This window comes from Lepisma saccharinum, chromosome 14, assembly GCF_977018435.1.
Source record: "Lepisma saccharinum chromosome 14, izLepSacc3.1, whole genome shotgun sequence".
Taxonomy (NCBI): domain Eukaryota; kingdom Metazoa; phylum Arthropoda; class Insecta; order Zygentoma; family Lepismatidae; genus Lepisma; species Lepisma saccharinum.
This window is the reverse complement of record NC_139242.1, coordinates 40,662,932-40,794,256: the sequence shown is the minus strand read 5'-3', so window position 1 is coordinate 40,794,256 and position 131,325 is coordinate 40,662,932. Positions and strand designations below refer to the sequence as shown.

The 131,325-nt window shown below is 37.7% G+C and overlaps 1 protein-coding gene across 3 annotated transcripts; it reads right to left on the bottom strand.

Moving 5' to 3' along the window:
- Window positions 1-14,874: 14,874 nt before the first annotated feature.
- Window positions 14,875-129,528, bottom strand: LOC145998804 (bestrophin-4-like). 3 transcript variants are annotated; one of them, XM_083135425.1, is made up of 12 exons: window positions 129,076-129,528; window positions 74,456-74,590; window positions 66,035-66,201; window positions 64,143-64,300; window positions 58,487-58,564; window positions 49,901-50,053; window positions 41,618-41,698; window positions 39,681-39,832; window positions 37,181-37,296; window positions 34,435-34,482; window positions 28,752-28,947; window positions 14,875-16,778 (listed from the first exon to the last, which is right to left on the bottom strand). In XM_083135425.1, exons 1-12 carry the CDS (start codon window positions 129,252-129,254, stop codon window positions 15,641-15,643), a joined length of 2,601 nt encoding a protein of 866 aa, XP_082991551.1. In that variant the 5' UTR covers window positions 129,255-129,528; the 3' UTR covers window positions 14,875-15,640. The 3 variants fall into 3 exon arrangements, with proteins under 3 accessions (XP_082991551.1, XP_082991552.1, XP_082991553.1); XM_083135427.1 differs by having other exon boundaries at window positions 16,533-16,778; window positions 28,762-28,947; XM_083135426.1 differs by lacking the exon at window positions 34,435-34,482.
- Between the last annotated feature and the right edge of the window lie 1,797 nt (window positions 129,529-131,325).

The window sequence follows — 131,325 nt, the reverse complement described above, 5'->3', positions numbered from 1 at the left end:
CTTAACATACAGTTTGAAGAATGACAACCAACTGCATAGGTATTTTAGTTTAACAAAATCTCGTATTCGTATTCACTGTTAGTTGTCTGAAATGTGCGGGGAATTAATCATGGATGTGCAGATAGTGCATTCGTGTGTTCCCAAGTATTGAGAAATGTTGGAGAGAAAAGAGCGGCAAGCACAAGCTTTTCCGATCTCACAAGTGGGGAAAAGTGAAATTATGTGCATAATTGATTCAGAGAGAAAGACACCTCACTATCCCAGCTGGGTATTTATATACAATTTAATTTTGCGTCATTCTAGAAATAGAGATACAAGATGTAGTTAACATAAAAAGCCTAAGCAGTGGACCAGTGGCAGATCCAGAAATTACAGTTTGGAGAGGCGAATTTCAGTCTGACAATTCTAACCTGTGTAAACGATATATGGTTCCGTTAGCAGGATTAGCTTTTTTTAAGGCAAAAATAGAGGGCATGGGCTGGAATAGATGGTTATTACTGTGTGTTATTATTATAATTGCTCCCATTGCCATGGTAAACTGAACGATCAGCTATGAGGAGTAAAATTAATAAACAAAGAAACAAAAACCCATTTCTGCAGTGGTGTCAGGTTCGATCCCCTTTTGAGTCATCTTGCAGAGTGGTTCGGACTCAAATTTGGACTCGGGAGTCTCTGGAGCAATGCCGGGCATAACAGGAGAGAAGGGGAGAAAGGTAGTGGGCAGAGCGAAGAAGTACATGCTGCAGCCAACATCTGGTAACTGCAATCGCTTTCTCTCTTCCACTCAATCCCGTTCCCTCTCAGGCATCCATTGGTTGAGCCCTCTCGAGTCACAACTTGCGCAGAGACTTGTTATTGTTCGCTTGTGCCAGAGATTCCTGGGACAGAATATAGGACCAGTTCCCATTAGTCCATCATTAGCAAAAAGTGGGATTAACCCATTAATGCCGAAACAGCATTTCAAGATTTTTTTTGAAATGTCATAGTTGAGGTACATATAAGGTGAAAAAAACATTTTTTTGTTAAAACTCATTTTATTTGCCTTCATTACAGTCTGGCAGATTTTCCTGCCACCAGGCATTTAAGATAGCAATTTCAACTACTTTTTAACTTTCTTTGTGAAATTTTTCTTTTCTTATTTAGCTACTTAACAACAATTTTAATACATTGGTATCTATAGTATAACCTATTTATATGGAATATAATAGTTTCAAAAATGTACTCTAAATAAATTTCTAAAAAGTTACATATTTTAGCACGTGGTTCAACATGAAGCACAATTTTCAATCAATCTCTTGAAAATCAGTTAAAATCTGCTCCATAATACGTCCCAAGCCTTGAAGTACTCAGGATGGAGAGCAGATACACATATACCACAATTGCATGTAGAACATTCTGAACATTTCTTACATCTTGAATTATGTTTATTGCTCTTCACAATCCAATGTCCAGTGTTATCTTATTGAAGTGCATGCTGTACCTCTTTTCTCAAAAATGGTGACTTGGTAACTCTTCTTGGTACTCAAAACTGCTTGTTGAATAGGTCTCACTTTGTAGTAACAATCATTGGTTCATTTTCATATTAGCATAATGTAGATGGCACATAATGTGATCAAATATATCCTGTCTCATGGCACCAGATATCATTTCATTGTGTATACCTAATGCATCACTCCAATGTATATGGCGGTATGGCAACCTACAATACTCAGAAACAAAAAGTATTCTGATGAAGATTAGATTTTTTTATTTTGTTATTGGCTCAGTACGTAGATTTTTCTGAATTGCATAACTTTGAGTTTGTTTGACAATCATATAAATAAAATGTGCTCGATAACATCAATTGGAAGAGATCCAGAGATGGTCTAGTACTTGCATAATCCACAACTGTTGGAGAGAACGAGGGATGAAAATTTCGTACTTTGCTTTCAACATGCCTCTTGGACAATGTCCATTTTCTTCTTTGCATTTGTGCTTTTGAGGTTATGAATCTCCATTACCATGATTCTTCAAATTTTCTGCATATCTCTGGGACAGTATATCTCCCTTTTGTTTGGAGAATTCTCCTTGGCAGGTGTTCCGGTAGTTCTTCTGTTTAGTCTGTTTTATTCGAGTCAACATCTGTATCTTCTTCAGGGTCTTCGACTGGCTGCACTGCATAAGAGCAATACTGCAGCCATTCCAGTGGTGTGCCCAGGATTTTCGAAGGGGGGAGAGGGTAAATATACATGTTTTTAGCAGTCGGCTCTCATTTTCCTGCCATCTGCATTAATGGGTTAAATCAAACTTTAAAAAAAAATTCTCAAACTTGTTAAACTTGGTGATAAAAGAAGAGTTGTCTTGAAAAAATTTGGCATAATAATATTTCCAAAATTATGGCAGTTGGGAGTGGCGATCGGCTCCTATCGCCATACCTGTGGATCCGCCCCTGCAGTGGACTGTCATTTTTCAAACTGTATGTGGAGTACTAGTGACATTTGTGGTGTAGTGGTAACGTCCTCAACTTGTGTGACAGGGGTCATAAAATCGATTCCCAACCACAGCAGAAACTTTTTCAGAAAGCGAAAAGCATTTCACGAAATATTTCTTCAGATTTATGGAAATAATGTTGATTTCTTCCAAGAGTTGTAAACCTTAAATTCCGGACAGCTATCTCAATTGCAGCAGACCATCAGACACCACGTGACAGATGCAGAAACGAGGTAAGAAGCATAGTCTCGTCGTCAATAGGGCTCGGAAGTTGATGATCTGTAGAATAACCTTAAATAATTTTTAAAAATTGCCTGAAATACTTTTCGCGCTGAAAATTAAAGCTTGATTTTTAATAAATGAAAAGAGAGTCGTTGAATAATTCCATAAAACCGTCTGTTTGGTGATTTTACTACTGAAGCAAAGGAACACAAGCAGTTAAGTGCTAATTTAGTTTTCTTTATTTTAACTTCAACATTACATAATGTGCCCTACAACGTTTTGTCTAAATCATTCATTTCCTTTGTGAATGGATCTTCCACAATACAGTAAAATACAGTTGTGTTTGCCATACATAAGATAATATATTTTTTTGCATATTGTAACTAATTTTAATTTAAAATCATAGATTAAAGTGATAAAAGAGGCTAGCAAGGGAATTTCAAAGTAGGATTCACAAAGTATTTTAAGTTTGCCACAATTAATTATTTAATGAATTGACAAATATTTAACTTAAAATAATAGTTTTGTTTTTCCCTTAAACATATATTTGTTTAATGGAAAACTTGCTAAAAGGACCATGTCAGGAAATTTAAATCTGTAAGTTATGGTAGCAAATGCATTTAAAATTCACAAGACAATAAGGAAGGAGAGAAATAAGCCTTAAAAATTTAGCAAAAATGTAACAAAACAGGCAAAAATACTAAAAATTACCTAAAAGTAGAAAAAAGGAACAACAAATGCAAAAAATAAAAATAATGTTTTCTGGTTCTAGCTGAAGGGAAACTGGCTAGCATCAGGTTTAACGTTGTTTTGAAAGCTGAGAAAAGAAAATGATTCTTCATCAACTTCCGAGTCCTAGTCATCACATTCCTTGTTTGACCAAATACTTTCTGTTGGAATATGACAACAATTTAGGCATTTTTCGATCCAAATTGAAGTTCCTATTGCTTTTTAAAGAATAATGAGTGAATGGTGACAGTAATCAAGAATATTTTGTGTAAATTAGTTTCAAAATATTTGCAGACTTTTCACATGTTTCATGCCTAGATTGAGTGGGAAGTTAGTGCTTTGAAATAAATCTCATCTCAGAATTTTATACCTTAGTGCCAAAAATTAAAAAAAAAATAATAATAAAAAAAAAATACAATGAACTGCTGGAAACATTCATCGAATTCCACACCAAATTATTTTTTACGAACATTCTGAAACTAAATTATTTCACCTAATTACTAAACTCCATACTCAATGTATCTGGGGGGAAAAACGTAGGTGTTTGGATTTGAACCCGCAACCATTAATTCCTTGGAACTCTGGCACAAGTACTTTACCAATACTCTACAACTTCGCTTGTAACAAATGCCGTGACACGTGATGATGACTGTGAAAGCTACCTCTTTTCTATAACACATTTTCGCTGCAAATTGCAAGAATTATTAATTTTTGCTCCTTGCGCAATACTGTGCAAGGTGTTCTTATATTTCATTTTTATAAACTATTCATAATTATGCCCTTTTGTGTTCAAATTTGACAGTGATTTCCTCCAGGTGGACCACTAGCATGCAGTGTTTCCAACCTCGCAACAGTTTCTCTGATTCCAATTTTAACATTGTAACAAGCTCAGTGTGTGCTATAAATCACAAACGGAGTCTCGATGCCTAATGTGATGAGTATACTAAATTGGAGCAAACTATTATATCAAACTTTCCAATATATTTAAATGCTGAAATCCCAGTTATTCACCCCATGAAATTCAGTGTTACCCATTTCATCAGTAGCACTGGTTGTAGTGACAGTCGAACCACGTGATCAAATAAGCAATTAAGCAGTAAGCAATTAAATCCAAATTACTATCTTGCACGTTATAATCAATTATATAATACCCCCAATGAATAAGATAAGGCTCACCACAAATGTTGTTTCATCCAGAAACTGAGATACTACTTCTCAGCATTACACCCTGTATGCGAGACTGAATCACTAGGAATCTCTAACTGAAAGAATCAACATGAATTCACCCTCCAAATGAGAATTTATTTTCATTCACCATATCACCTTGGGCCCTCTCTCACACAATTTTACACCTAAGTAAATATCAACTGTGGTGTCTGAAGATCTGAACTCAAGTGGACAGAACTCTATACTCTATTCGTTTTCTTGATCCCTCGAATTACCAGTACCAGTGCAAGGTAAACCCCCCTTCTGAAAAGTAACACTGACATTAGAACATCTGTGATCTGTTACTATCCTGCCCCCCCCCCCCCCCACACTTTACCTCCGCACTCGAGGTTCGGTGCACTTCGTACTCGGCTCAGATTTGTCTAGGGGTATCTTTCTTTGTACGACAATGCACGTGGGTTGCTACAAGTCAACATAATTATATAATTAACTACAAGAGACAACGGAAAACCTTTTGCGAAACCTTTATGATCAGGGGGATAATGTACCTTGTCCAGCTTGTGTGAAATTAAAAAAACGGAAATTTTTGGTATTTTCTATTAGTTTAATTAACGTAAAATTTGAAGTATATACAAGTCGTTTCCGAACGTTCATTTCTCTAATTAATTATAGGGCCTAAACTCTAATTTTGATGTTGGAATCTCTATTGTTTGTACCTGGATGCTTTACATTTCATGAATTACATCTGAAGCACGCTTGTCACAAGGTAGACTCGCGTTACTCCAAGAAACGTCTTAACAGGCGCTAGGCCGCCCGACGTGTACATTTCTCAACCTCCACGGTGACAAGGCACTAGGCTGCCCGGCGCACCGTAATTACTTCAAAATAACATCCAGTACAAACTACCTTTTTACCTGTAAACTGGACACCAAGGCACTAGCTTGCCCGGCAATCCAATATCTTACAGCATCCGTTTCGGGAGATCTGTCCTCCGGTCCTAGCTAACCGAAGCAAAAACAGCCTCTCCCTTCCAAGTCTCAGTTCCAACAGCCGACCTCCCCTACTCTCATCTGGGAGTTTATATACGTTTTGTTGGCGTCTGTTGCCAACCGCCCTTCTTTCAAAATTTTTAATCTTTTAACAGCTAAACTGCCCGCCTTTCTTTTGAACGTTCGAAACACGAAGCAAGAACAGAGAGCTACATGGTATTTATACATGGAATAATATGAACCTAAAAATGCATAATAAATTGATTTACACTAATAACACATATATATGTTTATACACGTAATTACCTAATTAATTAACATATTAATAAAATATTTAAATAAGAGAAAAAACACTGTTGCCCTGACACGGGGGCAGGGTAACAGATCATACCATAATACACTGAGGAAGTCTTTTGGATAAATGTTAACAGTATGAAATAAGATAATATGAATATTTATTTTACTGAACAACAAATAGTATAATATACAGCCCTTATGACATTTGATTTACCTGTAAGACTTTATGAGCAGACAACATGCAGCTACATTCAGTTTGTATTATGTTTTCTTCCCTATGTCAAACGTTAGCTATAAATTAACCTGAATATCAGCAGATTAAGCTGTTTTCATTTGTTCTTGAATCTCAATATAAATAACTCTACTATACCATTAATCATACATGTGATGAACCTTAAAGTAAACCCACATCAAAGGATTTTCTTACTTTTCTTGAATCTACATAGATTAGTCAAACGATAGCAATAAGGTAAATCTGAATAACAGCTGATTGAACTGTATTCACCTATTCTTGTAACTAATTACAAATGACTCGACTATTCCGTTAATCATACATGTAAGATTAACCTTAAAATAAACCCACATCAAGGATTTTCTTACGTTGCTTGAACCTACATAGGTTATTACATTCTTAATGAATCGTAATTTTAAAATAGAACCATGTCTGCATAAATCTCAACCGTTCATGCTTTTCACAGGCATAGAAATCCTTACGTCCGTTGCAACATTTTACCTATGTATATATGACAAAATTTTGACAAAATTATTATGACAAGAATTGTGTATACTAAGTAAGAAAATTAACGAATATTTACATTGATCAATATACACTCTGTAGTTTCTGATCAGTTGTGTATTCACGCCAAGATGGCTACCCCACGCCCCACTTTCCCGCTCAAATACACTTTGCGATGCATACCCGATTTATGGCCATAAAAGGCGCACACGGTTGCTAGCACGTTTAGCGAAGCAGGGAAATTTTGCCATAAAGCAGATTATCCATCAGACGTCTGTGAGCACTTAGTCATAGAAAAGTTTCAGTACTTACATCCAGCGGCGGCTCGTGACATTTCAAAGATGCGTGCTACAACTGATGCTGTTTTTCATGTACTTATAATGACCCCCACCCCACCCCTCACCCCCACCCCCACCCACGAATGTTAAGTGGTCGACTTTCAATCTCGCCATCGAAGTTCCGGGTTGGAGTCTCGTCCTGGGTATGGGCATTCTTTGTGAATGCCCCTTCATTAATTTCATTATTACAAAGTACAATATTACAAAGAATACCCATACCCTGAGCCATAAAAATGTCCCAAGGTTTGCGGAGGAATCTGTTTCATCGTGGCCACGCAGGGCCAACTCAAAAGCTCCACAGAACTTGATGCAGTCTATGATTTTTGACAAGACGTAGCGATTTTTTTTCAACTTGTTCATTATGCGATTCTAGACAAGCGTGGCTTAACTGTGTTGCTATGTTGACAGTTCCGAGAGAGACAAAATTTAACTCATTATTCATGTGCTCTTTGCTTTCACTAAGCTTTCTCATATATTCACTTAAATGTCCTAGATCTTTTACCCCTCCTTTAGACCACGAATCATTAATTCCAAAAAGTATGCAAGGAAAACAGGATAATGCATTTCGAATTTGACACCCACAAAGCCATGGTTCACTATCGTACAGTTTTATATTAAATCGCCTTCTATACGTAGCGTTCTTACCTCCCTTTGCATTTTGTGATAGATCCAAATCTGGCAACGGCCGTCCTAGCACTTTTATTTCCAACTTTTCTTCAAGTGTTCGTGAAGAGAGAAGTCGCTGCTACAAGGAATTCACCGAATTCATGGTACACTAACACACAGTCACTTTCACTTCTAACAACAAGAAAAAGCTAATCCTTCACAACAATGACCACCACTTCACACGGCACGCGATTTTAACACAATGAACTGCGCGGAAAATTTTCGGGTCTGGAACCCGGGGAAAAATGACTGTACTCTGTAAGTTTGTTTCTTGACGATTGAAGTGCTACATAAACACAACGAAATATATTTCTTGCATTTAAAAACAGGTAATTTAGATAAAATATAAAATTAAAATTTCCTAAACATAAATTACAAAGCAGAATCCACTTCCGGAAGCAAAAAAGGCATGGACTATAGTTTCAGAGTTGCAATCTTTACAACTTACCACCGAAATAGATAAAAGGCTAAGGGGTAGTGTCAATTCGCGTTCCAACTTTTTGCAGGTGCTGCTAATGTATACGACATGTTACAAACATTACATAAGTCTACACTGATAACGTACAGAACGTTTGAAAATGACATTAAAAAACGTTGTTCTGACAGAGGTAATAGGTTGTCGTAGACTTTCTTCTTATCCTGAGATGGCACACTTACCGTGCTGTGTCTTCCTGTAGCACGCTAGCAGACGATTTTTCTCGAGCCGGGACGCTATCCCCCGTAGGAATCGAGGAGTGGGGTGTACAGTATTCATGCGCGGAGTGATGAAAAAGGGGCGAAAACGTGCTGTTGAGATTCTAGCACAGTACGGTATTCCTTATAGCTCCAACAGCGCGAGGGAAATACGTGGCGCCGCTGTTAAATGTTGAGGCTCTTAACATGAGAAGTTTCATTTCACTTGACGGCTTCATTAAACTTCTTGCATCTGTGAGATTTGCTTTTTTCTTCCTTTGATTTTAACAAATTTAGCAACGTGCTATAGCACGGTAGCACGTATTAAGCAGCCGCCACTGCTTACATCCAATCCTGGTACTATGATCCAATGATCACATGCCAAAACAAGTTTTCAAATATCTGTTCAAACCTTGTCCTGTGCACAAATAGTCGACGCGTCGCGTGTTTACCAGTCCTTCATGTAACATAAGTGCCAATTGAATTGCATGGCAAACCTCTAGATGATTGGATATTCATCACCAGATCAAGCCTTATATGCCCTCCATTTCTCCTTCACGGTCTAACGAACCACTTCCATCATTCCTTCCACCCGTTCCTAGAGAATCGATTCGGTGAAAAGAACCCATTCTTCCGAGCTCTGCTGCTTCCAACTCACTAGTTAAGTTCGCGTTTGCACATAAAACCAATTATTTAAACATCACATTGCTGAGATTACAGAAAAAGAACCAATATCCTGTTTAGATTCGGCAAGAGAACCGAAACCCGTAAGTATGTGAACGGTCCTAATGGAAATGAACCGCTCCACTTTCTCCCATACGCTGCTGCTATCCAGGGTGCAAGCTTTGTACTGGTACGCCCACCACAATGATAAAGAAGCGTAGAGAGGAAGTTTTAATAAAATTTGCCCAAAAGTAATCATAAAGCACTGATGAAAATTAAAATAAATACATAGAAATAAGACCCTTGTGACATCGTTTGTCATAACATGTCGAATCACAAGTATACTCTGAAATTATCCCACATACTTAATTTTTACGTTTTGGTCTCTATTAATATGTTGGGCGAATATAGTTCCCGACTTCATGTTATAAACAAGAATGTAAATTCTTCATCACTGGAACTTTTGTCTAGTGAAGAGGCCTGTAGTAAAGTTGACTACTCCTTGGTGGTGCTCAAGAACTATGTTGAAATTAACGATTTCTGCACTTAGAAATCTTTCAGGATGGTCAGGTAACATTTGGAGATGTGTACATCATGAATACAAAATGAGAAAATCTGTGCCAGATGTGTAATCCACAGAAATATTTAATATGAGTTGTTCATATTCAAATGATTATGTAAGAGAAACATCAAGAAAAATGGCAATAAGATGTCACAAACATGATTTGGACATTAAAAATTTAAACCCAAGAACAGGTTAGATAGCTCACATCACCAAGGAGAAACATATGATTAACAAGAGAAGGTTTTTAAAAAGAATAACAGGAGCCATAGATTTGAATGTTCGGGAACATCTGTTCATTGCAGAAGAACGCTGGAAGAAATTAAATAGAGAATGGCAAGATGATGATACTTGGGATCTATAATTTAAAAAATGTGATAAAAATCTTCATCTAAAATAATAATAAAAACAGACTTCTTGTTTCACAGTTCAGTTGCTATGTTACCACAATGTAACATTGACAAAATCCATTGTATTATTGATTCTTTTTTGTTCAAAAAAATAACCATTGTTATAACTGTAGCTTTATTCAAACTAGGAATAAATATCTCATGAAGGGAGAGTGTGTTCTCCTGAAATGTTATAACAAAAACTGTTTTTTTATGTTTGTAACAACCGTAGATCACAAGAGAAATAATTCTAAAATGTAAGTAATGCGTACGTACAAGAATAATATATTTTTGATGGGTACGCACCTTAAGAGATACCACGCCGCCACCACCAATCATGTTCTATTGGAACCCCGGCATTGTGGATTATCGCCCGGCATTGCAGTTTCCATTGCAGCAAGCTCCGGCGCAGGACAGGCATGGGAATTCTGTCACAATCCTCCCTGCAAGTGTTCCATAGACCATCCAGAGTGTGCAGGCGGCAATGTTGAAGATGTCGTTTCAACAGTCCAAATGTGCAAAAATCCATTGGACTGGCATCTGGGCTTTTCACCGGAATGTCTTCAAACGGAATGACACGAATTCCTAATTCCTCTGCCATTTCCTGATAAAAAGATAGTGATGTTCTGGCGGTATGACTCGAAGCCTTGTCCATATGGATCATCACCTGGTTGGCGTCCATTCCATACAATTGTGGGATGTCTCTCTGATAGATAGGTGTCAGAATGGAGTCTTGGAAGTATCTGGCATTCACCTTCACGTTTTTGTCCACCTTGCATATCATCAACTTACCCTCATATCCGAATCCCGTCACAACCATAAAGCCACAAGGGAAACTTTCCCTGCACTGACGAACAAAGTTGCTGCGCCCCTTGCCGTCAATGTCACGGTATGTGATCGCCCGAATGTGACCACCAGCAGTGAGATGGATATATGATTTATCCATTGTGACAACTTTCTTCCATTTGGCAATGTGACGCGGTAGAAGGTGGTGTACACGGGCCTTCCACACACACTTCAACCTGAGGCGCTTGCGAATTGTTTTGTTCACAGTTGACGGTGTGAGGTGAAATCTGTGGGCCATATCACGTTGAGTCAGTGGATTTTCTTGGCACGCCAATCGACGGATCCCCCTTAGCACTACGGGTGACACTTTGCTTGCAGCCCTTCTCCTGGTGGTTTTCGTGGGTGAATGTTTCGCAAGGAGAGCCTGTTGTGTGTAACGGGCCACAATAGCTTTTGCAGTAGTCACCCCGAGTGTTAACCCATTCTCACGACACTGTTTCACAATGTGTACATATGAAAACTTAGCATGGAAAAGGGCCATTACGTAACCCTCCCAATACTGGTTGATTTTCGGTGCCATTTGATAATATTCACTACCAACCAGTGGCATGCGGTGATAAATCAGGCAGGGGAACAGGTCACCTGCACTTGCTCCCCCTCCCATGGGTGTCTTAATATAATACAATAGATCAAGTAAAATTCAACCCTTATTGAAATGTCAGAAGTGACAAACATGAGGCACGTTAAAATTATATGACAATAATAATTTTAATGCAAATGTGATATAATATAAAGAAAACATTAAAAATAAAATTGTTGATGCGCAACAAAGAAAAAATTGATAGTATAAATTTATGAGTCATCAGAGAAAGAAAATAATATTTTGTCGCGACCTGTTTCATCTCTTTATTCGTAGATTAAGTTGACGTTTTTCATAGAGTTGAGTATTCTTGTAATTCAAACGTCCTCAATGCAATAATGGCACACAGATGGTTGAGTTTTTTCATGACGTTCGCTAGATTAGTCAGGGTGGCTACTGTAGGACCATAATAAAATTCAAGTATAATTCCCGGTTTTCAAGGGGAACTTTACAAAAATTCAAGCAGATGTTTTATCTATTTCAAACTAAGGTTTTACCGTCTCTCACCACTCACACACATACACACCAACAAATACTTATATTAACAATATATGGTTTGTGCGATTCCAATGAATCCAATAATTCTAATCCACTTTGACGGTACATATATATAATTTAAGGCGCGGAGTTTACATTTGTCATTTCACATAGCTACTAGGCAGTGGCGTGCCCAAGGGGGAGGGGTTGGTAGGGGGTTAAACCCCTCCCTTTGGCCCAATATCTAAAAAAAAGAACGTCAATGGTAGGAAAATATGACAAAATGAGGGTGGACTACCAAGAAAAAGTATAGGTAACCCCTCCCTTACAAAAATCCTGGGCACGCCACTGCTACTCGGGACTATAAATACATCTACAAACACAAGTCACAAATGTTACGGGAAATAGTAATCTACGAAAAATTGTTAATTCTATAAGAATTTTAAATTTACCTAATCAACTTCAAGATATTTTATCTTGCAATAATCTTCCGTCCATCAGATGGATTGTTCCGCAAAGAACACTAACAAAGCAAACGGATTTAGAGAATTCTGTTTTATTTTCCACGCAGCTTTCTTTTCTTGATAAAAGTAAAATCTAAACTGTGAAAAACTTGTTTCAGGTCATTAATAAATATGTATAAATTCAATGGAATTGGGATTTTAAAAAGTTGCAATTTTTCATGTCTACAGAGAAAATTTCAAGCAGAATTCACGCACAATTCCCGGAGCCAATAATTCATGCATAATTCCCGGAATTCAAGAAATTCCCGGTGAGTAGCCACCCTGTTAGTAGAAGTTGTTAATGTGACAAAACCCGACCTGTTCCAGACTCCCTTCTCATGATTAAACAAGGACAACAATATAATTTGCCACTGGTAGAATATCCAGTTAATCATTTTACAGAGTTGTAGTAACTCGTTTGAAAATGCCTTGTGTATGATTTCGTTTTAGTTTTTAATTCAGTTAGGATGTGTGTTGGTTTGTTGTATTTTCTGCAAAGTTCAATGAACTACAGGCTTTCGTACTCAGCAGGTCGATCATACAACACTCGCAACATTCGCTTTCTTGTCCTGCAGCTGCGTGCCTTGGAACTTTGGTCTTGGGGTTGGTGGAACAAGTGGATGTGAGCTGTTCCCTCGGAAGCTATTTCGCAGCGTTTAGCCAAGGCATTTAGCAGACGCTTAGACTGTTGAAGATTTTTTCAGTTCGTTATGAATGTCAGACGCAAGTTCTCAACGAGATTAGGAAGTTATGGACTTTCTACACTCAAAAGTATCACTTATGATGCGATTAAACTTCAGCACATAGCAAAAACTGGAAGAAAAGTGAATCCGCAATATCTCTCTGAGGGAACATCTAGAGTGTTCAGCTTCCATGGTGCCGTGGGAATCGTTTACCTTCGCGCGTGGTCGGAAATACTCGGCTTCAGACAGTAGAGGGCATGATACTAAGAGACCATGGTAGAGCATAGGGTGAGAACCATGATGCGTTGGGGGTAGATGACGTCAAAAAACGTCCAGCCACGGTGAAAGATTTTCTTCAGTGTTACTTTTGGAAACGTTAATTTCGGGAGAAAGAAGTGTTCTTATTATGTTAATATAAATAATTTAAATAGCCCAAAAGCGAAGTAAGTAGAAGGGAACAGCCTGTTCCCTCTGTTCCATGGAGGGACCGCCACTGCTACCAACACTCACGCACCTACAAGGTCAGACACAACACTGCTCCTGCCAGCAGACCCATAGTTCCAGCATGATACACCAGGTGGCAGCACCGATATAAAGCGAACAACCTCTGTATATATCAGGCATGTACCTTCTGGAAACTAAACCAGGATTATGTGAATATCTCTAGATTAGTAACTGCAAGAGGAATTTGGATTTTTTTTTTCTTTTAATTCAACACAGTGGCACAACCAGGATTCTTTGTTGGAGGAGGCTTTTTGCAGCCAAATATTTAGTGCATGATCTTTTGTATTTTTTATTAATCAAATTTATTAGAAACAGATTACATATATGAAGCAGACATTTAAAAAAAAAATTATTTGGTGGAATTGTTTAAAGTATAGTACACACTCTTTCTTGGACTTCAGCTCCAAAAGCCATCCCCTTGGCTAAACCAGCCTAAAATTCAATAGAAAGTCCATCACATTCACCTCATAAGTGACGTATATGTTCAAGCAAGCATAACTTCAGTTCTGGGGTGTTCATGTTCTATCTTCATGGAATGAAGTGCAATCTTTAGTTTTTTACTTTGTAATTCACACATTGCAAAGGGAACATTTTTTAAATGTTATTCATTATCACAATATTTGAATTGTTTGCATTTTGTCTTTACTCAGTGTGTTTCCAACATCTTAAGTACCTGCTCTCCTATTGGTTGATTGCTGTAGAGCACCGTGTTTTCTTGTTGCCCACTCTTTTTGCAGCAGTCTGCTTAAGTGTCCATTGACAAGTATCTCCAAGAACAGCCATATGATACAATGTCATGGACAAGCATGTAAGCATGTATGCACCTCCAGATTGTCAGTGTTCGAGCCAACATCGTAAGCTTTATTGGTATCTACTAGAAAGAAATAGAGTGGTGGTCGTGGGACCTGATTCAGTGATAAGTATTCTTCAAATGTCAATTCCATCAGGGAGCACACCTCTGTATGGGTCAATCACATCACTTACCTCCTCTAAAGCTGGAAGGGTGCACAGAAACTTCAACACCACAGATACAGGAGCCTTGGTATCAGGAAAATAACTGTTTCCATTCAGCCCCATGTACATTCTCAGCAGGGAATAATATCTTCAGCTTGGGTATGGGTGTTATTGAGTGTCCCTTCATCAATATCATCACTCATCCACATCATCACGACTAGCCACAAATGGCAGAAAAGTGATGCTAAATAACAAAAATAAAATAAGATCAGCAGGAAATAAATTATGTTAATTACTGTCTTAAAGAATATGACAACCAGCTACCTCTGTTTTGTAAACAAGTATATTTTTAACAATCATCCTTATATACATAAATGTAGAATTGTTTACACAATCCTAAAATAACAAGGAAATATTCTTTTCTCTTATTTAGAGGTTTGATAATACCCAAGATTATTTGCCAATATATATATTTTTGCATACTGTTATCATCCTTAATTATTATTATTTTTTAAAAAACAGGTATATGTACCTCAGAAGACTTTAATTAGAAGCTTTTGCTATTCGATTTCCCTAATTTGAGAAATAAGCAAGTTGTACACACAAACTTGTGTGTCAATATGGAAATACTCTCCTTTTGTGTCACAGAGAATCCTTCATACTAAAAATTCTTTCAAAATACAAGCATTCAAAGCAACATTTTCACTTTTTAAATTACAGTCGTTCATCCCAACATTATTGCATGCACACACACATGATTGATGAAAAATAAGAATCTTGAGAACGCAAAATTGTCTTTTGGAATAATACCACAACTCAACATTTCCTGACTGATACAGATCCCGAAGAACTCTTTTAAAACTGAGATTGTTTTGCAGATGTTTTCAGTGAGAACACTCAGTACACAAACCTCCAAAGAAATGTAATGGCCAGTCATCACACAGAGTTGAATAACACACACTTGTACTCCATTGTACTCTAGGAGAACAGACACAGGATACATTGGGCAAAATTGAAAAAAAAAACACTTGGAGGAAATTATTCCTTTGAGCATGGCGAGTGAGAAATCACAAATTACGAAAAAGAAAGAACAATAACAACAATTTGTGCTGAAAAAATTGGGAAATAAATACTGCAGTCAATTTGTTGCACGATAATTTTTAATAAATTCTTGTCCATATTTTCCTTGTTTCGTCAAGGCCAACAAAAATCTTTCCACCGTGAATGATGTTTATTTTGTTCTGAATTGTCTGTCTTTCTGCCCTCTGCCTCCTGCGGAGTTACTCTGCCTATACTTTCAGAAGACTCTGTAGGACTGCTAAGTTGCCTCCTCGCGATTGGTAAAACAAACTGCCTTTCTATCCCTTCATTGAGAGGTTTGTGCACCGCTGCTGGCTCAGGTATACGTTCCTGTGGCAATCCAGCTTCCGCTTGTTCAAGCATGTACACATCTTCACCATCCAAGGATGCTGTACTCCATGGTTCGGCTACAATTACTTGTGCTCTCTCCACTATTGGACTCTCCTCGCAATTTTCTTGGAAACTTATGTCTGGCAAACTTCTAGTTATATTTGGACTGGGTGAGGCAATTGCTGCAGCATACTGAGTGGGCGGCACCCCACGTAACTGCGGTAACTGAATGCCTCGCGAGCGATGTGATTTCGGAACAGCACCAGTGCTGTGTCTAGAGTCTGTCCGTGTTAATCTGTAAGTGTCGTTGCATATTTTGGGTATTACACGAGGACTGCTGCTTCGATGAGACTCAAATGATCTTTGTGACCCCATGACATCTTGAGGGAACGGCAAATTCCTTCTGTGTGGTTGCAGATAATCTGTGGGAGATACATCGTAATACGGGTATTGACCAATATTAGAAACACTCTCATCTGACCGTACGCCTGATGCCCCAGGTAGAAGCGCCAACTGTCGCAGCAGCTGAGATTGGTTAAACATTACGTTTGGGTTTGGAGGGTCGCTATACCGCTTTTCCATCGCCCTCCACCGCACTCCCTTCTTCTTTCCATGGGATGTCTTCCTGTTCAAAAACAACAGTTTGGGACAGCTCTTGAGTCGAGGCCTGGGTGTTCCTGGTTCATCTTGACATCGGAGGTTGAGGTCGCTACGAGTTGAGTAATAGATGTCCCCAGGTTCTGAGCAGTGTGTGCTTTCCCCATCTAAGGATGTTGTGTAAACAGCAGAGAAGCTGCTGTCCCGCCGGCCCCCTGAACTTCTCATTCCCTCTCCCAACATGAAAGAATTAGCGTCATCATTGTCGTCCAAGCCCGCCATGCCCACTTGAGGAGAGCTGAGACTGATCTTAGAAAATGGCGACCTAGAAATAGAGATATCTATTAGAAGCAACTAAGAAAAATCTGTTCAGTAAAGAATAACTGTGAGGTGAAAGCCTTAGAAAGAATGTAAAGAAAACAACAAATTAAGACCTTCATATGTCCATTGGTACAATGCATTTGAAATTAAGTGTGCTGATATTTCTGAAGCTTTGACATTTTAAACCAATTTTCTCACTTGCTATGCTTTTATAATTCCTGATAAATGTCAGCTTTAGGAACAAACAGCAGTAACATTAAATACGTTTGACAGTAGAAAACTTCTTACGTCACATGGTGGCAACATATTTGTTAAAATCACTAAAAAACACACAAACAGCACAATTAAAAACACTTTAGGAGTTCTTCCGAACTTTCAATTCCATCTCAGAATCATCAGGGCTGGTCGAGGGGCGACAGAAGGGACGCGGTTGAAGTTCCGCTGGCGCTACTCACTGTGTCTCAACCGTGTCCCTTCTGTCGCCCCTCGACCAGCCCTGATAATTCTGAGATGAAATTGAAAGCTCGGAAGAACTCCTAATGTGTTTTTTATCATGCTGTTTGTGTGTTTTTTAGTGTTTTTAACAAATTAAATACATTATTACAAAAAAAAATTGCAAATTACATTCTCAACATCTTTAGAGATTGCCTGCACCTGTCACAATGAATGTATTTTGCTAATGTAGCAGCAAAATTAGTAGTGCAATGCACTGAATACAAGAAATGCTTTCAACTGTTAGTGGTATCATTCATTCAGTATAATACATGTTAGTAATCTTCATATTTCTCTAAAACAAAATAGCTGCAAGAATTTATATCACTGGGGAGAAATAAGGAAATGTAGTTTAAGAACCCTTTCCTATTGTATCCACATATGTTTTAAATGTGATGTTGGTACTTGACCAGATTAGCAGTTTATTCTATCCAAGACCTTGGTGAATTTCTGAAACTTAGAGCTTCAAGATTCATATTTAGGTTCAAAATCTATCTACAAACATGTGGTGCAATTAAGAATGCAATACAACACTTGGAGACTATGGATACTATGGATGGTCACAAAATCCAGGTTTCAAATTAACCGATATCCATTTTGGATGCAATGAATAATCTGAATATCTGGAGAATTCAGATTTCCAGTTACTATGGATAATATGGATCAGATATCAAACTAATACGGCTATTCTTGAGATCCGAGTATTCAGATTGCTATTTACTTTTTCATTTCAGTAAGCTATTCTGGTTAGAGTGGTGTCTGAAATTAAGGAAATAATTACCAAATAAAGGATCAGGACACTAAATTAAGAATGTTATTTTCTAAAATGTATGTATCTCTTTTACGTTTTTTTGTTATGCCGGAAAACTTTGTGCATTGATACTGAACTTAGTAATGCAGAGATCTGTTTTCGGCAAAAAATATGCGGAGAATCTGTAAAACAGATACACAAACAGATTGGATGAAGAATTTGTAGAGAATCTGTAAAGTAGAAATATGAACATGAAGAATAAAAGAATATGGGAGAGCCAGTAAAACAGATAAATGATAAAACTATTCAGATAATGCACACATTCTGGTATTACGGATATCCAGATATTTAGGATAATCTGTTGTTGGATAATCCAAATATCTGATACAGCGTTGAAATCTGGTTAGAAAATGATTTTATCCCGATTTGGCTATCCCTATTGGAGACATTGAAAAGCAAGTGAAAATTTACAGTCTTTAACCAAGTAGCCAACATGTGAGGCATACATGCATGTACACGTATACATGCCTACCTTAGAAACATTACATAATTTAAACTAAACTCGTCTGAGGGCCACCATCTGCCAAGCAGCTTTTTCATTGGGTGATCCTTGGTCAGTGTATCAAGTCCCATCATCACCGTTTTCTGGTTTTTGAGACCAGAGCCTGGTGCTTCTGTCCTTGTGATGCTGGATCAACATTGAAATTTTTGGGGCTCTCACCAGCAACTGAACCCAGCATTGAGTAGTGACGGAAAGGCAAGAACAGTTTGGCTACACGGGAGCCAAATACAGAATACTACAAAATTGCCTACCTCAAATGAAACAACTGATTAGGAATTTATTTCAATAAAATGAAGACAACAGATTTGCAATTTATCCAGGATAGGAATTAAATGGATTTGCAGCACCATAGTATAGTCTACATTTTCATATACAGGGTGTCCAAAAAGTATTTCCCTGATTACAAACTTTATTCACATTCGCTATATGTAAGGTAGAGATGTGAAAGTGGTGCCAAAATGTTGGAAAACTAACCAAGTTTTTTTGTTGCAGGTTTCAGTAACGTGGCTGCAGTGTAACAGTGCCAGTACCCAGGAAACTGGAAATGTTCACAAATCAGGAAAAAGATCAGTGTGTCCTCTGGTATCACGAGACCCGGTCACCAATAACAGTGCAGAGTAACTTTCAAACAACGTATGGAAAGATGCCGCCCGATGTCAAGAGTATTAAGTCGTGGTACGACAAGTTCAAGACCACAGGATCTGACTTACCGAGAAGTGGCCAACCATGAACCTCAGCGATTTCAAACAACGTAAAACATCAGCTAAAGAGATCTCTTCGTGATATCTTACACAAATGTTTATTGTTTCGTGCATACAAAGTGCAAATTGTACAGGGCTTTGTTGCCCAATGATACCAGGGGACACATTGAGCTTTTTCCTGATTTGTGAACATTTCTGGTTTCCTGAGCACCGACACTGGTACACTAGAGCTACTTTACTGAAACCTGTAACAAAAAAGACTTGGTTAGTTTTCCAACATTTTGGCACCACTTTCACATCTCTACCTTACATATAGCGGATATGAATGAAATTCGTAATCAGGTAAAACACTTTTTGGACACCCTGTATATCAGCCAGCTGATGGTCGAGTGCAATTGACTTTCAATCTCGCCGCTAGGTTGAAATCCCAGCCTGGGCATGGGTGTTCTTTGTGAGCATCCCTTCATCAGTTTCATCTCATCATCACTTATCCTCAATGTTGTGATTAGCCACAAGTGGCAGAAAAACATCATTAAATAAAAATGCAGAGTTTCAGTACATTCAGGGTCAATGTTCAAGCGTTGAATTTTGCAATAATTCTATTTTTATGGTATCATAGGCCTTGCAGATATGACTATCAGTACTTCCCATTGATCAATGCTATAACCATTTCCTTCATTGCCATAATAGAGCATAGCACAACATGTGCTTAACACTTTTGCAAGACAGGCCAGTTTACTCTTCTCGACCTCCCCCCCCCCCTCCCCAATCAGAGAGAAAACCACAGCTTTAAACCTAGGGGTGCAATGCACACTGACAAGGGCTACTTCCCCCTTCCCATAAAACAGGTCAGGGAGAGTGTGGTACAGGTGGACATTCTTCTCTTGCTTCCTTGAGCATTTGCATTTTTCGAGGATTGCAAAAGAATCAGTCCAGTCCTTTTTTAACCTTTCTGTCTTCATCCCTTCCTCATATACATGCCACTGGGCGATGTAGTGGCCATTCCCAGAGGAGGGCTGGCTGCTGATAGACGAGAAAGGAGAAAAGATCTGTCAATGCGTTTGACTGTCAACCATGGCATGCACTGTGGTTTCGGCAAGAAGAGTGATGGGGTAAGGATGCTATACTGTTGGAAAAAGAATAGACATCCTAAACATGACTGCAGTGTTAGACAACATACTTTTTCCATTTTGAAAGTGGAAATCCAAGAACTGCTACCTAAAGATACATAGATAGAAGTTTCAGGACCATATTGTACAAGCTTTCTAATTGACATTTGGGAAAACCAAACACAGATTAGTTTGTTTAATCAGAAGTGGAATGAGAGAATATTTTAATATTTTAGAGCTAGATTAAATACAAATGGTAGAAATCTAAAATATGCTGAGACAATTATGCAATGCATGTTGTTAAAACAAGCACCTAAAAGTCCATGTTTTCTTAAAAAATAAAATAAGTATCATAGTATGAGGTCATACCCCACAGTTTTATTTAGAAAAATAAACTGGGGAAAAAGATATTTATGTTGTACCATTGCAATGTTCTATTCAGATGTCTCTCCCCATCAAGAGATTTTTGGCAAATATGATTATTTACGTTCCCTACCCATGTATTTATTCTGTAGAGTTAACTTTCCCTACCCATGTATTTATTCTGTAGAGTTAACTTTCCTACCCATGTATTTATTCTGTAGAGTTAACTTTCCCTACCCATGTATTTATTCTGTAGAGTTAACTTTCCTACCCATGTATTTATTCTGTAGAGTTAACTTTCCCTACCCATGTATTTATTCTGTAGAGTTAACTTTCCCTACCCATGTATTTCTTCTGTAGATTTAACTTCATTTTTTTTAAATCTGTTTTTCTTCCAACTGAAGAATGTAGATAGCCAGTAAGTTTTATTATTTATTGTAAATCCTTCACATAAATAATTTAGCAAAAATGTTTCGGTAGACAATATATAAAATTGGATGCAAATACAAACAAATGTTCTCTGTTATGAATCAGTTTGTCTGAAGAACTGATACAGCACTATCTTAAGGCAATGGAATTTTATTTTTTTTTCCCTGAAGAGGAGAGCCAAGCCACTTCTCGAAATGTTAGACAGAAAACTGACCTAACCAACTTGATCATCCGAGAATGACATTACGAGGAAAGCCTCAATGTCAACTTTTGATGTTGATAGTATGCTGCATTACAAAAAAAGGAAAATTCACCTCAGTATTATGGACGATGAGCTGAATGATTGGATTGTACATGGACTTCACATATTTTACCAAAAGGCTTTTGGGTAGTAGTTACCTGAAAGTACAATGGATTTCTATTACATCACTTCCAGTGTTGTGCACACAACAGAAGCATGCAAAGAAAACAATGGCTTCATGTATTTATTTGTTGTCAAACCAACAAAGACACCCTGTTAGTAAAGTACAGGAAAGTGAGTTGTTGTACATGCACAAAGTCAGTGACAGTGCAACTTCTATTTTACCTCTTTTATCTGTATTTAACATTTTTTAACCTTTAGCAGACTGCCAGTTTTGAACGAAACCACCCAAATTATGGCATTCCAGATGGCTGGTTCCGATTGAAACCACCTCCACGTGGCAGTAATTAACAAATCTTGAAAACTGCACATGACATTTCAGTTCTGTCTTTTTTTCATTAGTACACATATGAAGGTATGACATACTCGAATTATAAAACAATACATCCATTGTTACAATTATTATCTAGCAGAGAATGAAAAAGTCCTTTGTTACCCCTTGTAATATTATGGGATATGTTTATAAAAATTGCTGTAACTCCTAAACTACTGCTTGTTTTTGAAAAATTAAAATTTTACATGTTATAATGAGTAAAAACAACACTTTAAGCAATGTGTGACAATTAAGGGTCTGGGGGTGGATGAAGGCAAAGGACCAGATTTCGAAATTTGCCCCGACCACATGGCAGCAACTAACATGCCATTTCTAGAAAACTACGCATGATATTTCAGTTTTGTTCATTAGTGTATCTCTAAAGGTACTACATGCTCGAATTACAAAACAATATATCCATCGTTACTATCAAAATTCCAGAAAGTGTTTTCATAAACTGACAACACTGCTGCTCTTATACGTTGTTGTTATTTTTTCCCTCTAGAAGTATCAGCCTGTTTTCAATGAAACTTTGCATGGTTGTAGGAATATACAACTGCTATGTACTGCATTTTTCATTCATTCAGTCTATTGTGGGGACCATGCCATACACCATTTTTTTAAAACTTTCAATTTTCTTCTTTTTCTTCTTCCATGCAAAATGTATAAATTTTACCTCCGCTAAAATCACTGTCTAGATAAAAAACTATTTCATCTCTCTACGACAATTAGTTTTTTTACTTCTCTGCGAATTTGAAAGCACATGCTTGGAAAGGTCCCAAGCGCAGAGACTTTCCAGGCGCACAAGGCTCCATCCACTAAAGGTTAAACACTTACCTGACCTTTTAAAATGTATTTTAAAGTTTTAATGAAATGATATTGACAACTACCTGAGGGGGCCACATGATATGTTGATCAATAATAATTTCTGCACGGCATAACTTATGTTTTATCTTATTCAGAAATTTGTACTTGAATATTTATGCTGCTACTAGAAGAAATACCCTGATTTCATATTACCTACTCGTTTATGAAGCATTCTTTGTTCCAGTGTGACATTTTATTTTATTTTCAAGTGTTCAATTACAATTCATATTTGTATAATGTGTTTGGAATATGTCATTTGACAACAAAAGACAAGAAAAATCACATTTTCTGTGACTAGGTCCCTTGCAGTACAATATGTTACCCACATGTAAATTGACAGCACCGTAAGGTGAAAGATGAAATTAAGTCACAGTGCGATTTCATCCAAGATTATCTTACACAGCAAACACACTTAAGATTTCAAGTAGCCATGGACTGAAATTCGCTCACATAGAAGCCTTAGAAATGGAAGATAAATGTCATACTCTACTAATTTCTATCTGTAATAGTAATACATAAGTGAGAGAGACTTTCTGGATCATTTTAATGCTCTGAATCAATTATTATTACTAATTTGAAAATATATACGTATGTTATACTTATAACCATCATTTAATCCAAATGGCACTTTTTTTTTTGCAAATTTAAAACTGTCCTGAAAATCCGTTCCTTATACTACATCAAACAAGTGCAGGCATTTTTTTACCCTGTAACCATTTTTAAATTTAACAAAGTTTAAACCATTCTTTGAAGACATGAAATTCAAACTGTATAATAATTACCATTAAGGAGGCAAGGGTATTCATGAATTATGTCAGTTAAACTGTTACATCAATGAAATGGCATGTCATTCCCATTTTCTTTAATTCTGAATGTCATTTAATTTTTAAGATAACATTTAAGAACAGTGTGCACAAATAAGTCAGTATGTGAATGTTTCATTCATTCACCAAAGTAGAAAACTTGGTAAGGTCCTGTATTTGACATAGTAGATAAATTTATAGATTTCATTTGTGATGTTTGTATTAATTTATATGATGCAACATGAAAATAATCATGTTCTAATAGCAAATTCTAGGTGCTTCAACTATAAAACTCTACATGGTTGTTATTCCTGTAAGACACATTCAGACTCCCACATAGCCAAATGGATAGTGCTCTTGCCTTTGGTGCGAGCGGTCCAGGGTTCAGTTCCTGGTGTGAGCCCCCAATATTTTGGCGTTGACCAGCATTGTGAGGACAATTGGGGAGCTACTTGAAAAGAAGTAGTAGTGAGTTCCGGTCTCAAAAGCCAGAAAACAGCAGCAATGGGATTCGATGCACTGACCACGTGTCACCCAATGTAAAAAAAAAAAAATTCTGCTCTGGCAGGCCTTGACCCTTAGAGGGCTGTTTAGCATGGAGTTTAGTTTAGTTTTAGTAAGGCATATTCGGTTAACAAGTGGATTATCATTATCATTTTACTTGACTTCCTTGTCTATACTTGTGCATTTCTTTGTTGGACACTAGAAGTTTAGTTTTCCACCAAAATAAGTGCAGAACGATAAGGCACTCATAAATTTCAACACCAGTGTAGAGTTTTAATGTAATAACCTGCTTTGATTTATATTAGAAATGAGACCTATTACTACTGGCTTTTATAGACATATTGGTTTGTTGTTAAAGTTACCAGTATTTTTTATAATTTCATAATGCAACTATTTTGTTCATGTTCTTGTGAATAGACATATAGATGAAGATAGATAGATAATGTATTCTGTTTTGTCAAATAAATTTCTGGATATGCCAGTTCATTTTCTAAGGCAAACCTGTTGCAGTGATTGGATTTCACATATTATTTTGTGACTGGGTTTCATATATTATTTCAGGACAATGGTTAATTCTGATTAATCATGATTTTTTCCATTTTTGTCTGATCCCGTATCGACATTTTAAAGTTTAAATTGGTTTGGTATCCTTAAGAAATCCATTGATTGGTTGATTGTGTTCATTTTACTTCACTTGCCTTCCACTTGTAGCTAATTGCGGAGGTGAGGATGAGTGATGATATGATGAATTGATGAAGGGACACTCTCAAAGATTGAAACATGGGACCCCTGATACCATAGTATGCTGTGGTAAACACACTACCACAAATGTTGACCCATATAAATTTCATGTTGGTGCGTGCATCTGTTTCTAACCCTATTTGATGCTTTTGCATTGAATATAGAAATCATTAATTGTGTCCAGTCTTATTAAAACTCTAGAACAGCGTTTCTCAAACTTTTTTCTCATTGTACCCTTTAGTCGTAACTAAACTCCCATAGGTTTTCTCTGAATAGTGGGTTTTGGGGATTTTTTTGGCTGCCTGAGTGGTGGGGAGTTTTTGATACGTTGGAGGCTTGTCTCTGCAATTGAGCAAACTCCCATTTGGGCTGTATGTGGAAATATTGTAAACAAATAAACATTTGAATCCTATGTTTATTATTTTATTGGGTGTTCTTACGTTTACACTCTTTATGCCTAGTTACAAAAATTAAAAAGTGAAACATGTATGATATGAAATGTATATAAAAATCTTCAATTTTCATATATTTTTTCCAGAGTTATTGAAAAAAATTAGAACAAAAATAATTTTGTAAACAGTCAAGCACAATTTTGGAGTTTTGTTCCTCAGAGTTCTAGTGAGAAGAGTGGTTCTGCATAGCCTGACAGAGTTTCTTGATGTCTGGTTGTGCACTTGAAACTGTCAAGAGAAGATTTGGCTCCAAATGTAATAAATCTATTTCAGTACTGTTCCCAGTTGTACTTGTAACGTTTTTACTCTTAACAAATGTTTGTGGGTTTTTGAGTTGAAATCGGTAGAAATTTCAAACGAGAATTTTATTTCAAAACGTGAAACGTAAAGTGTCAGTGACAAAGCTTTAACGCTCAACAGGAAAATGAAGCTGTTTTTAAGTCCAAAACAATGAAGTCTGCTCTACACACCTGCAGCAAGAAATGTTCTATTGTGGGTGTTCTTGACATTTCTCTTCCGAGCTGATCGCATACCCTCTTCAAGTCATTCATCTACCCCTGGGGGTACACGTACCACAGTTTGAAAACCACTGCTCTGGAAGATGCACCTTGTTTTGATTGGTTACAATGTCTGTCTCTAGCAGTGGCAACCATGATTTTGTGCTGCATGGTTGCAGACATACAGGATAAAATGTGTGAGACATCTTTAACATTTGGAAACCTAAATTATCATCACTAGAACTGTTTCAAGCACAATTTTGACTGCAAACTTTTGGAGCATGTAAAAATACATATGTTGTACTAGTGCTTGAATAAAATGCAGGAACTATTAGATTAAATTATGCACAAATTCTTCTTTAAACTAAGCTCACTACATTGCCATAAATTGTATGCTGTTATGATATCACTTTCAGGAAGTATATCGATATTATTCATGACATAACTCATGAAGAACCTTGAAAATAAATACTTACGTAAGGATGAACAAAATTACATTAAATGAGATTCTTAACTTCTATGGTTAGTTAGATAATAGAGCTGAACATCACACTCGCACACTTTTTTTCCTCACACGAGACAGAATTTGTTATTTGGATTATAATAAACAATCTTTCAAGCCAGCAACCTAACCAGCTAACCTATGTCAACACCCCTTCAGTGGAAATTCTATTCTATGCATGAGTCTTTTCAAGAGAAGATTTTCTGTGATTCATAATATTTTTAATGTAGCAGATGCTAATTTTATGTTACATAAAGTAATATTACCTTCATTATTTATTGGTCCAAGCAGTTCTCTTCCTGGTGCACCTGATTTTAAATTTTCAACCAAAAATTTATTTTTTGCTTAATTATCCATTAAAATTTCAACAATAAAATGGAGGTTAATCATTACACCCACCCACATATACATTTAGAATTATTTATCAAACATATGTAAAACAAAATTTCAGAACATTTAGTCTGCAATTAATTGTACCTCTTCATACTTTTTATTAATTTTGAATAATTGTACTTTCTGGAAATGTTCATGTTAAGTTGGGGCTATAAATTTTTAATTTAATTTATAATCTTTTCAGCTGCAGTAATTCGTCTTGTTCCATTTTGTCATTTTTGTGTTCTTTAGCAAAGTTAAGAACTAATACACAACTGAAGATGTTACAAATTATAAAGCTCTATCTTTACTCTTCTTTCTAGTCTTCAACCACCGTTTTTTGATGATATATTTTACTCTTATATGTAATATAGAAAACAAAAGAATAAGTTCACAATGTACGACAATTAGAAAACATCCAATTTTCAAAGTTTCCCGAAAATGATTTTTTTGCATTTTCTTTGTTTTTCTTTTTTTCTCTCAAAATTGGGGGACGGGCATTATATGTCCTCAAAAAAAAGAGTGGTCTTTTGATCTGCTTCCCTGCAAATTTGGCCCATTTAGTGCCCATAGGAAATAGGAATAATTTAATTTCAATGCTGAAAAACATCAATTTTTGAGCGAGAATTTTAGAACTAAATACTTTCTTCTAAAGTTATCATTATTTTATTATTGCCATAAGCACTTTGGACTTACTATCATGTAGCATGACATTGGTTGTTAAATTGTTTTTCTGGAAAGCCATTCGTGAAGCCTTTTAACCATTGTTTGGTGTGGGGTGGGGAATTGCTATCCCACAGTTAAGTTTTCATAATGCATCCACCCAGCAAGGATAATTGGCATAAGCATCCATCCACCTACTGCATTGTCTCCATGTTAACCATATGAGCATCTCTCCACATATCCCGAAACTCAACCAACCATCCTCCCAGCTAGGAATTTTCTTCAAGCACTGATTTTAACAAGAAATAGGTAGATGAGCCTCTATGAGTTCTGTTAGTACTCAACTATTGAAGCCAATAATAAAGGGTGTTCAGAAATTATTGGTTGATTTTGTAAGGCCATATTTTCATCAATGGTGAACAGAAATACACCATTTGAAAGAGAGATATTTGCCATTTCACACAGACCTTAAATACACATTCAATATGCACCTCATGCATGGCAGGACAGGTGTTGAAGGGATACTTCCATTCTCACCAAGCATGTCTTGTGTGATGTTTCTAATGGTGATGCTTATTCACCTTTGCAATTCTATGAAAGTGGAGGAATGTAAACATTGTCTTCGATGAAACCCCACTGGTAGAATTCTCCACTCATCGGAAACGTCACCCAAGACATTCTTGAGAAGGTTTGGTGAGAGTGGATGTACCGCTTGGACACCCATCCTGCCACACATGGGATGCATATTGAATGCATTTAATGTCTGTATGAAATGGCAATTATTTCTCTTTCAGATGGTTGTAGTATCATGCATCTCTGTTCACTATTGGTGAAGATATGGTCTTACAAAATCGACCAAAATCATCATGTATGTTTCTCAATTATTGAAATTGTGGAACATTGCATGTTCCCTTGCTAAAGTTACAGTACTGTCTTTTGTGACATGAAACTGCTCAGAATAGTAGCCATTAATACACATTAATACATACTGAACACAAATATTTACAGTGTCAAAACAAGAGGAATTAGTATATCTGAAAAATATGTTTTGTATCAGAAACAGCCAATTCATATGTACACACCAGAAAGTAACCCATCTTTAGCAGTATATTTTATTGTGTATTATTTTTGTTTATTTTGTTTAAAACTGAGTTTCCAGGTCAGAAAAAATCAATAATTAAGAGAATTGTGTTTTAGCATCAACCTTCACATTGATTCGACAGGATATGTTAATATTACAAAAAAAACACTTCTTCACAGAAAATGCACATACCCCCAATGTAGGTTGGGTTGCATGACTGGTGGTGAAGTTCTGGGGAAAAAATAAATAACAACCTGTGGACCATGCAATGAGGATGGGGTTCCTTCACTGTCTAGGCACTGGTGGGTGCGAGGACATGGTTGGGTCGGGGTGTGGACAGAGGTTGAATCTTACCGCCTGATACCTGATGTGCCACTCGGGGCTTCTAAAGGGCTTTGAGGTCCACTTCCTTTGCTCGATGACAGCAACCTGAACAGCGACGGAGATCTGTTCCTTTTGTATCTTGGTGAAGAGTTCCTTTCTCGGCCAGTCAATTCCTCCGGAACAGTAAGGGTTGACATGTCTCCTCGGCCATTCTGATTTGCTCCAGCTGTATAAAATAAGGTGCAGTGTTACTACATGTAACATGATTGGCCTTATTTAGAAACCAAAATGTTAGATGTAAGTAATAATTTTGAAGAGGGAAATTCTGTTCATCTTACCAAGAGAGTAAATAGGATATTATCCAAAGGATTTATAGCTACAACCTTTACTTCCTCACTGAGTGGATTAAAAGAATGTTGAATGCAATCTTCGTGTCCCACAAGCCATACATTTAGTTGATGTTTGTATATTTTTTAAGTAAAAATAAACCTACAGGTAAAATTTTATAAATACAACATTAACTGTATGAAAACATCTCTTCAAAATTCAGTAACAAGTAAAGGGTGATTCAAAAAGCACGCTGGTTTGAAATCGCTCAGCACGTTGTTGTTACGTGGTTGGCAACAATGGTGTGTAGTATGTTGTATTCTGTGAACCTTCAGATTTAAAAAAAAAAAAACGTTGGTTGAGAATCACTCGCCATATTGTTGTCAACTGTGCACCATCAGAATTCAGTCTGTGTGTGAACATGGAATGCTTCAAAATGGAGCAACGTGTGCTAATTGTGAAAATGTTTTATCAAAACGGAGAAAGTTGTGCTGCAACTGTCCGACGTCTTCATGCGAATTTCGGGCGTGATGAAGCACCGAATGAATCAACAGTGCACATCCGTGTTCTGACCGATCTGTTAAAAACATTGCATTGGTTCGTGACAGTGTGATTGTTAGTCCAAAGAAATCGGTCAGTTGCCGTTCCCAACAATTGGGCATAGGATATTCTTCACTGCGGCGAATTCTTGTTCATGATCTCCATTACCACCCCTATAAAATTCAGTTAACCCAAGAACTGATCACCAGAAGAGTCGAGATTTTGTTGGCTGGTTTCTGAGAAGACAACAGGAGGACGACGGCTTTGCGAGGAAAATCTTCTTCAGTGACGAAGCACACTTCCACTTAAACAGTTTTGTCAACAGGCAAAATTGCCATATCTGGGGATCAGAAAATCCATACACAGTTCGTGAAAGGGAAATGCATCCACAGTGAGCGATGGTTTGGTGTGGCTTTTGGGCGGGTGGTGTCATTGGCCCTTATTTTTTTGAAGATGAAGCAGGACAAGCAGTGACAGTTAATGGAGATTGATACTGTACAATGATCAGAGATTTTTTGTGGCCTCATTTCGATGCAATGTACATTGAACAGTCATGGTTTCAGTAAGACACTTGCCACACGTCCGGCGAAACAATTGCATTGCTTCACAAGAAGTTCCCGGATCGGCTCATCTCGCTTCGTGGTGACCAGCAATGGCCTCCAAGGTCATGTGATTTAACCCCTTGCAATTTTTTCCTTTGGGGTTATGTTAAGTCTTTGGTGTATGTCAATAAACCCCGAAACATCGTCGAGTTGAAGGATGAAATTCGATGAGTTATCAGCGAGATCGACATGCAAGTTTGTGAAGCTGTGATCAACAATTTCATGAAGAGAGTTTTGTGCCAGCAAAGTAGAGGGGGTCATATACCCGATATCATTTTCCATACCTGAAATGGGAAGTTTTGATTAATGTGTTTCTGTTCCTTGGTACATGTATTTTTCCAAAATAATGTTGATATTTTGATATATTAAAATCGGCATGCTTTTTGAATCACCCTATATTTCCCTTCCATTATTCAAGAATAGTATTTTTAATTGATAATTACTGTAAAATTGAAATACACAATTGAAATACCATAGATTACATGATGTGCTCAAAGCAAGGATGGCTGAGTGATAAACCAATAATAAGTGCCAAATATTTCATCAAGATACTAATTGTTTATTCATCTCCTTAATATAAGTAAGCAGGATTTTGTCTTTGGTAGGGAAACTGTAAATTTAGAAGCAAAAAAAACAACAAAAAAACTGCAGAACATGAATTATTATCAGCAATTTTACAAATAATGCCTTTATCTGCCAATGTATTGATGTAATATCTCCCATATCTAATATATACATTTCCATTCTCAATAATTTACTTTTCACTACTTCTGTGAAAAAATAATATCTGTTTTTATCTAACATTTTGGTTTTTTATATCATCTAGACTACAGTTCTTAAAAAAAAAAGGAATATGCATTTCTTCAATATTTTTAAGTTCCTGCCTAATTTTATGATTATATATAGTAATCTGTGATTACCAGTGGAATATATGTGTGAGTCAAGGAATGAAATAAAGGGGAAAAAAGAGAGGAAAGAAATTGAAAAAGATGTGAAGATCATTAGACATTATGAATAATTCAATGTTACATGCCACTGTCATATCATACATGGATACATTATGATTGGCCATGAAAGTTCTTTTAGATGAAGTTTCCCTTCAATTTGAAATAACAAATGTAATTCATTAAAATTGATTAGTGATCTCAAGCTCCATAGAGTTGGTGTCTGTATTCCGATAAATGTAGGGTTGCTATATTTCATAAGTAAAAATCCGGGATCCCACTGACCAGAAGAATGTTGGGGAGGGGAGGGGGGCTGGACCCCATAAAGTTGTATTCATCATTATTTTGGATGGTATAATTATCATATTCTTTACACTTAGTGAACAGAAATTTACTTCGAAGTCTTATCATTAAACTTACACTTTCTTTTTTGGTGATATAATGAACTAATCTGCTATCTTACAATGTCAAAACTTCATTTGGATTCTGCGTACTGAACAGATAGGCACCTGAGCACTGACTGCGTACCATAATCGGCTTACTATACAATGAAAGAGAATCTTAATTGAAGTACTGCAAATATAAGGAAATAAAAGTAACATTATTACTAATTGTCGGCAAGTGCTTTGAGCATGAAGTCAAAGATCTCTGCAGCATCTTCTTTTAACTCGACAACTCTTGCATTACTGAGAGGGAGCAGTTCAATGTACAACTACCAGGTGTGCTGGTTAATAATTCTTAATTGATTCGAAAGAAAACCAGTTTATCTGGGGAGAAAGGTAGCAAATGCTTTATTCAAAGTATGCGCCATTGCTAGCTATATATTGTGCCCATCTGTCCGTCAAATTGTGGATGCCCTTCCAGAAAAATCGTTCACATTTTGAGGTGATCCAGTCAGCAAGCCATTGTTCGACATCCTCGTAATTGTTCAAGTGTTGTTGGGAAAGTGAGTGAGACATCGATGAAAACAAGTGGTAGTCCGAAGGGGCTAAGTCTGGTGAGTATGGCGGGTGGGGCAAGAATTCCCAGCAAAGTGCAGAAATGGTGTCTGATGCCTTTCGCTGTGTGTGATGAGGCATTGTTGTGCTGCAAAATCACTTTTCCGTGTCTTGTTGCCCAATCTGGGCACTTTTCGATCAATGCATGGTTCAAATTGATGAGTTGTTGACGGTAGAAAACGGCACTCACTGTTTCACCTGGTTTCAGAAGCTCATGGTACACCACACCCTTCTGATCCCACCAAATGCACATCATTGTCTTCCTTCCGAAGCGATTCGGTTTTGCGGGCGATGTTGAAGGTTGTCCTGGGTCAACCCATGACTTTTTGCATTTTGGGTTCTCGAAGTAGATCCATTTTTCATTCCCAGTCCCTATCCGATGCAAGGAAGACTTTCTTTCATGCCGAGAAAGCAACACTTCACACACCGTTTTTCGCTTTTCCATTTGTCTGTCGTTCAGATGATGTGGGGCCCATTTTCCTGCCTTCTGGATCTTTCCCATGGCATGAAGACGATCAGATATGGTTTGGCAACCAACATTTAACTTCTCTTCCAGTTGTTGTTGTGTTTGCATATTGTCTTCATCCAACAGTGATTGCAATTCGGCATCTTGGATTTTTTTTGGCTGGCCCGAGCGATCTTTGTCTTTCAAGTCAAAATCACCACTTTTGAATCGTAGAAACCAACGCACACACACGTCTTGCATTAGGACATTGTCACCGTACATTTCCACAAGGATACGATGGCTTTCACTCACGTTTTTCTTTTGATTGGACAAGAAAAGCAGGACATGCCACACATGCACCTTATTTGGTTTTAAGGTCGACATGTTTACCACACAAACCCAATATCACGATCACTCGCACTCGGTTGCACATCCACGGCGTTTTGACAGGTACTGTCCTGGCAACACACTGACTTAACAGTTGAGACTGTGCACCAACCCTTGCTTCCAGCGCCATCCAGCGACGAAATTAAGAATTATTAACTGGCACACCTGGTATATTGTTTTGTAAAATGAGCATTTTAAAATTACGTCGACACATTTAAATAGAAATAATGCTCATGAAAATGTAGTTTTGTTCATTTCTGCTTTCCCTCTCAATTCTGGGACATTAGTGCATGCCGAAGAAACTTTTCAGGACAAATGATACCATTCCAGGACTGTCCCAGAAGATACTGGATGTATAGCAACCCTACATAAAAATGTTCTTTTTTTCACCTTGGTTTTCTTTATGTTCACTTGTTGAATTTTGTATTGTATTGCACTGTATTTTTTTTTGTTGTTGTTCCTGTCTTATACGCTGATACTCAGTTTTTGATTGCCTTCATTTCTGGATATTTTCTCTGTTCTGAATTAGGCGATTTATTTCTTGCTTCCTTGTGATCTGTGACAAAGAAGATTACAACGTATTCTTTTCTAGTTAGATTAGGTAAGTTATTTGTTGAAAGTAGACCTACATGTTACTTTATATTTGAGATATCCATGTAAATTCATTATAAATTCAGTGATAAAGCTTTTTCCTGAAAAATGTGTCCTATATGTTGGCAAATATGGTAATTGAATGTAGATTTTCAGCTAAAGTTGTCATGATTAGACTATTGACTGAAAACGACAAATTCTTTGTAATGCACATATTTTAAACAATTTTTTTAAGCACTGTTTTTCATGCAGTACATTTGTAGACACATGCCAATGTGATAGGTGGTGAATGTTCAACCAGGAGTTAAGGTCTAATTAGTGGAGCAAATAATGGAAATAAGAATAGTTGTTTGTTGAATTTTCAATTAAGGATTGTCTAAATTTAGTCAAACAAGAATGTTGTGAAAATGTTACCTTGAAAAATATGTTCATGTAGTAATATAAAATCATGTTAAAAGAATAGTATATTTTAAAATGTGACTCTAACTATACTCTGAAAAATATCTCAATGGAAATGTTTTTCAGATAGGCTTTTGAAAATGAAAGGATACTTACTGAAGTAAAGTACCGGTATTTTAAATTTTATTATAGGTTTATGTGCAGTGACATTTCAACACAATAAATTGGTTTAAAGCACTTTAAATAAGGATTGCATGCCAACTATTATAATGTAAAATGAGATGGCTTAAAAATAGCAAGTTTCTCATTCGTCAAGATAATTCATGTATAACCAATTCAGTGCAAGAAATGTAATTGTTTGTTTATGCATATTGAGGGTATGCATGGTACAAAAGGAAAGCTATTTCAAAGTACATGCATAGGACACTCACAGGGGGTGTGTTGAACTCGATCCAATCTACATTAAGAAATATGTCTCACCTGACAAGTTCTGGAGAGAGGATCTTGGTGTACGAAGAAACATTTCTCCTGTGAAAGTCAGTGTATAATAGAGGCATTACAATCTTCTAAGAAAGCAAGTGCAACAGTAAAGAATAAGCTCATTGACATGTTAATAATTGTCATGGTCTTTAAAGCAACCATAACACAAATATGGATTATATTACTTCCTGATTATATATCATTTGGGCTTGGGGAGACTGAAATTGCTGGAAAAAATTAACTTCACTTTGACATGAACATTAAATTGCAATGATACATATAAATATGCAGTAAAGTGGTTAGCATTCTAGTCTTTCCAGATTATGTCTAATGGGGAGTTAAAGAGATTTAGTGTGTGACAGCATCATGAGCATGAAGTTCATTTCACTCTGGAAAGCCAGATCGAATCAGAGATGGGCCACAATATGTTGATTACACATCAATAGACCCCTGCCACACGTTGTCCATTAAAAGCATGCTACATGGAAATGGGTAATTAATAACAACATAAATTTATCTATTTATTTCTTAAAGCCCAAAAAATTATGTTAACATTGAAAGCAGTATAATGTTACAATCACATTCATTCTCCCGTATGCATCAAAACAAAACATGAATAAACAATACAAATGAAATTAGAATCATGCCAATGTGAAATAAGATAGCACAGATGTCTAGAAAAATGTGTTATTCGCCAAGAGAATTCATCTGTAACCAATTTGAAACAAGAAATGTAATGGCATTTTTTTTACAACTTGATGGTGTGCATTAGAGTGCTGCAATGAGCGTTTTTTGCTTGACCGACAAATAGTTCGCACGGACGACGCGAGAGAGCATTAGGAACTGACAGCTCTTGGATCACCATGACGTCACGAGCGAATTTCGCTCGAACAGGCAAAACGATCAGTATACGCTCGAAACCCAGTGGTTCACGTGTAACCGTAATTTTTCTGTACTATTGACCCTTCAAACATGGATCGTGAAGTGAAAGACGCAGTGAAATTGAAACTGAAGTGAACATAGTCATCATTTTCAAGTTAAAATGTAATTTAGTCCATCTTTGCAACACATAGCAATGTATGAAAATGAATAGATGACTATGGGCTGAAACTACCAGGATGGATTTTTACGCATATATTTGTACGATTATTGTCCCATTCAAAATATATTTGATATTCTATATATTCGAGCGAATTATGCTTGAGCGTGGGAGATTCGATCGAGTATTTTCGAGCGAAAGTGGTCCAATGCAGTACTCTAGTGTGCATGGAGCAAACATAAAGCTATTTCCAAAAAGTACATGCATGGAACACTCTTGGAAAAATTCAAGCTTGGTATGCAAGAATGCCAAGTGGTCGATTTGATCTTGTCACCAAAGTTACTAGGTTCAAATCCCAACCAGGGGATGGTGATCTTTGCAAGTGTCTCCTTCATTAATTGCATCTAATCATCACTCATTATCATCGTTGCAATTAGCCAAAAGATAAAGAAATGCGACGTAAAGTAGCATATAAAAAATAGGAAGATTTAAGAGAAAGAATTAGAAAATAATATTGATATGAAGAGTATCTAAAATCAAAGCAAACAAAGATCCATACATTTAGGACATTTTGAAATTGAGTGTATTGATTACAGAACACATTGTAAGATAGAACAAACATGCATATGAAGACTAGATAATGGAAAGATATACAAGAAAGATGAAAATTGATATTAAGAAATTTTGATCATGAGCTTTCTGAAATGATGTCATTGATTGTCTAAGTAATAGTGTGTCCCATCTTCAATTGTATCCTATCATGTTAATTGGTATATCATGATTCATAGCCATATCTAACCATGCACAAATGTGTACCCAGTGTATCTAAATACTCTGTTATGTGCAACTTACTGAAGGGAAATCTATGAAAAGTGAGATGTAAAATAAAACGAAGCAAGTTATTTGGGGAGAAAATTAACATATGTTCCCTGAAATGGAGCAATGCCTATGCATTTGGCATTATACACACATGATCATGAAGTTATGAAGAGCACTGTTAATTTGGTGAAAACAAAAGTACATACCCAGTTAGTTTATTAAGCTTGCTTCAAAGTTTAAATGAGCTTGTCATGTAGGAATTTCAGCGAAGAATGCAGGCTCGACCAGAACTTGAAACTAGGTCCCTGTCATTCCATGCCAATTCGAACCTGGGTTTCTGGCATACTGTGTCATTTCTCTACCAATGAAATTTGCATGTGTGTGAAGCAAATCGTAAGATGCTTGTCATGTCAAGTGAATCTTGGAGCAACCTTGATTCAATCAAACTAGTTACCCAATGTCACATCTGGCAACAAGCTTGCCACGCTTTCCTGTATAAGCTAAAAACTCACTTCAAGAAGAATATAACTCAAGACTAACCTCGCACTAAGCATGACATATCAAGCTAACTTTACAAGCTATGGTCTGCTTGACACAAGCTTGCATACTATCTGATATTATATTCTGATGATATTATGAGAAGTACTGTTTATGGGAGAAATATTAAATTACACTAAGCTAACACACAGAATACATTTTTTTCAATGGAAATTGCAATATTGTTAGTAATAAATGGTCCACAATAAACATGAAGCAATTCTCAGCACTCTTTGATGCTTAACACTCAAAAATGCACTGGTTTCCACAGAAAGTTGAAAAGTAATATTAATCCAGGCTAACATTTATTGACTTGGTAAAAACTGTAGGTAACTTGTCAACAATTCTCACCTGCGAGCAAATTCAGAAGAGAAGCCTTTGGTGTAGGTGGTGGCTTTGGAAAAGCATTGTCATCTTCCTCTTCGACAATTTCTGGGAGGAACATCGACTGCTTCTCCTCTGGCACCCTGAAAAAGTGATAAACATTATTGCACATAACATGGAACTTGTAGACTGTTTGAATGAAAAATAACAAATATTTTATTATCTGAAGCATGCACAGGGATTACATGTGGAGAGATGAAGGTGGCATTGTGTTTTTTCTTCACATATGAAGAAATTGGGTGGATGTTTAACCCAAATCTGGACCTGTCACTTGTCATTTTTATCCTTGTAAAATATATGGATTATTTTTTTTAGTTCCTTACCTCTCTATAGCTTTCCTGTTGCTCATCTGAGTTCAAATATTGAAATGAAATCAGGTTTTATTTTTAAGAGTTTACTGTCAACTCTGAATTCGTGATTAGTGCAATAAGCAATGTTTATATAGTATATAAAATATAAACAGTGGTAAGGAAATGGGAAGCGCCAGACAAAATCAAAAACAGAGATTTTGCTGCACTTTGCCTCAATTGTTAACCAAACTAATTCTCATGAAATTGTTTACATCACTGTTACAGTGTATTTTCTGAAATATATTTGGAGATCATAATGTATATAATTATGTTTAGGGAATATTTATCACAAAGGAATTTACTATAGTTGTATATATATTATTTATGTCTATTCAGATTTCCTGTTTTATTTCAAATTATTCATATTTCAACATAATTTTAACTACTTACTGCACATAAGTATTACTTTCATTTTTATTTTGTGTCAGACTTCTGACTTCCTTGAATCTTCTGCTCCATGTCCATTCTAATGTTAGTTCTGTGTGTGTATTTCTGTTAATTTTTTTTCTGAATAATCATTATAATCTACATATAGCACTCTTATACAAGATGATGACATAGACCTCCTTTCTTAATTAATTTTACAATAACTACCACATAAGTTGTGTTTTATGCTTGTTTAGTGTAAGCATTGTCCTGCACCGTAGCAGTGCAGTCTAAAGCATCATGCTTTGGGCTCTGCTTACAGGATGTGCGCAGGTTCGAGTCTCCTGGGGGAAGCATAACTACTTTTCTCCTGAGATTTCGGCCTGTGGATGGGACCGGTAGCCACCCCTCATCATGAGGGAATAGGCTGTTCCCTTCTACTTATTGCCCTATTTAGCTATTTAAATTATCTATATTAAGGTAATAAAAACACTTCTTTCTTCTGAAATCAACCTTTCCAAAACTAATGCTGAAGAAAATCTTTCACCCTGGCAGGACGTTTGTTTACTTCACCTACTTGTCGCATAGACAGCCTCATCTTTCCACCATCTACAGCCAGACATCTAGTATTTCCGATCACGCGCAAAGGTAAACGATCCACACAGTAGCTGAACTTCCTAGCTGTTCCGTCCGAGAGATATAGCGGATTCACTCTTCTTTGAGTTTTTTCCTATGTGCTGAAGTTTAATTGCATCATGGTGATACTTTTGAGTGTAGTAAGTCTATAATTTCTTAATCTTCTTACGAACTAGTGTCTGACATTCGTAACAAACTGGAAAAATCTTCTACACTTGAATTATTCTAAGTTTGATATACAACTAAACGTTAACATTGTTGACAGCGTACAACATAGGGGGTGGGGTACATGCAACTTCATAGCTACAGGGTGACAATTAATGAACTATATGAAATAAAACCGTCATAATTTCTGAACAGTTCGCGTGATGACGTCCAAACTGCGTGGCTGGCCACAGGGCATGATGGGAATTCGTATGCGTATGCGCACGCAATGTGTTGATGTCAGCCATTTGCAAGTGAAAATGTCCTGGAGGAGTATTTTGGGGACCGCAATCTGGCTCTGGGGTACCCAGAGGCCACTGGAAGGGGGCTATGTTAAGGACAAGGTGTACAGAAATAACCCCAAAACCATTGCCGAGCTGAAAACTGCTATTCAGGTCGTCATCGACAGCATCAACACTTCAGCGGGTCATGCCGAATTTTGCTGTTTGTCTGCCCCACATCATCGCCAGAGATGGCAGACATATCGAACATGTCATAACCTAAATCTGAATGTCTGTAGTGCCGTTTACATGTGCAATACAGTTTGTGTACTATGTGGTTTGTCACTAATTTCCATTTTATTTCATATAGTTCATTAATTGTCACCCTGTACATGCTTTAAGCTATGTGCTACTTTATATCCCAGGCAAGGATTCAAACATTTACACCTTCTGCTGCTACTAGTTTGACCTATTGGCTATTTGCAAAGAACAATCAATTACTTAATCTATTGAAACATCCATGCATTAGTTTGAAAAATAGACAAATGCGGAAAGAGAGAGATAGATGCAGGTGTTCACATAAAGGGAAGGTAAGAAGAGTAGGGATAAGGTGCAGTGTTGTTTGGTTAGTGTCGGAAGTGATCACCTGCAGGTCAAAAGACAGCCAACTAGGAGGCGTCGTGCACTTACAACATGTCGTGCACCGACCCACGGTACGTCTTCTTCTTGTATGCCACTGCTGCCTGAGTGTATGGAAGTGTGAGATCGACATCGTCAAAGTACATGTCTTTAACAAGAGGCGGAGCACGTGTCATCAGTATATCCACTCCAAGATAGGAAACCTAGAAAATGAATATATATTTCCTTAATGAAAGTCATGTAGGTTTATTAACTAATCATGGTCAGCATTTTAAATATAATTATTCAAGTTTAAGGAACATTATTCTTAGTTTTGGACTTTTAACCACTGTGTTAAATCTTTAAATACCGTTTTGGAGGCTGATTGTGCCTCCGTCTTCAGGGTAGTGTATTAATCTAATAAATCATAGTCCCTGGACGCATGATGTGTTTGGGGATGGTGTCTGTTATGGAGAGTGAAAAAATTGTTTCCTTGGAATATTATCCTCAGTGGCCAAGGCTCCACCTTGTCTGCTGGTAACAAAGACCTGTCCTCCCTGGCACCTTCATGTACAACAGGTCTTTGAGACCAGCAGACGAGGTGGAGCCTTGGACACTGAGGATAATCCTCCAAGGCAACAATTTTTTCACTCTCCATAATAGACACCATCCTCAAACACACCATGTGTCCAGGGACTGAACTATGATTTATTAGATTAATACACTACCCTGAAGATGGAGGCAGAATCAGCCTCCAATACGTTTGTATTTAAAGATTTATCACAGTGGTTTAAAGTCCGAAACTAAGAATGAATGAATCACCACTGATCAGCTACAAAGAAGAGTAGAGAACATTAGTGAATAATTTACAAATTGATCATAAACTGGTTTGTATTTGTTACCACATTCTAGATTCCCTCTGAAAGGAAACCTGAAAACACACACATTATGATCAGGGCCAGATTAAGACGAAATTGGGCCTGATGCTTGAAATCTTCGGTGAACAATAAACACAACGACATTATAGTTACGTCTCAGCCCAAAGAATAATAGTAACATGGACGTCAGCAGGATTTTTTCCAGGGAGGGGCAAGCAAGGTAATTTTTTTCCAGGGGGGGCAAAGGACACATATTTTCTTCCAAAATAGTGATGCCCTCTCAAAAAACATTATTTCAGTCTGAAATTATCATGTTTCTTCAACGAATTTATAATAATTAACATAAATTACTGTGATTGAAATGAAATTAAGTGTGAAATATATAATTTTTAGGTACACATTCATTTTCCAGGGGGGGGGGGCCATGGCCCCCCCTTGCCCCTCCTTCCAGACGCCCATGAATAGTAAATGTATAATAAGTAACGCATCCAAAATCAGGGCTCTAAATTTCATTTTAAGATTTATTTTCAGGTTAATATAGCAAAAGAAAACTGTTCAGCTTTCGGAAAATTCTCGTCTGTTTTCATCTAGGCCTATTTCAGGAATGGGCTTAATGCTCAATAGCACCCACCTTAATCTGGCCCTGATTATGATAAAATCTCTTATATTGGTGATAAAATAGAAGTTTTTCTAATTAGTTGAAATATTATGGATTGATTTATGATAAGTGAAAGTACTTAAGTCTACTTCATGTAGACTTAAATCATAGACAATGTATTCATGGAGTAATCTTTTCACCTTCAAAAGAGGAAATAATTTCGAAAGTTTTAATTTCCTTTCACCTTTTATGAATTCGTTGCCAAGACATACACATTCAAAGCTTATTTTTATTGTGTTACAGCAATCATTATAAACAACCTAAGTAATGATATTAACGAAGATAGTAATTAGGATTTTATCATATGGTGTATGATTTGGAGTTATTATGCCCTCTCCCAAAATACCTGATATATGCCTGTCTACAATGAAAAGCTGTTACATTTTTGCAGTTGAATTTTTACATTTGCTTTGTGTACCAAATATAGAATTTCATTCAAATAGTTAATATATTCAAATAAAAAATAGTCTTACTTTTGTATGACGATCAATAAGCCAGTTGAGTTCAAAGTCTTCTTCATCATCACCAAAAGGATTAATTAGTTGCTCTGCAACCTAAGGAGTAAATAATTGATTTGTAGATTAATTTTTGCAAGTTTTAATTGAGATGTTATTGAAGTTTATTAAAAGAACATACATGTAGAAAAAAATAGCATTTCATCTTTATCAATATAAAAATTGCTTGTGAGCTTCAACCATTTGGTCAACTTTTGCAACTAAGCCCTTGTAATTTCTGAGATGTTAGTTCTTTCCTTCCTGGTCTTGTTAGGGGTTAATCAATCTGGTAGTTTGCAAGGAAAAACTTGCATGCTTGGAGAGGATCCTTAACATGTCCCCCTTGAATTCATCCATCTGATGGGCTAGGGGACTATCAGTTTTTTTCTAACAATCAGCCTTATCTTGAAACTTTCCTGGCAACTATGATGAAAAGATTCTCTCGGGTTATCGATCAGGTGAGTTGTGGAAAGGATTCCACAACTCACCTGGTCGATAGCCCGAGAGAATATTTTCATAATCAGCCTTATGATGTACAAACATACCAAATAGCATTTAGCCGGTTAAAGAAAGCCCTACCCGTCAAATACAATACTAGTTGTAGAATATTTGAGTGAAGTGGAGTTAAGGTTGTTTTCCCTATGGTAGTAAATGTTTATATATACCTGGAAAAAATAATGCCATGATATTTATCAAACATATCATTATGTTTGGGTGATATGACTGTTATATGTCAGTACTATGACCTTATAATCCTATGTATCAAGTATTCCTTGTATTAGAGTATTTGAAGTATTCTGTTTTGAATCACATTCCCTAATTGTTTACAACAGTTCCTGGATGACTTGCCAGGAAATATTTTGGTCAACTGAGTCACACGTAAACAAGTAAACAGAGCAAGGAGAGACAGAGACCATTGGATACTGGGTTTTTTGAAGTAGCACTTAGTATAACAATTGAGGTTTTATAATTGTCCAGTCAGTATCAATTCTTTTATATTTTTATTATCACTTTAACAAATGTTAATCTTTGTGAAATATGCAAAGGAAAGTGAACATGCAATACGAATGGCATTTATAGTTGCTTCTTTCCATCTTTAATTTGTTAATTATTTTATTTCTGGTATGTTACCAGTGGTAGGCATTTGACATACAACGAAACGTCAATTTGGCACCTCCTGATAAGCAAGGTGGTCCTGCCTAGCATAGAAGGCAACTTTGTGTCGAGCTAATGCAATTCTGTAGTCATGGGAATCTCTTCCAACAGGGATGCCCTCGTTTGTCTGATCTCAGGTTCCTTTTCTTTGCCTCAGCAGATGATCATTGATCTTTCTATATCCTCTGTCATTCTGTCTTTTTGACTACTTATTTTTTAATATTGTTAAACACTGAAAAATGACAGAATAAACTCATGGGATACATAATAGTTTCTAGAAAGCTTTATCCTTATTAGTGTGATTGCAGCTGGTATTTAATGTACTGTACAATTAAGATTGAAAATATGTGGTTAAATCTTGTGTTCTACAAGAAATTAATGAACTGTGTATATTCTAATCTTATGGCCTTGTTTAAATTTCTGTTCTGATAATTACTAGTACGAACATTAATGGTTTAGTTACTTTCAAAACCCCTTTTTTTTAATGAAAAAACATTTACAAAACATGTCCTGTGAACCTCAAATCTATCTAGTATGTCTGAAAGAGTATTAAACGAAGGCCTAATGTATTTAGTTTATTAATTGGTCACGGATTCCTCACTCACTGAAGTCACAATAAATAACAAAATATATTATAACTACAAAATTAAGAATAATTTTTGAAATATGCATTAAGAATAAAACTAAACTAGATAGTTTTAGTCACCTTCAGAATGATTACATTCATGGTTTCATCACTAAGAAAGCATAGATAGTGAAATAAAAATTGAAATGGGGATGAGCAGAGGTAAAAACGTGACAGATTCTATTTCTGTGAATCTTTGTAAGTTCTTTCCACAATTAAAACCATAAGAGCTAATCAGGCTGTCCAGTATTATAGTCATTCTGAGGTCACGGTTCACCACAATATCATTAAATTCCACACGTAATAAACATAGAATGTTTTATATTCTCACTCGTAAAGAAAAACTTTTAATGCTGGAATTCCAAGAATCAAGTTTCCAAAATGTCCTTTCTAACCAGATACTTGTCATATTTCCTTTGGGAGGCCTTGATGGCATAGTGATAACGTCGCATTGTAATCAAGGGATCCCAGGTTTGATACCTGGGGGCACATAGTAGTTTGGATACCTCTTTAAACTGCAGGTCCAGTCCTTATTAGCCTATCTGCGCATAAAGTGGACTTAAAACTCAAACTCCTCTTTCATATGAAGTAAATTTTTATGTTGATCTCATTGAAAGTAAGGTCAACACCCTTTTAATTAATTTTTGTAAGAGCAATGTTAAAGAATGTTAAGAGCACATGCTTTAAATTGTACACCTTTTCTTTTTAAATAAAGTCACAAGTTCTGTCTTGTACATTCTGTTATGAATTTGGAGCATGCAATTTCCTTCATTCTCAAATGAAAAAAGAAACTGTTTTCGACTTTATCATGTGAGACCTATATAACCAAGATCCTATTATATTTTAGCACTCCCTTAAATACGATAATGAAGAATTAATGTCTTTCAGATAAATATTAAAGTCAGTTATTTTCATAAATATAGAATATATGAAAAAAAAATAGGATTAACATGTAATAATTTAGCATTCATGTGCATATGAATTTGAATATTTCTACTATTTTCACATCTTCAGATCTTACAAAATCATATTTGGGAGAGATTGGTTGTGATGGAATGGAGAAGTAAACAAGAGTATTATTGAAATCTCCAAAACATATGCATTAATATGAACATTTTGTTAAGCATTACATTTGACTTGCTAGAAGTGATAAAGAGCAAATAACATTTATGGCAATGGCAGATTACAAAAATACAAAGAAAATTGTTGTGGAGAGGACACTGATGAGAATGAGAAGGAAAACTAGCATGGGAATACCGACATTGGCTGTGAAATATGGCAATCACTTCGCAAATGAGCTTCCTTCACAGTGATCACCACCAGGAGGTGTTGCCTACCCTCCTGCCCATGCAAATAGCTTGCATGAGAGTGTTTGGGACAACAGCAATAAATATTTCAACATAGAAATTTGATGTTCGTGGTACAACTACAAACACAGAGCATCCTCATGTCCACACTTCATTCCAGTGCTGTCCTATACATATACAGCACTAGCAGGGTGCGAAATCCCGGGGGAAATTCCCCCCACCAACGATCTTGTCCTGAAACCCCCCCCCCACCAAACTCTTCCGGAGGGGAGGGTTTTTGTTTTAACAACGAACATAAACAATTAGTTTGGGATTCGAATATACTTGACTGGAATAATATCGATAACATAACTGACAACAAAGAGCCTCATCTCTTAGGAAACTGAATCCAGCCAGCAGTCCCCAGAACACAGAAATTAGACCGACTTATTTCTTCTCCATTTCTCATCGCGTTTCGTTAGCAACGACGAAGTTATAAATATATTAATAAAACACGTAATAGCACTTATATGTGAATTTTATAGAGGAAACTATTATTTTCTTAATGTGTCTTATTTTTGTCCCTCCTCCCTTACGCAAATCATTGTTCATAGCGTCAGTAGTACATCAAAATCTTCAATTTGCAATTACAATTCGAATGAAATACAGTCGATATAATATATTGTATATTTTATAATGTAATTTGATTATTTAATAATTGACACATATTTAATGGCATTATACATGTATACGTATGTGTGTGTATGTGTATCTGTCTGTCTGCTCCTTCCCCCATCAATCTGCAGTGATTTCGCAGCCTGAGCACTAGTACAGTGGGATCCATGAGTATTACCGTGCAAATTGTCCATCACCATGTTCGTGCACTTTATTTGACCCATTAAGAGCTACAAGAATTAAAAGAAACTCAAAACAAGCTGTTGACAACTTCTGCACCAGCATACATAAAAATCCATCGCTTAAAAACACAATAGGATGCGAGATAAAAATTAATGAATATAGTCATGGACAATTTGCATGGTAATACTCATGGATCCCACTGTACCACCAATGGAAAAGACAAAGCAAACGAAGTGTAAGATCTGCATTGTCGAGTCCAATTGTCAATCCTCTTACTACTAAAGATATATAGACTGTCATCATCCCCGTTCTATCTAACAAATACATGTATTGCAAAGATAGCCTGCAGAAAGGAAAGTTATGTTGCCTTAAACTTTGGAAAAGTTTGAAAATATTTTTTGTTCGGCCTGTGACCACTTAAAAAAATAATTCTGTCGACGTTCTCATTCGCAAAGTGCTTCCATTTTTACCAATTGGCTCTTTTCCATACATTTCATTAGCCACGCACGAATATTGATGAGAGGAGGTAAATATGCCGAATGCCGATGTAAAATTTATTGGGTTCGAGTTTCTCTTCTTTTGTTCGTTATAGCTTATAAGAAATACCATTACTATTGTCGCCGTCTTGGACAATAGGCGCAGCTTGGCAGGAGCAAGGGGCAATCGCGCACCAAAATTTCCAGGTTTATTAAAATTTACATGTTAGAGGCATTTTTAAAACCTCCTTGAACCTGATGTTCATGTTCTGACCCCCCCTCCCCTCCCAAAGTTTGGTTCCCAAGTTACGCTGCTGTTTGTGTATAAACTCGTTCATTCCCTATAAGTGTATGTGCATAAAATGACATGTGAAAGCAAGCAGGGATACAAATGCTTGATAATTGCAATTTGCATTTTCCATGCACGATGTAAATGTGAGCCAATTTTCTGTGGCGTGCCACGAGTAGGGATGTGGTATTGAAGTTCTATTGGTCCAACTTTCCTAAAAAGAAAAAAGACCGTCGAATGCAGGAAAATGTTAAAATACAGGATTCACTACTGAAAAAATGAATATATAGAGCCTTACAGTCATATCACCCCTTACGAAATGTCTGGCAACACCGCTGACTAAGGCGCCTTGTAAACAAGAGGCCCCAAGATCGATACCCGAAGGAGGCATACAGTTGTTCGCATTGCACTTTAAATTGTAGGCCCAGCCCCGAAAACTTCAGCATAATGTAAGTACGTGTGGGCGGTCACACTGGCGCCGAGCATGGCCGTGTTTCACCGACTACAGATTCGAACCAAATCATTTTGTTTTATCGGCCTAATGCACCACAAATATTATACCTTTCGATCTTTATACTTGACTTTTTGCGGTGTTAGGGTGACAGTAGTAAACAATAAAAAGTTTATTGACTTCGTTTACGAATGTAAACCATTAGAGACATATCAATCAAAAATTTCGTCTAGGGGTGTGCGGAACGTGACCTTTTGGTACTGAAAACATTCTAAATTTTCCAATACTGAAAATCTTGTATTTCAGACACACCATTTCAATCTCAAGTGATTGTCTTTCCATTGCTGGAATAAAAGCCCGCTAATTTCAAGAAATGTCTGCACTTCAAAAATTAGCCACTTTACAATCAAGGTTATTTTTAATTTCATAAGTCTAAGGTATCAAATTTTCTGGATCCTGTACACCCATAAAAATTCACACAAATAATAAAAATCATTAACACTTGTCGAAGGTGCAGTTCGACAGACATTGTTAGATTGTTTTAGAAGTATAATTTTCTATTACTTCGTGTAATTAATATTTAATTCTTCATAGTGAATATGATTGATTGATTTGCTTTATTTTACGTCGCTTCTTTTTCTGCCACTTTTGGATAATCGCGAAGATGGGGATGAGTGATGATATGATGAAGTTCATGAAGGGGCATTCACGAAGAACACCCATGCCCAGGCCGGGATTCGAACCCGGGATCCCTGACCTTAGTAAAAATGAAAACTTTTCTCGTTAATTTTACAAAACATTAAAATAAGCATGAGCGTAACTTGGCGAGAGGGGGGGGGGGGTTAGAATCAAAACGAAATCGTAAACATTACTCGTTACTTTGCTCCTCATTTCCGAGAAGGTTAGCAATAGTACAATATTGTAAATTTAATAAATCTGTACATTTTGAATGGGCAAGTGCCCCCTGTCGCTCTGAAAGTTACGCCTATGAAAATAAATAGGCCTACATTAAAATTTGGCTGTATAAATTTCACAGTACAACTAAATTCATTGACTGGACGTACTGCAATGATTAACGTCATAACTGTCCACTTTCAAATGAATGATTTACACGTACACGTATCCCCCTGTCAAGCGGAGATAGGAGAACGAAGCTAATGGGGAGGGAGAGCAGAGAGGTTGGCCGGGGTACTAGATAACCTGGGAGGATCCAAGTTTGTCGGCTGCGAAGGGGAACCGGGAACTGGAAATAGCTGCTGCCTGCCTCAATCCCCAGCACAAAGGATCCAAATGATTCACCTCAACGCAAAACAAGCCGAGCCCGAAAAACGCAAAGGTTTAGCGGAAAGGAGCTGCGCGAGTGCAAAAAGGAAACACCTGGGATGCCTTGGAAGGTTCGTGATAAGCCGTCGAACTGTGTCCGATTGGTGCGCAAACAGTTACTTTCATTATTTCTGCCTCTGATTTCCCCTGTTCGATTACTTTGTTCGCTCGCCTTGCAGTCAGCAAAATTTAGTAAAACGAATTACAGTATCACTTCATAAATATGCCCAAGGACGTCCGCAGGATTTTTTCCAGGGAGGGGCAAGGAAGGTATTTTTTCCAGGGGGGGCAAACAAGACACATTTTCCCTAAAAATTGTGTTGTTCCCTAAAAAAAAATATTCCTTAAATTTGAATTTATGGTGTTCATGCAATAATTAACACACATTATTGTGGCTAAAATGAAAGTATATGTGTGAAATACATAATTTTTGGTTGACTTTCATTTTCCAGGGGGGCACGGCCCCCCTTGCCCCCCCTTCCTGACGCCCATGAATATGCCGATGCTCAAATGCAAGGAAATAGAACTGATGAAAGTGTGAAATAAATCTGTATTAATAATAATGAAAAAAATTCGAAAATAAAAAACATAAACGGTTACAAAGTACGTGTTAGAAATTTTAAAATTTTGTACTAGTTTCGTGCAGCTATAAAAAACGTTGAATCTAGTTTTCTTTTTTAAAGATCATACTTTCCTGAATTATTGATATGGTAGAATTTGGATCAGACTTCTGCGGCGGAGTGGTAAGCGTAGTGTTTGAATTTTAGAGGGGAAATTCCCCTCTCCTCTATGGATTTTCTTTTCCAGGGCTCTATAGGTATATTTATAAATGGAAATAAATTCCCCACCCCCGAAAATATAGAACTACCATAGTTACACTTATACTATTCATCAATAATTTTCAACATTGTAGTCGATCTTCGTGGCTGAGTGGTTAGCACAGCACGCTACAACGAGTCAAATCCAGGCCTGGGCATGAGTGTCCTTTCATCAGTTTCATCATCACTCATCCTCATCGTCACGATTAGCGAAAAGTAACAAAAATTCGAAGTAAAGTAAATCAAATTCTCAGTATTAGAACTTAAATTTAAGGTGGGAAAGTGATAATTGTACTACTACTGTCATGTCAAATCTTTGTGAAAAAAGTGAAACTCTCTAAATTATACCCTTTTTAATTTAAAAAAAAATCTTCTAATAATTACGTATTAAATTGTGCCGAAATTAACGCTGTGCAGTTCCTCACTCGTAAGTTTGAGGACCCGTTAACAGATGGAGGTACTTAGCAACGTTGTGTGATGAACACCAATTTACGTAATGAATATTCCACTTGCGTGTATGCCCAAACAGTTTGTGTCACATGCTGTGTGGGAGTGTTTCAAAAGTCGTGAAATCCTAATTTTGATCGTTAGTAACGTAAAAACAGCATTCACTTCGAATCTTTTGCTTTACAAAGCACCGTCTATACTTGACCGCAGTGCAATACAGGACAGGAGCTCGTCAATACTTATGCCAGTGGGTAAATATTTTGCAATAAGGTACAGACGGATGATGAGACATCGATTTTATGTACAGCATAAATTTCGAAGTTTCATTATTCTACGTATAATTAATGGTAACGTGAGCGAAATTTTATAGGTTCCATTTTAATGACAAAGAAAGCTAAACCCTATCAATCCAACAATATGTTTACAAGTGCGAAGTCCATCATTAAATCACTCTGTTACTATTAATCTATGGGTTATTATACATTTTTCCAACACCATAACATGTTACAAAAAATCACACTGTATTGTCCTTACCTTGAGTAGTCCCATGTAGAAGAGGAACTGGAGAATGGTAAAAACTGGAATGTAAATGTCTATCTCCATCTGATATGGCTTATGTTTCTCACCCACGAACTGTCGGCCCACCACAGTGGCCAGGAAAAACGCATACGTCGCGATTGTCACAACCTGCAACGATAGAAAAAAGTCAGAGCTTTGCCTTAGGTCTAATGAATCTTAATATGTTTTATTAATATATTTTCTTCAAAGGTTCACTGCAAATAAGAAAATTAATTTGCTAGAGATGGCAACATACCATTCATTTTTAATTTAAAATATCATGGCCATCTATTGTCTTAGGATCCTTTCAGATTAGGGTGACCATAATATTTTGACCCCAAAACGGGACATCTCAAGGAGGTCGGTTTGCCCCCTCCCCTCCCCAGTGTAAAAATCGGTTAGGACTAATTATAAAATTATTGTTATTACTAACGTATTGTTTTTAATATTATTTATTCAAGTATGAATTGTTATAATCTCGGTATGACTTGCATAGTGTTTCTGATCCCTTTGAATGTTAGTCCAACTCCTACACTGAAGTTTAGGAGTGCCAAAAGTAGAGGAGCCCGGGGTATTGCCGAACACTTAAGCTTTGAGGTTGGATTACTCACTTATTTGGAAGCATTTTTTTAACTTCATGGATTCTAAAGAAACCTTGATACGTCCTCTTCCAAATTAAGAAAGGAACAGTGCTACAAAACTATTTGCTGTACATAAAAAACTATGAAAAAGACACATCTACCATGTTCGCCATTGCTCTGAATTTTGGGGTAATGCCGAACACCGTGTTCGCCATTGCCCCTTATGAAATATAACTATGATAAAGACAAATTGATTTCGATGTCTTCCTTGGTGGGGTCCTCGTCTGAAATTAAAAGTGTTGCTGCAGTTAGAAATTTCGTTTTGCAATATGTTTCTGTCAAGAAAACCGTATAAAGAACGTAATTCAAAAACATATAGCAAGAAATCCCCAAAGTGTTGACTTGCAGATTCGATCTGGAGCCCTCAGAACACAAAAATCAAGAGTCCAAGTCTAATATAGACGCAAGATGCCATGATTCTGATTTATTTGCTGCGGTTGTTCAAAACAAAATGATAAAAATAGAAACTAACTGACTGGGGTAATGCCGAACATTTGTTCGCCATTACCCTTTCTTGTTGCCATTATCACCATGCGCACTGTATTTCATTTATAAACATAGCAGTGCGATTAAAATTGTCAAAATAGATGTACAGTCTACAACAGTAAGCGACAATAAAAAATAATATATCCTACCAACAGCTTTGGGTCTCTCTGCAGAACTGATTAAGGGAGAAATCATGCTTCATAATGATTCCCTCTACTTTCCAGTATGTAAGATTTTTACGCACAAAGGAATCTAACAAGAATCCAACAACACCATTGTGTTGTGTTATGCAAGAAAAACCAAATTAATTAAATAATAATGGTTACATATTATCTACACTTTGATGAATTGTGTAAAAATATGTAATACATTTTTTGTACTTTGCTAAAACATTAAAACGTGGGTCTCTTAGTCCACCACGGACTCGATTTCCTTCAAAGGGGAGACTCTTGTATCACTACAGACATTGCTTGCCTACTGCTTACTGCCTACTGCATCTTGCAAAATGTTGTGTGAATTGTATTATATTATAGTTGAAATACATGTTTTGACACCTGACAGACAAATGGGAATCCCTTGATTGATCAATTACTTCTTGGATTACAGTGTCATCATTAATATTTAATATTATGTTTCATAGAAAGAAATTGTTTTAATAGGGCGCAAATAATTTTACGGGGATCTATAGCATTCTCTTTATCATTTTTTTTCATATAGATCGTTTGGCTCCAAGGCCCGACTCCCGTCGCCCCATAGCTATGGCTTTGAACTTTGACTACAAGAGTAGCAGATATTGCGAGCGAAGCGAGCAAGACAATTTTACGAAATGTATTTTTATTTATATAAAATTTTAAATCTAGTGGGGGCAATTGCCCCTCTGTGCCCCTTACAAGTGCCCTTGGCCGTCTGGAAGAAAAATGCAAGGAACACGTGAAAACTAATTCCATCATGGGTATCCAATTGTCGTGCTATTCTTAGATTCTCCTAGTCTTGTTTTTTACTTCAATGTTTGCTTCCCCTAGAATCGACTTACGTCCAAGGTCGGGGGGGGGGGGGGGCAATGCTCCCTGCGGTTGATGCACTGTTTATGAGTGTCTCTTCATCAATATCACGTCATCACTCATTGTTGCGATTAGCTAGAAGTGGCAGAAAAGCAACGCTGAGTAACAAAAATCAAATATCCACCCCCTCTTTCTATCACATGAATCACTATTACCAAAAGGTAGACTTGGGAAACAAAAATTTAAGCAGTTCCAAGTTCATAGCAACACATCCAAGAAAAACATCCGAACACATTAGGCACCTATAATTCACGACTAGCTACTCAAAATGTCACAACTGTTCTAGATACTGAAAATTGCGAAATCATTTCCCGAAGTCTGAATCTGATAGGGACCCCCCCCCCCCAATCCTGATACAACATTATACGGAATCCCATACACCCTAATAAATCACAAGATCAATAAGTGTCTTTGTTATGTTGCTAGAGTAACACATAATATAATTGTAAAGATTAGTGAGAATTCCAGATAGGAATGTGTTCTGTATTTTTCACAGGGGGCAAAGCAGTCACTCATGGGGGCAGTTGCCCTCCTGCCCCCCTCTAGCTACGGGCTTGATGGTCACCTTATTTCAGATCGAAGCGACAGGCGACACGTGTTGTTTGGAAGCGAACCCGCAGGAATCAATGCATCCTTTTGAACCGAAGCGACACGGCATTTTCTGGAGGGGCTGTAGCCACATCAGCTCCTCCCCTGCGTACGCCACTGTCCATGCCTTATACAGGATTCGAGCCCGGAAACACAGTGGCATTGACAAATTCGAATTTAAGTTTGCTTTACATCTTCAACCAAGCGTCACTGGATTCATTTTGCCGAACGCATGGCGATCTCTCGGAAGTGAGAAAGTAGGAAGGAAAGAAGGAATCGATACCAATCCACAATCCACCGACCTGTTAGGGAGCATCTCCGAGAAGAGGGAGATATGTGGAGAGACGTCAGGCCAAGGAAGCATCACCCACAAATCTTGCCGGATACCTTGGCTTGCGTCAACTCCTCTCAGGGTGAACATTTTCTATGTTCTGGCAACGCTTCAACTTTCGTGCACTCGTGACGATTACGAATGCACGACTGTGCTCTAGTGCCATGTCCCCGCTGCACGCACCGGCTGTTTTTTGAACAGTCGACCCTTACCCTGGTCATTTGCACCTACTTGTCGAGAACTCCAACAGAAGGGAAACAAATACTGCCGTTATTTATAGCGAATGTGCAAATGTATGACAGTTTTCTTTTTAATCTGCCACCGAAGACACCTGCACCAGAAACAACATTTTGTGTATGCGGGCCAGATGCAAGCGGTGGGAGGCAAGGGGGGCAAATGGCCCCCCTAATCATGGACATCCGCAGATTTTTTCCACGGAGGGACAAGCAAGGTATTTTACCATGGGGCATATTACCCCGATAATAGTGTTGGCCCTCAAAAAACACCTCTTGAATTTATCGCATTCCTGCATTACCATTATAATAATTAATGTAAATTATCATGATTGAAATCAAATTATACGTGTGAATATGTACTTTTAGGTTGGCATTCGTTTTCTAAGGGTGAGATTGGCCTTCCTTGACCCCCTTCCAAACGTCCATGCCCCTATATTATTAAATTTTCACCTAGAAATTTAAGATAGAGGATTTTATCGCCGTTATTAAAAGATATTATACTCTTAAAGGAAATGGAAGTATTCAAGCCGATGAAAGTACAAAGCAACTACGGGGGAAGGGGTGGTGGCGCAACTACAAGGGGGGCATAGGGCATTGCCCCCAACCTTGGACGGAAATCAATTTTAGGGGGCAAACATGTAAGTAAAGGAAAGCAAGACTAGCAGAATCTAAGAGTAACAGGACAAAAGGATACTCAATATAGAATTAGTTTTCACGTCTTTCTTGCATTATTTCTTCCAGACGGCCATAGCACCTGCAGGGGGGCACAGCCGCAATTGCCCCCTCGATTTCAAATTTTATACAAATAAAAATATACTTCGTAAAATTTTCTTGCTCGCTTTGCTCGCAATAACTGCTTTTCTTTCAGTCTTGTCAAGTTCAGAGCTGTAGCTAGGGGTCGGCGTGAGTTGGTTCTGGACGCCGAAGTTCTAAATGAAAAAAATTGTAAAACAGAATGCCATGACGCTCAATGAAAATTTTTGCGCCATATTAAATCAATATTGTTTTCATTTTGCAAAAATTTGGATCTGAAAATTTTCTTCCTCGCTTCGCTCGCAATTTGTTGTCTGTAATGCATTGTAAATTACCAGTGAGAAAAGTGCTGCTGCTAAACGGTTTTCACTTAAATGTATGAACAATTGTTTTGAGGAAAAGGAGCACACACATGAGAGAGACAATTTATATCATATTTGCTGTTGGTTTGTTATGAGGTAGATGAATTGATTATGTAATGTATTTAAATAATGATATATATATATAATATGTATGTATTAAAGATACATTGAATATATGCACAATTTAGTGTTAACATTTTGCATATATATTTTCTTATTTTACGTCGCTCCATATTGCATATATATGTAAAACATATGTTCTACATGAAAGTTACATGAAAGTGACGAATATAGTAGCCTACATGACATATTCGTCATTTTTGTCTTTCAAAAAATTCAGTTTGTGTGCTTCTTCCCCATTATTAGCTAATGTGAAATTGAATGTGTTGAAAAAATAACAGGAAAAAGTGCCAATAATAATAATGGCATTATTATTATTGGCACGTTTATCCTCCTGGTACTTGCCCCCCCCCCCCAGACAAAAATTCGTGATTGCACCTCTGCAATACATAAATAGTGATCGTGGTCGTGGACTTAGTTTGTATCGTGAAACACCTCCCTTAAAATTCTCTGGGCGTGCCTGTGCAGACTACAAAAAGCCAGAAGTACATCTTCAGATTTAGCAAGGAGAAATCGTTCATCCTGTGTTTAAGTAAGCAATACGTGGAACGCATAAAGTACCGGTATGAAAATTTTGTGTGAAACCCCATAGTTTTTTTGTGAGAGGGTGTATTAGTGATATACCGTTGAGAATATCATGATTGGATACAAATGCATTAAATTGTTACAACTATAACTCGATTATCCATTTCATAAAAGAACTGATCATGCCCCTCTCTCTCTCTTGCAAACACACCAAAATGCATAGGTTTCGTCCATTGCTACCTACACTGAGGTAATTTCCGATTTATACTAACTGGATACTAAAGTGCGCGTCAAATCTCCTACATATGGCGATAGCCAATAGCAGCGCACTGCAGCGGTGCCATGTCGAGATCTCACACGGTTGAGCGAAACGCATTGTCACGGAGAGCACGGAACATTAGATACGAAGGAATTTTACCCTTGACGTAACCAAGTCACTTCTCTCCATCAGAAATTTACGACCGTCGTTGGTTTCCCTGTACTTGAACCCTAATTGTTTCTATATTCTCAAGGTGGAAGTTGTAGAGCCTTTGTAAGATATTTTGTCCTGTAAAGAGTAAGTTATATTTTTGGCAGTAGGAAATTCGCCACGATCGTAAAATTCAAAGATGGTTCTACGAACTACGTCTTTTTCAAAGTCATCTAAGTTTGTCGTTCTTTTCGGTACGTTAATGTGCTTTCAACGTGATTGAAACATTGGAGCAGGCCCCGATCCACATTGTTTTGCCCCTGAACATATCCGAGAAACGATAGCTTGATTCACACCACACGCTTGAGCTGTTAGAGCCTGGCACTTCTTAAAGTCAATTTTACTGCTCTCTTCTTCATTCGAACATTTTTAAAAAAATTGTGCACCTGAAAAATCACCTGTCGTGCCTGGCTTCGTACACCCAACGGCGAAAGAAACATTAGGCGAATTGTCCACAACCATTTTCATTCGGTTTGTATTACACAATGTGATGACAATGAATTGAAATAATGACTACAATAAGCAGAGAACAATGCCTGCTTCGAACCAACATAGTTTCATTCCTAACATAACACAGGATATAGAATAATGAAGTAGTGAAAATAGCGGTGGACAATTTACCTACCATTATATTTGCCGTTGACTGTACAACACTGTATTTTTCTCTCTTCTCTCGCTATCACTTGGTTTACTCGACGACATGCTGCACACACCCACTAAACACACGAAAAAAACGAACAGTGACTGAATCCTCTTCGTCAACTTCTTCTACCATCCCTGGGAACGAACGTGCTCCGCTCCCTTCGCTAATCGGAAAGTTTCGGAATGCAACAGGAACGAAGGGAGAGCAGAAACGATAAAATGCAAATACGTTTATAATAACATTGCTTCTACAGGGGGAACGGTATAAGCTACAATCACGCTTGTTTTTCGTACATACTCGCAAATTCATTATCTTTCCATCTGTTGAACTACTGACACTTGAAATAATCTATTTATATCCGAGCGCCAGGTACACGATTTAGTAGCGAGGTGAAACAGGTTCTGAACTAGGCAACGCCGCACGTCTGTGATTCGCTGGTGCTGTCCAGCCGTTCAAGGCCATATGCAGGAGATTTGACGCGCACTTTAGTATAATTCAAGTTATTTACAAATGAAAGTAGAACAAAATGTTTAACTACGAATTTTCAGCTTTACTAAGGAAGCTATCATCAGACCATGGGTGTACCCACATTTTTTCCAGGAGGGAAATGCTTTATTTTGAATTATTTGAAATGGTAATAACACGTTAAAAAGCATCATGAACAGAATTAAAATTGTCAACACCCGATTTCTATGGTGAGGGGGGCAAGTGCTCCCCGATTGATACGCCCTTGCATCAGACCAATTGATCTTTCTTACAATAATGAATATCTTCACAGGTAGGCTGACAATTATTTTTAACAGCTATTCTATTAAACTGACAAATGTTATAACTTATTCTAAAAATCGTTAATGTTTTCCAGTATCTTTAATTATTGTGTCACATTTTAATTTTACAATGTGTTTTTCATGTATGATTGTGTTATTAGTTCAACCGGCAATTATTGACCATTGTCACAATATCTTCTTATATTTTTACCTAATATTTTCAATTCTATTATTTTTAGTCAATTCCAAAGTTCAGTTTGTTATCAGGTACTCGAAAAATCGAATAATTTGAAGAATGGATGAATTATCAGGTTGATGCAAAAATAATGGCCGAATTGTTCGCTGTGTGTTTTGCAAAGTTTCCTAATACATCTCATTGATTATATTTCATGTTACATATCATTTTAAAGCTTATTTATTGCTTATACTATCTGCCTTAAAATAATTTTCCTAAATCTTGATTTACCTCGATTCTAGGATAGTTACCATGACACTGTCAAAGCAACTCGAAATGTCACTAAAGCGTGGGGGGAGCGGTTTTTTTTTCATACAGTGCGTAGGTGGTTTGAAAAATTCCGTACCGGCCACATGCGTCTCGAAGATGAGGAGGGTCGTGGGCGTCCATCGGAAGTTCACAACAAACAAATGAAGGCGATAATCGAAGCTGACCCACTCAATACAACAGGAGAGGTTGCAGAAGAACTCAATGTTAATCAATCGACCATTGCTCGTTAGGAGGGTCAAAAAATTCGATTAGTGGCACAAGATCGCGAGGCACGAATTGAATGAGAGAAAAAAATAGCCATTTTGAAGTGTGCTCTGTGCTCATTTTCCTCAACAATAACGTCCAATTTCTCAAACGCATTGTGACATGCGACGAAAAGTGTATCCTCGTATAAGACAATCGACTACGTTCAACACAATCGTTGGACCACGACGAAACTCCTAAACACTCTGTAAAGCCGATATTGCATCAAAAGAAGGTCATGGTGACTGTTTGGTGGTCTGCTGCCGGCGCCATCCACTCAAGTATATGAATCCCGGTGAAATATTCATCACAGCAAAGACGTATTGTCAAGAAATCGACCCGGTGGAGGCACATAGTGGTTCGGATCCCACTTTAAACTGTAAGTCCAGTCCCGATTAGCCTTGTTGTGCATAAGTTGACTTAAAACACCAAATCAATCAATCAATAAATCGATTAAATGCACCGGAAAATTCAATGTCTGTGTCCGTCATTGGTCAACTGAAAAGGCCCAATACCTCAGCACGACAACGCTCGACCGCACGTCGCACAACCAACCCTGCAGAAGCAGAACGAATTGGGCTGCGAAACACTGCCTCACCCGCAATACTCATCGGATCTCTCGCCAACCGACTACCACTACTTCAACCATCTTGACAACTTCCTACGAGAAAAATGTTTCAACAACAAGGATGCTGTGTAGATTATAATGGTCTTTATTTTGATTAATTACAGTAACTTTGAATCAAGTTATAGCATTTCAAAGTGTCGTTCAAAATCGGTCATTATTTTTGCATCAACTCTAATACTTAGAATAAATCCTTGCTCTCCTTACCTGGGTGTATACAAGGGGAATGCTGACCCAGTCGTAGCTCCACAAAAGGCCACACTTGGAACGAAACTCGTTAAACTCCTGCAAGAAAGATAGATTGATGAAACTATTGGCACGTTCAAGCATAACAAAAATCTGAATAACACAGGATAACATTTATATAATCCAGGGGTTTTCAAACTTTTTGCTGTCGTGTCAGCTGCCATAATTTGTGCACGCCCCCCCCCCCCCCCTCAATAATAACAGGTAAGTATATGTGATGTGGCCATGAAAGATCAACACAAAATCTCTTCAGGTGTTTATTTACTGTTGGTACAGATACAAGCAATGAAAATACAATCATGTGTGTGATTGATGTAGGTACCGTACAATTTTTTAATGTTTAAAAGCTGTAGAGATACATTCAGAACATTCAGTTTTTGGAATATACAAGAGAGGCATGCCAATTTCTGTATAAAGGCACTATCAATGAAGTTTTTTGTTTCCGTCTATACGGTACGAGTTCAGTGTGTGTGTTCAAAAGCGCGGGCAACCAACTGAGTTGGTATAATTCAGAAGAATATATTGATATATTTTTTTTATTAAACTTCGGTGCCTCCACAGGAAGGCGCGCCTCACAGTTTCAATATCACTGATATAACCCAAAAAACTATACCCAGACGTGTAAAAAATCAAACCTTAAGCGTTTCAGATCTTCTAAAAAGCTTTTAAAGGTTCTCCATGTACAGTCACGGACAGTTCTGGGTTGTATCACTCCTTTTAAGTTTCAATGGAATCAATAATCGTGTGTACAAAGAATGAAAATAAATGTTTCAGGGTAGCTACTCACAGGGAATTCCTGGAATTATGCGTGAATTATCGGCCCCGGGAATTCTGCGTGAATTCTACTTGAGTTTATAATGTTTATAAATGTCCTGAGGCAAGTTTTCACAGTTTAGAAAAACCCAGAATTTTCTCAATCCGTTTTGTTAGTGTCATTTGTAGAACAATCTACAGACGGAAGATTATTGCAAGATAAGATCAACGTATCTTAAAGTTGATTAGGTAAATTTGAGTTTGAAATTCTTATACAATTGGCAATGTTTTGTAGGTTAATATATCCCGTAGCATTTGTGTCTTATGTTTGTAGATGTATTTCGAACCTGAGTATGTGAAATGTCAAATGCAAACTCCCCACATTAAATGAAATATTTTAAATTATTTGCCGTTTAATTGAATTGAACTAGAATTTTTGTATACATTGGAATCTCAGACCCTTTTATTGTTAATATATTTGTGTGTGTAGTGAGAGGCGGTAATACGTATAAGGTTGAAATAGAGAAAACTGATTGTACCCTTGAATTTTTAGTTCGCCTTGAAAACCGGGAATTACACTTGAATTTTATCATGGTCCGCGAGTGGCCACCCTGTGTTTACTTATTTATACTTAACTGTATAAAACAAACTGTATTACTAAATTCGTTTACTCTGTAGAGTGGGATGCATAAATATTACCAAGTAAATTGTACATTGTTCTCTTTGTTTTCCGCAATGAAAGCTTCAAGAATTGAAACAAAAGGCGATAATTTTTGTTCGTTGCAATATAATACTATCAATACTTTTCATAATACTTAACCATCCCTTTTGGGGAGCACATGCCCCTCCCGTTAAATCCGTCAATGGTTCTATGCCCTGGATACGTCATATGTTCAATGCATATTACATGGCCAAAGTATCCGTACTCAGGTACGTGCTTATCTCAAATAAAGTAATGTAAAAAAATGAGCAATCACAAAAAAATAAGGATTTCCGTAAACATTACGTAACGTACGTAAAATTAATTGGGATATTCAGCATTGCTTCGAATGTCACTACTAAAGAAACCAAGATATCACGAGGAAAACTAGACTAGCTTTATTCGAGACCTTCTTTTGCTGTACCAAGTTAATTCGTTTCTCCTTGAACTAGAGTCGTCTCTTTGTTTCTGGCATAGAATGAGTATTGTATTTTAAGCTTAGCACAAGAGAGAGAGAGAGAGAGAGAGAGAGAAAAGGTGGGGGACCTTTTGAAAATGTGACGTCACGGGAAAAAGCGAGGCAAGTAGCCAAGCTGGCTGTGATGTGTACACCATAGTTTTGGTTGCCAAAATGTCATCACTGGTATGCGGCCTATCAACAATGATGTAAGTGCGGCATATGTTCTGGCTGCACCAGCGTGCGCTAAAAGAAAACAGAGGAGGCAATGCAGAGTGGTTTCATTAAGGTAGCGAAACATTGACACCGACTATTACAAAATGCCGCCACGTAAACAGAACGAGGTTGCTGGTAGCCCCTGTTAGGGATAGCCACCAGGTTTTTACAGTAACGCCTCGCTTCTAATACAGTTTCAAAAAGGGCAACGCGTAGGGTGGGCAGCCAGCCGCCCACCTGAAAATTTTCCTCCCCACTTATAGAAATTTAAGAAATGAACGTTTACGCTTCTAAAATATATTCTTCCTTAAATAAGTAAATATGCATATTTTCTTGTGAACAGTATTATGACTAGAGTTCGTCATAATGTCAAATTGAGGGTCATTCCTGAATTTTATTGGTACATAAGTACATTTGATTTGGTGTTTCGAGGGGTGAATGTTATTTATGTAATAGACTACGTATAGGATTTCCCTTATAACTGTAACCCTCCAGTTCGTGCTCCTAAAAGCTACTGAGGGTGACGTGCAAGAAACAAAAATAGTGAGGTAATATTAAGTTGTTTTTGTCGCAGTATCGATACTAGAAACACCATTATATGAACTTGGCTCTTTTTGGCGTTATTTTGATTCGCTAAACGAAGTTTCAAGTAGCAAATATACGAAACTTCAAATACTTTATGTACACTGTTTTTTTTCGTTTTGGATAGCAAGAGAGCGAGAGATAAATGGCGAATAGGGGAAAGTAATACATAGCAAGCTCAGCTAGGGAGACAGAGACAGAAAAAAATGAAGAGAATTTCGAAGTTAGAGAAACAGAAAGAGTAGAAGAATAAAATATGAAAGAAAGTGAAATAGAGAAAAGAGTAAATAAAACAGAAAACTGATTTCAAGAGTGGAACGTGATAAGGGAAGAGGGAGATCTACATACACACACAAGGAGAGAAAAGTAAAAGAAAAGGATAAATAACAAGAGTAGAAGATTAAAGCAGAGAAAGAGGTACAGGCACCCAAATACCTACTCTCAGGGACGCGAAAGTAGGCTCTTGGCAGAATTGCGGTGTTGCCACACCTGTGCTTTCCTACCCGCTCACAGCTGGATATGTTCGGAGTTTTATGGCATGCATTGTCTTGTTCTGCAGTATGTCTTTACGGGATACGAAAATGGCCAGGAACGAAGGCGGTCTACTTGCTTTTGGAGGGAGGGTTGACACTTGGAATACGCAAGGCCACATGGTGAACGTTGCCACATCGTGTGCGGGAACCAGAGATTCTTAACCATCGTTTCGCTTTATATTTCCATATGTGACAACAGTGGATCTCTGCCTAGCCGTCGAATTTCTTGACCCACACTATAGCAAGTTTTAAATTGATTGATTCGATTTATTTTCTTCGCTTTTAAACCACTTTTGGCTAATTGCGTAGATAAGGATGAATGGTGTGATAAGATGGAAATGAAGGACAATCACAGACACAAATGGACAGCACACAACACGAACCCAACAAAGGATTATACTGGCTGTGAGTCTCTAGTTTACAAAATGCTCTCCAGGGTGTACACGTTGTTTGTTTGATTTGGTGTTTTAAGTCTGCTTTATACACAGTAAGGCTAATCGGGACTGGACCTACAGTTTAAAGTGGGTTCCGAACCACTATGTGCCCCCACTGGGTATCGAACCCCGGACCCCTTCATTACAAGGCGGCAAGGGTATACTAGGTGGAAGTAAGGTTGATTTATATTTGGGTGCTCAAGGAAAAGTTACCTCTTACAGCTCAGCAAGTGTTAGGGAGAGTAGAAAATGAATTTAAGTGTATGTTTGCAATGATATTCAGAGTAATATACACAGGTTATTCACCCCTTTCCCCACCGTCGGACACATAGAAACATAGTAAAATATGATACCAAAAGACCAATAACCTCCCATTTATGATCATATCTCTCTTTACGCATTTTCGAACACATCTCTGGCCTTTCTGAAGTGGAAGCAGTACCAGGACTTCTAAAAAATTCTCCTGTCTCTCTTGGACGTCATCAGAGAACTACATGTTTAATTTTTATTGTTACTTGCCACCAACAGGGGGATCTGGAAACCCAGGAAGTGCATAATTGTAACAAGCAGCACACAAATCATACGCACTGTTCATTGAGAAATGACATTATTTATATATTTATAGAGAGAATTTCAGATACAGCACAAATGGCCATTTTACGCTGAAATTGTCAACAATGGAAAGAAAAAATAACATAACACAAAAATAAGTCAAGATGTAAACACGTACCGCTAGACATGGCTGTAGCTTTGCATGTCTGCCTTGGTTAAAACACTCAAAATGCTGACCAAGGTAGAACTTATTGTAAAATCACACATTATAAACGTAACGTTCCCACCCTCTAACAGGATCTTCTTCAGACAAAGATTCACACTAAAATCTAACTAGTGTTCATTTTAATTCATTGATTTTAGTGTGAATCTTTGTCTGAAGAAGATCCTGTTAGAGGGTGGAAACGTTACGTTTATAGTGTGTGATTTTACAATAAATTCTGCCTTGGTCAGCATTTTGAGCGTTATTTTAAATATGGAAGCAAGGTTTAACCTTTAGACCGCCGAGCGGGTTTTCGAAGCTAGCCTCTCTCCGGCCGCCGTCTTTGCGCGCGATTTTTCAATTTTACACTTATTTCAGAAAAACGTTATATCTCGGAGACTATTTGAGCAATCTACTTCGGGTAACTTTTGTTTTGCAGCTAGAACATTAGGGCATGTAACCGTGCAGGAATCAAAACGCCAAAGCCAATAAGAGGGGTTGGGTGGGCCGCGGCCCCCAACTTTCAATGAAAAAAATCATAAAAATGGGGAGTTTTTTCACATATTCTATAATGTAATGCACCCAGGAACATGAAATTACTTTCATTCGGTTGAGAAAGGACAATTCTTTGAAAATAAGGTTAATGTATGCCCCTTCCAAAAATAGCGGGGTAAGAGGGGCAAACTTCCCATTTTTATGATATTGTCATTGAAAGTTGGGGGCCGCGGCCCACCCAACCCCTCTTATTGGCTTTGGCGTTTTGATTCCTGCACGGTTGCATGCCCTGATGTTCTAGCTGCAAAACAAAAGTTACTCGAAGTAGATTGCTCAAATAGTCTACGAGTTATGACATTTTTTGTCAAATAAGTGTACAAATTTAAAATTCCCGCCAGCATCCATACGTAATTTTGGAGTCGGGGGAGGGGGTCCTGGGTGAGTGGGTTTTCTTCCACATGACATTTCAAAGTTCTATCTCAACATCTGTCAGCGTTTACAACCTCACATACAAGTATGAAGGTCCTAAAAACACATGAACTTTTTAATCAGCACGGTGGGTCACCAGTGACCCATCGGCCGACTATGCCTATATTTTCTATGGGTCACATGTGACCCATTGGCCGAGTAAAGGTCAACAGTGTTACTAAAAAGAAGAGGAAGGAAACATACAGTTTGAAATCACATGCTTACCTCCATGATGATTTTGAGTCCCTGACTGTCTGTTATCCTGTTGCATTTCTTGGTCTCCTTGAGCAAGCTGATGAACCACGTGCAGGGGATCCAGTAGGTGTTGAACTCCCCACTCGGCACCGACTGGAACATTTCTAGTTCAATTTTGGTCATGAAGCCTGGAAAGACATGGGAGAACATTGCGGAACAGATGAGTGCATACACAATAGTCTCTGGTGGCTGAAAGGGACACTTCTTTGTGGAATAATTGGATAATAATTTCCTTACGTGCACTATTTGATAGTTTTACTACTTAATAAACCCGGAATCTAATTGAAATGTGGCTTCTATCCACACTGCAGGAATTCAGAACCTGCTATTAACGAATTATGAAGTTTTTTTCGAAAGAAAAGTTGTCAAATGATGCTTTTTCTTGTCAAACATTTAAGGTATGGCATAACTTGCACCGCATGCGATAATTTCATTAAATGGCTAAAGTTCTGTTTAGTCACGTACTTACTTTCTTGGTTACTCAATCTTTCGCCACATTATGTATGGAGTTAAGGCAAGCATAGTAAAAATTTAAAACCTGTAAAAGATAAGTAGGGTAGCGGTCCTCCAGTTTAGTCCTATCTCCACTTTATATGTCTTTAAGACACAATTAAAATATTTTTATTGGGTACAAATAGTTAGCACATTAGTGCAAGCTTATACGTTAGCGACAAATTCAATACAGTTAAGTTCAGAAAAACACTGAAAACCCTTATTCACCTTAATATTTGAGATCCCTGACTACTGTCATGAATATGTGAGTGTGTGTGTGTGTGTTTTGTTGTATGGTTATGATTGTATGGTTGTATGATTATAGGTTAGACTTACTCCCGTATGTATTTTTTCTTTTCCTTTTCTTGTAATTTTATATTTTTCTTTCTTTGTTTTCAATATTTACCTTTTTATGTAATGGTTTAAATGTTGTTTTCTAATTTTCATGTGCTAAAATTTCGATGTAAACATGGTTGAGTGGTAGAAAAGGCTTCAAAGCCTTAACTTCGCCATGATACACAAGGCGTAATAAGTAAATAAATAAATATTTAATTTTGGAACAAAGAAAGAAACAACGGCAAATGCAGGAAAAGATGACAAAATAAAGCAGGCCACTAAATAAGAATATATATTTCTCAAAATAACTTCCTGGACACGTTACCGATTCGAGAGTGCTCATAGGTGGCGCCAAGAAAGTAAATTTGGGGTGCTTATGGGTACGATCTTTATATCATCGAAGAAAAACATCCATTTACATATTTATTTAGTTTTATATCCAGTGACCCATTATAATTTCTTTGCACTATTGATTTTCATCTTCTGTAACTAATATAACATATCTAATATTGTATAAGCAAAGCACATTACACAATGGTTCAGACACCACTTTAAACTGTGTCGAGTCCCAATTATCTTATCTGTGCATAAGTGCATAAAGTAGGCTTAAAACAACAATAATTCAACTGTATAAGCAAAATATAGGCAATGAAAAAGGCAGTAATAGAATGAAGAAAAATCGGTATTTTTCGTAACTAATTTTTATAACAGACTAATAATAAAACGACAGTAAAAACGTGCGGGTTTCTGTTTCAAAATCGTGCCTTTAATAGTATTTTTTTCATATAAAAAACGACAGTTATATTGTACAATGAGTAATCAAGACGAGATTACACTTTAGACACGAGAATTGCCACTGCAATGGAGAAGCAGATCATCTTATTACAGTGTGTGCTATAATAAACTTGCTGTCGTGTTTTATTTATTATTCTGGTGCTTATTGATATGGAAATTTGGGTTGCGGAGAGGGGAGGGCAAGCAACCCCTTCCCTGTTGCCACCTATGCGAGCACCCAACATATTCCCTTAACTTACCTGACTCGACGACATGGTCCAGCGTGGGGAATCTCCTCTTGACGGCTGAGCTGATGGAGCGGAGGACGAGGATGAGGGTGAGGTTGAGGTATCGCATGAGGGTCCGCCGAATCATCCGCCCATGGTCATCGTTCCCTGTCACGTACAGGGCAATGGAATGCATTATTCTGAAACAGAGGAGAGATCAGTAAGCTCCCTTCCTATCTATCATTGCAAAGTTTGTCGATAGCTTTTTTTGCAATAATTTACAATTACTCGAAACACTTGTGCAGTGGGATGCCCAAATATTGCTCGGCAATTTGTCCACGACTATTTTCGTTAATTTTTCCCTTGCACCCTGCGTGTTTTTAAGCAACGAACTATTACGTCCTCTGGTACAGAGATTGTCGGCTGCTTGTTTGGTGTTTTTTTCAATTCTTGATGCTCTCATTGGCCAAAACAAAGAGAAGAAATATGGCGATGGATAATTTGCTTGGTAATACTTATGCGGTCTACACGGCCGTATTTATAGGAAATAATGGAACATTTAGTGTCCAAGAATAGTAAAATGTAAATACCTGTAACATTGATAATAACTATTAATTATCTAGTGGTAAACAGATTAATAATTACATTATTGTTGAATTTAAACAGTGTCGAATTAATGTTCCTAAATATCTCACTGTACGTATCAATATGCACTAATTAAATTAACAATTCTAATGTTATTTTACATTATATACATTTAGATTTTTATTTTCAATTTTTTCAAATTATGTATCAAAATATATCTGTGCGTTTTTAATTTTTTTTTTTAAAAAAATATACCTCATTGCCATTTTACAGTTTATTTTTAACATAATGAATGCTAATATAGTTATCATATAGAAATAAATAAAATAAAATGAATGTACGTAAACAATATGAGACTGTTCATTATGTCTGTGGACCATCTCTAGACTACGTATAAGTTATATTTTCAGAATACTTTTAAAAACTACAGTGATTTCATCAAATGTTCATGCAAATTAATGCAAATTATACAGTTAAACCAATGGGAGAGGTTTGGACCCCATTAAACCCCCTTCCCTTATATACGGCTATGATTTAATATCAACTAAGGGTGTAACTTCTTACATGGTGAGCAGTGATGGAAAATGTAATTTCTCTTACTGAAAAACAACTGACTTAACAAACATTTTCGTAGATTTCTTCAGGAGATCTCATTCTCCAGAATGCTATAGGGGAGAAGGCCCTTTCTGCATAATAATGAAATAAATAATAATATATGATATAATATCGTTTGTGACAATCTTGTACCCAGCCAATTTTGAAGTCATCGCCACTATTGGCAAGAATTGTCAAACATTATTTGCCACCTAAAAACAAAATACATAACAAGGGTGAGATTAAATTATAACCGATACAGATACCAATAGCCCATGCTCAACCGAATTCGGTATAAAATGAAAATGTTCTATGAAGAACCTCGATATTCATTCACCTATTTAATTAATGTACGGTATGTACATTTTCAGAAAAAATGAAACCCTTTTCTCAGACATTTACTTTACAAAACCATGATACATAAATTATACTTTTTTATGCATGTAAAAACAATAACTAAATGCCTTTCAATTTACACTAAATTACAAATTACTTATAGAAATACCGAAAAGTTAATATTACCAGCGATTTTTACTGATATATCGATACGACTATAGTGTCCGATGCTCATAGAGTTTCTATTAACTTACCCCATCCCAAATAATAATAAGAAGCTTTTATTGAAATTCCTTCCTGCTTTAAGAACACAGTAAACCAAACACATTAGGTAAACAGATAGGCAACTATTAAAATTGAATATATCGAGCTGGTTAATTTCCGAGTTTAAAAGGAATATACAATGTAGGCTAATACTTGTTGTCGATTTTTTTTTCATTATTGAAACAACTACATACTTAAATCATACTCGTTCTTTGGGTTTTATCACCTAGTTTTCATTCGTTACATTTAACATCTCGATGTTGTTTTATAGATAACCTTGATGCAATTATTCGATTGGGCCGAATTTGAAAGATATCAGTGTAGATTGAATATAACGAAAACCACTTATCTTTCTTTCCTTTTTGAAATTCTTTGCTTCCTTCCAATGTGTGCCCGACTCATTTAATTCCCAGACCCACCGTTAGGGGCGAACGATCGCACAGGTCCTCTCGCTCAATTAAGAATGAATGTGAAATTAGGTGGAACGACATTTATTGAACGAATGCAAAATAGAATCAATATTCCTAGCTATTATTGATTCATTCATCCACTCAGTTCTTGGAAGATTTTTTTCCTCATTGACGCGCATTGGCACTCTTGAACATTGTGTCAAATCATGCCACATAATGCAGTTGTGTTTTTCTATTCCATGTTTACAAGCATAGATTAAAATACTTTGGAAATTCCAAAAACGAGGTTTAATTATAATGACAATTACTAAAATTATGAAAAATTTTCCTCCTTAAATCACGTGATAGATATCATGTGGCAAAGAAGTAGCTGAAGTTTTGAGAGTCTTTATGTTTTAACTCCACTTTATGCAGTTAGGCTAATCGGAACTGGATCTACAGTTTATAGTGGGATCCGAACCACTATGTGCCTCCACTCGGTATCGAAAATCGAACCCGGAAGCCCCTGATTACAAGGCGATAACGTCACCACTGGGGAGGTCTCGAATAAGTAGTTGAAGGTATTATATTAAGCAATAATATAAATGTAGGTTTTGCTGAGGCATTGTGTGGGAAATAGAGAAATTGTCAATATTATAGCAAGAGTGTTATGGATAGAATTCGCTCGTACTTCATGTTTCTTGTCACTGATCGGGAATGATCAGTGACAAAGTGATCTTCACCGTAAATGACATTGTTCAATGATACTTTTAATATTTCTTTCAATAAACATCTTTAACCTACTGATCACATATCTTTTAATAATCGTTTTGACGAACATATATGTTTTATTTCCTTGGAAGAAGTTGCCATTGAAAATTATCTATTAAAATCCACTTATCGCCGTAGAATTAGGCAACACACACAACGTCGTGCAGGGAAGCGAGTATTTCAGGATCTAGATGTCCCATTTTTATTGTCGGTGACTGTACATATTCGTAACTATGAGGCTAGATAATGATAACACAAATCAGAGAGCGAGACGATAAGTTGTTCTCGAGACGGAAAACATGAACCCTGGCACATTCGTGACAACTGTCCGTATCTCAGGAACTACATACTAGGCACTAACGTAGTACCTGCCTTGTCCCCTGTGTACTGTGCTCCATATCATGAAGGCATGCAGGAAGCTATCGAAGAGTTGCTCAGACCACACGTTGGGAATCGAACTCTGTTCTTCTGTGCGACAGTCAGACTGAATACTCGCGCTTCTGAAGCTAGTCCTTGGCATTTTCTGTTTTATTTCAATGGGAAAGAAATAAGGCAAGGTTTAGACAGAAGCATTTCCTTTAACATTTTTGCTAGCATAAATGCTATGTAAATGCTTCCAAAAACTTATAGCAGATAGCACTTTACACGAAAGCATTTAATGTAACTTTTCGGTTATATTACAATGTGTAACATCTACAGCGTGAATGGCATGTCGAGTTATGGTGAGTGCACGGTGTTTACAATTGAAACAACTAAAATATTCTTCGATACGTGTACAGTAAACGTTGTAAAGAATGTATTTAAGCAGCGCCATTGTTTTGTACGTAATACCGTTTTATACGAAACGTTATTCCTCTCGGTTTAATAGTTATCGGCTTTTAAAAATGTGAAGTGATACGTTGTTTACATCTCACGCGACCGCCATTACAACTGTAATCGTGACCATGAGGTCGCTTCTGATTGGTTACGCTACGAAAAATGCTACGGACCGAGCCTATCCTTGAGAAATGCCATGAAATATGCCATGGCATCTGAAATGCCATAAGTACTTTTAATTTACAAGGTAGTATTTGGGTCATGGCATAAATGTTAAGAAAAATGCTAAGGTAATGCTTTCGTCTTATGCGGGCATAAGTATATTCTTTTCACAGTCTCTCACTTCCCACTCCCTACCCTCTTCAGATATTTCCTACCTGAATAGGGCAACATGTTTAGCATTTGGCACTGATCGAGTGATTATAACTTCCGACTTTATCCTATCGTTGTGACAAGGATTTGTGAGAGCTCTTTCTCTCTTGGGCTGCAAGTCGCTTTACTCTTTTTCCTGACTCGAGAAGAACCCGAGGGTCAATCTCCAAATTTGAAGCAGGAAGAAACCAAACTCTCGGTTGGAATGTTTGATCCATCACCACCACTTTCACGAAAGAATTTTATCTTATTGCAAGCGAAATCCGAGCGAAAGGCCATTGTTCTACGTGGTTGCCAGCTTGAGCTGCAAGTCGCTTTGCTTTACCCTTCCGTCCATACTCGAGAATGGCCCGACTTTTTCGGTATCCGAAATGGAACATGCCAATGAAAATCAGTAGTTCCCAAATTAATTTCATGATATTGTCCAGACGAAACTAAAAGATTCCATTTTTCGCCACCTTTGCCCCCGCACTATGCTAAACCTTATCTACAAAGGGAAATATACTGCCTTTGTTCCCCCAGTTTTGGCACCTTGCACCCTGGTTTTGGAACCCAATCGCCGCCACTGCTTCCACGTAATACAGCCTAGACTGCATTTTGAAAACTAACAAGACTCTGCCGTCTTGACCTACGGCCAGTATAATCCTCGTAGGGCTGTGTGTGTGTTGCCCTGTGTTTTGTCCTCATGTTGCTGAGTGTCCCTTTAGACCCTCAGCTTTTAACCAAAGTAAGAATAATTTAGTCCCTCGACATTACAGTTGTATTTTTAGTTATGGTAAGTGGCTGGAGACCGTTTAATGTGACGGGTGTAAAATAGCCTAAGTGCTGACGCACCCAAAATTTAAGACATAAGGAAATAGAAGAATAGAGCTCGTACACAGAAAGATAAAATATGCGATTACTTACCAGGGTGGACACAAACTGAAATGTTTCACTATTTATGTTGTTAATACATTGTGTGGAAAATGTATCTCGAAATTCAAGAAATTTATCTTTGCTTTGGCGACAGAACACTGTACAGTGGATCGTCATGTTGCACTTTGAAGATCACTCCCTGTCTCTCTCTCTCTCTCTCTCTCTCTCTCTCTCTCTCTCTCTCTCTCTCTCTCTCTCTCTCTCTACTCTTCTTTCTTCACAAAGAAATAAATTTAAACGCGAGAGCGTTGAACTAAGCTTATATTACATTTCTTGGATCTGAAGTGACGCATGCATCAATTGTGGGAAAATAATTATTACTTTCTTTCACTTCAGATCCAAGAAATGTAATACTGTATAAGCTTAGTTCAGCGCTCTCGTGTAAAATAAATACTTCTCCTATATGAAGAAATTAGAATGTAGAAATGCTCATAAATGTCGTTGCAGAGCAAGCTGTCATTTTTCCCACAATTGGCGCATGCGCAGCATGCACCGCATGCGTTCACGAGACGCCTCTGACATAAGTTCAATTTTTTTCCCCCTTCAACCAATTTTTTGATGGCAGACATCCTTTCTCATCTTTTTGTGGTCGCCACGACCTCCTTAGTATTTTTTCCCTGTAAACATCTAAAAGAAAACAACAGAAACAAAATGATTCGGTCTGGGAACCTTTACACCAAAATGACGGTTTAACTAGTGTATTTTTATGTTTAAGATATTTCTTTTTAACAAACATTAAACACGAAACAAGATCAAAATGTAAAAAAAGTGTTTACAAGAAGTAATCGTTATGATAGGATCAGAGCTCTAGCTTTCTGTTTCGAGATGAGAACAGAATTTGGTGCCCACCAACTTGGAATATTTTTTTATTCTCTATGTCTGTCATAAAATGGATTTAAATAACTGTATTCCATCTGTATTCAACGGAAAATGTCTCAAAATTGATGAATAAAACGTGTTGTTATTTGTTTCAATAAACTGACTGACGCATGCGCCCACACAGCAATACTCATGACACATAAATATGACGTCACTAAAATACTTCAGGAAGTGCATTGATTTTGATCATCCCCTGAAAATTGTCTGGATGTCCACGACCATAAGCCTAATAAGCTAGCTTTGGAGTGTACTAATTTTGAAATTACAGTGTAATTGACGTAGCTGCAAAGCAACGTAAACAAGAGCAGTATGTCAGTAATTAACTGAGTTTTATTAATTGAAAGAATGAACTATAACATCCCTAGTGAGCTTAACTTATGAAAGGAAAGAGCTGTCTAATCGGCGTCAACTCTACGTGACTCTTTTGCCTAGAGCGCCGCTCCCTATAAACGTGATGAAATAGACGTTTGACAACGTTCACAAAGCCAGTTCATTCCGTTAAAAGCATACGATTTATTAATAGTTTTCGAGACCGTCTCCTTCAGAAAGTGAATGTTGTCGAACTTTCTAGCCTTCCAGTTGCCCAAGGTGGCATCTTGATCTAAATTTTAACCTTTTAATATTACTGTAGTATAATACCTATGTAATCATAAAATAACTTCTCTTTTAACACCCGATTAAGACAATGTTAACTGGTTGAAAAATCGGGAATTTTACATTAACAATACTACAGGAAGATTCGTGAGAAATTATAGAATGTAGACGATTGATTTAGGAGCGTAAATCAGGGTGTAACTTTGAGGGGGGTGGGCAGAACATGAATCTCAGGTTCTAGTGAGTTAAACAAATACCTTAACATGAAAATTTTAATGAACTTGGAAATTGGGGGCCGAGTGGCCCCCCTTGCCCTCTCTAATTTACTTCTGTGGATTGATCAATTTACTTCGCTTTTCTGCTACTTTTGGCTAATCGCGAAGATGAGGATGAGCGATAGTATGATGAGAAGGATGAAGTGGCACTCACAAGGAACACCCATCCCTAGATCTGGATTCAAATCTGGAACCCCTGGCGTCGTAGCGCGCTCTACTAACCACTCCGCCACTTAGGTGTAACAGAATGTAGTCGGAAATTACATATTGCAATACATTGCATGACTTATTGACGGCGACACACAAGCAAAACCCTTGCAGTTTCATCTCAGATAAGGATATGACTTCAAGTTCAAGCAGATTCGAACAGAGGAGGAGAATTTTGGACAAAGAATGTCCTGCTTGTCTATATCTGATAAAAATGAAATCTTGTACACATAGGGTGACCAGACGCCCTCTTTTATCCGGACATGTGCTCCTTTTTATATGTCTGTCCGGCGTCCGGGCGGATTTTGTAGAAATCTGTAAATGTCCTCCTTTTTGGAAAGAGTATAGTATCTATCATAGAAAATGTGCTGCATAAAGAATGCTTCCACACCTAATATTCGTCATGTGTTATTTTACGTCTGAAGTATATCACTTGGGGCGCGTTAAGTATTCGAGCAATGTACACAGAGCATTTGAAGGCTGAACCACGATCACTTTGCCCGAAGGAGTCATTAGTATTAATCTAACTGGTTGCATAATTCTCTGAGCGGGGAACGCATGAAGTTTGTGCAGTTCCTTTTCGAGTCACACATACGCGATGCAGAAAAGCGTAGTGAGAATTTTTATTAAGTAATTTTTACTTTGTGGAATAACGAAGCGAAAGTGTAAATTCAACTATGATCTCGTAAGAAAATATATAGCTTTTAAGGATGAAAGAAACGAATATGAGGAAGAGTGTAAGATTGTTGTCATTCTTCTCTGCTTTTGAATCATATTTCTTGTTGCAATCTAAACTACTTAAAATATTAATTCAGAATTCTGGAAGTAGTTTAGCAAAGCTGTGCATTCACCTATGGGGATATTTCATTCTAAATCCAAGAATTGGAAAAGAAGCAAAACTCAATTATAGACTGGAGGCACTTAGGGGTTCGGATCACACTTAAAACTTTAGGTCCAATCCCGATTAGCCGCTGTGTGCATAAAGTGAACAAAACACCAAAACTCAATCTCAAATTTTAGGTATTCTTAGCTATTATTGTCAGGCGTTAAAGAATAAATTAGGGTAAGAGGAAATTATTGGAAAAAATGATCGGGGAAGTATCTGCGAGCAAAGTGTCGCTAAGAATATTTTTTTTATTGAATTAAGAATAATTAAAAATGGGGTGCGATATATATATATATATATATATATATATATATATATATTTATTTATTTATATTGCGGTGTCCTCTTTTCCTTGTCTTTGTCCTCCTTTTCACCATGCTCAGTCCTCTTTTTTTAATGTATGTGTCTGGTCACCCTATGTACACATCCATGGACATCGTTCGAACATCGTTGTTCCAAAGTTCTAGATAATAGAAGTAACAATTGTTGAACAAAGCCACTAGATTTTGCAAGAAACACAGTTTTCCAAGTATTGAAACTATTGCTAATTAAACTTCATAAATGTACTTACTTGTCTGGCCATGGAAGGGCCATATACTGTTGCCACCAACGGCTGGCCACGTATGTCACGTAGAAGCCAAGGATAAAGGATAAAGGAATATAGGTGCTGAATGTATCACAGTAGAGGACCAGTCTCTCGAATAACCTGGAAATATACGAATGAAACGCCACGTTAATTTTTCTGTGAATCATGAAACATATTTTATTTAATAGTAATTTGTTAATTATGGTCAGAATAATTATTGCAATTATTACAGTTTCCTTATGTACACAAACACTGATACCACAGTAAAATACAACACAATGATTAACCATTTGTTGAGAAAATAGACGATAGAGAGTCATAAGTACACTAATGTCCAAAATTAATGCAACAAACGGAAATTCTTTCCCGTGTGTCCATTTGACCATATAATACGATCAGGTGATAGTAATATTTATGATGTCATAGACAACTGGTTTAAGATAGAAAATAAAGTAACCTTAATGTGCCAGGATTCAGGGGTACCCATCCCCCCCAAGGCCAATGACGCATCCCCTCCAAAATCATGTCATGCGTTTCCCCCAAATCATATCATTCGCGCCCTTAAACCATATCGTAATCCGCACAAAATATTTAATTACGACAGCGTGTCTACCGAAAGTAACTTTTTTCTTAGCTTTTCTGAACATTATAATTGATCTGCCCCTCCTCCCTAAACAGGGGTGCCATCACTCGAGACCACCCCTAAAATCGTTCATCATAATCGAGAATATCGCGTGGATACCACTTTAAACCGTAGGTACAATCCCGATTAGCCTCAGATTGCATAAAGTGGACTTAAAACATCAAATCAATCAATCGAGAATATTGCTTGTCTTGCAATGCAGCTTAGTATAGAAACTTCATATTCATCTCATTAAAACGCCAAACACACATCGCAGAAACAAAGAACTGCGAGCGAAGCGAGCAAGAAAATTTTTACATCCATTTCTTTGCAGGCTTTGAAGAATATTAATTAATTAATGGGGTGTCAATTCTTTCTTAAGATCCCGAGATATTTAGTCTTTTCCTTTTCCAGCTTTTCCTTTGGCACGTTCGGGGTCGAAAACGTGTGGATGTCTTATAGCTAAATACAGTCCCCAAAATATAATGTTCGAACTCTCTCTCCACTACAGAAATTCCTTGGCAATCTAACTTTTAAAACTTTATCAAGAGCTTTCTATCTCCCCCTTTAAATTTCATACTCAATCCTACCACCAAAATTTCTATGCCAATTTTAGACTTACTGTTAATATTGAAGAGTAGATATTTCCTCCTCCAAAAAATTAATTCTCAGTCTCCACATCAGAATTCTCGCAACAGTCTAAGACAATAGTAATACATAAGAATTGGATACCCCCCTCAATTTAATGCTCAATCCCCCTCTAACTAAAATACCCGCCATAATCTAAGACGACCTAGAGTTGGATACTGTCCCCCCCAAAGTTTAATTAAGAATCCCCCTCAGAACCCACATGTCAATTAAGGCCTAATATATAGGAGTTCGATACCCCCCCCCCCACCTTCGATAATACCCTAAACACTTTCATTTCTTCATCTAATGGATTAAATATGGTGCATTTAAGGTGTAAAATTTTTATATATATTTTGGGAAAGATATAAATGTTGAATTTTATATCATTTGAAGGGAAAAAATCCCCCCAAAAAATCTCGATGGCGCAACCTTCGCCATAAAACCCCCCTATGGGCACCCCTGCCAGGATTTATCAACAAAAAAATCACGATAGCAACAGGTTAAACTTGGCATATTTATAAAGAAAAAAAATCACAGGAAGAAAGGATTTCTGTTTGTTGCTTTAATTTTGGACACTAGTATAGATTGTAATGGTGTTAAAAGTAGAGAAATTAATATCAACTTAACTATTAAATGAAAGATGATAAGATGCATACTGATCATGCATTTATTTAAAAGTCACAGACTCATTTACCATATGTAATATAAGTGACCTTAGCTCTTAGTATATCTGGATTATCTCTCAATGTAGAATGGTGTGTAAGAGTATTATTTTAGGCTGATAACTGTATTTAGTCTTATACATTAACCCCTCCTTTATATTCGCAGGTGATACGTTCCATGACCTACCTCTAATACCCGGAACCGGGAATAGTGGCGAATACTATATGTAAGTAGTCTTTGGTTCATTCTTCCATTATCTGTTTCTTTAACATTTGTACAGCTAACGTCAACTATCATAGCAGGCAAATTGTCCATCACAAGGTTCATTCTTTCTTTTTTCCACAACATGAGCTTCAAGAATCAAAAAAAGAAGCACGAATAAGCAGAGAACATCTGTTCTAGCACAAGTTCCGTAAAAATACATAGAATGGAGAAGAATAAAGTTCCATAAAATACTTGGAATAAAGAAGAATGAAGTTCCCTAAAATGAAAAAAAAATCACTAAAACTCAATAATGAAGTTCCAAAAGATGCAAGAATAAAGTTCCCTAAAATATTATGGAGAATAATAAAGTTTCATACAAATACATAGAACAAAGAAGAATAAAGTTTTCTAAAATACACAGAATGAAGAAGGATGACGTTTGTTAAAATACATACGTAGAATGGAGAAAAATGTTCCATAAACATGCATAGAATGAAGAAGAATAAAGTTCTCTAAAATACGTAGAATGAAGACGAATAAAGTTCCCTAAAATACATAGAATGAAGAAGAATAAAGTTCCCTAAAATACATAGAATGAAGACGAATAAAGTTCCCTAAAATACATAGAATGAAGAAGAATAAAGTTCCCTAAAATACATAGAATGAAGAAGAATAAAATTTTCTAAAATACACAGAATGAAGAAGGATGACGTTTGTTAAAATACATACGTAGAATGGAGAAAAATGTTCCATAAACATGCATAGAATGAAGAAGAATAAAGTTCTCTAAAATACATAGAATGAAGACGAATAAAGTTCCCTAAAATACATAGAATGAAGAAGAATAAAGTTCTCTAAATACATAGAATGAAGACGAATAAAGTTCCCTAAAATACATAGAATGAAGAAAAGCATGAGCGGCTGATTGTGCTCTCCGTTTCAAACTTAATTAACACCATATTATTGAACTAAGGATCTGTAATCTTGATTCATGCATGGCTTCGAAGACATTTACTTCCAATAGAAGAGAAATCCCTCTATGAGAGCGCAATTTGAGACTCCGAACTAAAAACATGTTTTCACACACACTGTACAAGTAATTTGATCAGGTATGCACGTGACAGAATCTCATTAAACAACAGTCATATTCCAACTTATTGCTAACTTCCTACCCTAGGTGCCTTTCTCTTTTTTTAAAAAAATCCAAACCAAAGTTCTATTACCTAAAATCCCCTCCGTATTCCCAAGAACTGGCATGTGTGATATCTTAATGCGGTTCCAGAGACCTAACCACGGGGATTGGCCGCAGTCCAAGCGTCGAGTTAACCGAAGCTGAAAAAATAGCGGCGAGCAGCTTCCACTGTAAACAAGGTTGTCTGTTTGAAGCTCTTGTAGGAAGAGGCAGTGCTTTGGACTCCTTTATAATAGGACGAAAGTAAATGTCATATCGCCTCGCAAGGTTTACATTCGCTGCTACAAGCTGGTTTTGAAAACAGTATTTTTTTTTTCTTTCTAAAAGACGTTGGAGTTGCTCTTAGACATTGGAGTTCTTATCGTGACATGTGTCATATTCAGCATCAATAATATTCTTTGAAGGGAGAAACGAACATAAACATTTGCGGCCTTCGTAGACTTCTTGAAAGTTCCATCAACCACGTGCGTAGCTAGATTTTTTTTGTAGGGGTCCAAAATCTGTGTTGGAAATTTGTGAAGGGGTATAATAATAATAATAATGAAATAACACTATGTGTAGAAATTGTGACTACTAGTTTGTCAATATTATTGAAAATTTACTATTATTGGAACGTTCTTTACAGAATACCTTTGCCTAACGTTTGTTGAAATTTGTTAGAAACACTAAATGTCGCCTAAATTATTAAATTTGCATAATTTTAAGTGTCCTTTCCATTATATTTCAATGCAAAACATGAAAACATGAGCGAATCTAATAAAGGTAGTGTAGTTTTGGAATTCCGTTCCACAAAATCTTAAAGACTGGTTACTTTTTCGTTAACATCTGATTGTAGAACAGTGTAACTTCGCAACATTTCGTGAGGGGTAGGATCCCTTGAGCCCATGCATGGTTAAGGCCAGTAGCATCAACCACAACATCAACAATAGTTGCTTCATTATGCATCCTAGTCCTGTATTATATAACTGAATTCGTCACTGCAAAAAAGAACACATGCGACTTTTCTGGGAAACAACTTAAATCTGAATTATTTTGCTACCTAGGTAGCCTTAAAAAAAAAGTCAAAGAATGTTCAGCGCGAAATGAATGGAATTTGCACAAAATGAAGCCCCATTCAGAGTTGAAAGTGGGACGACGTTTTGGTAAACAAGCCGCATGGTCTCCTGTAGAAATATCAGAATAGACATATTCTGATTACAAGTGTGACATAATTAGTATCTCATTGAGGACTCTTGTTAAAAGAAAAAGCAAAATTCTCTCAATCTACTGAAACACTTTCAAAAGTAAAGCCATCATCAGCGTTCTTCTATTACAATGATTAAAAATAAATTACTATTTTTAATTACATCGACAGATACGGCATTACTGCACTCTACATAGATACATAGTTGTTTTTTTTATAAAATATTTATTGGTTGTGGACAAAATCCATGCACCAGTTAACAATTTATCAATTGGTATTATATACATGTATGCACATAATATTTACTCACAGTTATTCCTTTCATAATAAATAGTTTCCAAATTTCATTACACTTTTACAGAATTATATTAGACTTATTAAGATATTTTGTAAGAATATAGATTACCGAGGATGAAGGTGAAGTCAGTAAACAAGGCAGTGTCAGTGGCGCTTGATGTCCACTCCTGTACAATTCCTGTAAAAATGGTTCTCTGTAAGTTTCATAAAGTTTGCATTGAAATATAATGTGGTTTGGAGTTGCAGTATATTCATTGCACAAACAAACTGGTGAAGTCACTAAATTCTTCTTGTAAAGGTGAGCTGCGGCGATAGTGTGATTTAACCTGCAGCGCATTATAGTTGTGAGGGAACTCCGGGAGAATTGAATCTGTTTAAACCAACATTCCTTTGGAATTCTTTCTTGTATAGAATAGTAGGCCTTACCGCATTGAGTGCCAGTATTTGTCCACAAGCTTTGCCAGTCAGTAAATAGTATTTTTCTAGCGTGTGATTCCAAAACTACGGACGGAATCTTTATTGAAAGCGGCCGTTGGATTGTTTGATTCGCTGCATATTTTGCCAAAGCATCTGCTATATTGTTCCCTTCTATTAAAGAATGTCCAGGTGTCCAAATAAAGTTGATATCATATCCCAATCTCGTTAATTTCAGTGTGAGTATTCTTATGTTAACAATGTACCATTCCGTATGACATGACCATGATGCGAACTGTAAAGAATTTAGCACAGAGGCTGAAGCGGTTGCAATTAGAACTGAATTTAACTTCTTTTGTACATAAAGCAATGCCTGTCGTATTGCAAAAGCTTCTGCAGTGTAAATGGACAGATACGATGGCAAAGGAAAAAAATTGAATTCTGCAGAATTATCACAGTAAAATGCTGCTCCTGTTTTTCCAGACGTTGATTTTGAAGCATCTGTATATATGTGATATTCACATTGTAATTTTGAATGTATGTAGTCTTGATATATATTATTTGAAATTGTAGGGATTGTCTTCCTGAAAACTCTACTTGTGTAGGCAGGAAAATGAATCCTCATGGGAGATATCATATTAAAGTAGTCTGTCATGAAGCATGGTGCATTAGGTAAACGAATAATATTAGCTTGAAATTTATTAATGTCCTTATAAGCAAAATATAGTATAGGTAATCTGGATTTATATTTTGCTGTACGTCTGTTGAGCATCAAAGAGTCTAACAATTGAAGTTTTGGTATGATCGGAGATGTCGTGTTGGGAATTTTCTTAAGTAAAAATTTGCTCGCAAGATATTTAACTCTAAGTTTGTATGGTGGATCTCCCACTTCTAAGAAAGTTGCGTGTTTTGGAGTTCTTTTCCAAAGGCCATAAATCCTGGATAAACTGCTATATTGGATAGAAGATAGCGTGTTAAAAGCCCAACTTAAATTATCATTGTACATAAAGGAACCATACTCTAGTCTTGAGTTTAGCTTCTGTTTATGGATCTGATGTAATAATTTAGGATCAGCACCCCACTTTTTCTTAACTGGCAATATTTTTAATATGTTAAACACTTGAGATCCCTTACATTGTGGCAGTTCTACTTGTGACTTCCATTTAAGTTTTTCATCTAATATAAGTCCCAAAAATTTATGACTTCTTTGTTGACTAATAGTTTTTCCGTTTATATTTATTGATATGCATGAATGAGATCTCTTCTTATTAAAAACTACCACCGAAGACTTATCTGGATTTACTTCAATTCCATTGATATCACACCATGATGATAATTCATCCAAAGATTTTTGAATTTTTTGAGCCCCTTCTTGAATATATTTACTACTAGTGTATATAACAATATCATCTGCATATTGTAATAGACGAATGTGTTGAAGAATTTTTGAGCCTAAATCTGCCGTGTATATATTAAATAGCATGGGACTCAGCACTGCGCCTTGTGGTAGTCCTTTATGTGTATAACGTGCGGTGGATAACTGTCCTCCATATCGAATGTACAACTTACGTGCCAATAATAATCCAAGAATACTTTTTATAAAATTGCGTGGAACGTTCATTTTCTCCAATTTTTGTAACAGTATATTTGGAAGGACAGAATCATAGGCGCTACTTAGATCGAGAAAAACTACGATACAAAATTCCCGCCGTATGAAAGATAGCCATATATCTAAAATTAGTGTCGCTAATACATCTACTGTTCCAGTTCCTTTCCTAAATCCCATCTGATGTTTCGGTAATTTCTGATTATATTCGACCCACCATGTGAGTCTGTTCAGTATTAAATGTTCATATAATTTAGCAAGGCATGATGACATTCCAATAGGTCTGTAGTTCGTATGTATTCCTGATTGTTTACCTGGTTTTAATATGGGTATTATCACCACTTCTTTCCACTGTGATGGAATTTCTCCACTATTCCATATTGAATTGTATGTATTTAGTAAAATTTCATATCCATTCAAAGGCCAGTGTTGAATACATTCGTATGTAATACCATCTAAACCCGGAGACGTTTTCTTTCGTTTATGAACAACATATTCTAATTCATCCATAGTGAATAGCGATTCTAACGTGGATGTTTCTGGATATTTCATAGAGTTTAACAATTGACAAAGATTAGTTTCAACCGTATCTGGTGTCAACTTGCGGTGAAATTCTTTTATCCAGTCTGAATTGATATCTCCTCCAAAATAATGACAAGTATTATTATTGGACATACTTCTTATTATTTTCCAAGTCACTGAAATAGAAGAATCTTTAGTTAATGTAGAGCAAAATGACTTCCAAAAGTATGATTTTGATTTCTTTAGGAACCTCTGAATTTTTGCTGCAATTTCTTTGTATCTAATAAAATGATTGATGGTAGGATTCTTCTTATAATTTATGTATGCTTTTTGTCGTTCGTTTACCCATTTCTGGCAATCTGTTGTCCACCACGGAGTCACTTTTCTTCTAGATCCAAAATTAGATACTGTTGCATTTATTTGTTCTTGTCGAATGAGAGACACCAATGTGTCATACGATACTTCTTGTTTCAACAATTCATTCTCTATTGCATTGTTTACATTTCCGGAGAATTTCTGCCATTCAACCCTTCTTGATATATATTGACTATTGTTTTGTTCAGAGCGCATAGTAAACCACGTTATATTTTTATTATGTTGAAAGGTTATCATAATTGGCATGTGATTACTGTTGTAACACTTCTATAATACACTCCAATGGATTTTTGAAGCTATATCATTTGAGGTAATAGTTATGTCTGGAGCACTCGGCTGTTCATTAGGTCTTGAGATTATTGTAGGTGTTCCGTCGTTGAGTAATACAGCTGAGGAATCTTGCAAGTAATTATACAAATCTTTACCTGATCGATCAGTTAGAGAACAGCTTCATATAGGGTGGTGTGCATTAATGTCCCCTGCCAGCACAAATGAAGTGTTTGGTGGAAGCTGCCCAACGATATTCTGCCACACTGTAACAGGGAGGTGCACTGTGGGAGGGCAGTAAATTGATACATAAGACGTATCTGCAATCCGAACACCTGTAATCTGAATTTGACTGTTTATATTTTGAAACAAAATAATGTCATACTGTATATTTCTTTTAACACCTATAGCTGAACCACCGTATCCATCTAAACGATCATCTCTTATCCAATTGTAACCTTTAAACTTCAATGTTGAGTCAGTTTTCAACCACGTTTCTTGTATAAGAAGGACATCTGCAGAAAAATAAGATAAAATATGTTGTAAATTATGTCTATTAGGAATTAAACTTCGTATATTCCATTGTAATATTTTCAAGACTTTGTCTGGCATGCTGGTTGTTGAAATAAGTATTGCAAAATACTTGTAGCCATGCAAGTCCAGTCCTGGTTAACGTTCAATGTCGAAGTCCCTGCTAGGCTACATAATTGTTCTATAAATAATGAAAAATTATTTAGGAATTTTGTAGAATTTTGTTCTTGTGCCCGATTTGGCTGGATAGCTTTAGCCGCCTCTGCAAGAAAAAATAATTTAATTTGTTGGCATGTTGTCGACAAATCTTTTCGAGATCCTGACAAAGAATTATCAGGGTTTGTCATTCTCTTTTTATATTCATTTTGTCCAAATGGTTTCAATGTTTGAGAAGATTTCTGGCGTTTTCCGTGAGAAGACTCAGTCTCTTCCAAATATTTTCCAGCTTTCTTTGAACTGTACAATGGCCTTTTATTAGATACACTGTATTGATCTTGTATTATATTATTATGATATGAGGTGCTACTCGAATTGTTAGATATCGAAGCATATGTAAATGGCATTACTGTCTTTTCTATTTCCTGAACATGGCCAGTAGATATCTGTTCATATCCATACATATAGTTAATTTTTGGGACTTCCTTCATAGCTTCGTTAAACGAAACATTCTGAACTGTCATAACTTTGATTATTTCCTTTTGGCGTTGTTTTTCAGGACAGTTTTTGTCAATTGCAGTGTGCTCCTGATTACAATGGAAACACTTGATCTTATTTGTGCAAGAGGACGATTCGTGATTCTCACCACAGCGTTTGCATTTTAATTTACTTTTGCAATTAGCCCTGAAGTGCCCATAATAAAAACAATTAGTGCACTGTTTAATCAAGGAAATGTACCTATCAATATCAAACTTTTTGTAAAACAGTGTGACATATTGTGGTAAGGATTGCGAGTCGAATGTTACAATTACCGTTCGAGTTGGAACAGCAACGCGAGTACCCTCCTCGTACTTATACTTCACAATGCGTTTTACCTTTATTACTTTGGCTGTTGATGAATTTATATTTTGCAAAATTTCATCTTCACTTATTGACTGATGTACATCTTTCATAATTCCCATTCTTCGTACTCGGTGTGATGAAACAAAACCTTCCCAATTATTCTGTAACAGTAATGGATTCGAAAGAAAATCATTTGCATAATTAGATGTCGTAAATGTAAGTCTAGCTAGATTTTCCCCAAGGCTATCTATCTCTTTCAAACCTCTAATATTTTCTTTGCTGACTATTTGGCCTAATTTTAAAATGTGAAGTTGACCAATGTTTCCTTTGCCATTTCCACCTGAGGCATCCCGATGTTTAGATTTCACAAATATTTTATACGGACCTAAATGATTACTTCTGTACTTCAATACCTGTTGCTCATAAACTTTTTTGGAACTTGATTTACTAATTTATTGGGTGTAATCTATATTATTACACTGAGAATTCAACTTATTAACTTCTTCTACAGAAGTTATGATTTCCACGTTGCTGGAAAGTTCCATGGCACTAATGTCCGTGTCCATGTTGGATTCAGCTGGTTTTGTACCAGCAAATTTGGCTTTACGGCCTTTAGATTTTTTCATGAATTAATGTTCACATTGTCGCACATATATTTAGAACGACACTAATATTCAAACAGTAAACTATAAAGTCTCAAATTCTAACTTAGAACACAAAATTATCTTTGCAACAAATCACTTACACAATCACATCTGTAACCACAGACTCAATCCTAGATACATAGTTCAAGAAGGCACATATGGAAACTAAATTCTAACACGCTGAGATGAAAATATTAGAGAACATAGATCTCAGCTAGATAAAAGAAACAGTTGTTTACTTGGCTATACTTCGAATTACTTGTATTAAATAATTGCACCTCTGAGCAATCCTATCTGTATATTTGCCATATTAACGCCATTTCATTAAGGTATGTTAATTAATGTATTGATATTACATATTTATGATTTTAGGGGTATGAAAACATTTTTTATATTAATTTGTATAGAGAATATTCTGACATGGATAAAGAAAAATACATTTTAAAGCTTATTAGTTAAAATTGCAGTTGGAGGACACGAGAATGTTTTCTTAAAACAGAGCGCCCTGAAAATATGTAAAAAATAAATTAGTTCAATTTTATTCCAAATACTATATGACGTTACGAATGCAATGGTCATAGTCTACGGTGGCTCACAAACTTGAATGAACACAATCCTTTTTACAAGAAACAAAGGAACAATTAAGCAGTAACTGCATATTTAACGGTTGTGCAAATTGAATTTGGAAAGAAATCAGCCTAAAGCCAAGTTATAACTTTTGTACGAGAATTAATAACAAGATAAAGTAGTAATAAGTAACTTGGCTGCTTGACTGGTTTTGACGAGTAGGTCATGTACTAATTTTGCAACTGACTTTCTCTGAAAGATTTTGTGGTACAGGTAATCACAGCGAGAGTTCGGCTATGTGAAGATAATCTGTGAGTTTGGCAAAAGAAAGTTTTTTGTCTCTGGTTTCGAGTCTTGATTCTTTATGTTCGCTTCTCAATAAAATAATAAGTAACAGATGATGTGCATTCGTGTTCAGTTCATTAATATCCAAAGCGATGAGATTTGTACACGACAAATGTGATTAGCCGACAATGAAAATCCTTATTATTACAAGTGTATTAAATGTTTGACATGCATGCATACGCATACCCGAGTTCATTAAGAAAGCTTGTTAAGTAGGCATTGATTACCATATCGAGCCAATTTCAACTCCATACTTTTCTTTTAATTATTTTAATTTTTAATAACTGCAGTAGACGTTCTTCAAATTGATCGTCCATTTTTTTTATCTCGTCTACTCTGCACAATATCGTATGGGAACGAAAGTATACCGACAAGTAAGGTAACAAGTATGGTAACAAGTATCGTGTGAGGCGAAAACCAGCAGCTGAGCCAGTACCACACATCTAGTCCAAGTCCAACTCGAAAATCCAGGAGGAAACCTAGCCTCGTGTGATTCAGGCTTTAGAGCCTTGAAATATTCTAGTGCAAAATGGCAATGGATAATATGATAGCTGCGAGTTCAATTCTTTCGATTAGGATCCTGGGATGATCCCATCCTATAGTGGATCTCGTGAAGTCCCACCCATCAGCGTACCTCAAAGACCAGTATTTATCAGGCTTATTAATCTTCTGTGGATGTTGACGTGTCTCCAGATACAGCGTGTTAATTTATCAACTTAAAAATAGATTGACGTATGACCATGTTCCGCGGATATTTTCAGCGCCGAAACGCCAGTTTACGTAAGAGCCTATGGATCTCACGACCAGCTCTTTCGCTTGACTGGTGCATCGACCAACGGACAAGCGCAGCTGGATGTTTTTTTTTAATGGTAGTACTTGACCTCGATGAACCTTCAGAATACAAATGAAGCATTTACGTACAAGCCAACCTCCATGGCAGAGAGGTTAGTGCAGCGCGCTACGACGCCGTGGGTCCCAGGTTCTAATCCCGGGCTGGGCATGTGTGTTCTTTGCCAGCGTTCCTTCATCATTTTCATCTTCATCGTCGCGATTAGCCAAAAGTAGCAGAAAACCGACGCCTAATAGCATAAATCAAATCCAAACGTACAAAAATAAGAATGTATTTCTTTTTTATTATATTTTTTGTGACGGAAAGAAGAGTAATTACATTCATACACTCCACAACAACCTACATGTTAGTTATTTTGAGTTGATGTTTTAAGTCCACTTTGTGCACTAAATCTCTAGCCTTCTTAAACCAGAAGGTTCATGGCTGCAGCAACACAGGCCTTCCATCTGTCCCTATCCTGAGCAAGATCTATATACTCTTTTCCATCCCTACCGATTTCCTTTAGGTCCATCTCAGCGTTATCCCTCCATCTTCGTCACTTTGTGCTCAGAAAGGCTAATCGGGACTGGACCTACAGTTTAAAGTGGAATACGAACCACTATGTGCCTCCACCAGGTATCGAACCCTGTACCCCTTGATTACAAGGCTACGACTCTACCACTGCGCCATCTCGAGGCCCCACATGTTAGTTATGAACAATATTAGGTAGCGTCATAAATTTATAGTTTTGGTTACTTTATGTCGTTTTTCTACTTCTCTAGGATGAAGTGATTAAATAGATTAAACAAATACAATTACAAAGCCAAAGCCTTATTGATTACAAAATGCAATCTGTAACAGAATAAGGCAACAATAGAAATTGATGTGTGCAATGGCAAGAAACTACGTCACAGTACCTAGGTATGTCGTGCGTAGAACATGGAATTACGAAGGGCCAATGTGACCCGTATAAATGGTGCCAAATTTTTGTGATTACTGTGCATGTGTGTGTGAAGAGGGAGAATAGATGCGAAGGTGATGCAGTGGTTTAAATTTATTGCAATAGGCCTATATTTAATTTTCCTTAACAATAATACATTTGCTTACCAAAAGTAGCAGGTGAGGTGCAACATTGTGAGGAAGATCGTCGGACTTTGCCAGTTTGGGGAGGTTGTGATGGGATTGTTTGCAATAAGCTAGATATGCATTTGTATTTTTTAAATGGTCATAAGTAGTTACAATGTTTGCAATATTGAAATTTTAAATAGGTAAAGTCATTCACTTCGGGAAGAATTTTGTTTTCCTGTATTTCAAAACATTAATTACAAAAATATGCTAAAAAATTAACCTCGTTTTATAGGGGGTTTCTTGTATTGTTGGGATGAAAGTCTGAAATCTACACTATAAATTTGAACCCTGCCATATAGCGTTTTCTCTTACACCATTTACCTTGAAGGAACGCTGGATAATGAAATATATTAACTTCCGGAATGGCAGCCAATCAGAAGCCACATGTCGCTGGAGGTTGTGCAGCACTGTAGGATTTGTAAATACGCCAACCGGATTGAGTGCGAAGCAGTGATGTGCGTCTACGCGTAAACAACGATAGTCTACATTCTACACGTAGACTATTTTATACACGTAAATGACGTAATCTATGTAAACAACATGGCGAGAGGTGATAACTTAGCAAAGGGCGCCGTGAAAGTAAAACAAAATTATACTGCGTATCAGTTGCTGATGTGTAAGAACTTTTCATGCTCTTCCTTCCAAATTCGAACAATTTCTCACATAGGAACAAAACCTAACATAAGATATTCTAGTGTTTTATGGGGAAAATACTAACTTTGCCTCATGACTGCCATCTGTTGTTTTCTTTTTATACTATTTATCTTCTTCCATAGTTGATGATAGAAGAGAAGAGATGATAGAAGAGAAGAGACATTTTGTTGTAAACAGGATTCTTGTCAGTTCGTTAGGAACCAATATAGCTGAAAAAGTCACTTTCCTTTCATGAAAGCCTTGAAAATTAATTTTAATGCACTATAGATTGTCTACATAGTCTATGTAAACTACAGTCCAATGTAATCTACGCGTAGATTACGTGTAGACAACGCATGTAGACGTAAACTTAGTGTACGGCACATCACTGGTGCGAAGTAAAACCTGGGCGAGATTTGACCTATTCAACCTCTTCGGTTCAGGCCTATCTCCAGACTGCAGTTGACAAGTCGAGTTTGCTGTCAGGTAGCCTGCTTTCACGACCTAACTACCGGTAGGCCTGCGGAAGGGCATGTGCGCTTTTTCTACTGGATTAATGCAACTCTACCCCGGTAATATGGGATGAGGTGACTGAACCTTTTCCACGCTTGAAGTGAGGTAGGTTGCTTGAATACTTCTTCCGAAGAGATTATTAGGATATACATATACAGGGTGTTCCGGGAGGAAGCGGCAATACTTTAGGAACTGGTAGTATGGGTGATTCTAAGCAAGAAAGTTCATATGAACATGGGTCCGATTTTGAACGATAACTGAGATATAAACAGAAATAAAAATGATGTAGGAAAACGTAAACAAAAACAGTAACAAGCAAAACATGGCAATGTAATGGTAATTGTGTAAGTAAATACGAGAAGGGTCATGCTGATGCTAATCTTTCCTGCATGAATTTGTGGTGTAGCAGTAATTAGTACACGCTAATTAAGTAATGAAGCAAACAAGAAATGTAGAAAAATGAAATGTTAACACCTGCTGGTCAGTACTCACATGAACGAATGTAAGGAGGGAAAAGGCCACAGAAATGATAGCAGGTCACAGCAGATTCTTAAAAATACCACCACCAACATCAATGCACTTCTGAGCGCTTGATTGATTGAGTTGGTGTTTTAAGTCCACTTTATGCACAGTAAGGCTAATCGGGACTTTATCTACAGTTTAAAGTGGAATCCGAACCACTATGAGCCTCCACCGGGTATCGAATCCGGGACCCCTTGATTACAAGGCAACGACGCTACCACTGCGCCATCCGGGAGGCCAACACTTCTGAGCGCGTCGGAGGACATCTTGTGTGGCACTACAAAGTTCCCGATGATGTTCCCGGATTAACGCAGCAGCATTCATAATGCGAACGTGCAGTTCATCCCTTGTATTCACCCTTTCCCGGTAAACCTCCTGCTTCATCCACCCCCATAAACAGAAATCAAGAGGGGTTAGGTCGGGAGAACGAGGTGGACACGGAACCAGACGAATACCACGACGACGACAACGACCAATCCATCGATTAGGGTTTACTAAGGGATCGTGGTAGCTTTGTCGGTACGGCGTTCCACTACCAATCCAAGGTTCGCGGGTTCGACTCCCGACCGGGGAAACCCGGAATTATTCTCACGGTGGAAGAGGCTCCGGCGCCTATCCAGCGTCGAATAACATGAGTATTTACTTACACAATTACCATTACATTGCCATATTTTAATTGTTACTGTTTTTGTTTACGTTTTCCTACATCATTATTATTTCTGTTCATATCTCCGTTATCGTTCAAAATCGGACCCATGTTCATATGAATTTTTTTGCTTAGAATCACCCATACTACCAGTTCCCAAAGTATTGCCGCTTCCTCCCGGAACAATGTAGAGACGCGGTGGTCTAGATAGTAAGGCGTCTGGCTACCACGTAGGAGATCCGGGTTCTTTCTCGGGGCGATTGGTTCCATCTGGGAATTTTCCAGCAATGCACAATTCTCAACTTCTTATTTGTCCGCCCGGAAGTCGTGAATTCGTAAACTGTTCTGACCGAACAGGAAGTAGCCAACTTTGAGACAAGTCTTCTTAGTAAACGAAAAACGCTATCGTGAAAAATTTAACAGAAATCGTAAGTTGAATTAAATATTTTCTAGGATATTTACAATTCTTCATCAAATTGAAAAGGGAAACTTTTTGTGAGGTTTGAAACAATGAACGGTCTTACTCCAACTGGAGATATTCACCGTCAAAGTGTACCTTCGTGGAGTAACTTTAGGGTTCACCCAGCCTCTAATAAATGGGTACCTGGGGTGCAACCATGGGTGGTAAAAGCTGCCGGAGTGTAGTGCTGATCATATCACCATCCCACAAATGGCCGAGATTGTGAATGTGTGATGCCCTACCCTCATATGACTTCAAGGAATGTTGCAATGTGCAAGGACCTTTAACCTAGGGTTCCCAAAGTTTTAGTTATGGCACTGAGTATTATGCTGTAATACGTATCTCCTAAATAAATAACTCCGGAAATTACATGCTTTCTTTTGAATTAAATCCACACCTGAAGTATTTCGCGAGAAGAGTTCAAGGTGAATTGTTTGTCAACTGGTATCAAGAAATTGGAATCTCTCTGTGTACGGACGGTCCACAAACGTAACATTGGGTGCAGCCATTGCCGACGTGAGGGGGCATTTAAAATCTACCGCATGCTCATGGAACACGCCACTGGCGGTCCACAAACGCGTCACTGGGTGGCGTTCGTTAATGGGTCCAGGTGGTGCGTCCCTAAGGGTATATTCAGGTTCGTAAGGTCTAATAGGGAAGGATTCGTGTTTATAATAATTTGTTCAATTCATACAATGCCCCATTGACATAAATTCTCGCCATGAAGGAAGATTTGCAGCCTGAAAAGGTTCCGTTAGAAACCCAACTTTGACTTTGACTTGGATATCAAAGTACTCCCTTTAGCGCTTAATATACAGGGTGTTTCTGTGACCGTGTTTCAGACTTGTAGGGATGATTACAGTTGTTCAAAGTGACGTCCCCTGCCTCGATACAGGCATGACGGCGTCGCAATAAGCTATGTTGCATCCGCTTTAATATCCCAGGGTTCGGACCAGATCACAGGATGCAAGGATTCTTGCCAAGAGTTCCTCTACATTACTCACAGGTGTCTCGTAGACAACACTTTTGACATAACCCCACAAAAAAAATCAAGTGGGTGTCAGATCAGGTGAACGGGCAGGCCAAGCAACAGATCCGCCTCTCCCTATCCACCGCTGTGGGAAGGTCTACGTCAGAATATGACGAGCACCAGCTACGAAGTGAGCTGGGACCCCATCATGCTGAAACCACATGCGTCGAACGAGAAGTGGGACATGTTCCAATAACTCGGGAGGGATGTCTCTTAGAAACACAGTGTACACTGGTCCAGTTAATCGTGGCGGTAAAAGATACGGACCTATTAAATGCCCGCCCACATGTTTACAGCAAATCTGTCTTGATAGCCCCTCACAATTGTGGCACTGGGATTTTCATCGGCACATACATGGCTATTGCGAGTATTCACCATCCCGTCTCTCGTGAAACAGGCCTCATCAGTGCAAAGCACACAGCAGTGGAACTGGGAGTCGACCACACAGCGCTGCAGTAACCATTCACTAAACACGACGCGGGTTGCGAAATCAGTTTGATCCAAAGCATGGATACGATGTGGATGGTAAGGGTGCAGCCGCTGCTCTCTCAGAACTTTCCAAACAGTACTATGGGCCACACCAATTTCACGTGCCACAGCCCGTGTACTAATTGATGGTTGTCCTTCCACCCGATCCAGCACTGCTTCTTCGAGGTCGGGTGTCCTTGCAGTTCTTTGTCCTCCTTGCTCGTGGAATTGAGGTTGCACTTGCCCCTCTTCCCGTAATCGTTGGAAAAGTCTGGGAAACATGGTGTGCGCTGGATGTCGTCTGTGCCGTGGATACGTGATCCGATACAACCTTTCTGCTTCCCTACAGTTCCCATTTGCTCGTCCATACACAAACACAAGCCAGTTCCTCTAGCGTATACTCCATTGCACTGATTGCAGCCGCGACACTCGTGCTTCTACGCACGTCGAATTTGAAGTTACGTCTTCTCCAGGACATGCGCGGTGGATTCTTTCCCCTTTCTCTTATGGTTCCCCTCCGCGTTGTGCGTGGTTGCCTGCCCTTCTAAGGCTTTGGCTTGTAACTTTTAACTGGGGCATTTCCGGACCAGGGTTCCCTATCTCATTTTGTTGCGTTTGTTCCCTTCCATCATCCCTGCAAGTCTGTAACACGGTCACAGAAACACCCTGTGTTATAATTAATTAATATATTATTAATTATATGTAAATCTTCAATTGCATCCGAGAGGTACACAGCTTCTGGACTTTATAACTAACGAAATGAACACGAAAACTTTTTAAACACATGAAATCGTATAATACACACACACACACACACACACACACACACACACACACACACACACACACACACACACACACACATATATATATATATATATATATATATATATATATATACATATTTTTTTTTCGCTGCCTCCTTGATGGCGTAGTGGTAACGTCGTCGCCTTGTGATTCAAGGCTCCTGGATTCGATACGTGGAGACATAATGCACAGTGGTTGGAATACCACATCAAACTGTAGGTCCTGTCCTGATTAGCCCATCTATGCATGTAGTGGACTTAAATGATAATTGATTGATTGATTTAGTTTATTTTACTTCGCGTTTTGTGCCTTTTTTGCTAATTTGCGAAGATGGGGATGAGTGATGAAATGATGAAATTGATGAATCGACATTCACAAACAACCAAGCCAGAGCGGGATTCCAACCCGAGACCTTTGGCGTCGCAGCGCGATGTGCTAACCACTCAGCCACAGGGTCCGGCAACTTAAATGATAAATTCGATATATACTACAAAGGGAATGCACAAGTAAATGTGAAATATATATTACACACGAAAAATAAGCATTCGGGTAGTGATTTAAGGACGATTATATTTCTCTGTTTCTCACACATTGTTATTTCTCCTTCTTCTTTCCGCAGTTTTTTAAATTAAAATTTCCAGTTTCTGGGAAATTTAATCTCTGAGGCACCAAGTACTTAGTGCAATGGATTCGACAATTTTAACATGAATAATACTTGTTATAGTACTCGATGCTACTTTTTAGAAGAGTACATTGGACCATCGAAGGATGTAACCCCCCAAAAGCCTTAAGTGCGCCACCTTGGGTACTTCTCACTGTAAAGTATATGGAGGGTAAAAGAGAAAACGCCTGTGGGATTTGATTGGGCGCTCATGCGAAGAACCGCGTGCCGGCCCCCAACGCGCTGTGAAGCAGTCTCGTTTACTTTATGACGAATACCAGAAACTCGAACGGTTTTCATATTGCATCGAAATACGCGAGAGCGTGGGAAATTGCGGCCCCGCACGCGAGATATAGCGCACAGTTCATTAAGGCTCTCAGTCGAGCGTTCCCTTGGCAGCCACAAGCGATTGAAATGGGAGGAAGCATGGTCGCCGCGCGAAAAGCAATTAAAAAGCGTTTGGCATCGCGCCCAATCGTAAAAAAAATTCTTAGAAGGAAGTTATTGTTCAAACAATGGTCGCTGTCAAATTAGCTCGGAGCTCATATTCCCACTGTTAGTATCTGCCGCGAAATCTTGTTAAATCTATCTTTTTAATTTACTTGTTGACTTAGTGAAAGTTTGTTTTTAGTCTACTTATGCTCATGTAGGCTAATTGAGACTGGACCTACAGCTTGAAGAGGGGAACTGAACTATTGTGCAATGTGTCTCCACTGGCACTGTGTGAATTAAGCATTTTGCTTTGGGGGGGGAGCTGTTATTTCATTTCGGATGATAGTTTTTTTTGGGGAGGGGGTATGTAGATTTTTAAATGTCATAGGGCCGGTTGCACCATCTCCGCTTAACGTCTTATCCCCCACTTAACACCATTTTGCGGTTGTTCAATGTCCGCCTAACGTTACCTAGCACTCAAAGTCCCGTGTAACGTAAGTGGCGGTCGGGGCTCTGTCTAACGCGTTAAGTGCCAGGTAAACATGGAAAAGCAGTACACTGTGCAGCCAACAGATACGTGCAGCACCTAGTATAATCTGTGTTTACACTTTTATAGTTGATAAAATGGCAAAGTCTCGATCAGCTGTTGCAAATTGCGAAAGTTTGCTGCATGTTTTGCATTACCAAATAACAGCAAAAAAAGGCGGATTTGTTAATTATCCCAGGAACGGCAATAAATAAAGCAACGTTTGTAAATATACAGTATGTGTAGAAATGAATATTAGGTGGTCATTTTCGTGTGTGATCCGAAAATGTTGTATATTGATATTAGCATTAGCAGTTTCACTGTAATTTTGTATGTAGGATTTGAGTGCATGCGGGTACAGAAAATAAAACCAGGTTAAAGTGATGCGTTTGATGCTTGCAAAATTGTATTAAAATGCCGTTCCAAATAAATGAATGTGTGTTTGCTGTAACAATTTTTTTCAACCAAACGCAATACACAAAATGTACACCATGCATCAGTTGCTTTTTCGCAATCCTGGTAATTTGTAATCTTTAAGATTAAAGCACGTGTAATATTATTAGAGTCACTTCCGTCGCCGTTGGTGTGAATGTAACATTGCAAATAAACAAGTAATGTGTTGTTTCCGAATAACAACTGGTAAAGAATGCACGTATAATATTTAGCAGTAGCTACTCTTACCGTCCAGTTCATACATATGTACGTACAAGGAACAATTTCCGAATGGTGGTGTGTTTTTTACAAACACACACATTTACAATAATAACCTTGCAAGAAACTACATACCTAGTAGTACATAAGACGTAATACCAATCTTTTAAGAAACGTATACATTTTATATGTGTTATTTTGTATGTTCACTTCCAAAATTGGCAAAAAAAAGTTTACTGTTAACAAGCATCCTTACGATGTTGACATGCATGTACAAGGAACAATTTCCTACTGGTTTTGTACCTAACCTAACCAACCCTACCCTAATATTCATGGGAGAGCATAAGACGTAAATGCCAAAGTTTTTTTTTCGATATTTACTAATTAGAGGAAACGTTTTATGCGAAGTAACATATTTTTAATTACATTGTGCGAGATTTTGTACTTTAACTTTAAAACTGGCAAAGAATAATAATAATAGAGACAGGTACAGCAGTATCTTTACGGCGTTGATACGTATATACAAGGAACAATTTCCGAATGGTGTTACGTTTCGTAGATACAAAGAAAATGCACCATTGTAATAAACCTTGCACGAATCTACATGCCTGAAGATGCATAAAACGTGCACTCATTTTTTTTTTTAACATTCATATGCAATACACATGATCTTGTATTTGATTTTTCAAAATAACTGGCCTAAAAAGACGAGCGGCTAGGGGCAGCATTAGCACCTTGGGAAATACATGCTAACAACACCAAACCTAGCCTGCCTAACCTATCCACGTAGGCATATAATAGCATAAATAAGCATGTAAATAGGTTTGACAAAATATAATTTGTTTATTTAAGCTATTATATACATACGTGGATAGGTTAGGCAGACCATGTTTGGTGTTGTTAGCATGTATTACCCAAGGTGCTAATACTGTCCCTATCCGCTCGTCTAAAAAGGACCACAGCTTGTACGTATGTACAAGGTATATTTTCCTGGTGAATATTACTGTCTTTTGTAAAGAAATATATACGTTCTTGCATTGCACTAGCATATAACGTTGCACGAAACTACCTATCTGAAAGTATAAGCAGCGTGGAGTTTCTTCTTTTTTCTTAATAAGAATAAAACATGCGTACATACAGTACTACGGTACTTTACATTACTATTTGATTCTTCCTTTTGTGATAAGATGATAGTAATTCCCAAAATGTACCTTGTACATGGAACCGTTGATTAACGTTTTCTTTTTGTGATATTCGAATTTGTTTAGAATACAAAAATTTAATTTTCATCTGCATCGTTATTACTCAACCAACTTTCAATATTAATCTTGCACAAAATCTGCATTATAAATAAAGAAGAAACCTATAAGATGGTCAACGTTGATAATACTATACTCGCTATTCGCTAAAGAAGGGGTTACGGATTGATAAATTATTAACAGAAACGAATGATAAATTAGTAAGAGCAGAATAGAAGATTGCTATTCTCATTCCGTATATTTACACAAACTCAGATATGTCAGCCTTGCACTAAAAATTGAATAAATGTAACTTGCATTTGTTACGACTTCGTAAAATTTTGGTCACTGTTTAGTAGTGTTTAATATTTTTTAAAAAGTGACCGTATGTCTTACTGAAAGATAAGACGAGGAATATTCTTTTTTGCATTATGTTAATTGGAGTACGTGAAAAATAAATTGAAAATTTTGTAAGCTTCCCACTACTTCGAAAGATTACGGGTTATATTGTATCATATAACATACATTTGATATTATATGAGAGTACGACACATGCATTACCTACTTCTATCAGCTGTTTCATTTTATTGCAATACATATTTAGTTTTTTTAAACATATTTCAGTTGAAAAAGCAAGCATTTCGAATTGACAAGCAGACATTAGCACGTAATAAACAAACAAAACACAATCGAAAACACAACTTTCTCCAGTTTCTGTTGCCAGGTCGTACGGCAAGCAGGAGAAAGTTCCACCTTACAAGGCGGAGGATAAAAATGCTTGGTGCAACCCACCGCCGCCTAAATCTCCCGCCTGTCGTTATCCAGCACTTTGTAAAGTGGCAGATTGAGTGGCGATGGTGCAACCGGCCCATAGTCAGTTATTGCCTGGCGGTTCTATGTATCTTAGAACATTGGTTCTAATCCATGATATCATCCTCGCCAACAAATAAAGGGTGTCCCATAAAGTGCGCAACTTTTTAATCTGGCGCCATTTTTTAAATGTTTTGTTGGCAGCCCTGTTCTTATCATTTCTAGTATCTACTATCACTCCGATTTGATTAGCAGTTGTTGTTTTCTTTATTGTTGCAGGTGTTGCCATGGAGCGGTTCACAAATGAACAGCGCGTTCTGATTGTGAAAACTTATTACCAAAATCTTGAAAGTGGGGCCGAGACGGTAAGACGACTTCGCGCGGTTGTCGGAAGAAATGAAGCACCCAACAAGTCTACACTTCTGCGGCTGATAAAGAAGTTCGAAACAACTGGTTCTGTTGCTACTGTGAAATCACCTGAGCGAAATCGCATTCAACGCAATGCTCAACAAATCGCAGTAGTGCAACAAAGTGTAACAGTAAGTCCAAGGAAATCAATTCGCTGACGGCCACAGCAGTTGAACATTCCACGCAGTTCATTGCAAATAATTTTGAGTAAAGACCTTCACATGCATGCATACAAAATCCAATTGGTGCAGGAACTCAAGCCGGCGGATCATCAAAAAAGAAGACGATTTTGCGAATGGATTGAAGAGCGACTGGCAGCTGATGAAAATTTCGCAAAAAAACATCATTTTCAGGGACGAAGCCCACTTCCACCTCAGTGGATTTGTTAATAAACAAAACTGCAGGATTTGGGGGACTGAAAATCCACGAGTGACCCACGAACATCAAATGCACCCGCAAAGGACGACCGTATGGTGTGGTTTTTTGGCTGTTCATTTGTGAACCGCTCCATGGCAACACCTGCAACAATAAAGAAAACAACAACTGCTAATCAAATCGGAGTGATAGTAGATACTAGAAATGATAAGAACAGGGCTGCCAACAAAACATTTAAAAAGTGGCGCCAGATTCAAAAGTTGCGCACTTTATGGGAAAATCTAAATAAAGATTTACATGCTATTAACAAGTGGTTCATTGCCAATAGGCTCACAATTAATCCTCCAAAATCTGTTTATACCATACTGGGATCTCGCAACTCCCTGCAACAAATAAAAAAATACGCAATTAATGTTAAAATTAGAAATGTAAACATAATATATGCTCACACGATTAAAAATTTAGGTGTAAATTTCGATCAACATTTATTCTGGTCTGCTCATGTTTCAACACAGTGCACAAAAGCACTTACAATCCTCAGATCATTATAGTATAGAAAGAGAGATTACTTTACCAGAGAAACCAAATTATACCTTACTGGCGCATTAATATACCCTCTATTTGACTATTTTGATGTTGTGTACGATACAAATTTGCAAAGGAAACTATCAAATAGAATTCAAAAAATTCAAAATTCTTGCATTCGATATGTTTTTTCGATCAGAAGAAGTGAGCATATCTTGCCCTTGCTTAAAGCTCATGAAATCCTCAATATGTCTCGACGACGCCTACTGCACCAATACTGCCTAATGTTCACTATTCTTAAGTCAAAAACACCAGGTTATCTCTACAAAAAAATTGTATTTCGAGATTCAGTGCATTCACATTACACCAGAGGTCGACGGAAACTCGACGTCCCCCGCCACTCTGTCGCCAGCTTCGATGGCTCTTTCTCTCTCTGGTCCGCTACTGTTTGGAATGCCTTACCGGGTGATATTTCGTCTGCTACCTCAATCAAACACTTAAAAAAAAGATCTTACCATACTAAGTCACTCCTCATATGACTAAACCCCCAAAATATCCATACACCCACCTGACAGTGCGATTAATGCGTATTGTGTACACATTTCTTTAATTTTTTTAGACACGATTTTGAATTATGTATGTGTGTGTGTGTGAATTGGTATGTGTGCTTCTATTTTTTAGTTTTTTTCTCATGTATTTCATTTATTCTAAACCATTTTGTTAAATACTTCTCACATGTAATCCTACTTTGTGCCCGACCCTGTGGCCGAGTGGTTAGCACATCGCGCTGCGACGCCAAGGGTCCCGGGTTCAAATCCCGGTCGGGCTTGGTTGTTTGTGAATGTCCATTCATCAATTTCATCATTTCATCACTCATCCCCATCTTCGCAAATTAGCCAAGAGGCACAAAACGCGAAGTAAAATAAACTAAATCAACAACAACAACAACAACAACAACAATCCTACTTTGTAATACCTAGTCTTGAGTTAGGTGGTAGAGCAGCCCTAACCTGAACCTCGCTCAGTAGAAAGTAAAAATACTATTCTATTCTATTCTATTCTATTCTATCATATTAGAACATTTAAACGTAATTTAGAAACACTTAGTACATATATTTACATTCTGGAAAGAAAAACTCATAATCAAAAACAGCTATCTAACCAGTATATTGGTGTATTGTAGCACCAAAAACTTGGCAACAAATTTCTTGTGAACACTTTTAAAACGTAAAATATCAGCTTTTCAATTGTGTTTGTTATATAGTTAAGAAATGGTATAGCCTACTATATGGTTTCATACCAACTCCATTTTCTTTGAGGGGGGTAAAAACATCCCTGGCAGGGAAAAAATAAATTTCTTTTCTCGGAGATAATTGTTTTGTGGGGGGGATCCCCAGCAGCATCCCCCTAGTTAATTAGCACACTGTCTACTGCTTATCGAACTCACATCCCTTGATTACAAGGCGACAGCTTTACCATTACGCTATTGGGGAGACCCTTGTTGACTTAGCTCGGATTTGAGGCACCAATTCGCTTTGATTGATATAATTTATTTTATAAAGCTTTTCTGCCATCTTTTGACTAATTTCGAGGATTGGGATGAGTGTTAATATGATATAATTGATCAAGGGACACTCTCAAAGAACATGATGCCCTGGCGTCGTAGCGCATTGCCATAACCATTCAGCTACAGAGTTCGACGGCGCACCCATTCGAAGAATAACTGCGACATTTTTCAACTGGCCAGAACCCCTTGTATTTGGTTAATATATTTAGGGAGTGCACCTATAATGTGACTGAGTTACTCTTGAGCAAGGTAACTGTAACCCAGTTACTTTATAAGCAAAGAAAGTGTAACTAAGTTACTCTTTAGCAAATTAACTGTAACTGAGTTACTTTCTGAGCAAAGTAGCTCTCTAACTTTTCAGAAGTAACTTTCCAAAGACAGGTTGCAAAAAGGTTGATGCACCAACAATCACGTATTTATTGCAATATAAACTAACCTAATTGATCAGTTTTTGTTTCAAGAATTTCTGAACAAGGAAACATGGGTTAGGCAGTTTTTAATCGGTACCCACGCAGCACGAAGCCAGCTCCAACCTGTTTCAACTCGGCCCTGTGGCCGCTCCGCACGCAGGACTAAAATCAGTCCATCTCTTTACATTGCGGAGTATCGTTGTTTACCCGCCGGCTGTCCAGACACAACCACGGCACTTTCTGATCGTCTGGTGGGCGTAAACCTTGTCGTGACGAGCTTCGGTCCAGCCTCCCAGACGCTTTTGTCTTTCTGGAGGTCGTCCCGCATTTTTGTGCCTCCGAAAGCGGAGTTATGTCAACGCTACCGAGAACTAAATAAAGGACACTTCGCCTACCTGAACCAGAGCCACTGGGTCTCGCTTAGCGTTCGGGAACAGTAGCGCCACGACCCTCTCTCTTTCTCTTATCTCTCTGGTCTGCAGTGTTGCCAACTCTGGCATAACAATTACGTGAACGTAACTTGATTATTATATATCATCCATTTTGGGAAATAATGACAGTGTTTTTACCTTTTTACGAAAAGCGGGCCTCTCACACTGCTTCTGAGGAAGTTTTCAGTCTCTCTTAACATTTTAATGTGTTGTGTATGTAGTTTAGAGCCGCGCTGGTCTAGTCGGTAGGGCGTCTAACTGCCACGCGGGAGACCCGAGTTTGATTCCAGGCGTGGGTGATCTTAGGTCGGAATTTTTCAGGCCTTGTCCCCGCCTAAAGCGGCTCTGGGGCTCACCCAGCCTCAATCAATGGGTACCACTTGGAGCAACCCTGGTAGGACAAGACCGCTGGAGCGTGGTGCTGATCATATCACACCTCCAAAACCCCATATCCCCTAAATATGCCTTCATGGCATGGTGTTATGTGCACGGAGAACTTTACCTAGTTTTGTTTACCTTTTGTATGTAGTCCTGTGCAAGTCCCTTTATAACCATGTACTTTTTCACAGTGCACAGATATCAAACAGACACCACTTAATAGACTGTCCTTCATGGTACCTCTGGTACCATCTTTTACATGCCGAAGGGTATTGTAAAAAATGTAATAATTTAAAATGACGGGATCTGAATTATCAAGGTCAGATCCGACTTCGGAAAATGATTTCTCGACGTTTAGGAATCCCGAACAGACGAGAAATTCTTCCAAAGGATCTTATTTAAAAGAGGATAATTCTTGATATTATCTGCGCTATAAGTGTCTGAAATTTCTTGAAATTAGCAGTTATTCCTGTAGTGCAAAAACAATCACTTGAAGGGGATATTGTGTATACAATTCGAGATTTTTACCGCATCGGGAAATTTCGAAATATCCTGTTCCTGGTCGGGAAATGGAGATTTTTATCCCGTCCCGAACGTTAGATTAATTAATATTTCCTTTCCAATCCCGTCTCGACCAATTTTTTTTCCTTCCCGCACACCCCTACTAGTAGGGGCAATCAACATGATTCTAATATCTCTTGTGAAAACGTTCTCTTGTTACTTTGCTGGACATATGAGGTAATTGCTGTAAATAGCCAAAAAAAATATTGTTACAATTTCACCATTCGAATTACATAAACTTCTTCCCCCCATGCCGCACCTCCTGCTGGCGTCTTGACAGACATGCATCTTATTGTTTACATTCAATTCTCGGAAGTAGTCGAATTTGTTTTCCTCAAATTAACAACGTTTCGAAATTTCCGTTAAATTTCTTACACGAGGACCATTGAACAGCCATGAAAATTCTATGCTTGGAAATAATATATTTATAAATTAAATTATATGAATGAGCAATAATTATTAAAGTAAAGAACATGTCTAAATGGTGAGTTTACAAAAGAAAAAAACTGCATGACGACTGCAGTTCGAAAAAAAGTCAAGACAGGGATTAATAAGAATGTACAATCAGCTTTTTTCTGTGTAAAAGGGTTTTTGTTACATTTTGTGCGTGTAGGCACTCGAAAGTGGAATTCCTGAAGGAGTGTGTGGCAGCTTATTTTGCCATGGACAATTTTGTTCAGATAATTGAAATCTAAGGGCTGATAGGGAGTCTGTAAATTGAGAAAGGGCATGAGATAGAGTGTTAAAATGTACGTAGTGAGGAACTACCACTATAGGTCTTTTCCACTCTTTCGGCGGCTGGTTATAGTTCTGGCAAGGAAAGTGGGGCGCGGGGATTACGCCGCAAGCCAACCAGACAACAGCTGTGGAGCGGGCTTTACGTCGCAGACCAACCAGAAAACAGCTGTGGAGCGGGGATTACGCCGCTGACTAACCAGACAACAGCTGTGGAGCGGTGATTACGCCGCAGACCAACCAGACAACAGCTGTGGAGCGAGGATTACGCCGCAGACCAACCAGACAACAGCTGTGGAGCGGGAATTACGCCGCAGACTAACCAGACAACAGCTGTGGCGCTGATAAACACGACGCGGCGGTTTAAAGTACTTCGTGAGCCTCGTTCTATTGGCTGCTGCGTTTCTTATCGTGCTGAATTGTTCGCTTCCCCGCTCCCCACTGCCCTTGCCAGCACTAGTATCGGCCGCCGTAACAGTAGAAAATACCTTTAGGAAAAATGGAAAGCTGAATCGATTCTAGAGAACTTAGTTGGGAATTCCATGGACTAGACTGGTGAACAGTATTCTTTGTTGGGAATGACTTGAAATGTAAGGTGAAGGTTTAGATATCACTAAACGTTCAAGGGGTCCCAGGTTCGATACCCGCGGGAGGTAAATAGTGGTTCGGATGCCACTTTAAACTATAGGTCCAGTTCCGATATGCCTTTCTGTGCATAAAGCGGACTTAAGGACAAACGCATTCACTAAACCCAAGAGACGCATAACCTCTTTTGTGGTCCCTGTAATGTGTTCCTCAAATACGAGCCTTAGGTGGAAAACAATGCCTAAGACTTTGTGAGAGGAATTGAATTGAATTTTTGTTTTAGGTCACTCTATGCAAAGATAGGCTAATCGGGACTGGACCTACAGTTAAAAGTGGGATCCGAACCACTGTGTACATATAACTCCATTATCTTTCTCCTCAGTTCTTAAACCACTGTAATTTGCCTCCACCAGGTATCGTAGCAGGCACCCCTTGATTACAAGGCAGCGACGTTACCACTACGCCATCGGGGAGACCTTTTTTTGTGAGAGACTACTTTAATGTTACAACCAGAGATGAAATAAGATCAGTATTTTTTTATTTTTTTATTATTTTCTTTTATAGTGAGAGAAGCGCGCGCGCATATACAGTCACCAGAAATAAAAATTGCACACTTACATTCTGAAATACTGGTAGCAGAAGTTGTCATAGTAAATGTGCTCTAAAAACCAGTTAGTCACGGCACACAACGCCTTGCAGGGAAGTGAGTATTCCATCTAGATGTACCATACATCAGTGTGCAAATTAACGGGGGGATGCCAGGGAGAATTTTTTCATCCCTGCTAGGATTGTTTTTATCCCCTTCAAAGGAAATGGGATTGAAAGCATATAGTATATCATATCTTAACTATGTAACAACAATCATTCGTGTCAATTATTAGTCCTGTCATCGAAAATTTCCCTGCCGAAAAGTATGCCTTGTGGATTAAAGAACACCATTCAGAAACTGACTAACTTTACCAAGCCGAGACAACCCACTTAAGTTTTCACGCCGTAGTGCTGATATTTTACAAGCATCAAAGTGTTCACAAGAAACTTATAAGTAGATTAGATCGACATTAAGTTTGAACTTGGCAATAGAAATTTCGTCAAGTTTTCAGTGTTACTAGTTCGATAGCTCTTTTTTGTGTGTGAGGGTGTGAGTTTGGGTTTCCTTAGAATGTAAATGTACTAAATGTTTCTAAATTTCGTGTAAATGTTATCATAAGATCTAATGACCTAGGTTAGAACCAATTTTCTAAGTTGCCGCTAGGCAATAGTTAGTTTACTGACTGGTAACGTATATATACAAATTTGCATACCCTAGAACACCTACCTCCCAAAATGAAATCATAAATTCGGCACTGAGTAGGCATCTCTCCCTCCCCCCTCCCCCCACAAAGCAAGAAGCATAATTTCATTGATACATACATACAGGAGGCTTAAGTTAAAGTAATGATTATAAAGCACAAACCAACACATACACATAAGGAGTCGGAAATTTCTTGCTTCGACACTTCAATACTATTTTTACCTCAAGTTCTGTTGGTGGTAGAACTTCCTGCGTTTTAGTAGACTTTGTAGCAGTAGACTTTGTAGCAAATGCACGAGACACGTCGTTGCCCGAAATATTGATTAATAAAGGAAGGTAAAGACAAGTTATACCGTGCTCATTGCACCATAGGGCTTCTCACCCTTCACGATCTCGACTGCTCTTGGATGTGATGTGATCAGCATCGCGCTCCGCCCTATTCATCCTCCGGGGTTGCCACCGGTGATGTGCATCTACGCGTAAACAACGATTGTCTACATTCTACGTGTAGGCAATGTAGACTATGTAATCTATGCGTAAACAACGAATGTCTACATTCTACGTGTAGACTATGTAAACTAATGTAATCTACGTAATCAACGTAGGCAATATGGCGCTTGGCGTTCTTCGTGTAAGGCACGCGCGTCGTTCTAGAAGCAGCAACAAGCATCAGCAGGTGGAAATAGAAAGCGCGAAGTATTCCACTGTCCATAAATAAGTGTTTTAAGTATTTATTTACGTTCGACCAACCAATTCACTAGGTATTAACTGAACTGCAAAATAAACTTGCCGCTACATACCCAAAAAATGCGATGTCCTACGAATGACAAGATTTATTTTATGTCTATTTCCACCATTTCATACGTGGAAAAATCTGCTTTAAAGACACATGCACTTTCCTACGCAGTAATAAGACAAAAAAATAGCCTTCCCTTTTGTCAGTGTAAAAAATAATGTCAGTTTTCAGTATGGCTGTCACTTGTTTTTCTTCCGGTAGTCCCTTTTCCCCTCGTTAGTGAAAATTTGATAACTTTACGTCGGATGGTCTTAAGTTGGTATAGGACCATCGACATGTTAGAAGAAAAAAATACTTTCTCTTTCAAAGACCACTGGAAATTCTTTCTTCCCTGTTGTTTGCATTGTCTACGGTAGACTATAAGCCAATGTAATCTTTGTGTAGATTACGCGTAGACAACGCATGTAGTCGTAAACTTATTTATTAAACCCTGGGTGAATCCCACACCCGTACTGTCGGTCTCCTGGCAGTCAGATGCCCTACCGACTAGCCCACCGCGGCTCCATTGATAAAGAGGTATCTACCAGAGGAAGTTTCACATAAATGGAAATCGTGACCTTCGGGCATCGGTTATGCGAGTTGCGAAAATCCTTCCAGCCATCTAACCCTGAAGTGACTCCATTATCGAACTTTCTCCTCAGTTCTTCAACTTTCTAATGTGCTGTCTGTGCAGGGGGCGGAGCTTGACTTTGTCGAAGCTTGATCGTTGATGTGAACGTCTGCATCGCTCAACCCACGATTCAGTAGCAGTCTTCAACCCCGTTCCAGAGGATACGTAGCCCAGTTTTGTGCGTAGAAGATGAGCGGGCAGAAGTCAAAGACCTATTGAAACACAGAAAAAGATGCATACTATGGATAAAATTGATTGAGCGCAAAGAGCACAAACAAAGTGGTGCTATTTTTTTGTAACGGACTATATAAAATGTGTCCCTCTACGTGAATTTTGGGTAAGTAGAAAGTGCCTTGCCCTCCCAAAGTCGACGCCTATGAAACAGCACGACAAGTGCCTGAATGTCGCTGCGAACTATGTGGGAAAATAGCGGAATGATGCCTCTTTCTGCTCATGTAATGTGCCTTCTCCAGAATAAGACTCTCTGCAGATGGCAGACTAGGGAAATTTTTTCCCGACTAGCCCTCGTAATAAAACAATTTTCACTATGAAATAAAGGGACAAAATTGGTTCAGTCTCCACCACACCAACAAAAATTCATCGCTCCAGTGTAACGCCACCACTCACCCAAGTGCGTTATCGCCATTTTAGGCACTTCGCCTGAGTAAAGATGCGTATATATTTTGCGTAAATTGACACTCTTTGGACTCGGCTTGTAGAGATAGTAAAAACCAATGATTTTAACGCAACATACCGTTGAAGATTTTGAGAACCTAGAATAACCGAGAGTAGGCGTGTTTGTAGTAGTTGGGTAGGAATCTGAGAAACCGCGCAGTTTTTACACGGTGTTTTCTTTCCCCGGAGGCTCTGCTATTTCGGTGCTTAGCATTCGCTTCATTCCACCGATCGTGCCGTCAATTCCCCCGTTGAACCGGCAGACAAAGTGAATAGCTCGAAGGAACCTGGCTGTTTACCTGAAGAATATTTTACGAAGCTTTTTCTTTTCACCTGACGCTAGGGTTTCAACAATGGTGTACGCTCTCCGAATGAAATTCTCTAACAGTATGAGCAATCCCTGAACTTGTCTCTTTTCACTAAAACGTTAGATTGTTACAGTGTTTCAAGTAGTTCCTTATCGAATACACGTTATTATTTTACACAAAATAAGCTTTGGCCTGGACATAAGAAACAAAAACAAGGCGAGACCAGATCTACCTCATCCTGTTACCACCTGCCATTTTAGAGAGAGAAAAAAAATGCTACTGGCGTGGGCATGGATGCTTTTTGTGATTGTATCTTCCTCCACTGGGGTATGCAGAGGGAGCTGAAGGGGGTACAGCCCCCTCCGAAATTTTGAGAAAATCAACATTTACAAATAAAAGCAGTGATGAAGTCAAGAAAAACCAATGAATACAACCCCTGACCTTAAAATGACCACTGATTGCCATTTTTGAGAGGGGAAAGTAATACATTGACGAAATATCTTAATGTGTATACCACCTTTACAATTTCAGCCCTTCCCGAAAAAAAAATTCCAGTGCCTTCGTCAATAGCATATGGTTGCGATTATCCAAAAGTGGAAGAAAAGCGACGCTAAATAACCACAATACAAACGTACAGTCACGGGCAATACCTAGATCGTGAAACACTGCCTTGCCTGCAATGCGTTGTGTGTAGGGACGGATGTTTCTGTTTTAACGATAACACCGAAACGTCGAGGAAAGCAAAATAAATTGTTTAAAATGTATTTGGGAAGGTAAATGAGGAAAGTTTTCGTTGTTTCGGAATCGCGAAATAACGCGAATTATGCCTTTTCCAGAATACCACCGAGTTTTACACTTTAACGCAAAAAACGCCGCGAAATATGCAATATTAACTGGGGATAATACTTCTACTGTTCAAAAAGAACTACCTGAAGCCCTGAAGCGCTATTCTGTCATTTGTAGTTTAGCTGGTGTTAGTTCGATTCAAAAGAGATTGACACGCTTCATTCATTGCAGTTTGGTGCAGACAGACTGACAGTGTTTAACCTCGTCCTCAAATATAATTCGCTAGGAGGGAAGGGAAATTTGCAGAAAGGAAATTTCGTAGGAATGGGAAAAGTTTCAGGGAAAAGCACCTGTTGTGTTTCGGGGGGAGGGGAGGCGTTTATGTGTACACAAAACGGTAGTTTGAGGTCACAGATAATTTTTTTGGCATTGCTAGGTAAATGTGATGTGTATGATTGTGTTCATTGATTTGGGTGTTATCATTCAATAAACATTTTATATTTAGTGTCTGATGAGATGAAATAGTTTTCCAAATCGAAGAATTCGGTCATTTCTCACACAGGTAAGCCATCATTTTTTTGTCATTAAAGCTAAAATTTGTTTCAATTTTCCAGGACCAACACAATGTGAATCTCTTAACATAGAATGAACGGTAAAAATGCATGTAAAAATATCACCGATTTTAAACTAATAACACCAAATTTTTCCCTAGACTGCGAAAAATAACACCGAATTGCAGTAAAAAATAACATCGAAATTAAGGGAAAAATAAAACGAAAGCATCACGTCCCTAGTTATGTGTGTTGCCTAACTCTGAGGCGATAGAAGAACTTCCTGCTAAAAAGTTGCTATTAAAGTTGGTTCATTGCCTTAAAGGTAAGCAACACACCTAACGCAATGAGGGAAGGCAATAATTCAGGACCTAGGTGTTCCATTTTTATTGCTGCTAACTGTACATTCATGGATACTTCTAGATTGTAACGATACTGTTAAATGAAAGCAGAGTCATTACAATCTAGAAATGTCGGTGACTCTACATACTTCTCCTGTAAACTGTATAACTATTCGACTGAGGTTTCAAGTGGTAAGGGTTTCAGTATATGGGCCTCGCCGTATTATGTGACTCCTTAATCAACAAGGAGTGCCGGGTTCGAACCACAGTGGAAACACACTGCTCTGGGGTTCACCTAGCCTTTAAGAAATGGGTACCTGGGAGCTAAGGCAGTCGGAGTGCTGTGAATTGTAACATCACCCTATATGGCTTCACAGGAGATGTTGCAGTATGGAGGGTAGCTTTATTTGTACCTATATGATATATAAGGGGGTAAATGTCTGTTACATCGGAGACACATTAAAATCGGATATTTTGTGTTTCGGATGGTTCGTACTTACCAATTGTGTATAGCGGAACATAGTTGAAGGTGCCATTATGCTTTTTACACGAAAGTAACTTTGATTTTTCCCATTACGAGTAATTCTTTTGGTTCCTTTCTTCCGTTGCGGAACATACAATATGGCGCGCACAGCTGTGGATCATCGCGCGTCGTTCTTGTGTTTTGTCGATTTGGAGTGGGTATGCAGTGTTTCAACCTTCTTAACCGAAAAATACCTACTTTCGTGTTCATTATGTCATCACAAACCATTGACAAATAGCCTCAAAAAGATAACACCTGATTAACATAGTTACTCGTATACATCCTTCACGATAGCCCCACAAACCATTGACGGATAGCTCCAAAAATCATTCACGATAGCCCCAAAAACCATTCACGATAGCCCCACGAACCATTGACGGATAGCCCCAAAAACCATTCACCATAGCCCCACGGACCATTTCCGGCAAGGTTAGGTTAGGTTGGGTTAAGTTAGGTAAGCATACTTAAAAAAAAAATTGTCTGAAAAATAAGGCACGTTTGGAAACACTGGCGAGACTGCGAGACTTTCGACGCTCGCGCCATCTGCAGGTTCATAATGGAAAGAACGGCATAATGTTGTCGCTTTGCACAAAATGCAAGTTTATTATATCACAAGTGCTTATTTCTTGTTGTGTAGCATTCTACGGTGAGAAAATACCTCCACGAACTTTCAAAATGCTACAGAAACTCATTTCCGTACGTAGTTTCTTCTGTAAAAATGAAGAAATGTGTCTCCGATATAACAGACATTTACCTATAAAGGGCTTGACGGCTGTTTGGTAATTGTGAAAATAATTGTGTATTGGGCTAAAATGTGTTTACATACTTAGTCTTCAGAATTCGTAAGTAAACCTATAGGGCGAAGTGGGGTAGACGAACTAACGAAACTCATCGAATGAATCTTTTAGAAACATTGAGTGCGCTAAACATGAAGATTTGTTTTATAATTTTATGCAGTTATATGTGTCAAAAGTAGTCTAAGGATTTGCCATAAAATGCCTTTTTCGTTCCTTGACCAGAAAATGTAGGCTTTTAGGCCATTTCTGAATGTTATAGTGGCTGTTTTCTCGTTATTCATAACTTTAAGTGCCTATTTTGTGTTTTTCGGTGCTTTTTGCGTGCCTATTTGGAGAGTTTTTTGTGCATATTGATCATCATCCTGCTTATGAGCCCTTATTCTTCCTTACTTTCCTAATAACAATGTGAGCACGGATGGGCGTATATATAGTTTACGTAAGGTGGGGGAGAATAGATGTTGAATGCGCTAGTGGATGTTTGTGCCCTCGGGCGATAACTAGTTTGCATGTATTTAGAATTTATTTAGATGTATTTAGAATTAATTTGCATATATTTAGAATAAATTTACATATCATTACAAAAAATTACATTTATGTATCTGCATGTTTATAACTTTTATGAATTTTTAATTTTTAATTTTATGAAAAATATGTAAATAGAAGGTAATTCCTTTCCTGAACGCTATGCATATGGTTTTATGTTAATTTCTGCAAAGTATGTAATGTATAAAACGATAATAATTAATGTTTATAATATTGAAAATAAGATTTTATGGTTTATTATACGCTATGAAAGGTGGTAATGAGTGTAGGTAAAAGTTCAATTATGACTTAGGACGGCCCCGGTACTCGAACCCACGATAAGTACGCGTAATAATTATAGTGTACTATGTAATAATATTTTATCGTATGAAAGAAGTTGATTCAACACGCTAGACAGGAGACGGTGAACTCCGCGCAGGTAGACAACAAAGGAATTTGGGGAATGTGCGGTCAAGTGCATATTTTAACTACCTCTCGTCCATTGTCCAATATTTTCTCACAAATCGCGCACAATTTAGATATTTTCATTCTTAAAAGGCAAAATATAATTCAACACAACAAGAAACAAGAAATTATAAGTAACAATACACAAAATATTAAAAGTTATTCAAGATTTTGTATATATTATTCAGCAATCATTTCTAAGTTAGACACCCTTCAAAAACCTTCTGAAGCAATTTTGCCCAGGTTTGAGGAAAAATTGCTTTAGTTTGCCTGGACTATAAGGGTTTTATCCGAACTAGAAAGAAGAAGGGAAAGCTATTAGGGACGGGGCCTAAAGTTTCACTAATTGCCTTTATCACGGGGTATCGAACCTCGGACCCTTTGATTATGGATTTTCATAGTAAATTTATGTTACTGCGTGTTTTTAATATAATATTGAGTTTATTTTTACTTTGTCAATTATTTTACATTTTTTTATGTATTTTTACTCAATTAACACAATTTAAATGATTCTAGCAAGAGTTTTTATTACATTTTGTACACACAAAGTGTGTTTTGTCCAGTTTTACCTTTTTATATTACAAGTTTAGGCTTCTTTTTACTAAAATAACACCATTTATTCGATTTAGGTAAGAGTTTTTATTATATTTTCGACACACAAACTGTGTTTTTCAACTTTTAATTGTTTAGTTTTCAAGTTTTGGACACACAAAGTGTGTCTTGTCAAGTTTTACCTGGCTATTTTCCAAGTTTATAATATTTTTCACTATGATTATTACCATTTTAACAATTAAGGCAAGATTTTTATTGCATTTTGACCACACAAAGTGTGTCTTGTCCAGTTTTGTCTGGTTTTTTTTCACGCTTTTTTTATTTTTACCAAAATAACTCGATTTGAACGTGTTTTTCATTACATTTTGGACGCACAAAGTGTGTCTTGTCAAGTTTTGTCTGTTTATGTTACAAGTTTATGCTTACTATTACTCAAATAACACAATTTAAGCTATTCAGGTAAAATCTTTTATTATATTTTGGACGCACAAAGTGTGTTTTGTCAAGTTTTTTTTTTTATTTATAGGATTAGTATCCTATATTCACTAATTTTAACAATTAAAAACGTCCTGTATTTATTTAAATCATTTGAAAAACACTGAAGAAAAAGTACTTTTGGCTAAAAGTTATTTTATAGTTTACGCTTTACAGATTTTCACTATGTTATTTTTGGTTTTATATTTCTATATGTATTTATTTAGGTCAGGTGATGCCTGTTATGTAGGAACGTTTGTTTATTTTAGAGCTTGCTGCGTGTTTTGTTGTGTTATACTAGGTAACGTTTTCTAAATATATGAGGTATATACTTTTGTTTTTGCTATTTTGGAGTGCGATCAGCACCACTCTCCAACTGCGGAGATCGCCGTGTCCTGTCTAGTGTCTCTATCCACCGTGTTTCATACCATTATTCCATAGTACACTATAATCATTTAGTATTATTCCTTAGTACACTATAATTATTACCATTACATATCGTGAGTTCGAATACCGGGACCGTCCCAAATCGTAATCGGACCTTTACCATTACCCATTACAACCATTCATAGCATTTCATATACAGGGTGGAAATAACCTTTTGCTAGGGGTCTGCAGGAAAAAGTAACAATAATTAAGAAATTATGGTAATACCAAATGTTTACTACGACAATTGTGGTTACAAAAACAAAATTAAAAGTTAGTTCACGACAAAGCACCTGGCTTCAAGGCAAATGCTAAAACCAAGACCTTCTTCGGCGAAGTGACATTGACTTCTTCAACAGTTCTGAATGGCCGGGTGCATCACCGGACCTGAATGCAGCGGAGCACTTTGGTGCTGTTCTGAAGGACGCAGCTGAGTCCTTGATGAAGTGGAACGCGGACCGGACCGCTATTCCCGGGCAACACTCCTTGCACATCTGGAACAAGTCCTTCCGTGACATGGAATGGAATACGGACTGTTTGCAAATCTTCTGAGCTACTACCTGATCGTCTTCGTGCTGTGAGAGAAGCAAACGGCGGACATACTAACTTTTAATTTTGTTTTTGTAACCACAATTGTCGTAGTAAACATTTGGTATTACCATAATTTCTTAATTGTTGTTACTTTTTACTGTAGACCCCTAGCAAAAGGTTATTTACACCCCGTACAGTAAGATCTTATTTTCATTACTATAAACATAAATATTATCGTTTTATACATTGCATACTTTACAGTAATAAACATAAAACCATATGCATAACGTTTAGTAACACTAATTGCCTTCTATATATATTTTTTTTTCATAAAATAGATAATTATGTATTCATAAAAGTTATAAATATGCAGATACATAAATGTAAATTTTTCTAATGATATGTAAATATATTCTAAATACATGCAAATCAATTATGAATATTAAACACCAACAGTCCTTGGCGGGGATGACAACTACTTGGGGGGGGGGGGCGGGTTCAATTTTTGGTACAAATAGGGTTCCTATATTTCATAACTGAAAATCCAGGACACTGCTTGTTTGGGAGCGGGGGATGGGGGGGGGCTGGACGTGATAAAGTTGTATGTATGAACAACATAATTATTATTTACATTCGTACCGTACCATTTTCATATTATTTGCACTTCTTAACAATAAAAACAGAAATTCACTTCGAAGTATATCAGTAACCTTGCATTCCTTTTCGGTATCATAATGAACTAAGCTGTTATCTCACAATGTGGGAACTTTATTTGAAAACTGCGGACTGAACTGATAGGCACCCAAGCACTGACTCTTAACAGTAATCAGGTTACAATACAATGGAAGAGAATCATAACTGAAATTGAGCCCTGCTAGCAGACTGCGGCGTCATCGTGGTCAAATATCTTTGTAGCATCTTCTTGTAACTTGATATATCTTGTATTATTTAGAGGGAGCGGTTCAATGTGCAGTTAGATTGTTTTGTAAAAAATATATAACTGATTTGACAGTCTCAATGCAGTTTCTTATCGCAGAAATTTCACATGAATAGGCAACAGCTAGAGTTAAAAAATGTGCTGCACAATGTATAAAATTTGCTTTTGGTCACTTCTCTGAAATTATCTATCTCACCCCATTAATTCTCCCACCCATCACATCAGCTCCATCATATCCTTCAGCAACCATTTTTTTCTAAATTCACACCCAACCCAGGGAGAGTGGAAGTACAATAGCTGAAGCGTAGCTGAAGCTAACTCAGATGCAGTTACATCTCCAATAGGGATCTAAACTTTGGGAAATGATTTATCGACTTTCGAGATTATCAAACGGTTGGAAAATTTCAAATTGTCAAAAATTATAACCTGAGGAATACTTAATTCTTGAATGGTAGCACACCACATCGGGAACTTATAATGAAATGGTAATATTCACGCTATCAGTTCACAAACAGCTGCTCCGGACAGAAATAACATGTAGCATTCTAGAATTTGCGACATGTCAGGAATTTTCTGAGCATTTTCCAGAAAAGTTCCGAAACTATAGTTTGGTCTGCAACCCCATCTGATTGTTGGAATTTATTTATTTCCCATCCGTATACCGTCCGATACGCCTCTAATTTAGGAGAACAAAATAAGTCTGAAGAAATTTTTACGAACAAGTCTCTTCTCATAGCAGACAGAACAGGTAATCTGGTAATTTTACTGAACGAAAGGAAGGGTTAGACCCGTTGAACCCCCCTTAAAAACGCCCATGTGATCTCGTATACGATTAATAATGTAGGACACTAAAAAGTATCAAGTTGAGAGGTGACAAATTATTATGAAATATTTTCATAACAGTCAGAAATTACGTTGTGAGAATTCTTTAAAAATATAATGATAAAACATTTTGTTTTCTTAAGCGTGGGAACTTTATTTCTAAAATAAAATATATCAGGCAAATTATTGGTTAGACTTGAGCCTCATAAACACATGTAAATTGGCGCCACTGTATATGAACCTAGTATTAGACCATACTGATTTTACATTTTGGCAATGGCTGTTGATTTGTGAGTGTTTCTTATTTGAAAGAAAACTTCCCAATGAAAGTTTGTTTCTTCAGTGACTTGATGATATTATGAAATGTTTCTTGTATTTCCCAAATCTTCCTGCTCACTCTTGCTGATAGATAATTTGGAACCACTTCAGCCAATTTATATATCACTGCAGGATATGGGTTTTATAACTGGAGCTAATCCATGCACTCGGTGGATATCGCATAGTCAATTCACGGTCACTTTCAAGTCAGACCAGCTGGCCCACGTACACCTAACTGAAATAAACAGCACGTCGATTTATTGCTTAATTTCTGCGACGATTCACAGATGGCGAATGCAAATCATGTACTAGACTTTCGACCTGAATATGTGTGACTTATAAAAATCAACATTTGTACCGTAATTGAAAGGTTACGTCTTTTTCAAGAAGCAGGAAAAAGTTAAGGAAATTCAATAATATTACACATTTTTAGTAAATGCATTATTCTGTTACCAACACTCACAATTTTTTGTATGTCTGTTGTCAACTTAATGGCACGGAAGGTAACTGGTTTATTATTTTGTGAAATTCAGTGTTTTAATTGTCGAGATAATTGCACGGAAGATAACGGATTTATCATTATGATGGTATTTTTGTTTTTAATTTTGTTAAAAACGTAGACCATAAGGGTGGATAAGGTTTATTGTGGTGGTATTTCTGTTGCCAATGTAAAGGTGCGAAAGATAACGGATTTAATATCATGGTGGCATTCCTGTTGCTAATTTATTTGCACCAAAGATAACGGATTTGTGAGAATGACCAACGATTCCTGGCTTTGGAAAAGAGATGTGAATTGTTCGATACTCTCCAATCCACATTGTAGTCGGGATGATTCAACTACCACTATTGCAGTGACCACGAAATTAGGGGGATGAGCTGTTGCCATGTATGGAAATGGCAGAGCGAGCGAAGGACAAGAAAGTTTGATTTCTGCACACTGCAAGAACGTTCACAATGCAGCAAGGTGTGTCCAGCAACACTGTACCCGGAGCATGTCATGTAACAGTGAAAGGATGTTGGCAATATTTTACTCACCAGGTGAAAAGCCTTGTTTTCCCCTTTCGGAAGAACTATCACTATAAAAATCACAGAGAACATTTCACAAGGAGCAAGAAACTCCTGTAAAAGGCCTGAAGAAGATACGATATGGGGCGCTCAATAGAAACTCTTCCTGTCGAAATTTGAACAATGTGTACAGGAATTGGTCGACCGGCTGTTCAAGAAAGTGTGTTTGATTTCGATTTGATTTTTATATTTTACTTCGCCTTTTGTGCCACTTTTGGCTAATTTGCGAAGATGGGGATGAGTGATGATTTGATTAAATTGATGAATGAACATGCATAAACATCCATGCCCATCCGAACCCGGGACCCCTGGCGTCGTAGCGCGATGTGCTAACCACTCCGCCACAGGGGCCGACTAAGAAAGTGTGCTATGATACTATTTGCACCGAAGGGAAATATATATATGAATCAACTTCTCTTTCTACCAAATTGAGCATGCTATGAAAAATAGATCCTGAGTTAGTTATTTTTTTACATGCTCCTCTATGGCATGCGCACAGTAACAGTAAAAAAATGAGTTGGGAGGAGGAGGGGCGGGAATATTTTCTGGAGGAAGCACCATGTGTCTCTACCAGGTATCGAACCCGAGACGCCTTGATTACAAGGCGACGACGTTACCACTGCGCCATAGGGGAGGCACTATCAGGCCCGTAGCCAGAATTTTATTTCGGGGTGGCTCATTCCTTATCAGCATCCGACATCTAAAGGTAAAAAGTGGGTGGTAGAAGCCCTGGAGATGAATTTGTCAGTATATTACAACCAGTGGCGGTGATTAGGGGAGTTGTGGGAACAGGTGTCCTCCACTTGTTACCACCTTTTGCCCCTGCACTATGACACAATGACCCCTTAATGCTAAGCCTTGTCTATCAAGAAAAAGTAAACAGTCTTTGACCCGCAGTTTTGGAACCCAATCGCAGCTACTGATTACAACGTATTATACAATATGTTTAATCCTGATAAGGAAGTATTAAATAATTACCACTTGCACTATTCAAATTGGATATTTGTAGGATTTCGAATGGTGGCTACATGTCTGGGCACTATGTTTTGAGCATAAATATTTAATATACAATGGACCTCCCCGTAAAGGTAATGTCGTCGCCTTGTAATCAAGAGCTTCCGGGTTCGATACCCAGTGGAGGCACATGGCACAGTGGTTCGGATCCTACTTTAAACTGTAGGCCCAGTCCCGATTAGCCTTCCTGTGCATAAAGTGGACTTAAAACAACAATCAATCAATCAATTAATATATAATGGGGGAAATAAAATGCGGGAACGTTAAATCGGTACTTGTTGCCGTAAGCTCATCTCCAACCGGTTTTGTATTTTCACTCGTTCTGACCCACGCGTACGCAAAAACTTTACACCCGTTGTTCCAGAACGGCGTAAAGCTGCTGCTTCTCTCATGCAGCTGCTCTGTTCGAACCGAATTTGATTTTTCTTCCTTCCGTTTCTTCTTTTTGTAATGTTGCAATTTTAAAGGAGGGTTTTGTGCCAGGCGCTTCACTGAGGAGTTTAGCCAAACCTTCTTTCTCTTTCCACCTTCCAAACTAAAAATAAACATGGAACCGCAACAACTTACAATCCCACTTCCCCGCCCCCGATGTAAGGCCGCATATACGAAGATGTGTCTCCGGTGTTTGCAAATGCTCGCACAAACGGTATACACAGGCGTGCGATTTATATACTAAACACGCCATTCTCTGTTTGATTAGGTTTTGTCGTGCCTACTCCAGGATTCTTACCGGACGGGATTATCTCGTGTTGAGAATGCCTGTTCCTAGGCACGTATATAAAACTAAGTGTCTCACATATATTAATAATTATTATTATAATTGATATGTTAATGAGATTAACATGTCTATTACTATTATTCAAATATGTCAATCAATAATAACTATTTATTGCGATTATTATATGAACAAGTAAAATTATGATACAATACTAGACATGTATATAACAATAGAGGTTCTATTCATTATCTAGCCTAGCTTGTGTCTACTTAAGATCACTAAATTTCGCATAATTACTATCTAATCCTCACCTTTATATACGTTCTGCGGAAATAAATCAACTTCATATAACACAAAAGTAATTTTGGACTTTGCAAGTCTTTCGGGGGATCCGTATCCCCTGGACCCTCTGTAAATACGTCCTTGCCTGTCCTGTCCCCGATATTGTAATTAGCAAGTAATCTTTGTATGAATCTGTGTAGGAGGGTGGCTACTCACCGGGAATTCCGGGAATTATGCGTGAATTATTGGCTCCGGGAATGCGTGAAGTCTGCTTGAATTGTTCTCCATAGACGTGAAAAATTGCAACTTTATATCATTCCAACTATCATAGAATTTATACGTATCTATTAATGCCCCGATGCAAGTTTTTCACAGTGTAGCTTTTATCGAGGAAGAAAAAGAAAGAAACTGAATTCTCTCAATCCGTTTGCTTTGTTAGTGTCCATCCTTTGAAGAGCAATCTATCTTACAGATGGAAGATTATTACAAGGTATCTTGAAGTTAATTAGGCAAATTTGACAATTAACAGTTTTTCGTAGATTTCCATATCCCGTAACATTTGTGATTTCTGTTTGTAGATGTATTTCTAATCTAAGTATGTGAAATGGCAAGTGTATAAACCCCGCACCTTAAATTAAATATATATATACCTTTGAATTGAATTAGAGTTTTTGGATAGGCCCTTTATATTGTGTATGTGTGTGGATGGTAAGAGGCGGTAATACGCAGGGTGGTATTTGTAGGGGGGGATTTTTCCCCTTCTGGTTACTTGTGTCCCCCCTCTGCTTGCTAAATTTTATCCATGGGGAGATATGTTATATGGCATGAAGTCATTATCTCATGCTGTCCCTGGACAGTCAGTAGAATTTCCCCCCAATGGAAATTTCTTAAATATCACACTGGTAATACGTAAGTTTTATCCTTGAATTTGTGGAAAATTCGCCTTGAAAACCTGGAAATATACTTAAATTTTATCATAGTCCTAGAGTGGCCACTCTGTGTAGGTCATTCGTAAGAATGGATAATGAACTGGTGTAGAAGATGATAAAAAAGATACAAATGCAATTGTCTGTGTCATATCTGGAATTGCTTCATTGCGTGTCGTAGTGCTAGACCACGAAATCTGTTTCCTTGTTTCGTTGTTCTCGCCACTGAAAAATCACTATTTATTCTCATGATGTGCGTTACGCAGATTGCTCATAATTATAAGTGCTTTGAACTTATTCCACTGTGTGTATGTAATTGGCAATTTTCTACTTGTTTGGTATAAGGTGCTACGACCTTCAAGAATCGTGTAACATTATTATGATTAAACTTTAAATATGTCCACTTTGTTAAGTTAATATTTTATAACTTGCAGAAGATTATTTTTAAACGTTTAAAAATATTGTTATAGTTAATACATGTATTGTGCAGTGACTGTCTAGAAATTAACATTCACAACTACTCGTATTATGATCTTATTTAGTGGTGAATTTTTTAAAGAATTTGAATTGAAAAAAAAATTGTTCCAAAAAGCATCTGTGAATGTCTGATGAAAATTATATCATACTGATTGTACAAGTGAGTTAATATAGTTACATACTTGAAGTTACTGTGTGTAAATATTTGTATTTGTGCAATCTGTGAATTTAACTAAAAGGTAATTTGGGACAGGTCATTACTGCTAAACGGAATTACACACCAAGATCCAATACAAGTAGGTGGTCAGGTTATGGTGCCTGGATTACCATTCCAGTAGACCAGCTTGATTTCCGATTCCGAGACAAAAATTTTCACTTACAGTTAGCACAAGCCTACGTACTGGCAATGTTTACTTATATGCACATGTAGCAAAAAATCGATTTTATCAGTTCAGAAAATTGTTCATGTGTGGGGGAGCAACCGGGGCCTCCGAGATACTTATATACGGGCCTCACACCAACTTCCGTGACGTCACAGGATTAGTCAAGTATAGTCCATTTACAACATTTAACGAAGTGCATTATAAGAGTATAATATTTATTCTTCTGGCTGAATCGTCCTTTCTTATTCGTTCAGAACGTTGCTTTTGCCTCAAGAACATTTAGAATGTTGTACATATTTGCATTAGAAAATACGTAAATAATATTGACAAAAGCAAAATCCAATCTTTACCGTTCTGCATAATGCACCTTTATTTTTCAAATTACCAATGGAAAGAAATAGAGATAAAATGTTATCCTACAAAAGGTAAAAAAAGGTAAAGTGCTCCCCTGTGCATAGCACCACGCCATGAAGGCGTATAGGGGGTGGGGGGGTAACGCCCCACACTTTCTTGATCCGGTCATGAGTGGGGGTGATGTGATCAGCATCACGCCCCTGACCGCCTTTACCCCCCAGGGTTTCCCCCAGGTACCCATGTTTATTTGACGCTGGGTGGGCGCCGGGGCCGCTTCCATCGTTAGAAAAGTTCCCGGATTTGAACCGGCCGGAGATCCAACCCGGGACCTTTAGCATGGTAGTCAGAAGCGTTACCGACTGAGCCACCGCGGCCACCATGTGGTTACAATCAAAATGTTATCCTACATTTGAAACTTACTCTAAGTTCGTAAAGAATTATCATCGTTAGTATATAATTGCTATTGAATTGCTGAGGAATAAACACGATTCAAGTTATGCATTTAAGATAATTTTGTAAAAGTTTACGTACAGATGGTTCAGGAAAACTTTGTAAGATGGGAATTTTGTATTAAATAAACGTTCTAACTTTGGAAGCTCAATTCTCGTGCGTAATTTGAATAAATTTTTCATTTTCTAGAAATCAGGTAAATATTTAGCTGCACAAGTTTGACTGGTTTCGTTGTAGGTTACAATTTTTTAAAATCATTTTTCGTATTAAAAATTTTACATCAAGCAAAGAGAGAAAATGTACACATACTAATGCAACAAACGTACTAGCCTAACCTATTCGAAATACCTGGATGCTAACAACACTAACCTTAAATGATCTAACAGTAATTCAAGCCTATGAAAGGATTTACGATCACACGGAAATGAGAATATTAATGCAAGCATCTTACTTTAATTAAGAAGTCCAAAGCAAAAAGCAGGAGAAGTGGAACACAATAAACTCCATTTTCTATGAGGAGAATATTGCTAGAAGAATTTCGTATTCTAAAATCCTTATAATTATATCCCTTTTCGGTAGACAAGCTATATATGGTAAAGTGAAGAGACAAGTTGTTTTTGAGGATACGGCGTAAGTTTTAAGGAATATCAGCGTGTGTTTCATTCATCCCTAACAACGACATTTTACTTGTAACTGTACCTAGACATGTATTGAAATCGTACAATGCAAAAGTCGCTGACATATAAGTTGATAGTAAGTCTTGAAGCTTTCCTGACGACGAATGATAAAAAGATTCTCTAGGGCTATCGACCCGATGAGTTGTGGAAAAGATTCCAAGCTTTCGAGAGCTAACGTCACTCTCATCTTCAGGGTAGAAATGAAGTGGAAGTCTACCTTGAAGATAAGAGTAACGTTAGTTCTCGAAAGCTTGGAATCTTTTCAACAAATCACCTGGTCGATAGTATGAGAGAATCTTTTCATATAAGTTGCTAGTTATATTTTCGCCTTGTGCTTGTGATATTTGGAACAGGTTGAGATAAAATCTCGCTCTCTAACTTTTATACAGACCATATCGCGGTAGCTCAGTCGTTAGGGCTCTGACTACCATGCGAGAGCCCCGGGTTCGATTCCCGGCGTGGAAGTACCAGGGGCGTGGTGCTGATCAATCAACCCCACCTTCGGCCGTGATCAAGAAAGTGTGGAGCCGTAACTCTACACCATTCTATACGCCTTCATGGCATGGTGCAAAGCAAAGGGGAGCACTTTGCTCTTTTTATATACACATAAATTTAAATTCACAATGACTGACTGTGCAAGTGTACGAAATGAATCGTTATTCTTTATATATTAGTAAATTTTCACTTTAGCAACTTTTCAACATTTCCAATTAAGTAAAATGTTTGTGACACAAGTACTCATTTTTATATAGTTCGCTAACTACATCGCAATAGTCATAAATATGTCTTCCTGGCCTTGACAGAAATAATAAAGAAAGGGAAAATACAACATCCATTACTGAGTACAAAGGTATAAAAGTATCCACAACGTATTTCTGAAATAGGTTATTAAAATTGAACAAAGTCGTAAAATTCCATTGATGTACATTATATTTCTTTCACGTGATGTTTATCATCAAGGTCATAATTCTTGTAAACGGGAACATAGCTTGAAGAAGTAAGTGAATATCCTCTACTGTAGCTAGAAAGTAAATAAGACATTTTAAGACGTGACTTTTGAACATTGAACTACACAATTTCAGACAACATATGAGCAATAATATGAGCATATGAATAACAAAACATTAAAATGCTGACCGAGGCAAACTTTTATAGTATAAAAATATACATAAAAACGTAAGGTTTCCACCCTCTAACAATTTTTTTGTGAATCTTCGTCTGAAGAAGACCCTGTTAGAGGGTGGAAACGTTGCGTTTTTATGTATATTTTTATACTATAAATGTTTGCCTTGGTTAGCATTTTATTGTTTTATTAACATGGAAAGAAGGCTTAACAGTGTTACCATATGAATAACTATTAACATTTTTTCGTGTTAAATAAAGAAATATAATTAGTACTTACAAGTTAGGCATCCGTGTAATTCATATTATCATACACAAATTCTTAAATGTCGTACTTCGCACTGGTTGAACACATTTGTTTTACTAACATGTAACATTCAAACTCATAAATTTACTTGTAACTGATCAGGACATAACTGTGTTTAATTTGCGATAATAATTATTATTCTTACTCCGAAATAAATACATTTACAGGAACTCTTTTTCGAACAACTCGCTCAATCAAATAGGTATTTCCCCAAAACACGCGACTAATCCTTTGACATCATCAGTCCTTTTAACATCACAGGTTGCGGCCCGTATACGAAGTATACATGAAGTATGCGCATCTCGGAGGCTCCGGACGAACCCAAACGTGTGCATCGTACTCGCGTGTGTAGAGTGGAGAAGGCTTCCCGTGGTTCCTAGGTGAATTGGTGGAGGGGCAGATGCGCTAAGGCATCTAGCAGAAGGTTCTTTCGTTTGTGGTTGCTCTATAGCGCGGAAACGGTGCACCAACACAAAAATGTTACTAAGAGAAGTTGTTTGTTTTCTTGTCCTCTGTACGTTTCTGTGGTCCCCGGGCGCCATTTTAATGACACCTTGCATAAAAAGGCAAGTAATCTAAGTGCTAACGCACCGAAAATGTTTATCTCAGTATAGATTCTTCCTCACCTCGATTACTAATTCTCCATCTTCGCTCGTAAAAGAAGTCTGATTAATTCTTAAGATCAAAGCTGAGCCTGACGCCCAGGACAAAATATATTACAAAACAACACGCCTTGTCTTGCTTGTGGGTTCAGTGCCAGAGCCTTGTTAGCCTTCAACAGTGAGGTTCCCAAGGTTTATTGAAACGCCGGAAATCTACCTGACATACCAGCGAAAACATAGTTACATCATGTACGAATGCATGTTGATATTTACGCATATTAGGCGTGTACAGACTAATTTGTTTGGGGGCGCTTAAAAGGGAGTTTCACTTCCCTATCTGGACAATATTAACCTAATAGTCGTAATTTCATGTTTTTTTTCACAGGAACTATTATATATATGAAGATGAAATTTTAACATTGTAATCTCTGAGCATTCGTTATCACTTTAGGTCTACTGAAAGATAAATCGTCAAAACGAACATCTCATAATGACTGTTTGCCTTATTAAAAACTACTATTATTATCATTTTAAAAATTGCACAGAGCTCCTCCGGAAATCGGTTTGCGTTTCTTCTACCTGCTGATGCGGTTTCGATTGCTAATGCAATGTTCTTGTTATATACAAATGTCAATATACAAACAAGAATTGTGCATTTGTAGAAGGATGCATCAGCAATCGAGGCTGTGCTCGGGAGAAAGATAAGTGGGAGCCGATTTTGTGGAGGAGCTCTGTGCCATTTACAAAGTGAAAAGCATATTCTTTATTACGTGATTACTGATTATTATAATAAACAGTATCACGGCCTTGGGGAGAGAGAGAAAAAGCGAGGAGATAGAGAGAGGGAGAGCGGAGCATCTCAAAATGAAACGAAATTCCTTACTTTTTTTAACACTGATATTATTTTCATTATTTTAATGGTTGTTTCTACATTTTTGACACATTAGGAGTTGCCCAGTCACCCCTGGTATCCCCCGTTCGAACGCCTATTATTATTTTGTGTTTTTTAGGTTGGCGCTGCAATTTTTGAGGTACCCCTATCTACCTCTTGTAAGACTCGTTGCCAGTGATGTGCATCTACGCGTAAACAACGATAGTCTACATTCTACACGTAGACTATTTTATACACGTAGATTACGTAATCTATGTAAACTTAGCAAAGGGTGCCATGGAATTAAAATAAAATTATACTGCGTATCAGTTGCTAATGTGTGACGAGAACTTTTCATACTCTTTCTTCCAAATTCGAACAATTTCTCACCTAGGAAGAAACCTAATATAGGAAATATTCTAGTGTTTTATGGGAAAAAGACCACTCTTGCCTCACGACTGCCATCTGTTGTTATTTTTTGCATACTATTTATCTTCCTTTATGGTTGATAATAGAAGAGAAGAGAAATTTTGTTGTAAATAGGATTCTTTTCATTTCGTTAGGAACCAATACAGTTGAAAATGTCACTTTCCTTTCATGAAACCCTTGAAAATTAATTTTAATGCACTTTAGATTGTCTACGTAGTCTATGTAAACTACAACCCAATGTAATCTACGCGTAGATTACGTGTAGACAACGCATGTAGACGTAAACTTATAGTCTACGGCACATCACTGCTCGTTGCTGGTCTAGATAGAGCCTCGAGTCTGTTGAACTCAAGAGAAGAAAGGTGAAAAGTAAAAGTAATAAACGCTCAAAGGATAGGTGATATAGATTTACTGAACCCAAGGCTCAAACAAACATGATCTCAGTTTGGCCTTCTTTGTATTATTCCACTTGGTACATAGCGTGTGGCCCTGTCAGAAGCAAGGCGTTTGTTTAGCCAAAAGAAAGCAAACTGTCCTTATTCCCGACAGCTTGGTGAAGTTCTAGTGACCTGTAAACGTTGCCACGTTCACGATGCTGGAAGTACAAACTCCAAAGCGTAAACAGTCTGTGCTTGGTCGCTCTATGAGGTGATGAATCACAAGATATTAATAATCCACTGTTTTATTTCACGTATCCCGCAAGTGTCACGTTTCTCATTTCCACTAATCTAAATTGCCACAATTTAATGCACTTTGAGTTTTACCGCGTTAGAATGTCCAGCAGGAAATTGTCATTTTTTAAATCGACTTTTAGTTCTGATAGGTTAGAATATCAGGCAGGAAATCACCTTTTAAAAATCTACTCTTACTTCAGACACGTTAGAATGGCCAACAGGAAATTGTATTTTAAAATGTACAATGTGTAGCATATTTTTTTTTTCGTTGGGGAAGTTTCTGTAATGATTTTGGCAAAACGTATTGATTGTCGTTTGCATCAGCAATGTACACCATTTACAGACATGGATCGCTGCTCAACGTGCTGTAGCTGTGAGGGCGTCTTATAAAAATGGTGACACGGTTCCCTCTGCGAGATGAGAATATTGACGTTATTTTAAACATAGCATTATACTATTCCATCGGCCAATGAAATCAGAATGGGGGTGAAGGACTTTGAAGCTACGGCAAGTGCCTTGAAGCAGAAATCGTCAGGTTTCAGATGTTGGTTTCCGTCATAGAATGTCCGAGTGTCAACGATGAAATGGTGGTCACCTGTAAGATATAATTTTCAAAACATGAACTTGATTTTTCATATTTCGCAAATGGCAATGTGTAAGGATGCAGTTTATGTGTCTGGATTTTTTTTAATGTAGCATTATTTTCGTTGCATTTAAAAAACCCATTCTTATGCCATACCTTTTACTTTCTGTGCTAAATTGTGATATTTACCCCACCAATTTTAGAGATTTCCCACCCTGGTGCTTGGTATTGCTATACAGCTTCAACTTCTTTTACACGTATGGATATTTTAGACCTCAGAATTCATTTCATGCTGATACGAAGTTCATCTCCGTAAAATTAGTTTAGTGCAATAATCTTTATTTTAATACACGAGACCTATCCTCTTGCTCTAGTTGGTTCTTGCTAAGAAACTAGTTCCCCTTATGACACGACGTTTACAAGTAACCCAAGTATTGACGCACCCGAAATTTTTGTTTCATGTCAAAGTTTGTAAGAGTTTCTTTCAAGCCCACTTGCACAACGCGTAGGCTTTAAGAAATTATTTACTATTACGGTTTTTCATTTTTTGGTCTTAGTTTGAGTAATTATGATTACGACTCATTTCAACACAAACTGAAACAGTAACTGCTGTCTTGTAGATTGATAAAATTGGCCAGCTTCGAAGCAAACCGAACAATTACGCTTCATCAATAAAGGAAATACCATTGCGCCGTGAGAGTATGCAACCAGGATAAGAGTACTGCACGCCGGGTGTACATATATATCAGGCTCTTGCTGTCGTAGACCATACTTACCAAGATAAACTTGAGTCATATCCGCTATACATTATTACATAAAAGCATCCTTGTCTATTTCTCTCTCCTTTTGTGTCGTTTGTGTGTGCGTGTGTAGTAAGAGGGACACAAAATCAGCCCAGAAATATCCAGGAGATGATAGTACTCGAGGTTTTAACAAAACTAATTATGTGAAATATGTGTTCGAATGTAACCTGTTACCTCTATTTTGTACATGTATGTGCATCTAAGTGGGATCCATACTACAATGACTGCATCTGTAATCTAGCCTGGAACCCCTTGATTACAAGACGGCATCGTAGGCTGCTATGTTATCGGTCAGGCACAGACTATTACTAAGATTGATTGATTGCATTTATTTTACTTCGCTTTTCTGCCGCTTTTGGCTAATTGCGAAGATGAGAATGAATGGTGATAAGATGACAGGGATAAGACACAACTCAAGCCCCACAGAGAGTTCATACGCCAGTACCTCGTTAGTCTGCAAAAATGTAGTCCAGGGTTTACTATTAGAAGTGAGGTTGAATACCTTCTGAAAAGGCCACTTCTTACGCCCAAACTTTTACTAAGAAATGAGACATTGAGAAATAATTAGCATGATACTGATTAGAATAAATCTACGTCTACAGAGCTTGTAAACCCTCGTGTAGTTTGCAAAACCTACATTGACTAAAGCGTCTACAATGTACAATTCTGTTTTAGGCAAGGCATCATGTTTTAAGGAAGGCCAGGCTTACTTCGGAGTAGAAATTACATAACGAGAATCTTTAGAGCTTCGACCAACTAAATAAAAATGTTCCTTTTTGTATTTCACTAATCTGCATCAATTTTCTTGACACTTTTGACTAATCGTGGCGATGAGAATAAATGGTAATTAGATAGAATTGATTAAGGAAGAGCCACAAACAGGGGCAGCGCCAAGCAGAGCCAGAGGGGAGCCACAGCCCATCGAAAATCAGTCATCTCAACTGCTGATGCACCTTGCCAAACATGATCGCAAATTTTGCTATAAAAATGTGGTTATCTTATCTCTGATAGTCATCTAGTGGCGCCTCCTCTACCCAGGGGCGACCTGAGACATTCAGCGGCGACATCGTGAAAGCTCTTGGTCACCGAGGTGGCTCTGTCTCTCTCTACTTTGCTCATCATTCGAGCGTCAAGCTTAAATTTATCGGCGTCAGTGGGATCACGTTACTTACTGCTAGCCTGGTCATATGCACCTTCGTAGCGTGACACACTTTACACACATGTTTCACAGCAGTGATGCCATAAACATTTTAGAAGGAGGAACACAGTGACGGGTATTGTCATAAGTACGAAATTCTCATAAGTACGAAAGTTAATAAAGAATATTGTGTACAGAGGGTAGTTGCTTTTCTCGGAAGGCTTTGGCCCCCGTTGGCTCCCCTCGGAAGTTGCAAAGTTCTAAGTATTACCCCGTGACGGATCCGTTTGCAGAGTAATGCTGGCCATTGTGATTAAAGATTTTTCTGGGCTTTCCTTTAAGTGAACGCTCGGTGTAGTACCTTTAGCGAAGGCTATGTACTCCAGTGGTTTATCAAGAATTTTCCATCTTAGGGTGTGGATTCTCATATTTAGGGTATGTTAGGGTAAATTTAGAGCCACAGTGATCGACCCTTTGGCCTTTGTGAAATATTTTAGGGGATGTTGAGGACATTTTGGGGGTGTTGGTGTATGTGGATAACTAATGCACTCTTGTGGTCATCTTCTTGTCCTTTTCTTGCTGTCTTTCATCGTTTTATCTGTCCTGTCACTTTTAACGACATGTAAACGACATGTTAACAACAGTAATCCAAATTTACTCTAATTCTTGAAAAAAAATATTAAATTGTATCGTATACTTACTCATGTATTTCCATTGCATATTGCGGACATTGGTATTAGAAATAAAAATTGTTCAAAACGTCATGTCAAAGTATACGCTAACCTTTTAGTGAATTAAATTTATCATACGTAGATGTAAAAGGGCCTCCGTGGTCCAGTGAGTAACACGCCTGCCACGTAGAGACCGCAGTTCGGTTCCCCAGGCCGGATGATCTTAGGTGAGAATTTTCAGTTACGTCTGTTCATAAGCGGATCTGGGGTTGGCCCAACCTCGTCAACCGTTAGTCTGTAGGGAAAGGGGGGGGGTAAGGTGGCAGAAGCTTGGTGCTGATCCAACCTCCACCGAGTTCGAGAATGTGTGGAGCCATACCACTACACATTTCTGTGCCTTCGTGGGATAGTGCGGTAAGGATCCCAAGTTTGATTTCCCGTGGGGACACATTTCTGTAATTCTCACCTTAAACTGTCAGAGCTGGCGTACGCATGGGGGAGCTGATGGGGCTACACATCCTGCCAAGATTGAGATAAATTGAAAATTTTCAAATTATTGCAGCAAAGAACTCGAGAAAACCAAAGTGAAAAATGCAAACCTCCTTAATATGACCTCCAATTGCAATTATTGTATTTGAATAACTTTTAAAATGAAGACTGAAAATGGTAATTATAAAATGCTTTATTTTGAATCCCGCCCCCGCCTAAAACACAACTATATCCATCTTTAGAATTCCACCCCCCTTCCGAAAAGAAATCCTGCGTACGCCCTCGTCCTGATTAGCCAAAGTGAGCTGAGAACACGCAGACGTACATCGCTGTTATCTGTTGCCTAGCTGTTAGGCGTTTGACACTTAAACACTTACGGACGTGAGCGTACAAGATCACACGGCGAACACTACAAGTTGTTAATCGTTCACTTAGTAGAAAAAATAATTACTTACTGTTTCTGTTGATCGTTGAAAGCATTTCGGTAACAAGCGCTGAGGAGACCAAAGACGAATAGAAACAGGATCGTTTCACGGTAGATGAGCTTGTAAATACTCCCCCTCCACTTGAAGAGAAGACGCGTAAATCCCCCATTGGTGGATGATGCCACCTCGTTCTGATAACTGACAGTCATTTTCCAGTCACTCACAGTCCACCCAGCAAGCCCACAGCATTGTTTTTTTCATCGTCACATCGTTTGCATGAACCCCATCTCACGGGTTCATTCGGAACAGGCGCGGCACCTACACAGCTAGGCTTTGCTTAGGCCTAGCCAGTCACTTACTACTGACCTGGTTAGGGCCAGAACCCAGGCCCGGTGGCCTCTCGCAAGAGGAGGCTAGACAGTCGCACTAAATTTAGGTCCAGCTTGGTCCGAGCTCGAACCATTTTAGTTTAGGGTCAAGTTTACAGTTCAAACGAGCGTTTCTCCCCATCCCTTCTCGATCGTTGTCTTTTTCCCGCCGTTCATACGATACTTGCTGCTCTTTTGCAGCAAGTTTGCCCTCTTTATCGCAACCCGCAGTCATTGTTCGCTTGAATATCGTACGAAGGGGCTCCATGTCTTGCTACAACCAAAAATAAAAAAGAAGAAAACAAGAAACAGATGACAGCAGAAGCTGTTAAGTTGCTGCTGACAAAATAAGCCAGAAGAGTTCCTAATGTTTTGCGAATTTACCGACAGGTGGAGCAAGAAGACGAGTGGAAGTTTCTTGTGGTTACACGACGTTGGGCACCCCGTTGTCTTCCTCTGTTTCTGGCTACTGCTGCGATATTTTAGATTCTAGTTCACAGATTACGGATTAGAATCGCCTGACTCAATATTCCTAAACTGTGGCCCTCGAGTCCGTAGCAAACCGCGAGCGCCTTATCGATATTGTGAATTTATAATAAACCCAAGTAGTTTACATGTTAAGATTAAGTGAAATGTAAGTTGTTCTTTGCACATCTGGATGGTATCGTTAGCAATCGTACGTTAAATGTACGGTCTTGGGGAATTTTTTTTAGACAATTGGAAAAAATAACAATGATAAGTTAATACTGAACTCCAGTGGCGGCGATTTGGTCCCAAAACTGGGATGGTAAGTAAAGTTTGCTTTCTCTTGCTAGACAAGGCTTAGCATTAAAGGGAAGAGAGAGAGTTTCGCATCAGTTGTGCATTTATTTCAATATCATCGGAATGGGTACTTCAACTAAAACAAAATCTGCTGGAGAAGAGAGTATGAATTTCTCTCCATGCTGCAAGTGGAAGCTGTTTTTTAAGTTGATTATGAAGCTAGACACGATGTTTGAAAAATATGATGATATAGTATTTACAGAATTCCATGTGACCTCCCCGATGGCGTAGTGGTAACGTCGTTGCCTTGAAATTAATGGAAATGCAGGTCCAGTCCCAATTAGCCTTACTAGACTTGAAACAACAAATCAACAATAGAATTTCATGTATTCGTAATGGAAAATCAGCTTCAAGTTACGGCTAATCAAATTGGAGTTTCGAATTTCTCGACGACCAAGAAATTATTCAACGTGTCCCTTTACCGTCCATGTACTTTTGTACGTCATTGTATGTTTGACATTCCCGAGAGAAGAAATAAAATAATGCTCCCATAAGCGTAAAATATTTCTCCTTGCCTCCTACGGCCATCCTGGCAGTGTTGCCAAACCTGGTGCGCATAAAAAAAGCTAAATTTCATCTTAAATGGTGCTAAAACTGGCTTTCAAGGAGCTCAATTTTCGAAGGCTCGATAAAGTACCTCCTAGGATAATTTTAGGTGTCAAAAGGGAGATCTAGGCTATTACCGTTAACTTTAAAGTGATGAAAATGTATTCTTTGTTTTCGCCGTCTAGATAAAGCGCCATCACCCATCTCAATGAAATCGAAAATAAAATATTTCCGGTTAACGTATGTATAGGGGTATGACAGCGGGAAAAATAATTCATTTTGTTTATAAATTAGCTTTATAGAATGTAATGACAAGTAATGAGCCCTTCTTTATCATAAACCAGATGTTCCCAAACTTTTTCGTTTCACGGCGCACTTAGTGTTTCAAGATTTTTCCGCGACGCCCTAGTCAGAATGTGGGCCTTTCTAACATTGTTCAGTTAGTGTTGTTAGGTTGCTTGACTTAAGTCAAAAACTAAACATATATTTCAAATGCAGAAACATTTTACATGTAAAAAGTACTAAATAAGCACATAATTTAAAC

What these genes read in the sequence shown, in the direction of transcription:
- LOC145998804 (XM_083135425.1), bottom strand. Translation starts at nt 129,254, where the DNA reads ATGACTGTCAGTTATCAGAACGAGGTGGCATCATCCACCAATGGGGGA. An exon ending in GGACCATGTCGTCGAGTCAG is followed by an intron (nt 64,301 to 66,034) that starts GTAAGTTAAGGG and finishes ATGTCTTTCCAG; the next exon opens with GCTTCATGACCAAAATTGAA. An exon ending in TCTACATGGGACTACTCAAG is followed by an intron (nt 41,699 to 49,900) that starts GTAAGGACAATA and finishes TTTACTCCTTAG; the next exon opens with GTTGCAGAGCAACTAATTAA.